The sequence below is a fragment of the Diadema antillarum genome, unplaced genomic scaffold (genome assembly GCF_040938485.1).
Source record: "Diadema antillarum isolate AM-2024a unplaced genomic scaffold, OU_Dant_1.0 seq00000693_RagTag, whole genome shotgun sequence".
Lineage (NCBI taxonomy): Eukaryota > Metazoa > Echinodermata > Echinoidea > Diadematoida > Diadematidae > Diadema > Diadema antillarum.
Genome location: NW_027271598.1, coordinates 3377197 through 3521375, shown reverse-complemented (window position 1 = coordinate 3521375; position 144179 = coordinate 3377197). Strand labels below are relative to the sequence as shown.

The 144179-nt window shown below is 38.9% G+C and overlaps 5 protein-coding genes across 5 annotated transcripts; 3 read left to right on the top strand and 2 right to left on the bottom strand.

Annotated features, from left to right (window-relative positions):
• Positions 1-17030: 17030 nt before the first annotated feature.
• LOC139737498 (uncharacterized) lies at positions 17031-39725 on the top strand. The gene is made up of 4 exons (XM_071648169.1): positions 17031-17289; positions 37320-37534; positions 38181-38589; positions 39469-39725. The coding sequence occupies exons 1-4, from the start codon at positions 17031-17033 to the stop codon at positions 39723-39725; spliced, it is 1140 nt and encodes a 379-aa protein (XP_071504270.1).
• A 19957-nt stretch (positions 39726-59682) lies between these two features.
• LOC139737421 (pericentriolar material 1 protein-like) lies at positions 59683-115790 on the bottom strand. The gene is made up of 41 exons (XM_071648095.1): positions 115673-115790; positions 110474-110630; positions 109112-109216; positions 106940-107083; positions 104440-104583; positions 102946-102987; positions 102080-102421; positions 101176-101505; positions 96730-96828; positions 96041-96140; positions 95275-95513; positions 93077-93215; positions 92426-92552; positions 91798-91971; positions 91458-91512; positions 90624-90778; positions 89686-90009; positions 85966-86098; positions 84631-84712; positions 83529-83656; positions 82849-82925; positions 80246-80402; positions 79375-79580; positions 78295-78491; positions 77405-77860; positions 76572-77010; positions 75858-75925; positions 74997-75297; positions 71402-71654; positions 70232-70315; positions 69246-69446; positions 68658-68816; positions 66989-67227; positions 65999-66267; positions 65222-65418; positions 64519-64568; positions 63839-63910; positions 62922-63030; positions 62040-62252; positions 61367-61541; positions 59683-60079 (listed from the first exon to the last, which is right to left on the bottom strand). The coding sequence occupies exons 2-41, from the start codon at positions 110627-110629 to the stop codon at positions 60069-60071; spliced, it is 6951 nt and encodes a 2316-aa protein (XP_071504196.1). The 5' UTR covers position 110630; positions 115673-115790; the 3' UTR covers positions 59683-60068.
• A 902-nt stretch (positions 115791-116692) lies between these two features.
• LOC139737497 (trafficking protein particle complex subunit 2-like) lies at positions 116693-126029 on the top strand. The gene is made up of 6 exons (XM_071648168.1): positions 116693-116702; positions 120290-120468; positions 121202-121287; positions 121840-121901; positions 122477-122562; positions 123241-126029. The coding sequence occupies exons 2-6, from the start codon at positions 120373-120375 to the stop codon at positions 123337-123339; spliced, it is 429 nt and encodes a 142-aa protein (XP_071504269.1). The 5' UTR covers positions 116693-116702; positions 120290-120372; the 3' UTR covers positions 123340-126029.
• Positions 126030-130568: 4539 nt separating this feature from the next.
• LOC139737496 (speriolin-like protein) lies at positions 130569-131819 on the top strand. The gene is made up of 3 exons (XM_071648167.1): positions 130569-130668; positions 131082-131294; positions 131683-131819. The coding sequence occupies exons 1-3, from the start codon at positions 130569-130571 to the stop codon at positions 131817-131819; spliced, it is 450 nt and encodes a 149-aa protein (XP_071504268.1).
• A 4117-nt stretch (positions 131820-135936) lies between these two features.
• Positions 135937-140332, bottom strand: LOC139737494 (polyprenal reductase-like). The gene is made up of 5 exons (XM_071648166.1): positions 140207-140332; positions 139494-139645; positions 138062-138253; positions 136723-136860; positions 135937-136187 (listed from the first exon to the last, which is right to left on the bottom strand). Exons 2-5 carry the CDS (start codon positions 139600-139602, stop codon positions 135937-135939), a joined length of 690 nt encoding a protein of 229 aa, XP_071504267.1. The 5' UTR covers positions 139603-139645; positions 140207-140332.
• Positions 140333-144179: the final 3847 nt, after the last annotated feature.

Sequence of the window (144179 nt, the reverse complement as noted above, 5' to 3'; positions counted from 1 at the left end):
TTACAAAGAGAAAAAAAAAGTGAATATTTTTGTGGAAAACAATGGGAGACTAATTATGCTATTACCTCATCACCCGATTTTATAAGCGCTAGTGACAGACCAATTACAGTACACAGTTCATGGTGCGCAGTTCCTCTCCGAAAATAATGAAATCTTAAACGGAATACGTGTATTTAGTATTTGCATGATGTAATACATTCACACTTCTTACAGAAACATCAAGGAAGGGAAAAGATTACCTGAACTGACATCCGATATAAACACATGATGCTGTGCCCTTTATCATCTTAACCGTTACCTTCATATAGGAAGAAAATAGAATATATGATTACGTTCGTGAAGATGTTATATTTACCTAAATGCTATTTTCCTACTCTGTAAACACAAGTTAATGTACACAAGCTAGTGCGAGTTGCAGGCATATGATACACACTAGTTTACATTATGTTGGGCTCACACACATCCGAGTCGTGATACACGAAATCTAAAAAAGGTTGAAATAATAACATGTATATTTTTGCACATTATTTCTATTGCATGTGATATAGAAATACATTCAAAACTGCATACATACATTCGTTCATTATGCATAATCTATACTGATTTGAAGGGACATTACAGTATTATTGTACTTTTTCGTCTTCTTGAGATATAGAAATAGACAAATTGCGTAAACTTTTAAAATGAAATTCTAGATTCCATGTTTACAGTATGTACGCTAAAGTAAATGCAATATCTCTATATTTACGAGTACAACCTATAGTAAAAAGTGGATGAAGTGCTATGTATATGAAGTGGATGAAGTGCTATGTGATATATATATATATATATGATATGTGTGTGTGTTTGTGCGTGCGTATTTGTGTGCGTGTGTTTGTATGTGGATATGATGGTGGTTTTTTTTTTTTGGGGGGGGGTGGGGGATGGGGTTAAAGCAGGATCTATTCGGCGCATTTCTGATAATTTAATTTCACCGCCGTTCTCCTTCCCCACCGTCACCACACGGAAGGGACTTGCAGACATCCCGGGCCATTACAAACGCGGAAACCCATAAATCATGCATAAAAAAAAGACGACATATTCCGCTGGTATGGAGAGGCACGTGGTCGCCAGGGGAGGGCTCGCCGACGGCGGGATTTCGCCCCGCAGTCTTCCCTCTTCTTCACTGATGGCATGAACGAGGACGAATTTTACCACGTAAACCACGCCCCAGCAATAACCGTTAGCTGTTTATAGAGCACCTCTACATCACATCAAAGTGCTTGTATTCTATGAACACACACGTCATTCTGATGTATACACACACACGTTCACTTTTTTTCTTGGTACATGTGCCACATCATACTACCAGCGAATTCGGTTTCTTTTTGTTTGTAGTGAAAAAGTAAAAAGTAAGGGGAGCTCCATTATTCATACGGCAAAAGAGAAAATGATCAACACATTACTGCTTGACAGGACTACATAGACACATGACTTCTTCGGATTCGCTTTGGTATTAAAAATTACCTGAATATATTGGTTTATATTTGCTCGCATTTGATGGTGGTAATCCAGTTACAAATTTGAGATGTTTGAAAAGAGTTGATATTAATCCACTACTTTCGTGACCTGGTTATATACTATGCTTTGTTTTAAAGGAGATATATAATCGTCGCTTTCTTGTTCTTTCCCTATACACATTCCCCCTAGTTGTTTAATCTATTCTAATTTTCAAACAATACGTCTAAGCTATTCTGATATTTCAGACAATACTGACTATATGCATATCATTAGGATGGCACGATATCAACACAGATCAGTAGGTGGCTAACGAGTCGTCATCACCCTTTGTAATGCATTTACTAGTAGTTCAATATCTGATAACCTACAAGATGATTAATTGTCTTATTTGGAAAGTGGACGTTGGATGTTCATAATCTCATCATAATTCTGTTCACAGTTTGAAACAGAAGCTACAATACATGTATTTTGCCAGCAGACGATTGAAACGTTAAACACGTAACATGACATTTCCAATTCACATGTTTACATCGCTTTCATGTTCGTCGTTTTTACTTCATTTGTGTGTCTGTTTAAGCAGATTACTAAACTCATATCATTTCTTGATTTCTTTTATCATCAGATTCTTATCCTTCATTTCCTTTCTCGACTTAGAAATCATATGTATATAATATATACATGAATATCTCTCTCGCTAATGTTATCAAATACAGTCTCTTTTTCCTTTATAAAGTCACAATACAATCAGATCATTCTTCTTCACTGAGATCTTTTATTTCATTTTCCTAAAAATGACACGTGCTACACTTAATGAATATGTGTATGTATAATGTATGTATATATAGGTGTATATATATATATATACACCTATATACACATTATATGAATATATTTATGAATATATATATGTATATATATATATATATAAACACCTATACATACATTATATGAATATATATATATATATATATATATATATATATATATATACACATATGTGTGTTTGTTTGGGCGATTTCCTATGTATCTGTTTCACAGTTAGATACGTGCCTACTCCTTCCCCCATGTGCGCTACAAATGGAATTGATATGGAAGTTGCAATAAGCTGGCCAATGATTGGTCGGCATGTTTATTGATTAGTCCAAAGTAATCACAACTATTGACATGATTGTTATAACGCAATTGTAATCAGGCAAATTGCCCAGGCCTGGAAAACCGCCGTGATTGCGGCGTAATATACTATAGTAGTGGGCTTCCAGAGTTACGAGAACCAATGAGAGTGAGCCAAAGAGAACGGACACGAGGAGAGAGAAGAAATGGAAAACGGAAGGGAGAGGGAAGGCGTAAAAAATAACCGAGAAGAAACGTCAGATTTCAAAGGAATGAAGAAAAAAGGAAATCTTTGAAAAATGAGTGAACGTTAGCAATTAAGTAATGAATATTTTAAGCGAGGTTTATTCCTTTGTCCGCGCGATTCCTATACTAGTGCTATTGGACATTTTGATCAAATTGGTTTTTGTGTTATGTTTGGTTCACGTTGTATCAGGAAGAATGTCGCGGTTTTTCCGGCAGCTATGGCTAAACAATACGGACTGTGCGACGCGCTTCGTATGTAAATGACATATACATCGTAGGCTGGCATTGAGGCTTATCTTAGGACATCAGCGTGTGATGATAAAGCGAAGGAAAAAAAAATGATAAGACAAACAAAACGCAAGAAATAAATAATAACATTCAAAGCAGTGCTGATGAGCTTACAGATAAGAACGTCATTGATGAGAATAATAATCTCGATAACATTGTTGACAAGAGTCACAAAAACAATGATCACTTTCATGATGATGAAAATGACAGTAATAGTGCAGAAGTACAAAGCTGAATGATACACAGAGAGATAGATAGTGAGATAATTAGATGCTTTTAGATGGATAGATGGAAAGATAGATAGATAGAAAGGATGATAGATCCTGAAGATGGGTCCTACAAAACGCGAAGTGCACTGACATGAGTTAAAGAAAGGCATTGTCCTTTCTCCGCGTCACACCAAAGGCTGTTGCAGATGTCAACCACGCCAAGCTTGGGGCTGCTATCCGCCGATGGGCCTCCAAAGCGACCATGATGAAGACATCTGAAAGCTGCCGAGACCGGGCAGCCTCATCCTGGATGTCCGCCGAGTCCGAAGACTTCGCTAGATAGTACAGAGTCACCGACTTCACAAGCGAGGAAATTCAATAACGAAATTCACGGGTCAAAGCTATATTTGGAAGCAACTTCAACTTTGTACTATATGTAATGTGTGTAAGTGTGTATGTGTGTACGTGTGTCTTTGTGGGTGCGAGTGTGTGTAAGTGTGTGAGTGTGTGTATGTGTGTATGTGTGTATGTGTGTGTGTGTGTGTGTGTGTGTGTGTGTGTGTGTTTTCGTGTGTGTAGTGCTCACACTCCTAGTTCCTCTACAGGTCTGAAGAGATCAGCATACATCCGTTTACATGCACAGACTAATACTTGTTCACAAGTTTTGACTTTCAAATTTGCAAAACTTTATTATATAAATATATATATATATATATATATATATATATATATATATATATAATTTCAATATGAGTTATAATAAAATTAAACAGCTTATCTATTCGGGGATTTTACATTGAATCATAACAATAACAAACATTCCTCATTACTATATCTTTGGTTATCACTGTTGTCTCAGTATCGATTTGATTTTCACAGATATCACATAAAATCATAGTTTGCCTATTCTTACATCACTAACACTTGCCATATTCATTTCTAAGCACCTCATATGATGGATAAGTATATGATATAATATAATATAATATAATATAATATAATATAATATAATATAATTTAATATAAAACAATATAATACAATATAATATAATATAATATAATATAATACAATATAATATAATACAATATAATATAATATAATATAATATAATATAATATAATATAATATAATATAATATGATAATAATTATAATAGAGAGACTCTTATAAAGCGCTCATTCTACCTAAAAAGATACTCATGGCGCTGTAGAACAGAGTACACATGTATCACGTTACAACAGAGTATCACAGAAGATAATAAGAACAATAAACAAACATTATACGTACACATATACATACAGGTAAACAAAATAATATATAATATAATATAATATAATATAATATAATGTAATATAATATGATATGATATAATATAATATAATATAATACAACAATATAATATATATCCAGTGTTTCATATTTCCATATGTTTATATTTCCCCATATCTGATTAATCCTGGGACCTACGACTGAACAAGCTTGCTTTTACGTATGCCCCTTCATTATTATTTCTCGTACTTTGTGCATAATATACTACTGTAAACAAACTTTCTGTCTATATTGAGACAGACTGTTGTACATTCCGATGAAGTTTCACCTATCTTATGCTTTGTCTTTTTGGTATTGTAAAATTGTACTTTATTCTGTGCTATTTTCGTGAGAATGATGAAAATAAATTGAAATTGAAATATATATATAAGTATACATAATATACCAATTTCATGGCGTTTATAGAAAGAAACTAATTTTTCAAAGCTATCATTGACATCTGCATACGAATTGGATTAAGAAAACTCGTGCTCGCTTATAATGCTCCGGAAATACACCAAGTGTAGTCAATACTATTTAACAACTGCAAGTCCGTGATCTTATAATTGTTCTTGTGACGTTGCATGTAATTATGGTCTTAAAATGACACGATTTCTTCAACATAATTTTTCTTCATGGATGTGAACAAATCTTAATCCCTTGCATTCAATTTGTGAGATCTCGCCATAAACTTAAAAACAAAACAAAACAAAAAAATACCTGTACTATCAAAACACAACACACACTATTAATGTAAAGCCATGTTGGAGTGATTAATAATTCAAATGCATCTTTGCTACTCTTTCTTTGCAGTCTTCACACAAAAAATGTCAGCAAGGCACAGTGAGAGTGTCCCGCTATGCGCACGCCAGCCCGTTCGTTTGTTTTGATAAAGAGAATTTAATTTTGACGAATGGCAGAGGCAAGTGATACATCATTGCACCACGCATGAGCGCCGTACGGGCAACCACCGGCGAGACAAACTCGCGGCGCACCGTCCCTCTCAAATATGCGTTATACCATTCAACGGGTATAGAGCTCGCTGCTTTCAATCTACAGGCCTCTACTATTTATTCTTGGTGGGTTTGTGCTTCGCTGGAATTGGCTCGCGCTCGCTGAAATGGCTGGCATACGGTGCGGACTCGGCGGGGGTACAGCACGGGGGGTTTTCGCTCTCCGAATTTAATTCATTAGCGGGCGCCGTGGAGTTTGGCTAAGGAGGTTGGACGTACAGTTTAGCGCTACGAGTTTTTCCCGGATAACAGGTCTAGGTAATCAGCGTAATTACCCCCCTACATTAAGCCTGTCGCTCCTTTTACACCAACGGCGGGGAAAAAAGGGGAAAAAGACAGGAGCATTGCCTCTTCATGAAAAGGGAGGAGGTTTGGGAGAGAGAGGGGGAAATATATATGATGAGAGTGAGAAGAGATTAATCTCATTATGCTAATAATCCTGGCGTATTGCTTAGCTTTGATTAATCAGGACTTATTCGGTATGTTAAATGAAGCATGGGTTTTGCTAAACTGCTGTTAATTACAGACTCGCGGAAAAGCTGATATTGATGATTTTCACTTTTTTTTTCCTGTGATCTACCGTGCACGAACGCTAACCCTTTGGCCGTGTACACTGATATTTCTCAGGAATATTAACTTCATAGCGTCGCAGATAAGCAACACCAATAATTCCATTACGTGTGCATACAGTACCGTAAACATATTTTAGTGATCAAACAAAATTATCAACGAGTAATATTTTTCATGATGGTATTTTAACCTGCGTAGAGATAATAACAGCTCATTTTCAACGATGATATCCCCCCCCAAAAAAAAAAAATCAAACAATCAGCCACACGAGAATGATCAAACTGACAAAAGACCATGAAAACAACAGCGAAACGTGAAATTGATAGATTACTGTACGTAATATAATCAGTAGATAATCGGTGGTTATAAGCATATAGTGTGTGATGATTATGTTTACTTATGCACCAGAATAGCACATTAAGTCTAAATGGGTCCGACAGTCCAGCATAGTGTGACAACTACTGAGACCGTGAATAACTCCACTGTCGGTAATACTGACGTGCCTGACTTTGCCTAATTTCATTTTACATTTTTATTACATTGTTGAGAAGCTAATAATTGTCAGATCTTCCTGTTTAAAAAAAAAACACACACACACCACAAAACAAAGCAAAAAAGAAAAAGAAAACAAAACATGGAGGCTGATAATTCATGGAAATGTCAAATATCTGTTACCTTCTTCAAGATTGGATGTGTGTGTTTCTTCTTTGAATTTCTTCTGCAAATCTTGTCATCAAGATTAAAAATCTCATTTTTACCTGATAATGTGTCCTAATCCCCTTGGATACAAGCCATCGGAAGCCAGGGCTCACTAGTCAAACGATATGGACAACACTTTCGCCAGTATAGTTCCTCGAACTTTGCAATTTATTACTGACAGTCATTGTACACTATTTTATTTTATACTTTTGTGGGAAATGAAATGAAGAAAGAAATGAAATATTTGTTAGCCTGTTTGCTTCCTGGGAAACAGATATATTCGTCTTATTTATACTATTGCTTTAAAAAAAAGCCAAAGAATATATAATCTATTAAGTCGGAAGTGCAAACCCAGAATAACGCCTATCCACTATTCAAATTCAAATTCAAATTCAAATTCAAATCTATTTCCGTTCTTCGACAATAACATAATCTACATCTCATTCTCTTTAGTGACAGAAATCATGTAAACAAAGCAATGTGAATTGAACAGAGTAAATAACAATAGTTGTAAACTTACAGCAACGATGTATTGTAAGGAGACTGAAGTAAAATGAAATAAAGTGAAATATCAAAATGCGCTGTGTGAAGAACGGAGGGACCTACTGAAAAGACAATGCTTGTCAAGTACTTGTAGAGTGTGGACCCCTCGTGGAAAAAAAATGTCATTTTTAGCCATTTTCATGACAATATAGGCCTACATGTTGTCATTTGGTTGTCATACTGTTAATTCAGTAATTTTGTGGAGATCAATATTAATTGATTTCTCGTGAATTGTCTCCTAAGCACTTATTCTGCAGTTTATTTCAATTAAGTAACACAATCTCTCAAAAAGTTCGTGGCAAAATCCAACTGCATTCCATTCCGGCTCAGGATGGCGTGACGTCACAATGGTCAGATAATGACTGTGGTCATTGGCGCCGGAGTGGCCTGGTCCAAGTAGAATATTATTATAATTATGTGAATGGTTATATAGATATATTAAATGGGTGCCATGTCGAGTATGTCTTGCTGGTAAGTAAATTTCCACCGTATTTTGTTTCTTTTTTACTCTCTTGCGTATATAAGCATCTAGTGTTGGACGAATATCTTTCATAACGAATGCATTCGTATATATGTATATGAATATATGTATGTATATAACACATTATATATGATTATATATCATATCCTGTATGAATCATGTATAAATTATTTGAAAAAGAATAAGATGAGTGAATAGATCAGGATATAGGTATTGCGCAAATAAAATGAATAAATATATGAAAGAATGGACAAATCAATATCACCAAAACACGCGTGGAGATACAATTGTATTAAAATTTTAAAGATTCCAGAACGAAATAACATCAAGGCTTGTGCTCATAGTTATGAATCTAACCTTATTGTAAATTGTGTGCATGTTGATACCATATTCGCAAATTACATATTTTTTTATAAAATAAAACCGGAAAGGAAGAGACACCACGCCTTCACTATGGGAACAGGTTGAATGTGTTGTGATATATACAGCGAAAACTATAACTAACATAAAAAATGATCAGGTATTGTGAGATTATTATCTGCTTGGGAGTTTGTCTGCTTGCATGCGTGTTTGGTCTACCCTATTTATTATCTCTGCTTTCTTGCCTATTCCAAAACAATAGAAATCCACCAAAAATACTTAATTTCCAGTCTGATTGATCCACAGTACACAAGTTCTACTTTACAGTGATCCCTTTATTTTACACAGAAAAGGAAGCATTAAGATTGACTTTGTTTGTTTGTTTTATTACCACGTAGTCAATTATTTATGTATACAAATATTCAATTCATTGTAATTCATTGATCGTCTTATCAGTTGGAAATATAGCAATATTGATTTGAACTGAATTGACAAAACTAAAGTTATCTCACCTCGACTTAAAAAGAAATCATGGTTGTTGAATGTGTGAAGTTGATCGATATTATCACTATGATTAGGCCCTATTGTCATTATAATCACTTTTGCAGTCATGGCTATTATTTTCATAATTATTACCATTGCTATCATCATTACCTTCGGCATCATCATTATTATCATTGGCGACCAAAAAATACGGCACACTACTGAAATGAATCGGCAGCCAAAAAATGATGAAAGTAAAAACAATAACTAAAATCAAACACACCTATATAACCTTGTAGAAATCTACGCACACAAATACGGACATGGCTTACAAAAGATGTTAAAAACGGCATCAAATTTCTAAACTCTATAATTGAGAACGTGTATTCATCTATCCAATAATTATAGACCAATATTCCGTCGATAGGATTTGTTTTGAAAAACATATATATAATCGTTTACGACCCTTTTCTTTTCTTGTCTTTTTTTTTCGTCAACGCAAATGAAACGAAACAAATGAATTTGCCCCTTCCGGGGAAAACTGATCAAAATAGTCATGCCAGTCTCACAAACGCGTTAATGTTCCTTGTTTGAACAACAAAGTGCTTTACCGCGCGATCCCCTCGCTCTCCAAATATTGCTTACTCTTCATAATTCTGGAGTAATTCTATAGCCTGCCCACAAGCGTCACCTTAGACATGTTTGTTCATAAAATTGTGCCTCCTTTCATCAGGTGATATTAGGCGTGATGATAAGTAAATAAGGATCTTATACACTGATCACTTTCCCCTCTTTCAGATGAATAGGGTGAACTCCCCTCTCGAGGAGAGTCTCGTATACACACAATGATGAAAACATCCATTTTCTCTTTTAACTCACGGAGGTAAACATTTCATGCGATCGTCACAGCATGCGAGAAAATGTCAGGCAATAGCTAGGTCCTTGACGCACGGGGAACTTCAGGCGGCGACCGCCAGCTAGGAGCCGCTGTGATATTCCCTATTGAATGCCGGGGTACTATATACTAGCATTATTTCGGAGGCCCAAAGTTGCTGCATCGGATAGGAAAGTTATAAGCCTGATTTTTACGCAGAATTACCCGCGACGTCGCATCTGTTAATCTGAAAAATAAGGGGGCGAAAAATAAGGACCTGACCTTAGAATGATTAGCTTTCCGAAAGAGGAAACCGCTCCCAAGTGAATGGGAAACCATTTTGCTGTACCCACGTACTGGTTTAATCCCTTGCGTAGAGTTGATGCCTCCGACTTTAATCGCTCTGTTATAGCGAGAGGTGATTAGTGGTCTGTTTATCTCATTTCTCACTCAGTAAGAAAATGCTTTTATGATGCCATGAAATGGATGGATTTCTCCTTTTTTTGCTAACTCCTTTTAAGACACATTGTGTGTGATAATGATGTAGATAACAGACTTCCTCAGACAATCTAACAAAGCACATAATAAGATATAAGTATATAGATTGATAGATAGATAGATGAAATAAATAAATAAATAGTAGATAACTATATATATATATGTAATGTCTTATATGTAAACATACATAACTATATAAATATATATCTGTATATATATGGATAAATAAATCAATGAATATATATATATATATATATATATATATAGAGAGAGAGAGAGAGAGAGAGAGAGAGAGAGAGAGATAGATACATATATACATATATGTAATAAATTTTGTGATGTGGAAAATGAATACGGGATATTACTTTGATCAACCTTTGCTTGGAAACTTTAAAAAGTAATAGAATCAAATTGTAAAGATCAGAAAATGATATCAGCAATATGTGAAGGAATATATCATTATGTTTGTACATGAATAGATGAATTCATATGATAATCATGTCATGTGCAAAATGAAAACGGGATATTACATTGAACAACCAACGATGGTACCTTTAGTTGGGAAACTTCAAGTAATAGAATCAGATTCCAAAGAACATGAAATAATATCGGCGATACATGAAGGACTGCAAAAATCATGACTGACGTCTTTGGTTGAACTTTTTAGTAAGCGTCTATTTAGAATAGCCTGCAGTGCTCTGTGAATTCATTCATATCGCAGCGTCTCGTAGGTGTCGACCAAACTACTGCTCTATTTAATACTTTTAATCTAGTTTTCCCGTATCCATCTCAATAATCACGCCTCTAATAGCATTGGAAGCGAAATCCAGAACATCATTTAACCAGTCTCAAGAAGACACAGAGGGATATAAGGGGGAAAAAATGAAATGGGGAATCTGCAATCTGCCAAACTTTATTGAATAAAGCAATTTTGTGCTCATCGAGCGATGATCACGAATGACCATTTAATTCGACGTAATGTTGATGGAATGAGTCACACGCCTCGTTCTCGTTCATTTAGACGTTGCCGTAGCCCGCACACACTGCTCACACACGTGTGTCCCTTTCCATTCATGTTTTTTTCGACGTTTCCTTGACATGGATGAGAAAATGCTATAGCTTTGGTATATGTTATTTGAGATGTTACTCTTGCACAAGAAAAATATGTGCTCATAAAATGTTTTCTGATATCTTTTATTGACACAGTCATGCGAAGCAGCGAGTTTTATGTTCGACTGTAGAAATATTACATCTCAGCGAGATATTGAAAGAACAAAAACCAGAACAAAACGAGGCTTAAAATTAGGAAACTCTATAGCCACTTATTCCCCTTTATCAGCAGTCTTTTTTTTTGGGAGGGGGGGGGGGGACAACGTTGTCACGCTTTACCGTTAGTATATACAACATTCTAATCTATACTTGATTGCTTTATTTTTTGTGTTAATGTTTCTAATGAATGTAAGAATTAACATACAGTAAGTAATCAACATGCTTATAGAATGTCAGAATGTAAAATACTTTTTGTATTGTACTTGTGAAATTGGTTTTTTTTTTGTCATTTTTTTTGTTGTTGTTATAGGTACATTACCTGCACGCGACTTTATCGATACACAAATATGCATGGTATGTTGTATTGGCGTGTGTATGTTGTTTTGTGGTTATCATATGTTTCTAGAAGCATATCATTACTTTGTATTAATGAAACTGTAACCTTTAATATGTACATGGTATCATAGAACAGCGAACTGAAAATCGCAATTTCATTGCACATTCTTGTTTATATAGATATTAGAAATGCAAAGCCTTTCTATGCTTTCCTAAAACTTTACCTACTAAAGCTAGCATTTAGGACGGTAAATGTTCTATAATGATTGGACGTAAGATAAAGCTATGGGCTTTTGAGTTTCACATTTTCTTTCATAAAGCTTATAAATAAGATGAAATATTTCCTGATGATATCACATGGCCTTCTAATTCTCCCTTTGACTTGTTTACGATTCTTCACTGCATTTTCTATTTTTCTATGAATGTCAAAACGTATATAATTTTCATTGATTATACTATCTTACGTTTTTATTACATTTTGGTGTTGATGACTTTCAAAGGAAAAGGGGAAATGTATAGTTGCTGAAACAACGTCAGTGGCGGATCCAGGGAGGACCGCAACCGGCGCACGCCCCCCTTATTTTTTGTTGAAACAAAAGAAATAAAAAGGAAAAAATGGGGGAGGGGTGCGTGCGCCCCCTTTAATTTTGTAAACGCGCCCTCTCTTTACGGAATTCCTGGATCCGCCCCTGAACGTCTATGACCATAATTTTAATTACATTTCAGTTTTTACCAATCAATAAAACAGTTAAGTGACAATGGCATCATAAAAATGCTCTGACTTACATCGGCATTGCACGAAAATCTAAGAGTCCATAACTGTCATTTAATGTCCGATCATGACAACACTTACACCATTCTTATTGTTATATGCCATGTAATTCAACCCAAACATGGAGAGGTGTCTTTCCCTCCCCCCCCCCCCCGATGCTTGTAATAAAATGATGACAAATTGAAATAACGTTATCAATTCCATCAAAGAATGTCTACTGTGAGTTCAACGCTGGTACACGCTTTGTCCTCCGTATGCTCTCAGATCCATTTTATCTATATCTGAACTACTGTGAAGGAATAATCTGTGCAAATGAAGGATTTGAGTGCATATTTTAACATCGAAAGAAAGCTTGCCCGAAGCCTGCCCGACATAGCAACTACTCATGTTTGCATATTGAATCTTCAAATGTTTTGAATGTGTAGCTAATAGAGTTGTTTTGAACTAAATCAATGAAAATTCACACCTTACGAAAGAGGATTCGTTACAACGAGAACAAGTAATGTCGAGATACCAATTCCTGGTCACTATCACATGGGAAAAATTAATCTAACTTTTTCTCGAAGTAAAGGATTCATGATAAATCATTTATTCTTGTAATCCATTGCCCATCCTAACAGAGAAAAAAAAATTGATCAAAAATACGAGAAAAAAAAATCAGTGAGGAGTTTGTTTGGTATTGTCATTTTCATATGTTTTTGATGCTGCAGATTACCATCATGCCGTTCAGGGAAACAGGCTGCCAGTTGATTTGATCACACTTACTCAACCCTTTCGATGTGCCAATGAGTTAAATGTGCACAGATTTCACGCACAAACCTATGGACTGGAAATTAATATGGCACACAGGGGGGATTAAAAGACAGAAATTAAAAATTGAAAACATTGAACCCAATATGTGCCTTGATTGAGAGGGACGGAGGAAAACTGATATCCTAGTGCTGCTGGTATTTGTATCAATGAACCTTGCCATTTTTTAAGCTTTGTATATTACCATGTTGTTATTCATGTATATGTACTTCTCGATCTCGGCTGGCTGGCCCTGGGATCTGCTTATTCTTGGGACTCTGCGCGGTGGTTGGATTAAAAAAAAAAATATATATATATATATGTATATATATATATATATATATATATATATATATATATATATATATATATAAATTACATATTTATGTGTTGTGGGTCTCTTTGCTGGTCAGCTGGAATCGAGAAGTCCATTAATAAAGGGCCCCACTCACAAGTTATATGCTTCTTGGGGACTCATATCCATTTGCTTCATGTTCATTCATTACTGTGACTATGTCTGGTTTTCAATAAATTGAAGATTAAAAAAATGAATGAGAAATCTTTTGTAACAATATTGTAATGATAGGAGTTTTATTTGGTATTTTTGTCGGCATACGTTTACAACAGACAGGACGGATTTATAACATATGGAATAACTTTGGGAGGGAACAGCTGGTTGCTTTTTATTGACTCTATGCAGAAGCACACACAAAGTTTACTCGGATATTGATGATGATACACGACGGTTGACGTTGTTCTTGGTTTATCGTGTTTATACCGAGTATCTTCAACAGAGAGAGAGAGAGAAAAAAAAAAAGTTGATATTACCAGGGGCATCAAATACTGGCAAAGCTTAAAACTGTAATAAAGCTGCAAAACTGAAAATGGATACTGATTTCTAAACGATCAGTACTGATTGAACCCTGATTAAGAACCCACTCCATCCCCTTTGCTGTCATGCACCATCTGCTTTTTGTTGGCGATTGTTGTATCATCGGAGTTCAGATAAAAGTACTTAAATCAGTTCTTTATATTTCTATCATACACATACACAGAAATTTGGCAAACGCCACAGAACAATAATTGATGCGCCCTAATTTCTGCTTTAGGGAAGGCATGGTATAAGTCAAACTTTCAGGGAACGTATTATGTCGAGAGACGGGTTATACTTTTCGTCTTGACAAGGTTGCAAGTTCACGTCATTTCTGTACTTTTTAAGGCATGGTTGTAATGTATATTATTAAAGATCGAAGTAAAATGAGTTCTCTTTGGTTGCCATGCATGTACACTGTTCGATCAGTTTGCCATTGTGGGTAAATTAAGCTGACCTTGGATTGAAAATCTAATAAGGAATACATCTTCTCCTAGTCTTCAAAAGCAAGCATTCTTCGGGGAGACCTACAAAAACGAGACATCATTTCAGCCCTTTTCCCCCGCGATTTTTATATTTCTACCAGAGTTGCCACTTTTGATTTCCCTCCTTTCTATCACAAAATGTCGCCGCGCAGCAATCGAAGTGTGGTGTTCAGTCATGTGTACTGTGTCGCAATGTCTTGTATTGGAAACAAGATTCCTATTCAGATGTTGTTGGGGGTTTTTTTCTGTTCTTTGTATCCTCTCTTTCCCTTCCTTTTTTCTTTCTCTTTCTTACTTTCTTTTTTTTTCCTCCTAGGGTTTTTCTTTGATTGACTTCTAACTTACCGTTGAGAATTGACAGTATCGATCTACACACTTGAAAGAAACGTACAGATGAGTAGATCGCAAAGTTTGAAAGGAGCGAGGTTTTTCTGATTAATATTTCTCACTTTGTAAAATTCGCACAATACGCGCGGCATTTTTCTGAAAACCCAGCAGCCCTCAAAGACAACATTTACGTTTTTGCCTTTGCTCCCAGCTGACTCGCTGAAAGTATGAGCGTACAATATCTACGCCACCAAACTCTGACATGAAAAGAAGGGAAGGGAATGCAGCGGAGACGGTGAAAATTTCAAACAAAGGAGTAGAAGAATAACTCAGGCGTTTGGAGACTCCGGGAATGAAAAGGGGCTGAACAATTATACCCGTGTTGTTGTTTGCTTCTTTTGATTTGTTAAGGAAGGAGTGCGAAGATTTGTCAAATTATCCTAATGAATTGGTCGGCGGGTGTACTGTGTTTAAACATACTGGTTGTTAATGCGAAAGCCCCCCTAACAACTGGCGTGGGTCGTTTCTTAATCATGGAAAGCCAGTCGTCTGAGTGGAGGCCACACCCCTTTCATCAACCATGAAGGTGCATTTATTATGTAAATAGTCCCCAAGACACTGTGCCCCTTGTTCCTTGCTTCCCGATACGAGCCTACCGCTATGTGTAAAGAATCAGATCTTTGACAAGGCGAGAAAAGTAAAGGTCCCGCTTGGCCCATCCACTAATTATGATTAGAAAATTTTGCATGGGTGGAGGAAGAAAGAGGAGATGAGGAAGAAAGCAAGGAAATGTGAAAATATGGTAAATTGAAAGCCTGTTTATTGTCTACTGATCGCCCAACCGAAAGAGAAAACTGCGACATTAAGTGCCGCTGCGCACGCGTGTACTGGGGCAGAGGGACCAATAAGTGGTGCAAACATGTCTAGGCTACGGGCATCCATACTGCTGTTCGGGAGGGTTGGGGCATCGAGAGAGAGGTGCCCTAGGGGAATCGCCTCAACAATCAGTTTACACATGTCGCGCGAATGGGATGAAAGGCATAGCGCAGCATCTCGCCGCATCGCACAATGGCGGAGCCTCTGCCAGGGCGCCACGGGGCATTACGTTTTACACGCAGTCATCGGCGGAGACTAGATACGCCCCATTCGTCACGTGACATGCAACTTCGCCGCATCATGGAGCGCCATGGTGTGCATTCACTGACGCCACGCAAAAAAAAAAAATCACCATCGGGGATATACGCACGCGCAGAGCGCGGCCTCCGCACCCCTAACATACCTCACTTTCTCCTCTTCGCTGTTTGAACTCGTAACGCGCGGAACCCCGTTCTCGCTGTCTTGCTTAAGTGTATTAAATTGTGATTACTCACCGAGGTTCGTCAGGGAAGTGGCTGGCCTGCTAGTCTCAATTCCGATCCTCTTCTGACTTCTCGGCGACTATCTCACAGGCGGCTATTACAACTGACAGAAGAAGTTTACACGGAGTCCTTACGCAATATCCATAACGTATGCACTGATTGCAAGATACTCCAACTCGTTTTATCAGGAGCGTTCCTTCAAGTTACATGAATTCCCTTTTCTGTAAGAATCATCATCAGTTGCGAAAAACGAATACATACAATAACGCCAGCTTGACATCTTACTGTGTGTGTGTTCATGAGATGCACTAACTGGCCAATCAAGAGCGGGCTACGTGATTACGTCACGGCCAGGCAGCGTTAAACACCGTCTTCATCTCTCAATTAGATCGACTCGTCTTATCTCGTCTTATCACATCACACTCATCCACTTCTATCTCCTCTGCCGAAATTAACTCCAGATAAACTCCATCAGTTGGGAGAACCCTCCAAGCACGTCCAAAAGAACAGATGCATTAATTGTTATCTCCGCAACATACATTACTTTTCCAAAAAGCATACCCCCTGTCGTGAATCCAAATTTTGTCGATATTTGGTCAATATTTTAAAGACAGTTGGTCTTTGGCCGTTCCATTGCTAGCATGATGGATTACTCTTCTTATTTGGGCCAAAATGCCTACGATTCTTGTCTCGGTGGTGTGGAAGGAGCGGGACTGGGAATCCCGACATCTTACGGAGAATTCCCGGGCTCGGTCAGTTCCCAACCCAGCCAGGGCTATCCGTACAGCAGCCTCCGACCGTCGGTGAGCTACGGGACTGGAGCGGGCGGCATGGCGGGAACATGTAACCTGGCTTCGATGATGGAGCATCAACAAATGTCGCAGTGTTCTCCGTATTCCAGCGGTAAGTCCTTTCCACAACAAAATTACACCTTAAACGGAAAAAAGAGCGTGCCTTTTTCCTGGAGGGTGAGGTCTAACTGAATCCCGACTCTCCAATCTCCCCAATTGCGGCTTAAATCGTATCAAGTCATTTTTATATCTCTAAACTCCTTCATTTATAGAATTAAGCGCGGCGCTTGGAGAACCAACTCCCCTATCCCCGGTCCCCTGTAACCTCTAACTAAGTTGATCAGGTCCAAATACAGTTTGCTGCCCGCCAAATTACATAACGACATTTACACCGAAGTTAATTCGATCAATTTTGCCCAGTTTTGTTTTTTGAGCGCTTTAGTGTCGCTGATGATCGTTCATCATGTGATTTGTCTTGTCTTGATTTGATTTGTTGGTAAATTATTGGTAATTTCGTTAACAGCTGGCGTGCGCGTCCAGCAATGACATTAGTTCCGTTTACCAAGTCGGTCTGCCAGCTAATTCGAACATTCTCCCTCTTTGCAGTCACCAAACCAATTTCGATTTTCTATTTGTTTATGTTACGCTTACCTTGCCCATCAAATGTTTTTTTCCCTCCCTTCTGAATCCTGTTCGTGGGGACTGTGTGCATTTCAGAGCTTGTAGTTCAATAAATTTACGCTGGCAGATATAGTCAGCGTGTGACCCTGCGTTTGATAGCTAGATGATGTCCTTGTGTAATGATGGTGGGACAGCCAAAATGGGGGAAAAAAGAAAGACTTATCCTAAACACTTCGCCAAATTTGATATTTAATTTTCGATTAGAATTTCTCTTCTCCTTTTTCTTAAACATACATATATCATGCACATACTTACATTATACATATAATTTATGTACATATATATATATACATATATATATATATATATATATATATATATATATGGTCTGCTTTCTTACATTTTGACAATGCTAGTTGCAAACTCCCTTGCCTAGTGTATTATACAAGATTAATATTGATTCTAAAGTTCGTTGTCATATCAATGTTTTTGACTATTGTTTTATAGAATATAGTTCTTTTCCCCCTTTTTTGCAGGTCAAATCCCCATCCCACTTCTTGTTTCAAATTCAGCGTTTGTCTCATTGAGAATCAATATTCATGCATTGTTTGTGAAAGTCAATGTGTCAAAAGAAAGTTAGCGAAATCTGTGTACGCATTTACGACATTTAGACATTAAATTTCAGGCTTACAGCTTGAATTTCATGTTCTCCAGAGTTAAATAAGACATGGGCTCTATATTATCCTCCTCTTACACTTTGGAGAGGTGCATATAACAATGGGAGCGTTTGGGGATATTTGAACAAGTGGTAGATTCAAACGTGAAGCAAACATAGCGCAAGTATAAGAATGTTACCACGCTGTTGACAGTTCGGAAACAAATTTGAAATCCCAAACCAATTCTCTGAAATCATGTGATGAGTAATCTCACAGAAAGCAGAGATTATGAGAGCTTCTAGGAGGAAAAGGCATAATATGTTGACTTAAAATGGCTTTTGACGAAAGAAGAAACAGAAATCAAAAAGCAGGGAAAATATACGAAAATATAAAGGTGATGCATCTCGATTTTCAAAAAATAGAACGCCAGCAACAAGACCATGTCTTACAATAGCATTATTACCCGTAATAAAATCACCTCAGCAAAGACGTAGCATTTGCATTCCTAATTGATTAGCTAAATTCCGTCCAAATCCAGGCTCGCACGTTCGCCCTCCCTCTAACGTCGACGACGTTTGCCTTTTGAATAAACAGGAACAAAACTTCGACAAGGAAACTCGCACGACTGACTAGCCTTTTTCCTCAACGCGAGGAACATTACATTAGCGAATTGGTAATTCACACAAATTGTATTACTGCATTGTTTACGCCAATGAGGAGGGCTAAACTGAATTTGGCGGGAACAAATTGTCACTATCAAGGCATCGCGAAGTAAAGGAGGGTGCAACAGTTATTAAATAAATCTCAATTGAAGAAATGTTTAGCTCTACAGTGATGATATAAAATGCACCAAATAGTCCGCTCAAGCGGCATTTTCTTATCAGTTTGTCATGTGTGTTTTTTTTTTACATCAAGCAAAAGATTTTATTTCGTTTTTGACACAAACCAGAAGACAAAAGAGTGACGTTGAACTGTTTCTTTTCAGAATGATTTTCAAAATACATTGTAATGAAATAATAGTCATGTATATATAATACTGTGAAGGAAGACAAACTTGAACCTAAAGACAAAACTATATGATTATGTTAGTGATGATTTTCTCCATTTTCTGTTTGTCTCTTTTGCGTTTTCGATATTTTGAGGTATTCAATTGCAATATCAGTTTTATTTTCGTATTTCTCGATCGAAAATACATTGAATATGATAAATTATGATGATAGAGAATTTCAATTCTTTAACTCAGAAAGCTTCTTTATGTCACAGTTTTTTTTTCTAATTTTGATAATCTACTTTACTGAGGTAGCAAACAGGTAGGTATCTGGTTTATTACCTAAACAGATCGTCAGAAATAATATTTGTTCTTGTGACTGTTCGACTTTCATTCATCGGACAAAGGACTATCCTTCATTGTTTAGTTTCCTTCCATTCTGTTTCGTCTCACGCACCTCCTTTAACTCAGATGTCAACTTCTTTTCCGCGACATTCCTATTCAATCGGCAATCTTACAATTTAGCAATTTCCCGGCAACTCGACAATTTGGATGTGATTTAAGTACTGTTATCGGTGCCGAACTGGCGTTTGCTCAAGTAATTGCGGAGCATCCCAAACGAATTAAATGCTATTTGAGGACCCATCGTGCCACTTGATAAACAAGAAGTGACTAGCGGTTGATTTGAATCGGATTTCAGCCTTCTCCTGCCTGCAAAATTTGTTTGGAAGTCAACGTCACGAAAGGCGGAGGGAGGAGAGAAAGGAATCAGGGTAAATGTACAAAGACTTGTTGGTAAAATCCTCGCTTAGCTCTCCAATTCCCTTTCTTTATTCAGTCGATTACTGGGAAGGTGCCGGATAGCATGCTCTAGCTGACTTCTCCAGGAGAATATTGCCCGTAGCCATGCATGCTACTTCATCTTTTTTTCCACGTGTGCAATGTCTGTGCCTTTTTTTTAATCCAGTCCCCACAAAAAAAAAAAATGAATAGTGATTAATTAATGTAAAGCGATATGAGTGGCCCGTGCACAGTCCGATCTCGTCTGGAGAATCCGCGGGCTTTTCCGACTCAAATTCCAGCGAAGGAACACGCACCCAATCAACCCCGCGCTTCTCCGCCGATGAGATTTTCTCCTTCCCGCGTTTTTTCCTCCTCCCGTTGATGCCCACCTAACATCTCCTTAGCTACGCATCCTCCTTTTCCCCGCCATCGTCACACAAGGAGGAAAAGTCATCTGCCAAACGTAGGCAAGAGGCTATCCCCTAGGTGTGTGAAGGACCCTATTTCTGATTAAATCAAGTTGCCCATCATCGTCCTGAACATGCACAAAGGTAGCTTGAGCGTTGAGAAGGATCGTAATGAAATTGTCCATCCCATTTTGGAGAGGGTCCGGGTGGTTTTTTTGTGGTCATATTTAGTATCATGTTTAGTGTGAAGATTAGCACCATCCTCAGTTCTCGATTTTTTCCCCTTTGCTCTTCGCGACTTAAGCACACACTAAGGGAAAAACCTTATATATGAATATGACTGACAGTCGAATTTTACATCATTTCCTGTGCTAAAATGTTTTAGAATCACAGGGCTATGTCAGGAGAACACTAACTGTGTCGTGTCATGTCATGTCATCTGGGGGGCGTTTCATCAACGAGTTCGTCGGAGTTTTCACCGACAAATTTGCTATCAGCCAATCAGACGCAAGGATTTATACTGACAACTGTCAAAAGCTAATGAAATCCTTGGTCTGATTGGCTGATAGCAAATTTGTCGGTGAAAACTCCGACGAACTCGTTGATGAAACGCCCCCCTGGACTATCCAACATACACGCAACTAGTGGAAACAAGATTTTAAAAAATACCGACTTGAAAAACGCCTGGAGAGCTTAATTACACGAAATACCACCAGAGCCTTGCTCATTTATGTCTTCTGAAGTAGATTTAATTCCGATACAGTGCAAGAGAAATCTTCAAAAGAAAAAAAAAAATGTTCTACTTCATTCTCACCAGCTAACTCTAATTTACTATTTAAACACACGAAACGCTAGAACTCAGTTTCGACACTAAATACGCGGAAACGTAAAAAAAAAAATAAAAAGAACACAAAAACATCGTCATAATATTACTATGATGCTTTCATGGCAATAAGAATGACATGACTTCCCCCATTAAAACACTGAAATATCGTCCATCAAATATCTTCTTCAAGCTCAAAGAGACAGTCGTCTTTTGATCTAACCTGCATGGATTCCGGAAAGCTGAATAAAGACATCTTTAAATGATTATCTGAAGCATAAATTTAGATGTGTTCATGCCCATAAAGTTCAATGGCAGTCCATGCTCAGCTTAGGTTTGATAAAAGAGTGATATCATAATATAAACAAAATGGTCGATTTCTTCATCAAAGGAGACACTAAAGTGGAGTTGTGATATTGAAGTATCACACCCTTTATCGAAACGACGCCATATATGTGCAAATTGATATGGTGCTGCATAACTTCACAAGTTGCCAAAAAAAATATCTCTCATACAGGATTTCATCAGATTTACCTTCTGTAATTGTAATCAGAAATTAAGTTTGGGATTGAATTCTTCATATCTAATTATTGTCATTCTTCAATAATCTATATAGGAAAGATTTTTTCCCCTTGGGGTGAAATAAAACTTCAATATCAAAAGACAATTAGGAGGATCACGCATAGTTCCTATATACTTAAAGTCAGCTTCCAGGATATATTATATACTTGCGCCTATTTGTGAACATTGATGAGAGCTCAATAGGTTGATCAAGCTAACAATCTCAATATGATGATTGATATCGCCGTCACCCCAACTACACTTCAGTCAATTTTGATCGTGAAAAACAGAACAAAACATACAGCAGAAGTGACTGCACCTAAACAAAGAAACGATTTCAAAGTTGTTGGTGCTGTTGTTTTAGTGTTACCGGGTATGGGTATATAAACTACGTTTTGTTGTTTTTTTTTTTCATGTCAACCTGTACATTTCGACAAGTTCTGTAAATACAATAGAAAAAAAAACAAGCTAGAAAGTAAATATCAATCATTATTCCACCAGAGGTTTTATTTCGCCAGAGCACAACAGCGTATAAAAGTTGTGAAAATAACGTGATCGTTAATATTTAAAATTGCAGAATAGAATATATAATCAATGTCACGTTCAAAATAAAGCATGCTGTTTCATAATGTATCATATTGATTAAAACATGCCGCAGTACTGGCTTTGATGTTCTTCATGACAAGGTAATAGCAAAAGTCAGATTCAGTAGGACAAAAACCTATGGCTGATTTCCTTCCGTTGTTGGATATATTTCTTTCATCACATATCATCACCCAATCTGTTGGGTGGGTATATTTTCTTTTTGTCACTGTTGTGTTTTGTCTGTAGTGTGCCTTTTTTTTTCATTGTTAAAGCCCCCCGATCAATGAATAGAATCCCACCAGTAATCCTCCAGTATGAGAAATTACCTCCTCCCGCTTAAAGTACAACCAATTGCTGGTACAATAATCATCGACTGCGCTTTCGAATCCGCCCGACTTGTACAGAAATCATTTCGAGGACACGGCAGGTCAATTATGGAAATGTACCCGTATTGTTTAAGAGATTGCTGATAAAGAGACACAAGAGGAGGTGGTGAAAATAGACCGGTCATAATCCGCTTTAAGGACGCTCCCAGCTACTATGAATTGATTTCTCCATTATTCGTCGCGTTCCGCCCGCCGTGGCGCACAGACAGCACCCGCTAAATCCCCCCAACAGAAAGGGCAGTGGCGGATGCCAACTCGGCGCGCCGTTCCGCATTCTCGCACGCGACAGAAGTGCAGAAATGCTCCATATGGGCAGATTTTGAAAGCCACAGCGCTCTCGCCGTTCTCTCGTGCCCGTGCCACCCGCCTAGATCCTTATCGGTCCCCCGCTTGTCAACCGATGCGTATTCGCAGAGTGCCATTTATACAGACAGCCTTTGACATGATACCGACTGTGAGAAGTGAAAGGAGTGAACGTTCCATTTGAGTGCGCCATAAAATGACGATATCATATTCATTAGGGTCAGGCCTGACAAATGATGATGGATCGCGTAAGAGAGCGATCCAGTAAAGCCGAAAAATCATTATTATGTGGCGTGTAAAAAAGCCGGCCCAGCTAGCATATTACCGTTGAATCACGAACGTTACCTTTCTTTCCTCTATCTTATGAAAAGCTTAAAACATCGATGCATTCGTCTGCAGGAAACGAGATATCAATAATTGGCGAAATCCACGTTCCCTGAAGCGGCACAGGGACTACGTAACACTTTGACGCTGTATCACCATAAGATATCTCCTAACATCGAATCGTTATCTAAAAATAATACAAATATTGATATGCCGTATCAATCTCAGGTAAATAGTTTCCACAAAAAGATAGAATAAAAACTGTTGTCATTTTTGTTGCACCTTGTCTATGATAGTTCATTGAATGACACGCAATATTTCCTTCAATTTCCTCAAGATTACAACAATCAAAATAAAATGGATCATTTCCTCTCCTATTCAGTTCACTTGGCACAAATATTCCTTAAACACAAGAAGTTAAGAGCATGTTGATACGCATACAGGAAAATCTCAAGTTGAAGTAGCCCTCAAGAGTTTATCATCCTTAAATGTTGCTAGATATGTGACCAGTTCACACATATACACGTCTCTCATGGTACGCAGAAAGGATTGTGATCAACCTCCAATTAATTAGTTGTTACGTACGCATTTTCTGTTTCCGATCAGTTCGAATGCTTGGTACGCTATCAGTTCCCGATTCATATAATTTCTTGAGTCTTGCGACACTTGACGGGTGTATCTTCAGCCGCATCATGCGTAGTTATTGTATCTAACTAGTAATTATATGCGTAGTTATTATATGCGTATTTCTATCCCTGAAGGGAATAACTGTACACGTTTTAAATCGATGTGCATTGGTGGTTCTATTGATACTGAACGCAACGATGGCAACGGAATGAAAACTAAAGTGCTCAATAGTGCTACCGTAAATTGCTTTAAGCGCATAAAACCAAACCAATCCAGTAAATAAATAACAACTAAAGCATTACAAAATCGTTTGAAGATAAGAAGCTGTAGTGAAAATTGCTAAATTACCCCTACAACTTCTATTATATTTATTTTGTTATATTTGTTATATTAGAAGTATAATTGTACTTTCAGTTTTGATTACTTTAATCTTTTTTTTTTTTTGGGGGGGGGGTTACGTCATCTGTTATACATAATTTTTGATAGGAATAGGTAAGTAGGAATCTCCCATGAACTGAGACATATTCTGGCTTCTCCGTTGCAGGATTGCTAGAATGAATTTAAAGATCGGAATGTGACACTCCGTATCTTTAATGTTCTCCACATCATTGCCATTTAAAAACAAAATATGATTGGTATGTGTGTGTGTGTGTGTGTGTGTGTGTGTGTGTGTGTGTGTGTGTGCGTGTGTGTGTGTGTGAGTGTACTTTGGCAAGTTGTTGTTTGTTTGTTTTTTTGATACCGTCATATATTATGTAGAATTGGAATAAAGTCCACCGATTGAACACACACAATACAAATTGTTTATGAAAGAGTAGAGTATATAAGACCTTCTAGAAAACTTTTCCTGGCCGGATGCTTTTCTTCGTAATCTATATGTCCTGTCTTTCCCTTAGTATCACTGGACTTGAGATTAAAGCTATGCCATGAAATACTCCCAAAACTTTAGCTAATAAAAATTGGATATTTATTCAGAAAATCAAACTGAGTGAATATCCTCATACTACGTGTGAACGGTGCTATCATATATATATATATATCATATACACATACAGCCAACAAATATGGCTACTATAAGTGCATAGAGTATTTTCAAATTGCTGAAATGTATTCCTTATCATTCAAATCTCCTTGTTCTTTTGTTGAAAGGTTTGTTTTGGTTCTCGAAAACCGTGGCGATATCATCTGACAATGAAAAAAGAATAACACACGACAAGTATTTAAATCATTCGTCGCTATGACATTTTTTGAAAAGCAACGCGATTTCAAGGAAGAAAATAATGATAATGATTTAAATCAAATTCAAACAGTGTATTGGTGGACGGTGTAAGAAAACCGAAGCCATTTATGAATAACCTACGAGATGTTTCATTACTCATCCATATATGGCAACATTTATGGGCAATAAATCACGTTATCGGAGTAATTGTATATTGCCAATATTTTTTTGACTTTTGATTCAACAAACATTTGACTTCATAGTTTTTGCGTTTGTGTGACGTAATCATTTTGTTTCTTGTAATTTTACTAATAGTGTATTTCACCAAATCGTTCCTAATTCTACTGTCATATACCACGATGACATTTTATATAGTTTACAGTACTGTTTCTTATGGCTACGCTGTGAGATAAGGTGTTTCTCTAGTTCACATTATAATCAAAGTCAATAAACGACCAAGCCATGTTTCCTGACTGGTGAGGTATCAAATTAGTATCCGTTGACTTATTTTCGTTCTTATATCTGCTGGTGGACAATTTGCAAAGAAGGAGAAGAAGAATCATATGATTACAATTTAATTTTGTGTCAAATCTTTACTTAAAGTCGTACCTACTCATAATAAATTGACCGAGCAAAGTGGCTGCAATACAAACTGACAAGACTTAAACTTTGTACTTATCTTTTTTGTATGATTTTTGTCAGTTAATCTCATGGAACTCTTGCACGGATAGATCCGTTACATATGTGATACAAACAATGAACATATAAGCCAAATTCACCAGAAGATTCCAATACATTAAGAAACAAGACAGAATGAAACACCGTTAAGTAAGTAAAGCAGCATTTGCACCGGTTGTCATTGTATCATACTTTCTCGTTGACGTAAAAAGAATCGATTTGGACGAGAATCACGATCGTTTTCTCGCTATACACAGGGGGAAGAAATGCTCGAAAGAAAGTATAATTTCTCAAATGACATCTTTCATTCTTGTAAATCCCACGTGAGCATTAAAAAGACCCCAAGTTCATCTTTTTATTGCTGCCCTCTCCTTTGCAAGACGTCGAAAGATCACGCGCTATCAGCGAGCTAGCATTACTCCAAATAATTAATCAAGTCTCTCCCCGCTCGTCGAAAGAAAAATAAATCACTGTGATTGTTTGAGCGATGCGGAGTTCACTCTGTTCAAATTAGGAGATGTTTAAATGTTGACATTTGGACGTCTATATTCCAGTGATCGTCCTTATGTGTAGCGGGGGCCCCAGTGTTTGCTTGTCTTCGCCCGAGAAAATGGCAATATCATTGGGCGATGAAGTAAGGAGGCAAGGAGGAAAGGATGGTTGTTCCACGACGAGATTGAGCGATGCGGGTCGATACCAACATATGGCCGGGGTTCCCCCGCCGCGACAGACGGCGAGAGGTTGGGCCTCCGCCTTTACCCGGGTATACGAGGGAAAGGGGAAGACGGAAAAGCGCGGGAAATGAAGGAAGGAGGCAACGAAGGAGATAGAAACATGAAGAGCACAGGAAAAGAGATATAGAAGAAGAGAAAATATATATTATATAAGGAGAAATGATAAAGGGTCGTACATAGAGTGAGAGAGAAAGGGAGAGGGGGAGAAACGGGCAGACAGGCAGAGCGTAAAGAAAATAAAAATCAATCAATCAATGAATTAATAAGGATCTCGGTCCGTGCATGGCGTGGATGGGACGATGTGTAGGGGAGTTAGAAAGTCGCCCTTTTCTTGTACACTATAGTCAGATTGGCTCATACATGTGGGTGTAATATAGGGCATGTGTTTATGAAGTGTGTGTGTGCGTGTGTGTATGTGAGTGAATGTATCTGCGTCTGTGTATGTAAGTATGTGAAAGGAAGATGGGTTTTCACTTTGACTTCTGTTTCAGGAAAATAGGTGGGAGGTTTCTATTACTGTGCAATTATGATGTGAAATTATTTGGCGTTACTTTACCATTTTACTTATTTATTTTACTAATTCTGCCTGGCAAGACAGGGAGAAGGATAGGAGCTTTTGGAAGGAAAAATAAATCATATTTTTTATAGATATAAAGACTATATTTCAAGAAGTAAAGTCGTTTTTTATTGATTATTTTAGAAAAGATTTTATACAGTGGATCATCTGTTTTCTATGTTTTAATACAGTCTACTTATTTTTTTTTCATTTGTGCTTTGTCTCTGTGTTATACTTTATCTTGTCTTTGTTATGCTGAATCAAATTTGTTTTGTGTTTATCCATGTACACATGTCTGAAAAGCCAAATGATAATAATAATGATGATGATGATGATGATGATGATAATAATGATAATAATAATAATAATAATAATAATAATGATAATAATAATAATAATAATAACAATAACAATAATGATAATAATAATAATCTTTTGGAAAGAGAGCAAAAGGAATATGTTAACTACTCAATATTATCAATGAAATTATTCAGCATTTCTTTTTTAGTATCTAAGTTAAAGAATAATCATAGACTTCATTTTCAGATAAAGTCAAATACGTTGAGAAAATACGTGCATCTTATCTTCACAGTACATGTAAATGATGAGCAAGCACAGTGCGCACCATTTATCCCTAGGTACTACTGAACTATTTACCGTTTAAATTGAGGGAAACGTATACACCTTATCAAGGATCTTCTTCATTATGATTTTTTTGATGGTTCCATGACATTTGCTCCTGTGACAATTGCTCCCATGAAATATCTATACAAGCTAAGCCAAACATAAATTCTACCCGCAAACATAGCCCTAGCCCTAATCCCAATCTTTACATCACACTAAACCTAAAGCCCTATCACAACCCTAACCATAACAAGTCCTAAATTGGATAAAATAAGACCGGAGCCATTGTACAGTTGCAGAAGCAAATGTCGTGTCACCTTCTTTTTTTATATTGATAGAGGAACATATTTGTAAGTGAATCATAATCCAACAAGGAATTCTTTCTTGTTCTTGTTGTTTCTCCCTAGCATCACTGAAAATATTTTGACGGATTTCTTGTTCCACTTTTATTTTTGTTATTCTAAGTCTAGTAAGTATTTGTTAGGGTTTCTTTTTTTCTGAGCAATTGTTAAATGTGTGTTACTTTCCATGAGCCCCGTGGATTTGGGAATCTACAAGGTTAATGAAAACAGTAACTGCCGCTGATGATCACCGAAGTCAGGCGTATCGAATTCATCATTTGATTGATTTACGTCTCTCCGACACACTTGTAGCCGTCCTTTTGTCATCGCTTTCTCCTTGCATGAAGAAGGGGAAAGAGCGGCGGTGAAAACTGACAGGCGGAGTTTATTTTGTTTCGCGCGGGGAGAATTCAAACCCATAGGCCAGTAATCTAACCACGTTCCCGTGGCTATAGTGGGTGAGTAAACGACACGGAAAGTGGAACAGGATAAGATAAATTAAACGCCTCATCAAGTGAAATAAAAAAGATTGCTGAAACATCTCGCTGAAATCGTATCCGTTCCGAGTTTCATGTTGTCTCTCTCTTAAGTCAGGCGCTATAGCTCATGAGCTTCTGGGTCCGTGGGAACGTTTCCGGGCGCACTCCCGTCAAACATTACAATGTGAGCACAGAGAATGTAACAACAGAGTAACGCAGACAGGCCTAGGAAGAACAAGCCAAGTCTTTACAAAAACTTCTCTTTTTTTCGGTCTTCCCTTTTACCCCATCGGAATACCTGGAAGTAAAATCACAACCACATCAATTGGCGTGTTTCCCCCTAATGTGCAAGAACTCTAATTTCAGGTCAGCGGGCGGGGAGGAAAGTAGGAGGGATGGAGGAAGGGAGGGAAGGTGGAAAGAAGGAACGGATAGGGAGATGGAGAAAAAAATAAAAGAATGAGAAAGGGGGGAAAGGAGCCAATTTGTTTTTAATGTCCCTGAAAGTATTGCCCCCCTGGTTATGTTGCCTTTGTTGGTGCGGTTGACGCGCATCATTTCGTCTCCAGTTTGTTTTCTCGCTGATTGGTAAAGGGATGAGGGGTTTGCTGAGACAATCTATAGAGAGTTTCGTGTATCGGTCTCCAGTCGGTTGCAAGTCAATAGTGGTTAGGGGTGATTTCTCGATCAAACCAGAGCTACACAATAAACAATTCCGGCGAAACGGAAACACTGACAAAAACTCTTAGGATTTGGGCTTTCAATCTCAATCCCATCTTTCTCCTTCCTCTTTTCTTCTTCTTCTTGTCCTCTTGAAATCGAATTTTGAAGATTGCTGGGACTCTAAACATCTTGAATTATAGGTGACAGCTTAGATATTATTATATTGACTGTTGGAGTATGTTGTCTCTAAATAAATGTTTTACAAGAGACAGCTTTTTCAAAGTTGCACGTCTATATGAATCTGCAGCCTTTTCATTTTCTACACTAAGTATCTTTCATTTTTACAAACACCAAAAGCCAACGTTGGAACTATAAATCTAGCTCAAGGTGGAAATCAAGAATGAGAAGCTTGAAAACATTGATCTTGATGGCAACTTCTAGACCAAGCGGTGTCGTCTGTTCAGAAATACTACCTAACGCAGACAGAGTGGTTATTTTGTTTACACTTCTTCCTAAGTAAAGATTGTGTTGCACAGTAAAACTTGGCAAACATAGTAGAAGGGAGGTCACTAAGAATAAGAAGTCTGAAATGATCCTACAATTGTCATTCCCATGTTATAAACATCGGAAGTTTTTAGGCGATGTGCAGTGGGAGTTTGGCGGCAGCACAGCCAGTATAGGCAACGTTGCGCACCGCGGAGATCCGGGCGATGGGTCACATGCAAGGACGATGGGGAACAGATGCAGCAGAGGTGACCTACTCCCATGGTTGAATTTCGAGGCCCGTAGGCGCTCCAGGATTATGATACCACTCTCTCGATGGAAAGAAAAACTGACTGAGAAAAGACTCAAAACTATGGAAATCGTATCAAACTATGGAAATGGCTGTGTTAGGACCCAGCACGAGGAACATCCGTACATTTGGGGTAGAGGGAGAGATAAAGAAAGAGAGAGGGAGAGATATAAGAGAGATATAGAGAGAAGGTTGGGGGGGGGGGTATTGATGATGTCGTGGACGAAGGAATTTATACCGGTTGTCTTCTATGCCAGCTGAGAGGGCTATTCGGCCTGGGGCTACATTGCTCATCGTATCGCCTTGTACCAACAAGGGATTCGACAATCGCTTGATTACTCGACTACTGCTTCAGCAAGCCAACAAGGAAAGGAACCATGAGATATAAGAATATTTCCTGTGAAAAAGATGAACTAGAGTTGATGATATATTTTTCAAAACACCGTTTAAATTAACGAGTAACTGAACACGGCATTGATTGGTACGAGTTCGAATTGCGTTGGTTTATTTCAGCAGTACTGATATAGTCTAGATTTGATAAGGAATATAAGGTTTCATAATAGTGTTTTTGACGAAGGCAAGAATTCAACCATTCTCAGTCTCTTACTCTGTCATATACCTCCATATCTACTAATCTATCTCTCTATTTACTTATGTTTAATTTATTCTACTTTGTTTCTTTCGCCAAAAATATTGCAAAGACTGTCGTTAAAACAAGTATAAGGTGCACAACGTATCAAGTGGCAATATGGAATTAAAACCTAGGTCTCGAGAGAAAAATCAAATATCCAACGATGGTGATGATTATGACTGGGAATCCTAAATTCATTTAACAATTTAATCTGACACCTGTATTCAAATCCCCATTGTCATCGCTGAGTGACGTAATACGAGAAACGAAATTCATAACATGCATCAAAGGTTGACTAAGCTGGGAAAGAAGATACTAGGAAACGAGAAGAGATATATGGGGGAATGGTAGAGAAGAAATTGAAAGAGATGAAGAAAAAATGTTAAGAAAATAAGAAAATAAAAACTAATGATGTGTTTACTTCGGCGATTGTTTCTATACGTCTCGCTTTGTATTGCAAGGCATATTCTTTTTCTTATGAGGTTTTGTTAAGTAATGAATTTGTACCATTTTGAGCAGCCTATAACTTTATTAGAAGAATAAAAGTCTCCTTGAACGATGAATCTTATTTTTGTATAGTTTCATCGCTAATTTGGGAGTACGTCCACCAAACTTAGGTTCTTGATATCATTTTTAAAAAAATGTATCTCCTCCTAGTTCTCGCGACACACTAACATGTTTGTAACACGAAAGGAAATTCAAAATACAAGCACACATAACCCATTTTGGTATAGACTTCTATTACTTCACTTCCGGTTCAATGCGTATCAGAAAGGAAGTGCATTTCGTCTGCATGCTGTATGACTTCGAGAAAAGGGTAAAACCGATGGCCTATTGTGTGTTTCGGGGTTTGCTTTTAGGCTTACCTTGTGCTCCTCTTGCATCGCTAGAAATGACAACACATTAGCCCAAGTTAAGGAATTAACGAGTTGTTATTACTAGTGGCCTGTCATGAAGAGCTTTTACGGGAAAATTTTGCCAGCAGAATATAGAAAAAAATCGGCGATGACTGCTCCATCGTTAGAACTCTTCATTTTTATATCTGTTGCAAAGTGCTTTGATCTACATATCTTGACAGTCCCAATTGTCAAAATGCATAAGATTGTGGTCATTAAGGACACATGGAACAAATTTGAAATTATAAAAATCAATTTCAAGATTCATAATATTTCCAGTGCAGAGAAAGTGATAATAATAGAAAAAAAAATGCTGTATAGCCTTTCCCTTGCATATTGTGTTGTTATCGTCTGCATAGTGTTTTAACAAGTTCGATACCCTGCTATTAATGTTCCATGAGCGCATTTAAAACGAGTCATAATTCCAGTCATTATCACCATCTGCTAACTGACGCGTCAATGTTCCTCCAGATTATGAAACAGTAATCGATTCAAACCAACATGCTATCGCTGAAGTCGCGCGTGTGTGGCCGCAGACGGCTGTCGCAGTTTGTGTGTTAAAGAAGGTAATCTTTTGATCCCCATACTCTGGCGCGAAGTCATTAAGCGCGAGACTGAACAAATTTGGCACTCAGCTTGGTATCGATTTATCGATGAAGCGGATCATTATTCGGCTGGGATTTTATTTGTCTCCTTTTGTTTTGTCACGCGCTTGGCTTTTGTTTTCCGTATCGACCAACTTCGTTGGAACTCTGGACACAAAGCAACCTGACAGCTTTGTTTTCAGCGCGCATATGAAATGATATTCATACTTTGAATAAACCCCAATGTTAGAATTGTTCCAGTTGTAGGTTCACAATCAATAACGACATTGTGTGGAATAGGTAGTCGCAGACGCGTAAAGACGTGTATTAATGACATGTTATCGCACAAAAAAACTAAACACCCAAAACAACAGCACTATTTACCACAACCCCGTTTAATGCAGGCCCGTGGCTGTTATTGGATTTGATTTCGTCAGAGTATTTTGTTTTCTAATTTCGTGTCATCTCTAAAGCACAGTGTCTATCTACCTATAGCTGTGATTCCGCTAGTTGCCCCTTTTTCTCTACAGTCAAAATCTCAGTAAGTTCATAAACATCTTCAATGCTGTAACAATAACACAATCATAAGTCCTTAACTGTCAACATAATTACTAAGAAGTGTCCTTGATAATATCATGAACCCCTTTTACCTATAATCGTGTGTTTGTTTGTTTGTTTTACTTTTTACTGAAATTAGCATGAATAAGAATTAAAAACAAAGCCAAATTAATGACAATGATTATGATGATTACTTGACAAATAAATATCAAAACTATAACCGTTCAGAGTTACATCTCCAATTATATGATATTAAAGATTATAATGATTGTGATGTCAATTATGATTAAAACAAACAGAATCGTGCTTACAGTCACCGTATTTACTTTTCTTGTAAAACTCTAATTTCATTCTTTTTATATGCGCTGCAAATTGTAAAACCTTTCTGAAGGTGTTATTTACAAGATAACAATTTATACCACAAAATTGTCACCTTAAATCTCATGACTTTGGAATCTTAAAGATGAAGAATTATCGCCTTATTTTAAGAGATGCAATCATTTGGCAACACAATTAGACCACGTTACCGCCTCCTAATTGCCATGACAAGATGCAGTTTGTTGGAGGAAGGGCAATTTGGAACGTTACACTAATCAGAATCAAAATTTTATGGATTGGAGCGAGTTTCTTCGAGCATTCTTGCACACATGCGATCGCCATGGTTACACGTGAAAGCCTTTCGGATTTCTGTCCGGCGGAAATAATTAAGTTAAAGTCTGAATAATATCTAATTTTATTTTCGGCCGAACAAGCCAAATTATGAAGGAAACACTAGCTCCGTTAAGGCTGGGGGAAATCACCTCTTTCGCACACGGGCAGAAACGTCTGGACAACCTGACATGCATTATGCATGCATTTGGCGCCTAAGAGTGTATTATTATGTACATGTATGTACGATTGTGTGTGTGCCTGTGTAAAAAAAAAAGGACTTCACAGCATTTAAATCACTACAGTAAAAGTTGCTATCAATAGTCTCATGAATGTTTATGAGTTCATAAAATATATAGTGCACTTCAGTTGTACCTGAAAAAAAAAAAATCATCTTGCCGGCATGTTGTGAAGCCAGTTTTCTAACACAATGATTGTCTTTATTGTCCTCCTTTTTTTTGTGCATAAACCACACATTACATCGGAAACTGACAGTTTCTGAAGTTACGATTTATTATCACATCATCTAGAGGAGCTCCTCTTTGTGAACGAATTTAAAAGAATGATATCTTTTTCCGCCATGTCTGTCGCTACTGAAAATAAAGTATCATTACATGTACCTTAATTCTTCTACGCACACAGGTTCAATCAATTGTCATTTACTAGACTTGTGCCATCTTATTTTGAATTGACTTACTTACTGGTTAAGTTTGCAGAAAAAAAAAAATCCGTTGATTGTGTGGATGTATGGAAATTCACCAATTCGTGTAACCAGGAATTGTGCCAAAAGTCACTGCAAAGTCTGTTTCGGGTTTGTAAAAATGTTATGTTATGTTATGCTAATGTTATAATGTTTCAAAATGTTATTACTTGCAAAACACACAAAACAACACACACACTCACAAACGTAGATACAAGCATAGTGTATTGCGTTATCATGTATAACGTAACAAATGTATGCATATTATGCCATGTTTACTTTTATTGAAATAAAAACCAACGGTCAAGAACACTTTTAGAACATAATATTCCCTATTTCAATTCATCCATAAACGTTCATTCTCGTTATTATAAATACAAAAATCTGTAATCGTAACAATAGCAGCAAGATTCAGGGAGTATTTCACACCATGTGCTCGAAAACCACTCCGGCTAAGTACGGCGCTGACTAGAAGTATATAACATCATGTCATTCAAAAATAATACTGCATAAGTTCTACGCATTACTTAAGCTGCCCTTACACACTGCACTCTACGTGCTCGCATAGATGCACGCATGAATTCACGGTATCAAAGAAATCGCCACCAAACCTTCCGAACGGATGGAGCGTGCGCCAAATGCTGACGAGAAACCTTGCGAATCACCCCCTCAGTCGAGAACCATTACATCGGAAAAAAACCCGCAACATTATAAGACAGCCAACTGGCTTCTCTGTGTAAAACTGCATGGCAATGGTACAACTTATGCCATTGAAAGGACTACTGTACAAGAATCATTAGGTGTATTATATAGAATCTCATAACTTTGTAATTATTAATCGTATTTAGTGCAGCTTGTTGATCGTCTCACCAGGACTTCACCTGTGAAGCGATAAAGTAGTGACTTAGGCATATGCACGTGGCATCACTTGTGTCACCTATGAAATATGAGAAGACATTTGCCAATTTGTGAGGTCTACAGACACGTGACTAAATGCAGTTATGAGACGGTGGGCAGAAGCAGACAATGTCAAAGGTTTCCCATCTCATCACGTCAGGCTGACAAGAAGGAAACTCTCAATTTTTACCACAACAAACACGATATCGCAGTTGCGATGTAGGCCTGATAGCTAGCTAGGTCGGCACGGTTGAGGGCGCTTTGCTTATAAGCGATTGCTTCTGTTACATATCTTGCTTCTTTTTTTTTAATGGCAACTTTTTGTTCGCTTAACGAAAAATTACCGTGTACGTAATATTTATATCTACTGCCACCTTTCTTCACTATGTCTTATATAACATCATACATGTGGGTATAATAGTTTTAGTGCCACAATAGTGATTTCTGTCATGAATGGCGTGAGTGATAATTTATTATCTATTTGTGTGATTTTTTTTAAAGAAGAGCCAATCATTTTTCAAGGATGTATCATAACTTTTGCGATATTGCTGAATCACGAAATATGATACGACTCACGTGCAAAAGTACATGTAAAGCAGTCAACAAGACAGTAAGAAGACATCATATCTGTTTGAAAGCATTTTAATACAACTGTGAAACATATCCCCATCTCTCTCTCTTTATCTTTATCTCTTTCGTTCTTTCTTTCTCTTCCATTTGTCGCTCACACCTTTAGCCATGCTGTAATCCCCCCCCCCCCCAAAAAAAAAAAAGAGAGAAAAATCTTCACGAGCAGTGTAATTTCAAGAACTAACAGCAGACTTCCCACAGTGAATTTGACAAGATTTACCACGGCTACACAAATCCTCGTGTTTAACATTCTCTTCCACATTTAACGGATGAAGAGAGTGGTATAAGGAGGAGGGGGAGGGGGGGGGGGGGGTGATACCAAACAGGTATAAGGAAAACCAACAGAGTGGTAACACGCTTGCATAATGTACATTAACTATGCACAGACTATGGTGTGCGCGTGTAAATGCATGCGAAGATCCCCTTCTGAGCAGCCCGGCTCGTGAGCTCGAGAAGTTGGGGCGGCCTTCGGAAGGCACGTTCGCCTGGCCCGTAATCGACGAATACGACTTAGGATCACGCGCTGCGTAGATAGTGCAATCAGGCGAGATGAAACACAATGTATGATTTCCTTCCTCTCTGCAATGATTGTGACATACGAGGAAAAACTTCATCCAAAATAGAAACACAGGCACATTGCTCTACATCACTGTGATACTCGCAGAGACAAGGAGAGAGAGCGAGAGTAATTCTGACATAGCCACACTGTATTATGCGTTGTTATTGTTGTCGTTTGTTTCAGGGTGCGTATATTTACTGGCTTGTATTGTAAAGCTAATACATGCGAAATAGCTTCGATTCTCGTTCAAAATGTCAGCATGTAAGCTAATAATTGTGTCACCTCATTTAACGATTCATTCGAGTTCAAAAGATGTATGAATTACTGTTACGTTTCGTTTTAAAAGTGCCTGCGAATCACGAAACTCAATGCAATCTCTTGAATGACGCATTCACGTGGTCGTGAACCGTATTTTTTTTTCTACATTCATTCTTACAGAGCAGAACTGAAAACATGATTCAGTGAATGATATATCATGGCAATTTCCATTTTATCTTTTCGGAATTCTTGTATTTTTGGTCTTAATCACATCAAAGAAGGTTTTGATACTCTAGAACTCAACAAAACGAAATGATGCAAGGAAGTTTCAAAAACATTCTTATTTCTTTTTCACTTAGTCTCTGCTGATATTGTGATCATCTAGAAATGAAAATTGCCCTTTGATATAAATTGACAAAATGACAGTCATGTCTAGTTTTCATTCAAGCTTGTAACACAAATTAGGAGAAACATTTTGTATTCTATAATGTTTTCCTAAAGTAACAGATGTATGATAAGAATCCAAAATTTACAGAGAAGTTTTAAAATACGGTGTGAGCAGACAAACATTTATGATTTGACCATCATTAACGATTGCCTCTTTTCTGTTTCTCTTTCCATCATCAGCCGCTGGAATGCCGTACATGCACCGCATTCTGCACGAAGGCTCGGCCGCGTCCAACGGCCTGCACGAGAAGCGCAAACAGCGTCGAATCCGCACGACTTTCACCAGCGCTCAATTGAAGGAGCTGGAAAAAGCCTTCCAGGAAACGCATTATCCTGACATTTACAAGAGGGAGGAACTAGCCCTCAAGACGGACCTTACTGAGGCTAGGGTCCAGGTACTTACCCCATCTTTATGCCGACATACTATTTTTTTTTTTTTTTTTTTAGTATTCTGTTGTATACATGTACTTAATGTCGTGTGAATATTGCCATGTGCAAGGTTGAATGAAAGGTAAAGCGAATTCGCGATGATTAGAAAAAGACATTATGAATGTTCGTCATGTGCGGAATTCAATCTTTTCGATTATTTCTTTTCAAAAATCACTTCTAAGGAGATGAACCTAATTAAAAAAAGTTAAACTGGATACTTTTTATGTAAACACATCGATTAGATAATATAATTAGGTAGAGCTTAGGTCATCTCATAAAGAAAATTCATTCAAAACAAGATATTAGGCTTTATTATCAAACTCTGGCCGATTGCAGGCTTGTTTAAGATGTAAAGAGACAGTGAAAAGACAGAGTTATCAAGACTGGTACAGAGGATTAATTATGTTCTCCAATGTTATCTCACTGCTGCTGTTTTTCAGCCATGATCACAAACACGACTATCGAATCCTTTGAATAATAATCATTATTGACATCAATCCGCTATCAACAGTATTATCAAAAATTGACGTGTTACAAAAAGAAGAAAAAAAAACACCCACACACATCATATTGCCTTAAACGTTTGAAATGTATTTGTACCATTATTTTTAGGTGTGGTTTCAAAATCGGAGGGCAAAGTTCAGGAAAACCGAACGCGCCAACGCCGCCGCAAGCTCGTCAACCAACAATAATAACAACAACAGCACGAACAACAACAATAACAACACTGGCAACAACAGCAACACCAGCAACAGTAGCAGCAACAGCAGCCCCGCCAACGCCAGCGGTGGCGCCAACACCGGAAGTGCTACCACCAACGGGACTTCCGGTTCGACCGGCCAGCACGGAGCAGTCGGTCAGCTGCAGAACTCTCAGGGCGGAGTAGCCCCGGGACAGCCCAAGGTGGCGAGCGGTGCCGCGTCGCCGGTGAAGAAGAAGACGCTGAAAGCGGAAGACCTGTCCCCCGTGGCGCCCACGACGGGAAGCTCGGGAACAAACGTCAGTTCTTCTGCCTCTTCAGGTGAGAACCGACAATCTAATCTCAAATCTTTCTCTCCTCCCCCCCCCCCCCTCCCCCTCACTTTCCTATAATCGGCAACCAACAAAGTAAAGGAGAGGGGTACAATTATTATCTTTAAAATGACATTGCTACCTACCACAATGCGGTATGTCAATAAGAAATGTATGATGTCCGTACCAATACTATCTGGACGTGAAGAAATCTTTAGTGTTCGTTAATTCGTACGTCGTGTTTTACTCTTTTATCGGTTATTTCATTTTCATCATTCATTCATTATTTCCCAACATTTTCGAAATGACAATGAATGTCTTAGAATTGTACAGATCTTGTTTCTAAAAATCTTTCTCCACGCTTTACTCGTAAAAATTCTTGCATTTTAAAGAATAATTGAATAATTTCAAATGATTGTCAATGCAGTACACACTCGACAGAAGACGATGGTTCTTGAATGAGGCTGCAGTATACAAAGAATTAATCGGGGAAAAAATTGGAAAAAGAAATGACATCGAATGACAAAAGTCTAAGGTTTATAAAATACGTTCTTTCAATCTGACGTGTACTTCATTCTCAATGAATGACGCTGTCTCTGACAAAATCGACACACATCGTTTGGCGATAACATGATTTCAATAAAGAAAAGCAGATAACTACACATGGGAACATTTTTTTTTTATTGAGGATCCCTTTTTATTAACGAGTGTACATAACAAATGAAGACGCTCTTTACTGATAACGCTGTGACATCGGACATCGAGTGTCAAGTGTTGCAATTCGTAATTATGCAGTATTCATAGAGTAAAATGAAACATGTTTAAAGCAGCAACAAAGAAAATAGTCTAATCTCCGTTTTCCTCCTGTCCTTTTCGATTCCTCCGACAGTATCGCACACCTCATCTACGGGCCCTACAGTAACCAGTCACCCGACCCACTCTCAGCTCACCAGTGGCGGCTCGTGGGCTGCCACAAACTGCGGCTCCGCCACCACGCACCCGGCGCTGCACAGTCCCTACTCCACGATATTCCCGTCTGCCTCCGCGCTGCAGCACGCCGCCACGGCGCCAATGGGACACGGTCAAATCAAGACATCCCACGCCAAAGCCGCGTCACATTCGAGTCTATTTTCGTTGAATTATTAAAGAAGCACACTGTATTTATTTATTCGTGCAGCAGGAGAGAGAATGTTATTACCAGTTAGCGCAGAGGCTGAATTTATAGTGCTGTTCTTCATCAGACGATCTGTGACATAAGTTTGATGTGCGTGTTGTCATTTTGGTTTTTTTTTTCGCTTGCATGGACAATCGACAATGGAGTAAAGCAGCATATTCGTGGACTATGAGCAAACTTCGATGTACAGCTGCGAAATGAAGGCGGAAGAGATACATTGTTGCTTAACAGTGTAGATTTTGTTTCGAGGGAGAATGGACGGTTCTCCTACAACTGCCATTGCATTTGGTCGAGACCGAAAGAATATTACCGACTTACTCGTCTTGTGACTCCCATTTGTGACCCCAAACTTAGAGTAGGAAGTGTTGACGTTCATCTCGTTTGTATTTGTATTATTCTCGTCATGGAGCATAGTCATGTTATTCACGTTGGCGGCGCTGTTCACCTGTCAGGAGCAGTGCCGTATATTAATATACGGCACTGGTCAGGAGCCAGGAGCTATCGATATTCGAGACGATTACAGGTATCTTCTGTGCATCTCCTGTACGTGTTGGTTCTCAATACCTTACTCTTCAATAGCTAGGGTCTAAATAATGACGTGTTGATCACGTAAAGAAGCAAGCAGATTTGCTAACGAGAGAAGGGGGACCAACTATAATCTCCTCTTATCGCCCAATACAGGTCTCTTCTCGATGTGACACGTACCAGTTTGATAGCTAACAGCTCAAAATGCAAATTAAGACAATACAATTTTTTAATGACAAATCTCATAAATGATCTGAAAACCCCGCTTTTTTTTTGAAAGATCATACGGAAATAGGCTCCATGTATCATTACTAAGTAGTTGAATTTTGACGAACAGAGTAAAACATTGTGTACAATCGAATTTCATATCTACTTAGCAATTGCGAACAACGACAAGAAGAAGGAGAAAAATGATGCAACATGAATCCACAAATAAATATATTTACAACTGGGATCCAGCCAGAGTTTTTCACTGCGATCGTAATTTTTTGGGAAAAAAGACCCATATAACTAAGAAGACAGAGACGTGTCTTGTCGTGCGATCAAAGTAAATAACTATCAGAAAAGAAAACAGCCAGTTTCTCCCGAAACAGGCTTGGTTGAAGTGGTTCTTGTTGCTGCTGTTGTTGTTGTTGCCAATACTCTGAAGGCAGTTTTGTGGCAGTCATATTAAAGTTTCATCTTTCGTTAAACGACAGTAGAATGAAGTTGAAAGCAAAATAACGTTGAAAGCAAACACAAATCTGTACAAGCGTCGTCACAATGTCTTGAAATCATACTTATCACAACACACAGTTTCAGACATTGTTCCATATGGTTTGCCCCGAACCGTTTCCAAAATCACATCAACCTTCCGGTTTTGAAAAGAAAAACCACGAACTATGGAGAACGGGGAAATGAGGAAGAGTTTGTGAATCCAAGCCCTCCATATTAGCCTAGTTGCTTCAGTTTTATTCATTTACACACATACAGAATGTCCCAGCCCTGTGATCTAGTTAACTTTATACAGAGTGTAACATAATGATACACATTGATTATTTTCGCTGAGTGTATCATGGCTCGCCAGTGGACTCGAAAAAAAAAATCAATGGCGTTCCCGATCCAAAAATGGTCATCGATGGCTCAAACTTGATCCTTCGGCCGGCAGTTATTCATTCCCACAATTCGACATGCTTTAAAGATTGGTCACGTGATCTTTCGCGTCTGAAACATGACAATATTTCAATTAACATTCGTATACCGCTGGTGTGTTTGATTTGTATTCTTTTGTTGATAGACAGAGGTCAAAAGTTGTTTATTCAGGGTTGAAAGATGATAACATGGACATGATGAATACTATAACAATGTGTTCAGAGTATGGGTGTCTTATCAACAGCACGTTGTGTAGTTATCAATTGTTTTGGTCAGATGGTAGTGACTTGCTTTACGTTTTGCGGTGAAATTATCATTTCATGAAAAGGACAGGTTAATCGGAGTGAATGAGGGCTATTTGATACAAATTTTCTCGGCTTATTATTCTTGAGAATATATTGATTCAATGCAAATCGTCAATATTCGGCAACTCAATGTTTACATGGAGATAATAATATGTTATGAATTACTTTACAGGATAAGATCATAAAATCATAATACCGTGGTAATTGGCAGATACGGTTCATCTTATAGTGTCACTTTATTATAATATGCATCTGCCGCAAGCGCTATTTTCGACTGTTTTCATGAAGGTCCATCTTTTGCGTGATTGGTTTCATAAACTATGAGTTTTTTACTCGCTTGAAGTGTGAAAACAATTTAGCCCAATACTGCATAAAAATGCGCATAAACTAACAGTGCTGTATGTGTCGTATCCCCACTGGAAAGAACACAGTGTTCTACAGTGTGAAACACATCGACGTAAATAATTTCATCATTTGAACACAGTGAACACAGTGTGAACACAGTGTGAAATCTCCCTCCATTGTTAAATTCGAGCGTTTTGACATTGTGAACACATTGTGAATAATCAATTCACAGTGTGAAACAGAACAATACTATATGAACACAATATGAACTACACCACAGTGTGAAATCATCTTTACACTGTTAAATTCGGGCGTTTTCACATTGCCAACTAAATAAACACACTGTGAACACACTGTGAGACACTGTGTTACTCTTTCCAGCAGGGATATATAGTCGCATGCCATTTTCCTCCAAAAAAAAAATAAAAAAAATAAGCAATGTTGGCAGAAAGATACACATTAATGGATATTGTTAACATTTCTGTGTATATGTCATCGCATGTTTAATGCATACTCGATTTGCGGGATATTAGACCATAATATTTCGTAACACAATAAGATGAAATGATATAGAATATGATGATAAAAATTAATGAGGCACACCAACAGTTGATATAAAAAAAAGAAACATGAACAGCAAGTTCAGAGCGTAATGTGTTACTCACATAACGTTATGCACAAAAGCCGTGTGCCAAGAATGAGCTAAACAACATTACTGTGTCTGTGGCGTATGGATACCTCCAGAAATCTCGAGCTGTTTCATAGAATCCTCGATCCATAACGTTGTTATTCAACGTACTCTACGTAGCACAGATATTCATAGCATTCTCGGGATAAGCCTTAAATTCTCCGGGTATTATTCGGCCATTATTTTTTTATGTTGCTGTTGTTGTCCATTTCTCGTTCAGTCGTCTTCTTTTCGACCAAGTTTGTGTGCGGTATAGTCACTACATAGCCTTAAAACGGCAGTTTTTACTGGCGCCGTGTTGCACTTGCGCATCGTCCAATATTGGATGTCTGGGTATCTAGTAACTCCTCCGCACTATGGCCGTAGGGTATCTTTATCTCATCGTATTGCCACGTAAGTGACTGTCAGCAATATCACTTTTTTGTAGAAATTTAAAACTTCCGCTGCTCTCGATGCCGTCTATTTCCCTGCTATATTATACATGCCATGACCGTGCAACTGCCATGGTTCAGCGTGGCTTTGAAGATACCACACTACAACCTTCACCGCACTTCATGTCATATTGTGTGCGTTCTTTTGTTTTCTTTAATGGTCTATCCACGCTAACAGGGTTTATACTGCTGATGCATTACAGGCACTTTGAGAAATCTATTGCATGCGAAATGCAAACATTTTGTGTAATGAGTATCATGACTCTTGTGTGTTTTCATACATTCATAATCTTTTAGCCAAATCGCATTTATATGAAATGTAGGCCTATATCGAAGAAAGTTCTTCGTTTGTACTCCACATTTCTTATAACGATTAAAAAAGATGATTTGATAACTTAGAAATTTTGTTTTTAATGTACAATAGTATGAGATTATGGATTTGTTTCATTGTACCATACGGGTTAGTTTGCGAACGACCTAATTATATAATGTGTAAATAATTCAGCGAGTTAATGCTGCCAAAGTGTGACATAAATCCTACTTCATAGAATCAGTGTGACATCGACGAAAGTATATGTTGATCACAACAAATTGATTTGAATGTGTGAAGGGGATACCGGTGAAGCGACATGGACAATTATTTATTACACATCACTTTCCTTACATTAATTTGGTTAAAAGAAATGGTATAGTTTTGGTTGATACGGGGATTAGGATTCTAGCTTCTTTTGTGAGATAATCAGAAACCACTTAGATATCAGATAATAAAGAGCATACAATATTCTAAAAGGAATTCAAAGTTTATTTGATGGAAATCGATTTTTAAATGGCAAAGATATAAAAAAAAACAGTAAAACAAAGTGTCCTAATAAAAGGTGGGTCCAACCTTTTTCTAGGACCTCTTTGTTTTTGGATATCTCAGCCATTTCAAAAACCAATTTTCATCAAATAAACTTTGAATTCCTCTTAGAATTGTATTCTCTTTCATGTTTCATAAGAGGTTCTAATTATCTCACAAAAAAGTTGGAAACCTGAAGCCCAATCTTAACCTGAACGATACCATACCTTTAACTGATATTTTTTCTCATTTAAATCGCTGTGTCATATCGTAATATTTTCTACAAATTATATGATATTTGTTATTGTAGTCTGTCTGCACTGCGTGGAATGTCGTCGGCAACGGCAACCAAAAATTCGTGGCTTTGAGGCGTTCTACGCTTTTCATAGGAACAACCCTAAAATGAAAATTCATGTGGGTACGATGATACTGTGTACCGACTAAACAAAACCAGACGGTCGAATCGTTCAGAGACAGGAAATAGAGCGGGAAATTTGAATCAGCTTTGTCATTCAATGGTATTAATATTTTTACGAAGTTGCATGCTATAAAATATTTTCAGGTTGTATTTTCACCATTATTTTCGGCATCTCACATCAGAGGAATAGGATCGTTTTATGCGGTGTCACACGGATACTCAAAGCAGTTGTTTAAGTGAGGTCATCATCGCACTTGGTGAAATTCGAAAGCAAACGATGCTGACTACCAGGTTTTGATAATAAGTGCAATACCTTATAATTGTTCTGTGGTACACCTCACATTGAGGTGACCAATGGATTCATTTTATGATTAGAAATTCCCATTCTGAAAGAATTACCACTGAGAAACGCACGCAAATATTTCACTTTAATTTTTTTTTATATAATAATTGTCGGACAATGATAGTAAGATATGACAGTGACAAGAAAAAAAATACTGACTGGTCTTGTTGCTACTATATCAACGTCATGACAAGCTCAGCAAATGTTTTAGATTTTCATTTTTTTTTTTTTATATAGGGGCTGAAAAATATATGCGTGCCGACGTTTTATATCATCATTTTACGCACCATGTTTGATTGTATGCATGTATATAATTATTACCGATGACTGATCTTGTAAAGTGTTTTGAATTGTGCCAAAAAGGATTAAAGGAAAAAAGGACACAACATTGGCCTTGTAATACTATTTTCATTCGTTAAGTGTGTCGTTGGAAGCCAGTGTGTCTATGCATCATTGCCAATATCAGGTAGTTAAGCCTTACATGTTTTTCTTTTACTGTCTCTTCATTTCACTTTGAAGCAGAAGCATGGCCTTGGATTTCATGTGCTGTTGAAGTTGTCATGATTTGTTATTTTGGTCGTTTCTAAGTTGTGATGTATCGATGCAGTTTACAAAGAAGATGAAAACGGTGATAATCAAGAAGCCATCCGCTCAACGTCATAGGAAATAGAAGAACGTGCGCTAGGAATGGAAACAGACATGAAAGTCTCGAAAATATAACATCCCTTTTCAACGATATGAAATGATATGCCGTAGTTGTAATCACGGTACAGGAAGCAGCATATTTAGGTAAAAATATTTTTGAAAATTTCATGAAATGTGCCTGAGAATTTATGCAAATACGACCGCTCTATTCAAGAGAAAGGCTTGCAGAAAATATTCTAGTGTTTTTTTTTTAAACTTTTTTTTTTTTTGGGGGGGGGGGTTGTCAGTTGATATCTTTCTGAGAATAATTATCATTTTACCTATTCCTACTTATTCCCTATATCTCAAAATAAAGTGAACGGCCAAGGAAGTAAGGTTTCGTTATGTTTGTTGACGATAAGGAGGAAAAACTTGATAACTTTATAAAATAATAAGATTTATTGAGTATGTTATTCGCTTTGATTCCAGAACTGTACTCGTCAGATTCAGATATTCTTTGTAAACTTCATCATCGATTCTCTTTTTGAAGAAATCTTCCTGGCTTGCGAGCCGGTGAATGTATATGCGTTTTTCATCTCTTAAACCATAAACTTGATAATAAATTGTCCTTAAATAACGTTATCACGCACTTAGTTAAAGATTACGTGAATTGGCATGTACCCTGCATGAATCAAATAGACGTACCAACAAAGATAGCAAGAAATCATTCTATATTCATTAGGATATAAATACTTTCGTCTTCGTATATCGCGAAGTTGGTTTCCTCTTTCCTAAACTTACATTATGGCATGCGAATGTAGAAGAAGTGGAGATGTTTGAAACTACTTCAATAACATGATTCTTTTTCCTCAAAGAAAAGAGAACCATGAAAAGCTCATTCTAACTTCTTCCAATGACATGCAACTCAACGAATTCGGAGTTCGATGTTCACTTCATATCATGTTCTATTACCGATGGCGGGCGTTCCTCTTACATTTCTCCCTTCTCAAACTCTTTGTGTAACGAAATATAAATGACACGTCGGGGGAATTCATGGCTTAATGGCGCGAAAAATATGCTTCTCCAAAGTTTATTCAACAACAAGCAAAAAAAAAATCATCATTTGATACGGAGAGGCGATAGAAAAGCATCTTCGACACATGTAAACATATTTTTGTAAAACAGGAGGGGAAAAAGGAGCCGGCGATGGCGGTTGGGAAGAAGGATGAAGAAAGGAACTAAATATTCCACGCACGACCTGCTTGTGAAAGAGAAGCTTTAATAGCTCGGTGAAGATGCGAAGCGCGGGAAACCGGCCTGTCACAAATTTGATTATCGTCTGCCGGAGCAGGCCTTGGCGCGCTTTCTTTTCTCTCGCTGACCTATTGTCAGGGCGATTTCGCTTTTTCGAGTTGGTCACACACGAATCGACGCCGACTGGGAAGCTCCGGAGTCTTCCTTAAACATCTCCCCCATTCTCACTGTCATTTCCTTCCTATCTTTTCTATCTCTCTTTCCTCTTCCTGTTCTAACTTTCCTTTCCGTCGGCTTTTTTCCCCCTTTCTTTCTTTCGTTCTTTCGTTTCGACAACTCTTCGGGCTGTATGCCATTGCCTCTCGCCCGCACGAAAGACCATCCCCCGTTCAAAAGGCCTTTTATTGTGTAAGTAAACAAGGAGTGAAGTGGCTCTTATAAAAGAAGGTGTGTGCTGCTCATGACAAATTTCCCACTCCCTGTCTGTTTGTGGAGGGGAAGTGCAGGCGTGGGGTGAGAGCAGTTATACTCTTAACAACCTCCGGGTCTGGCGACGTCATTGATCAATGCATTGAAAACAATTACTCGTATCTATACAAGTATGATGTATACTGTATATAAATACACTGTGCTTTAGCATGGTAGTTGATCATGTCCTATCACTTTGCAGATTGAATTGATTTTTCTCATCAGCATAAGGTGATGAAAGTATGTGCGACGCCTCTATCAATTTTGATGAGTGAGATGAGAGAATGAACTCCAAAAAAACCCACAAAATGTGGCGTTGTCAAATTCTCGTGAGTGATATTTGATACATCAAAACCTTTTTTTTAATATTTATAAATCCTAGCAGCAGCAGGCAATCAAGCATATCCGTTGAATCAAACCCGTTATTTCATTATCTGACGAGTTTAGAATGAGTCCCATGAATATGACAGATTGACTAACATATACCTTCATCATGTATAAACGTTTGTATCAGTACAATATTTGGTTATGGCATCAACAGTACACGGATAAATGACTTTGATGGAACATTTTTCTTTAAAAACACACAAAACCGATGGAAAGACGAATTCTTCAATAGCCTTTGATAAGATGCTGACAGTACTTATAAGCTTGGTAATGTAACTTTAGCCAATAAGAAATCGGAGTCGTGTCTGCTATGAACACAAACTTAAAATACGTGTATATATCACAAATATGACAGGTTAGCAAATTCTAAGATTATTTCTAATACTCGAGGAATAATATCGCCTGTGAAAGGGAGGGTTCATTATTACGTAAACAGCAATCAAGACACACTCAGCTAACCAAGAATACACGTGTACAAATAAGAACATAATCTTCTCACTTACAGGACCATTCCTCTATACATCAAAACGTCGACATCTAATCGAGATATAAATGACATCCACAGGGGCTTACAATCTAACCGTTAATGACAAAAGAGTTAACTTGCTGTGTTAACGTGCGTGTGTGTGCGTCTGTGTGTGTGCGTGTGTGTGTGTGTGTGTGTGTGTGTGTGTGTGTGTGAGTGTGTGTGTGAGTCTGTGTGTGTGTGTGCGTTTGTGTGTGCGGAAAACTAAGCTGGAAAAAATCGCTGAAATCAGCGCCCATGTTTGACAGTCATTCACGAGATAAACGTTTTGATTTGAAGAAAGAGTAAATATAAGTCAGTGAAAAAAAAATCAAACACCATTTCCATTATTTACAAACTTATTTCTCTTTAAAATCTGCAGATCTCAAAATTTTCTCATAAAAAGTTTACTCTCATTGCTTTCTCTTCATATAGGCCTACAATCTTTTCCCCTAAACGAATTGGAGGGAAAGACTATAGATATCATTCGGCATTCCTCAATATTAAAACTGTGGGGAGATGCTGTTCACATGAAGGTGATGAGACTTATTCAAATCACACGATATTTGGCATTCGAATTTTCGCACCTCATTACATTATTCCAAGAATACGTACGAGATAGATCTCTCGAAGGGGACAATGTCTTGTGTCATCTACATACCCCGTCTATGTTTGGTATGTTTTGTATTTACTGTAGAAACATTTTTCCCCCAAGAAAGTAACGCGAAATACGAAGAAAATCATCTGTAATATCGGATGATAAAAAGTCATTCAGTTTTTGTTGAATCTGCACCTATTAAAGGGGAAGGCTAGTAACTGATCAGTGGGAAGCAGTGGAAATGCTGGGAGATGATTGTTCCAATCCTTATGGGATTCATTCAAGAGTTCATTGTATATCTATTGTTGTGTGAAAATGATTTGCTTCAGAATGGTCTCATATTCAAGTAATGTGCAGTTTGATGCTTCCAGGTTAGCGTCCCTGGTCAGTGACGGAGCATTAATCTGCACATTAATTGAATATGAGACCATTCTGAAGCAAATCATTTTCACACAACAATAGATATACAATGAACTCTTGAATGAATCCCACAAGAATTGGAACAATCATCTCCCAGCATTTCCACTGATTCCCACTGATCAGTTACTAGCCTTCCCCTTTAAGGCCTATTTACGAGTTCAACATTACTGTCACGTTCATTAGATCACAAGATATCATAATCATTATACAAGTTCTTAATGGTAAGGAAAGGTCGAGAAGAAACATATTGTATATTCTATAATAGAATCAATATATAATCATATAATCATATAAATATGCATGAATTATTCTTTGAATGTAACCTAGGAGGTTATAATAATGAAAATGAGCTGCCGATGAAAGTAGTTATTTGATTGGTTGATTTTTCCACTGCGTCATTACGCTGTGCATGCCATCTAAGATAATGACTCACAATTGCAACAAACAAATCAAATCAAATCGATACTATCGATACTTAGTGATACTAGCTCTCATATTCTTTTAAACTATATATGAACAACAGTTTACTTTGATATATCATCTTCACTGCCTTCAACAATATTTTGCAACGCAATAATTCTACAATTCGTAATTCTCAGTCTGTTTTTTTTCTCTCCAAAAGCGCCATCCGTCTTATTTGTTTCCTGTTCCTTCCTCTGATTATGGCGATTAAGCAGTGTTTCACCATTTTCTTTAGAAAAAGAAGAAGAAATCTTCGCAATATCCGTGCCAGACGAAGTACGACAATTCAGGATGTCAAACGGGAGCGTAGATCGATCGATAAGTACTCATGTTCGAAGCTAATCAATTATTGCTCCCACGTGATTAAAGAAAAATACTACCCCTTCCAACGCAGCCGATCAGTACCTCCCAGTACATCGTGTGCTTTTATACCAAACGGGTGGTTACGCACAGGGGGGCTCTGTAGAAGAAATCCGAAGACACGAACGCTTGTGGAGCGACGCGGGATGCCTGGAAAACCTAAGCGTTTACCCTGCGAGCCAGAGAAACCGGTTCTCATCTTTTATTAAAATATTAACAGCACTAGGAGGTACATTATTCAAAATTCGCATGCCCATCGGGATGGAGCAGGGGAGAGGGGTGATGAATTTACATGTTGGTGGAGAAGGAAATAGGCCAATTATACGCAATCCTGAAATCACAGAGAAGGCATGTTTCATCGGTGCGTGTTGACAAGCCGCAGGCAACCAGTGGCAAGAGAAACAGCCAGAAGATAACCAGTCAATAGTACCATCTCTCCAATAGAATAGAAAAAAAAAAAGATTCTTTAACAACTTCGCAGAACGCGTTCCTTCCATGCAATTTCGAACGAGAAATACATTAGAAAGAGTAAAGGGGAAAACACCGCATAACCAAGCCCGCCCTTAAATGCCTCAGAGTTAGTTAATAGCACCCTAAAGATAACAACATCCTTGTTATTACTTGATCGAGGGAAAATGGATTTATTCGCGATAATTTCAAGAAGAAAATCTATTCGTACAAATTTGACGGGGGAAATTACAAGCATGACGTTGTAAGAAGAAAACAAGTTACTGTCCGCATTTATTGGCTTTTCTCACAATTACTGCAATGTTTCAAAATAATCGCCGTGAAATCGTGAGCCTATGCACAAATTGCAAACGTATTTAGAAAATTTAAAATCAAAGTACGCCCAAAATCTCTTCGAGCTTATTACAATATTTATACAAATTTGCTGGCGCTGCATTAGCCTGATTTTTTTTTTGTATTTGTTCCGTACATTCTTCGCGATACTTAATCATACAGAATTCACTTTGATATGATCAATAAGAATTGCTTCTGAAAAAAAAAAATTAGGATGAGATTAACGACATCGTGTTACTTGGCGAACCGCTGCAACAGAATGGAACCTAATTCAGTGTGCGGAAGACTTCGATATGAAACAACAGAGATCACGGAAGTGCCATAGATAGAAAGTCGATGACACTGTCGCCCATTTTTCTTCTTATCTGGAGATATGCCCCTCTTTCTCCCTGTCACTCTCCCTTCCCTATTCCCCTCTTTCTTTTCTATTATTCGCTTTCCTCTTTCACCTTACTTGGAGTTGCTTTAAAGCTATCATCAATATTTTTTTTACCATTTCACATGGGGGAGTCTAACATCATCGGTGAAAGTATCGGCGCTGCGGCAAACAGTGCTCGGAATAACGGAGATTTTCCTTAGCGCTTCTCCGTGTGATATCGTTGCTAATGTCGAAATAATACAATTGTGTCCCCCAGATTCAAATTTCTCGGGGGATATAGCATCGCTCACACTAATGCTAATGAAAGCCAAGTACTCCATGAAAGTCTTCGTAATAAAGCTCGGATGAGAAAATTGCGAAGTCAGAGAGCTCCGTTTTCTTTTCTTTCTTTCTTTTTTCATTCTTTCTTTTCTTATCCCCCCGACAGCAGATGAAATCGCCAGCATGGTCAAAGATGGTGCATTATTTCTTGCGCAGCCAATATTGCTGGAACCCAGCAAATAAATTTGCAAATATAGATATGTTTGTCATACCTAAGTTTTCCTCTTTGTAGCTTGCCGGCTGGGTATACTTTAGTTTCTCTACCCTTTCTTGTCTCCTTCGCCTTTTTTTTTATTCTTAGCTTTTCTTCTTCTTTTGTGTCGTATTATTATATACAGGCAACATCGCTTGCTCTTAACGTATGTTCCCGCTTTAAATTGGTATTGATTGGGCGAAGGGAATTCAATTAGGGAATTAATTAGACGACTCCGTGTATACACTGAGATGTATAAGCGAACGCATGGGGGACATGACAAGACAGAAGCGTTGTCTGTAAATGGTGAGAGTTCGTTTGTATAGAGAGCCGGTCATTCTGACTTACTTTGTATAATAATGCGCCATGACTGAAGTACTACACTAATGTCGATTTAAAGCAGATGTCACATCCTAAAACAAACGCATTTTTATACAAGAGAAGTAAGACTTGGAGAGATAAACGATACATGTTTTCTTTTCTCTATTTTTTTTTTCGAGGAACAGTTTGTAATTTTTGGTTGCTGGACGGCCGTGAACTAGGAATTACATGACAAATTAAAAAACAACAATGTATCATAATGAACAGTATACGTTGATACATTTCAGCCGATAATCTACATAATTACTATAATCAATATTTTTTCTATTACAGTTATTATTTTCTTCGTTGATATGTGTGCGAATATAGTCAATTCAATCATTTTTACTCATCTTCCATGCTTCGCAAATTGTATTCACCATGGAATGGTTATATTTTATTACCTTGATATTTTTGAGCATAAACGTTTGCATATGACTAATCGTAGATATGATTTCTTTTGTTTTGTTTTTGTTTAAATGATTATTATGAATTTCATTCAAATGAAAAACAAAAACAAACAAGAGCCATTTATTGAAGCTGATTGACAAATTACCCTTCATTGACCTAAATAAGTGCTAATTATATAGACAAATGATTAAATTATGAAATCCTTTAATATTTACACGTAATATCGTACTAGCAAATTGTGGGCACATGCAATGCTTATATACACGTTCATTATACTCTGTTTTGTCAAATTCATTCTACATTAATAAAATGTGAATTGTCAAGTCATGTTCAATTATAGATTGACGATGCGCAATGATGAGAAAAACAGAATGCGGAATGTGATGAAATGATTTCAACATGTACAACAATTGAACTGTAAAAGTTTCATAAAAAATCGAACACTGAATTGATAGCAAAGTTATTATATTTGCGTTTTCACATATTTTCACAAAACAGGGATACTGGTCACATCGAAATGCACAAATCATAAAAGCTGGTGTGCTCATCTCAAATGTCTAACACTGACTTGCATACAAATATCTACATTTTTTTTTTGTTGCTGTTCCTTTGGAAATGAAATCCCCCTCAATCAGCGCAGATCTAGAGAAGAGAGAAGTACAGTTCTCGGCTCTCGTTATTATAATATTGCATTTTTAAACCAATAAACATAATGAGCCTGATAGCAGTATAAATCTTAGTATAATACCCATTTGTAAAACAAATGTGATTTACGTCGATGTAGGGCAATTTGTCAATCAGTCGCAATGAAAACGACCCGACACCAGAATTTCATTAATTTGAACAAATACGCAGCACCCGCTGCACGCTAAGGATGCCTGTCGGGCGGAAGCTTGATGGTCTACTTGAGAAGATGCCTGTCCGGTGATCATAAGGTCGTTGGTTGGAATCCAGCTAAATGTCCATGATTTTGTTATCATGGCTGCTACTAAAACACTTATTAATTCACGTCGATATAGGGCGATTTGTTAGTCAGATGAAATAAAAACGTGATAACATTCATCATATCAACTGCTAACAATCATAAAAATGTTACGTCAGAAGCACACACTCCGAAAACTGTCTGATTAGGCTGTGAGTACAAGAAAGTATTGTCCACAGACGACCGAGTGTCGGTGGTGGCGCTGTTTTGGGTACGACGGCAAACATTGTCAAACAACAAAAACAATAGAAAAACGATGAAAAATAGATGGCCGGCCCTTTTCACTTCAAATTCGAGCAGAAGGGATACGGTCGACGACCTTTCGTTAAACTTCTCGGCAAGTTTGGAAAGAAGACCTTTCATAGTATATATAGCATTTGAGAAAGAGGTATATATGGGAAGGGACGCACCCAAAAATAGTGAATAATGATCCCGATAGCCGTTCCTTCCTGTTGCTCCTGAACACTAATAATATGATTATTACACATCATGGTTAAGTTGAGGGAACTTATCACTCTTAAGAATAATTCAGCACTAGTTTATACTGGGTGCAGTCATCAAAACTTTGTTGTCTTTACGTGGAGAAGACATTGAATAACGTACGTAATTTGATAAATTTTTTGTAGCTCATTGTCATACTTCATAAATGCATCAGCGGTGGAGTTTAGATCTACTATGATTACATGTATCTATATTATATAGTATAGAGTGTGTGTATTATATATATATACATATATACATGTATATACTGTACATGTGTGTGCTTGTGCGTGTGTGTGTGTGCGCGTATGTTTATATAGATAGATAAATTGATAGATAGATAGACAAGCTGATCGATTCACAGACGTATGGGTAGCGGATCTTTAACTACATGTAGATAATTCCAAATATGAAACTAATAAATTTGTGTTAAACTTGATTTTGATAATTAGAGTGAGATAGAACAATTTGAATTTTGAATTTGAATTTTTAATCTGAAAACTCCTAACCAAAACGTAAACAAACGAAAGTATTTCCTGGATATTCGTTGTAAGCCGATGAGGTCATCGTCCTCTAAAGGTTAGCATTCATGACTGTTACGATGTCGTAATGCTATCTCGTGAGACTCTATGACATTATTACTGTCTCTCTTCCTTTCCTTTCTTTCTAACTTTCTCATATTGAGAACATGGCATCCACTCATGATTTAGTAGGCTTACAGAACATGGCAAAATGGGAAAGGATAGAAAAAATACTTTAATAATCAAATAAAAACTGCCTCTTCCATCTGGATAGTTTGCAAATTAATTATTTTCTCCATCTCTTTTGGCTCGTTTAGTTTGTTTTTAATTAGACTCTGCCTAAATAACTGTTCTCATCCCTGCCCGTCAAGCAAAATCTTGTCAAATCAAATAGTAATACAGTAGATTACGACACGCCAAGTTCACAGGAACGCCTAGAAAATTGCGTGCCAGAATTCTCACTGCATCTCAACAAAAGAAATAAAACCTGCGCCCTCGCCGGCAAAGCGATCGCAACATTCTACCCGAGTGGTGTACCTGTGCACTCATCTCTAAAGGAAGTACATAGGGGTCAGTGACTCAGTGGTCGTGCGGCGGTTGAAAGTAAGTTGTACAAACCCATACCAGCCGAGTCAGTTGGAAAGTGGACAACAATTCTTACGACGGTGAGGACTTGATGCCAATTTGAAGTGGACACAACCATCATGACCATACCATGTTGTGCAGTGTGTGGTAGTTTAATTATATGCGTCATAGCGTCGATCTGCTTTGCTTCAGTGATATACAGTATATACACATTAATCAGTTATACTTCAGCACATGCATTTACGATTTTGTTCTAAAACTATGGAGGCAAGCAGCGTACATGATTATGTGGATCTGTTGCTTAAGCAGTTTTCGTCATGTCAAACTTTTTCAATGACTCCTATGATGCCAATCAATGTAAAATTAGATTACATGTATTTTGTTGTGCTGTTCATTATTAATCTTTTCTGTGCCAATGAGTATAAAATTTCACACACAAACCTACGGACAGGAAACAAACATTGTACACAGAGGGTTAATGATGATAATGTGAACTGTGAAAACAAAACAGAAGCAGCATGAGATTACTGTAATGACACAAGATCCTCAACAGCAGGATCACTACGAATAGAGGCATGGGTGTGCCCCCTGGAAGTTTGGAAATTAGCTATGATACATTACTGTACTACTACTACTACTACTGCCACTAATCATCATCATCACCATCACCATCGTCATTATCATCACCATCATCATCACCATCAACACCATCATCACCATCATCATCATCATCAACATCATCATCATCATCATCACAGTGTCATAAGTACTATTCATAACAAAATGTTAAGAATTAGTATGTAGTCTAATTGACAATATACACCGCCTGCACAGAATCCGCTCATATTGGTGTATTCATTGCCACATCCCGGGAATGCCTAGGGACCATTTGACCATACATCTTTTGGTATGCAAAAAAAAACCCATCTGCTTCATTTCAGAGTATGAGAGTGACAAAGAAGACCCTACAGGTCGGTAAGGCTATTATTTTGACACCTTGTCGTTATATAGAAACAGAACGAAAGCTGGTGATAACTTGCTTAGTGTATAAAGAGTGCAGCTTTCCTTTGAATAAGCACATCCCGGGGAAAGGGTGTATGCATTTACTGACCACCCCCCCCCCCCCCCCCACCACCACATATTCACACACTCTTTGGTCAGTATTTAAAATGTCGTTACTTTTGTACAGCTTGACCTGATTTTCTTCATTACGCCAGTGTTCTACTGTTTCTGGATAAATTATGATATATAAATGATCCACATACACACACACACACACACATATATATATGTATATAATAATATGATGATGATGATACTGATAGTAATGCTGCATTGTAGTCATGTACTACTGTGGTCTGTCCTCAACTACCAATATTTTGATTCAGAAATGCACAAAAGACCAGATTAAGAGTAATCTGCTGGAGTAATGGATTAACTTGGTGTAATGGGTTGCATCAGAATTGTGTTGGTCGTCAGCAAAATCAACAGAAAGACTTCAGACACTGCAGGTGAAAATTCAAAGAAAAATAACCCACAAATGACTTTGTGAACTTCAGTTGATATCTCCATGGAATCATTACAGGTTGCCAAAGAGTTGACACACGGAGGAATTTGTCGACAAAGACATTGACATTGAGAGAACAGCCTAGAGAAGTCGTGCCTGTATTCCCTGTGTCTGACAGGTCTTCAAGTAATCTTTCATTGGCTTACAAACTCTCACTTTATGGCAGTACTACAATCACTCCTAACAACACAATAGAAAGTATCATTGGCACCAGGCAACATGTACACACACTGACATACATATATCAACAAACAAGTCAAACTTCATGATCTTGCTTGCTCGCAAATCCGTTGTGAAAAGTCCCCTTTGATAGAAAAACCACACAGAGATAACCAGGCCGATAACAGTTTCCGCTTTGATATTTCTTTCGAGATTTTTAATTTTTTATTTTCCAAACTAGAAGTCTACAACATTTACTCCACACATCAATCATTTGGAATTAGTATCTGAAAGGCACTAGAAGAAACAGGATGAAAGAAACAACAGTTTTCTGAGTGTGTTCCACTGTGGGGGAAAACATTCCCCTACAAAACAAAATACAAAATTCCCTTTCACATCTCTTCATCCCCTCCTTTTAGTTAGTCCTCAGTGCACATAGCCCAAGTTTTCAGTTTAATTCACTGAATTACAAACGCTTTCTGACTCTCTGGATCATGGGTGGAAACTCTTTTTTTTTTTCCTTCTTCTTCTTTTGAGAAACTTGAACAGAGGACTTCTCTCTTGTGCAGGGGGCACACATCAAACACAAAGACAAACTACAACACATTTACAGCTAGAGGTCTTCTTAGTTGTCTGCCAAAATGCACAGCTTCGAGCAATTTACACCGTCCCCATATACATATATATATATATAAAACATCGCTAATGCATCCACTGTATTGGTCCTCTGGAGTACTGCTAAGATATACAGATCATCAACAGGTTGAATTTATGCCATCAGTATGCTTATGCAAAAATGCACAATGTGGAGGTTGGGGTTGGGTAGTGTACAAAAACGTGAGAGGGCAAAGAGTCAAATGAAACATTCACTTACACATCAAACTATTTTGAGCTGGATTTAAACACAGCCAGAAGCGAACAAAGTACAGTGGAAACACATTTTCTCATCTTGAACAGCCCATACTGTCAAAACAGTGAGACATCCAAAACCAAGGCTTGATAGTACGTCAACACACGGATACGGAAGGCAGAGTCTCGCTAACAGTGCATATGCAATCAAACTATCCTACACAACTCAAAGAAGATATCAAAGCTGAAAATACACTTTCTGTTATCAAGGTGCTTGAGAGAATATTGTACACGCCAATGTTGCTTTTAACATGCTATCATTTCAAACAAGTTATTGCCAGGAGTTAAAACAATCTCATCTGTTGATACAAACTAAATTAAGTCATGTTCGATTCAATATTCATAACGTAACATAAATATATTCCATCAGCAATATAAACACACAGCAAAGTTCTGAAAATGGAAAGAAAACCATGAACAGGGACGAATTTACACATTGCAGTCTTAAGACCTTTTAAAGGTCACTCTCTGTGAGGAATGTACATTTATGTTAAGTGGGCTTGATCGCAAATACACAAAAATATTCATACCCTTTGCAAATCTTGTGAATACATATACATCAAGTCATCTGCAACAGCTTACAGACAAGCTCCATATTTCATAAGATTTGTAAAGTTGAAACTGAGTAATTTACAAATGTACACATTTGATACCAACAAGCTAAACAGCAGTGCAGAAAGGCTGAATTTCTGGACGGAACATATAGCAGTTACGCAATGGCGGCGACGTGCGGCGAATCACCCCCGCCACGTTTGAAGTCAGTCGTAGGGAATGTCATTACTGCTGCGTGCCTTTCATTTTATCACTTGCCTCTAAAAAACTTTCTCTGGCTGAGATACTAAACTCTTGCAGATTTACATTATGATGTACACCTGTCATAAACAACTCTCAGGGACCAGTATTTAATGTTGCTGATACACTGCATTGGGCAAACTAAATTGAAGATGGTTCAAAATAAACTCTGTTACTCTATGACAGTGTGAAGATGCAGTTATTTCAGGGGCATCGCACATGTAATCTGCAGTCCTTTCTCAAAAGAGGAGCTAACATAGACTAGAATTCTCACAATCATGGTGCTTCAAGGTAGGCCAATAATATTTCCTAAGAAATTCTCAAAAGCACAGCAGCACTTAAAAATTAATGTTTACTAGTGCTCTTACAGGGCAGCGAACGTTGCTTCTGTGTAAACAGCAATGTCTATATCTCAATCATACAGGTAGCGTTTCTATGTTTACATGACCTCAAATTGAATTGCTGAATGCTTACAAGGGAACATTTTAAGTAACTAGCAGGTGGCCAAATTCTCTTAGGGAGGCGACTAAAGTGTGAGAATGCATATCACAAATAAGAAGATGCATTGTCACTGATGCTTTCAAAATATGCCTGAAAATCTTTCTGGTAATAGTCAGTCTTCTACAGATGCACTCGCACAAATATGCAGTTTGTGTGTCTTTTGTATAATTTCATAAACCACACATCAAATTTCAATAGGAATTCACCGCCCCCCAAAAAAACCTCCCGGAAATAATGACTTTGAATATCTAAGAGCCCTTTGCTACATCAATATCAGCACGAAGTTGAACTAGAGGTGTTCCTTTGAGAGTAATCCTTGCTTTTAGGTGGATCCTGGAATCATCATGAACAGCTCTAACACTAATGCCCAATAAAATGAACTCCATGTAGATTAACACCACAAAAAAAAAAAAGAGAAAAAAGGATATTTGTACGTCATCATTTATGCAAGTGAACAATGTTACTGCACTCAAACTTCACTATCACTCTGTGCGACGTATATTCAGTTTCTTCATTGTTATACTGTAAAACGAGGAATGGTTGTGTGCATTTTGATTTCGCGAATTTCATGTCGCGAATATATTGTGTTTTACAGCAGAGGATACAATATTTCAGAATTTTTCCCGTCTTAATATGACTGAATACTGTGTGCACCTCAATTTTTAATGGCACAATTTTCGTTTGTGTATCTAAGCATAACAACACTCCAATTAAGCCAAGAAATTTCTAACAGATTTAAGCACTAGCAGAGTTATAGATCTCTCTAATGATTAACATCAGAACATGAACAAGCTTTGGAAAAAAAACAACAAAAATTTTTGTGAACACTGACACATTCAATCTCTGCAGTATACTGTCCAAGGTAGAAATCTTAATCAATAAAGTACATAAGATATCTCTTTTTTTTTATGAGTAGACATTCATTTTTAAACTAGTTTGGCTAAATAAACTATCATTCTTCTTAAACTTGCATGAAAGAACATTTCACACATGTGTCACACACAATCAACAACCTCCTTCACATGGGAAGTGACATAGCTTTGCAGCAGATCTTGTACACTCATTTGTAAACAACAACACCATGACAAGTCATTTTTTTTCCCCAGCACTTCAAGAAATTCTTTTTTCATATAAGGCTTTACATAATAGTCTCTGTATGTACAAGCTTTGGAATGGACTGACTACTTAGTCTCTCACGGTGCCGACTTCTTCTTACTGTCACGTCAGTATCCCAGCACTGCCAGAACTTTGTTCACTCTGATCCTGCAAAGGAGCCAGGGGAAAGAGAAAAAATTGAACAAACTTTTTAATATTGTAGCTCAACAATCTACAATAGTCAAGTCATCTAAATGAAGTGCCTCTGAGCAAAAATGTTACAAGAGCAATAACCGACAACATACTGTAAAACAAGGAATGTTCGCATGCATTTTAATTTCGCGAATAAAATGCACGCGAAAGTTCTTGTCTACTCTAAATGCATTGAATGTTAGAGGCAACTCGCGAATATTTCATGCTGCGAAAAAGGCCGCTGGCTCCAATTCGCAAAACTTTCATGCCGCAAAAATGTTGTGTTTTACAGTATTCAGCATTCGTGCAATAAAAGAATTCTTGGCCATAATCAATATTTCTGATGAGTAGATTGCCTTCTTGAAAGTTTCCTCCTTTAACGTCTTAGTGTTACGCAAATATTAGTAGGTTGAAATTTTTCCACAGAAGAGAGACCTTTGACACAGGACAGAAATCCATCATTCTGGGTTTATTGCAATCAAGTAAAAATACATCAATCTCAGTATTGCTCAGTTGCCTTCCTTAACCCTCACTAAATCTGGCTACTTTTTCCCTACTCATGAATGGATGCAGTAAGTTTACTACAGTCGACCTCGATTATCCGGCCATGTCGGGACCGGCGCTCATCCGGATAAGCGAATTGGCCGGATATGGGAGACACAATGTTAATGTATATAGCTGCCGTCCAAGCTGCCGTCCCAGTGCACTGGCAGCTAGGCAGGTAACGTACCCCACAACGGTGGTGTAATCTATGCTAGCCTGCGCAAAATTGTAGTCCCTTCTTCACAAAAATAAAGTATATCTTTATGTTAGTTCTGTCGGGAATATCGTAGGTAAATCGTCTGAGTTTTGTAGAAATTTTAATTGAGTGTAACGTCACTGTTTTTTCTCAATTTTTGGATGAAAAAAAAAAAGTCCTTCACTGCGTGAACGCGTTCGAATAATAGAGATTTCCGGATAAAAGGAGGCCGGATAATCGAGGTCGAACTGTACTTTTACTTCATTTACTTACCTCACTTATCATTCATTTTGCACATAAACAAGGCCTGATTCAACTCTAAAAAACACCAAAAACAAACAAACAGTAAACAGAAAAAAATATTAAGCAAACATTTCATCACTTACATTTAGGTTACTGATATTTCTGTAAATATACTTTCTCACAAAATATGTGGCTAGACTGAAGCCAGAGATGCCATGTTCAAGTATTCTTAATGAAGTGGCTCTAACAAACGAAAAGTTATGATCGGGGTGAGAACATACCTATGTCCTCTGCGCTGGCCTCCATGATGCCGTTTTCCATCGGGGTTCCCTCGGGAGGCCGGATGGCGAGGGGATCTCCCGCCAGCTGGGCCTCTCCCGTTGCCATGGTTTCAATCACACCTTGGATGCCATCGGTGGCCACTTGCTCCTTGCTCATCTGGTTCTCAATGGCACTCTGCGGAACAAGTATAGAGAGAAGAAGTTAATAGAGCTGGTGACATGCAGTGATATTTCATTGGGCATGTTTCAAAATGAGAAGTGGTGTGAGAAATCAACAGTATACATTCCCTTTCCTGTTGACAAGTTCGTAGTGAATACTGCCTTAATTTTAGGACATGACTATCTAGTAATTGACTTGACCATGGAATGTTTGCATCAGCTCATATAGAGTCAGTCCAACATATACAATTTCCTGCTGCAGAACACTGGAAAAATGAGGAAATAATCTCCATAGCATTTTAAAAAAATCATCATTTATGAAATTTCACTTGGCTGCAATCAATTCTGGTCATCTTCCTTGGATATAGGGCTAATAACTCCCTCTCACTCCGTGAAATAAGTTAAACCGTCTAAGAGCTAGGAAAGGTGATGAGATACAGATAACACGATCACCTCGCTAAACTTAGTGATGACAAACAAACATCAAGCACTCAGTTTCAAACAGGAGTCATACCGTTGACAGAACATTCAGCTTGGCCGGCAAGTCATCCACTGTGATCTCCTCATTGTTGTTCTCCCCTACTCCAGCTCCGGGGACGGGAGGGGCATCGGATGTCTTTGTATCAGCAGCGGTGTCCCTCTCTGGACTCTCCTGTCCCAAGGCGTTCTCCCGCTGGCTGGAATTCACTGCATCCACCAGGATCTCGGTGCTAGCGGTCGTGTCGTCCTTTGTGAAGACAGAAAACCCTTGCATGAGTGGTGTGCATTCACGGAACTATTGTGAGCGGTTAAGGCTTAAGTTTGGAGTTTGATTTTCTCCCTTACAGACCATTCAACACAGCCAGACAAAACATCATCTATACTTCAGATAATAATTTCCTTCCTCTGCATAAAGGATTTAATGCAATCAATACACACAAAAAAATTGACACTGAAATTAGCCCCACAGACTTGCATGTACCCAAGACCCAAGTTAACACTGTAAAACGAGGAATGTTCGCGTGCATTTTAATTTCGCGAATTTTGCGAGCAGCAATATTTGCAAAATTAAAATGCACACAAAAGTTCTTGCCTACACAATATGCATTGGATGCCAGTGGTACGTCGCGAAAATTTCATGCTGCGAGAAAGGCCATCCGCTCCAATTCGCATGCCGCAAATATATAGTGTTTTATGGTAAATGGGAATTTTAGGAGAATGATGATATCTATGATAAATGTTATCCATCCTGGGGTCAATTAGAGTAGAAAATTAAAAACTTTGCTGACATGTGAAAAAACATATAAATCATGATATCATCTGTAAACATGATACACTAAAACTTGCTCTATGTACCATTCAATGCAGTTATAGGATGCATGTAGAAAACAGCTGGTGGTGGAGGCTGTTAACTTACCACGCTGTCTTCTTCTCCGTCCGCCTTAGCTGCTCCAATGCTGGTGATAGTCTCCTCCATGACCTCCCCTAGGTTATCTGGATCATCCTCCTCCTCTCCGCTGCCAATGCTGCAGAGACGAGAATCACCAACATTTCAGTGATGGGAACAAAGCTAACAAGCATGCATTTTCATTGTGCAAGGAGAACCTCTAGCAGTAAAAGATTATTAGACATATCATAGCTGGGGCGACAAGACCTCGTATCTACAAAATGTCAAATGTTCAGGAGAGCCAAAAAACATGGCGGCCAAAGCACTATAGTGAATGGGATAGCCTTTCCTTTGACATGCCATGGTGGCTTTATTTTTGGAGTAAGACAGTTGGAATTTGGACAGGACATCACTTAACCCCAGTGACGATATGGGGCTTTGAGCCTAGACAAAATGTACATCTTCTGTGCAAAGTACATGATGCATGAAATACCTACTATTGCCACATCACTGAAACAAAAGATATGTCTCATGCTACAACCAATTGCCAATACCAAGCTCCATTCAAACCAAATCGTAACTGAGTTGAAATTCAAGTGATGCTGAACATACATATCTTCAACATAAAGAGAAGAGGAGCAAGTAACAGCAGAAAATCTAGCAAATAGATTTATCAACTACTGTAACACCAGAAATGTTCGCATGCACTTTAATTCCATGAACTTCGTGAGAGCCAAGATTAGTGAAATTAAAATGCACATGAAAGTTTTTGTCTGCACTATGAAGTGCTGAATGCCAGTGGCAATTTGTGAAAATGTCATAACATGAAAAAGGCCATCGGCTCCAATTTGCGAAAACAATTTGAGAAAATTTCTTGCCATGAAAATATCTTGCTTTACAGTATCTGCTACGGATACGACGGAAATCCGAGAGAAAATGGCACTCACTATGTGACTCCTTTTGATTCACTCATAGAGAGTTCAATCTGGAGGTGATCCACTCCTTGGGGTTCACTATCCCTGCAGGAAATGAAGTACATATGAGTATCATGAATAAGCCTTTCACATACACACTGTTTCAGAGAACAAAATCAACCAAACTTTGAGTTGTTCCTAAGCTACAGATCAATGGGAATTTCAATAACCACAGGACGATATCATTGCAATCTATGTGCAAGGAAATCATTGACAACTATGCCATCCACGGGGCATCTTTGGATGATCAGCCAAGGTCATGTGTCCATGACGTCACACAAAAAGCCTCAAAGCTTCAGCTACCCATTACAAATTGACTTCATACTCATTTCCCTACTTACATAATCAACAAAACAGATAATAAGCATTCCTTAAAAAAAGAAAGAAAAGGATTTAAACAAAATCTGAGAATATCAGTAATCAATAAACTCCAATAACAGTATTCAGCAAAATAACAAAATGATATCAATATGGTGCAATATATCAAACATACAAATCCATCAATCAAACTGAGAATACAAATCCATCAATCAAACTGAGAACACAAAATCTCTATAATCCTGAAAACTTGGTATGGCATAGTAGTGTACGATGCACTATGATGTCAAACAATGATTTAAATAGAAAGCTGAAAATCATTTCAGCATACTCACTCATCTCTGTCACTTATTTCGAGTTGTGTTGCAAGCAAGTCGTCTCTTGCCTAAAAATTAACAGATCAGAGAATTAGAAGCAAATGTCAGTAAAATGCTGTCAAATGTTCTAACACTGGAGAATAACAGTGCATAAAACAGTGAAAGCTTGAAAGAAATCAAAATAACGACCACTCGATAGTTGTAAAGTCTTCATCCATGGTCCTTTACTCTTCTCTTGCTCTTTCCAAGTTCCATGTTCTTTTCGAGGTAAAAAACTCCCTTATGGTGCGTGTCTACCAATATTTATGCGCGTATCTTGCAGGAGCGAGGATTGACTTATGGGGCAAAGTTTTAACTCACGATTCACTGACTGCCACATTTGGCTACTTGATAACTTACATCTATGTAACAGCAGATCTACCTACTGCAGTTTCTGTACTGCTGATCTCCAATAAAATCGTTCAAGACATCTGTACCAATACAACATTGTGTTTCCAGTTTGTAGTGGCATTTGAGTGATCCTTTATCAGACTGGCAAAAATGATATATGGACTGACACTTTGTCAGTCTGCAATCAAAAGAACAATAAAACATTATGCACAGTAACACCTAGTACATCTTGACTCTTGGTAGCAGCTTAAAAAAAAGTCTGCTGTCCACACTGTCAGTCATACTTCACTGAATTTTCAATCACGGGCCAATGATTTCCTTCTGTACTCACATTGCCCAGTTCCTCTTCTTCAAATTTGGAAGCGACTGCCATGGCGCTGGCCAGGGCATCTTCCATCAGCTGGCTCCCCATGCCTCCGGCCTGCTGGCTGCCACTGCCCTTGGAGTCTGTCTGGTGGACCACTTCATCCTCCTCATCATCTTCCTCATCCTCCTCATCTGTGGAAGAGTCATCTGAGCTGCTCTCACCTGCAGACAAGCACAATGCAACAGAGACACTTGGAGGATAAAGAATGGACAACTTTTATCATTATATCTGAGAGATATTCACGAGGAAATAATATTTCTCTTGGTGTAATGTGCCATGCAGATCAAGTATTCACAGTTCGGGGGGGGGGGGGGGGGGGGGGGGGAGCCCCAGAACAAATCAAAAACATATATCGTGCAATAATACTGTGTTCTCTCCTTCTTCACACCAAGGTTAACATGTCCTTTGAATGGGCATTAGACCTGGCTTTTACTGTAATAATTAGGATTTACGATTGGCACAGTTACTGCAGTAGAATTACAAGTATGAAGATTTCACATCCTGCATAAGACAAAACAGTGCATTTGCTTTACACAAGGCGATATTTTGAAAAGTTACTGATTTAGAGAATATCTGTCGCCTTGTGAAATTTGCAAAGGTAACACAATCACAAAATACATTGCATGATGTACTGACAACGTGTGTGCGGCAGTGCCCACGTCAGCATGCTGGATAAATTTTTCTCTATCTAGTCATTCATGATTTCTGCCCGAGCACTCCTGCTATGAAATGACCCCCTACCTTCCTCTCCCGTTGCCTGGTCTTGAGCGGTGCCAGTCTCAGTCCCCGTCTCCGCATTCTCATCTCCCTCCTCCTCCTCCTCTTCCTCCTGATCGTCGTCCTCCTCCTCGTCGTCGTCGTCCTCATCGTTGTCTCTGTTGTCCCGTGCAGCCTCCTGCTTCAGCTTGTTGCCTGCTGTGTCGAGGTCCTGCATCAGTCTGAAGAAGGCCAGCTCATTGAAGAGGATCTCTGAAATGTCCACCAGGAGGTCCTCACCACACTCCCGCATCCTGACAGGCAGAGAATGACATGCTCATGTTTCACAAGGATTTCACTAGCCTTAAAAAAATATCATTTAATTTTTGTTTCTCTGTATCAGAAACAAATAAACGCACACAGCGAATACGAATCATCAAGCCATTACACAACTACCACCAAAAGTACTTGAACATGTATACTTAAATATCAAATACTGTGATTATGTGGAAAGTTTTTGCAGCGTGGAAACTTTTGCACAGTTTGCACAAACAAAAACTAGCGCGAAAATAAAGGCAGGTGAAAATTTCTTGTTTGTAATAGGTACCACTATGTAATGTCTTGATTCTGCAGTCTTAAAAAAACACAGAATTCATCTTACTTGGCAGTGCACAGAAAGATCCACTTTTACAGTATTGCAGACACTTTTTTATTTTACAGTGGAAGATTTTGAAAACATGTTTTTAGAGGGTGTACATTACTCTTCATGTATCTCTTTGCTGTTTTCAAGTTCTACGTGATCCCGCAGACACTTGCATTGATTTCTTTTCCTTTTTGTCATGGTATCATGGATTGTACCATTTATGTCCTTTTGACCTGATCTTCATCATACAATTGTTGTTTTTTGGGGGTTTTTTTAAATTAAATGTGCTTAAGTTATGATGGTTCTGGTTTGCAGTCACAATTTCCTATATCAAAGAAAACAAAGAAAGAAAAGAAAAGAAATTCAAAGACAAGTATGGTATTTGCACATACTTCCTTCCAGAGAACTTGGCTAATGAGTCCTCGAGAATGGAGCCGAGCTGGCGGTTGAAGAAGCGCACAAACTCGCGGCTCTCGTCCTTCTGGCGGGCCAGGCCCAGCACGAGGCGGCGGATGTAGGCCAGGAGTTGGGGCGAGCACACGTCATCCATGTGCTCCTTGAGGTAGGGGATAACCTCCTGCATGATGCCCTTGATCTGCAGGTCCAGCTGCCGGGTGTCGATGCGGGGGTACTGGAGGCAGGGGAGAGAGGACATCTAGCGAGAATTACACAAATGGAGAAGATGCCAATCAAGAAGGTGTCATTCTCTGTCAGTGTTTTTTCTTTCTTTGTGTATATGCTCGTATCACATGGCGAGCAAACTGCATCAGCTCTATGCTTTGACCCTTTGCAGTGACTTCCGGCAAAAATTGAGGTAAAGTCAAAGATTAATTTTGGCAAAAAGCAAGTTAATGCAAACACTCCAAACAAAAATGTTAATTAAAATCAGCTGCTTCACAATGCAGGTAAAGGCATAAAGCTGATGCAAGGCAACATCAAGCAGCAAAACAAATCACTTGTTAGACTGGTTCATGCCACACTCAAGATTTGAATGCTGAACATAGGTAATGAGAACAAAGAAGCAAGCATATTCATCTACTATTTCAAATTAATATCACAGATCTGTTGACCGTAAAACATTCACTTTTTTCCTATAAGTGTGCAAACTCTGCATTTTCTCCAGTGTGACTAACATTTCTCAATGAAAACTTCCATGCAATTTAAATTTTTAATCATATAGATGCTTGATCATGCACAACAGCTAGCAGAAACCTTGTAACATGCACAACAAATCAATGGCTGCTTTAATAATCTGCATACTCTCTTAAATGTCACATGTCGTAAAGTACACACACACAAAAAAAAAAGAACCAACTCCACACTTTGGTAAATAATTAAACTGAAGTAGAGTAAGAACAAAATAGTACGGTATTGTTAGCTTTGTAGTATTGAGTTGCTGAACAGAAATGCAGACATGAAAGGCATAATATAATCTTGGAGCAAACAGGGGTTTAGTAACAGCACACATAAAGATGGAAGCAACAGATTAGTCAAATTTGGAGTGAATTAAACAGAAAATCAAAATGATTCTGTGAATGTATTCATCCGACATGGTAGCCCTATTGGCATTCATAACTGATGGTCTTGTGATCATTATGTCACTTGTACCACAAAAAATGTTAAAAAACACTGTGCCTTTATTTAATGTGTTTCAGGCTTTTGATATCCTCTGTGCAGAAGGATACATGAGACTGTAAGGTCCATGAAATGTTGCAAGCAGTGGTTGTAAATCCACTATTTCTTTCATGAACATAATAATGCCTCCGGCACCACTTCGTGGAGGAGGCATAAAAACCGCACTTTTTGAGCAGAGCAGCTGATTCGTCTACAAGTGATATGAAAGTCGGATAACAAAGATGACTAATGTAGATCTAAGTGTTCAAAGAGTATTACATAAGATGACAATCCATTGGAATTGTAAATGATCATCCTTTGTCATATCTTATTAGATCAAGAATCAACATGGATCTGCTGCTTCCATTGGTAAAAACATTCACTTGCGGAGCAAATTTGCCACTGAACTCAAAAGTTTTTGAGAGAGAGAAAGTCTGAGAAACTCACTGGTAGATCTGAGAAGGAGCTCTCGCTTCCCATGTCCTGAGCTGAGCTGTTGCTGGTCATGTCCGAGGCCGACATGGCCGCCCTGTCCTTGTCCATAGAGCTGGTAGTCCCTGAGGCTCCTTCTGCCTCTGCCTTCATCCTCTCGTACTCACGCATACGCTGTACCATGAGGCACACAGAAAAATGGGAGTAAGAGCATAAAAGTCCAACACTTGTGAGCCTGCCACTACTCTCTAGTTCTCCATATGGAAACAAGAAAAACATTCGAGTTTGAAAATATCTAACTTACATCTATTTTTTAGCAATGTACATATCTTCGTGCGCATGGCAAAATGTTGTTAACTCTATGCGCACTCCCACAGCCTAGCGACAATCTGCCATGCGCAGGACGATATGTAACGCACTCTAAACGGCTCCACTCTATGCAGACTATCGAAAGACATATCAGTTCCTTGTCCCGCAAGTGCATGAGGTCCTAGACGAACATCAGCATTTCTTCATCTTATATTTTTATTTTTGTCACAACGCTCCCAAATCAATCCACCTCTGTACACTAACAATAGCCTCTCTCCATATCAGTACACATACCTTTAGTGCTTTGTCTAGGTGAATGACCGTGTCTCCCAGGTCGTCGTTGGCAAAGCCAAACTCGCCTGGACCAGTAGAGGGCGGTGTTGAGAGAGTGCTGGCAGAGTCCACGTTCTCTATGTAGTCGTATTGATCGTCCTCCAGCATCACTGCATAGGAGCTTTCATGAGACCGCTGCAGGTTAGCACCAAACAACCGCGCCTAGTCAAGTAGGAGAGAGAGTTCGTTCTTGATTCTCACCTTTTTAAAGTTTGTCTTTGCTTCAAGAGCAGACTTTTAACCTAATCCAGGTAAAATGGGCACCGCACATTTCACTGACCATGTCTGGAATAAAGTATGAGATAACTTTCGGGACAGACAATTTCACTGACCATGTCTGGAAAGTCCCTATCGTAACATCCAAACTTTGAGTCTGCTCGCAACAATGAAGATGCCCTTTACTGCATTTTATTCTCACTGCCCAGTCTTTCAGAAGGGAATTCCTTGTGAAAAGAGTTTGCGCTGTCACCATGTGGTAGTTCTGAGAAGGACTACTTGCATTCTTTCTGGTAAGCTCTAACAAGAGGAGATCAGCTCGACTAAAGTTCTAGGAACTCAGTTCTAGGAACCAAGAAAGTTTTGCAAACTGTAAACTATTCTCACATACACACCTCACAATGCAAACCCACACATTCAAACAACACAAAGGAGTTACAGCTGTTGAACGCACCACTGTTTGTTCCTTAAGGATTCATAAGCTTCGTAAAGGGCTACATGAAGTTAATGTAAATTCAAATAAGAGTGCACAACATGCCCTAACTTTCAAAGAAAACATGTTTCTTCAAATTTATATTCATTTCTCTTTGAACAACAGAATTCAAGCTCAGCTCTGACATGCCAGCTCAAAGATGATACGGACGTCTTGGCGCACATCCCAAGAAATCCAGGCCATTTTGGCACATACACTACGGAAGTTAGCACTCGGCTGCAAGGGAGAAAAAAGTTACCTTGATCTCCTCCTCATCTGATGTGATGAAACTCTCACTGGGAGTTTGTTCAGAACCAATGAAATTCATCCAGGCAGGAAGTGACTGTGAAGAAAACACAGAAAGACATTCACAGCATAACCACTATGTCGTCATCTATATACATCAAGCTTTTATCATCACTATGAGAAATATTCATGCTCTTGATCATGCACCAAGCTTATACAATCATGAAGAGAAAAGTCTAAGCTCTTGTGCATACCATCATTCTTTACAAGTTAAGACAAAGATTATCACACTTAACTCTGTTTTGTACCTGACCCTAGTTTTCATATGTGTTTTCAATATGATTTTCTCCAAATTTTCCAACAAAAATCACTGCATCTTTCAATTGCTCTGTCACAATAAGACATATGTGACCCTGCACCACAAAACGAACAAAAAGACGCCAGACATGAATATTTAGGTAAGACCATATTCTGAAAGAACAGACTATAAGCTTTAAAATGATATATAACACAAATCAAATGGACTCTCCTAACCTATCTAAATATTGGAAAGAAAGCACAAACTCAGGAAAAGTGTGAACTGAGAAAAGAGGCTCTGAAGTACAGTGTCTATTCACGCGCTTAATCTTTACCAAGCCGTGCTGGCTGTGCGATGAATGGGACAAAAAAAAAAAGGAAGTAAACCACCGAAGTAACAACAATGAAGGGATTATCAGATTAAACTGAAATTAAGCATGCCTCATTAACACATTCTGTCCATAATTAATGCCAACTTTCAAAGCAGTAGCACTATCCTTTCAAAAGTTATTAGAGTTGAAAGTGAAGAGCGTGTACAAGGTTTTTCGGAAATGAAAAAGGGACTCTGAAGACACACCCAATCACACTATTCCACCAAAAATGTTCGAGATAAACTGCTCAAAAAACACACTTTCCCGTCCGTTTTATGACCCCAAATTTTAGTATAATGTAAAAGAAGACCTGCTCTTTCAGAAAATATGAAAATGTCAAGATCGGCTAGGTTTACCCATTTCACTTATTTTCAGCCCTCACGCAAAATCAGTGTGTGCGACTTTTTGTTCGTTTTGTGATGCACGGTCACATATTATTAGCTTCCAGGGAAGGCAGCTATTAATATGTCTGATGAGTTGTTTCTCTAACTGAAACAGGGGCGGTTAACACTCACTCTTTCTGAGGGCAGGGTGGCTGCCTCGGACGGGTTGGTGTTGTCGTCCGTCAGATACTTGGAGACCAGGTCCTGGAGGGCATACAGTGCCCTCTGCCTCAGGTAGTCTGAGTTCAGCATCTGGAGCTCACGGAAGAGCTCGATGAGGAAGTGGGGGCGGCTCTCGTTCTGGGAGATGAGGGAGGCCACCTCGGAGTAGATGGACTCTCGGAGGGCCTCGAACAGGGAGAACTCACTGCCCGCATCCGACTCACTGCGGCACAAACATCAGATGTGAACAATTTAACTAGAATGTAGTAAACCTTTCACATACATAAAGAAAAAACAAACAATGTAAAAACTAGCGCATGCAAACACATAGAAAGATTGTGCAATAAACCAATCAACAAGAACAAAAAACTGATAATTCACATCAATACATTGTGGACAGATGTCATACACTTGGAATTGCTGCCTCTGCAATACTTTTACTTTGGATACCCTCAAGAGACATCATGATAATTTCTTCACTAAATGCAGAGCTGCCAACCTTTGGAAGCACAAATCCGGACTCAGCAGCTCCAAAATCCGTATTTTTCCACCAGAATCCGTAATTTCTCCATCTCCCTCTTTTTGCTATTTTGAATTAAACTCGTCGACATATGAGGCCTACAGGCTCTAAACAAAACATTACGACACATGCCGAAGTATCGAGCTGGACACCAGCACGATAAAGAATCTAAACTACGCAATGTTCAGCGTTGATTGATTGCTTTCTCGCGCAATGCATGTGTACAAGTGCATGTATGTACCTCCAGAAACTTGCTGGGCTGGTTATGGAAGCTTCCACTATCTAGCAGGGGAGGGGGATGCTTTCATCTTCTCAAGAAAGCTTCTGTGTGAGCGAATGCAAAACTCTCTTCGGTGTTTCCAACTATTGTTTACTATAAAACATAATCATGCGTTGTTTTCAGGCTTTTTCATTTTACTGGATTTTAAACATCAGTATTTTCCGAAGTATTCCAATTTCTTTTACCCTGACTGGAATCGGAAACTCTGCTATAGATGATCGCAAAAATGCCGCGCTGTGTGTGGTTGCACCAATGTGCAAACACGTGGTTTCACTTTCAAGTTTAAAGGAAAAACCCATGTGCTCCTGCCTAAGAGGTTACTGCAAGTTCGATGGATCGAATGCGCCATAGCTGAGCTGAATGGCTTGTTTACAGTAAACATGGAGTTTAAATTCGATACGGAAAGAGTCATTACGTCTTTCACGAGGAAAAACATACAAAACAAACAAACAAAAAACACCTACGAAGGAATGTTGATAGCCAAAACTTTGAAAAGTAATAAGCAGTTATGATGAGCGTGAACTGAAATTAATTGTCATGATTTTGCTGTCTAACCAGGTGATGACTGCATCTCATTGGACCTAATCGTAGTGAATTTGTCTGGGCATACGAGACCTTCTAAGTATTTCCGTGATTGCATTTTTAATTGACTGATTAATCGATCCTTTTTTATTGTTCAGGGAACATAAGATATTCGATTAAGTACAATATATTCGACTGTTTGATGTTTCCTACTATGCGCCAAAAGAAAGGATATAGAATCACGATATCTTTGCAATGATTCCTTTAATTCAACTAATGAGCTGGTTCTTCGATCGATATTTCCAGGATACTAACACGCTGTTTATTCCAGTGCGCGCATTCTTTCGTCTGGCACGCACCTGGGTGTGGCACCTGTTTTTGTGGAAATTTCCACAAGGGGAGAGGCCGGGTGGGTGTCAAGTTTCTTCGAGCCGAAGAGACTGCGTGTATTCAGTATTTCACAATCTCTTCGCTCTAATTTATTGTCATTCGTGCTTTCCCCTTATTCTTTGCTGATATTGAACATTTAGATTTAACTTTACGAAGGTTGGTAGATCGTGGATCTTTTTGTTGTGAGGTGTATGTACAGTGTAATTTCTTTTTTTATCATTCTTTGGAGGGGAAAGAAGAGTAAGGGGGAAAGAAGAATAAGAGGGAAAGTGAAATAAAACGAACGGCACGTACGCTCAGCATTCACAGTAAGACGTCTTTTTGTACCAGCATACGGTTTTCATCATCACCATCAGACATCACTCATATCATTTTAGCCTTTTCCTATTAACATTAAGAAACACGCATAGTCCCTCGAGATAAACACCGAGGAAAATAAATAAGTATAACAAATACAAAGTATCAACACCTCCCAACAACACAAATATTTAGAAAAGACAACACACGTCGCTTCGATTCGAAAAAGTATTGCACGAAAGCGGAGAAATCGCCGTTACGAAAATAACAGTGCAAGACACTTGAAAGAATTACGTTTAAATATTTCAAAGCATAAAGAGAACGGAGAAAGTGATATAAAATGGAAGAAATCGTACCAAACGAGGTGTGAGAAACAACAGAAATAGAACAATAAGTTTTGTAGTAAGATTAGGCCCTAGCAAAAGTTTGCAGCACCGAAAGCTACGCGAAAATCAAATAGATCTACACATTGGAAATTCGGTATTACGACGAGATCCTTGAGATCGTCAATAAACGATACAAAACAAGGGAAATTAATTCACTTTGACCTGAAAATAGTTTGTTATAGGTATTCTGTTACATGAGATCTCCTTTTACAGGCCTAGAAATACATCGAGTTTCCACGATACTCGGGAAAGAAAGTTCGAACGCTTTTCACCTGCACATACTGCAGTGCACATCATCAGTACACGAACAGAAACTCACCTCTTCCTTGCAGAAAAATGATGCAATAATGTTACAAAAAACACACACAACACTCTAAAAATCATTTCGTACTTGGGAGGCAAGGGAAAAACGGAAGAAGTAGAGAAAAAGAAGCAGACATTGCACAACGGAGCGCTTCTACCCCGACTCAAAACGAAATAGGGTACTGTCTATAGTGGCAGCTGGCTACAGTGTGTAGCTAAGCTACTACATGTACTCACGCTCCGGTCCCCAGCCGGCCGGCCACACATGGGGATCCCATGGCGATCGATGGAAACATCCAGGGTCCGTAGGCGACAGGGATTCACGCGCGCGAATTTCCGTTCGGTGTACACAGTACGCAAGCAGCGAATTGCGTGTGCGCACACTTTTCTATAATGGAAGCTACGAACACACACACGTCGAGTACACAGACACCGACACACACAAATGCGGGCAACCAGGCAACGCGGGCCGGCTGGAGAATGAAACATGTACAGTGTGTAGTCTGCTAGTATATTGCAATTGCTGCATAGGCGATAGGGCATTATCGGAATTTCCAAAAACCGTAATTTTGAGGCGACATTCCGTACTCCCGTAATCGTGATTATTTCCCGTAACAATTACGGGAAATCCGTAATAGTTGGCAGCTCTGTAAATGGCTACTTCAGTTGACTGATCACAGTCTAGACATTTCGAAAAGAAAGTGGAGCCCGTCATCAATGAAATACTATATTGGAAAGAATGGCAGTATGGACCATCAAACTAGGATGCTCTGAAATCACCAATACGCTCTGTCAAGTCATGGATGCGTTTCATATGCACTACACGAGGAAATACAGCTACAAAACCTAGGAAATGATTCTACTCACAGTTCGCTGGTTTGCGACCTGACAGATCTGTCGGTGTCTTGCTGCATGGCCTGCTGTTGACCCTGCCGCCCTGCATCCTTTGACCGTCCATTGGCACGGTCGCTGAACTCTCCGGGCAGACTGGACATGGACAAGGTGCTGGCGATGCTGGCTGTGTCCAGGAAGGCAGTGCCACTGATGGAGGAACTGAGCCCCTGGCCCATCTTGGGGCCCAGCATCTTGGCCAGGCGGGCACTGGGCTTGGACTGGCTGGACAGCTGGGCCCTTGCCTGGGCTGCACTGCTTGGCATGGGATGCTTGCCTGTGTGACAAGGGATGAAAGCAATTTTTTTTAAAATCAACTTTTACATGATTTCAAAAATATAAAGACACCACACATTGACAAATGAAGAAATAACCCATTAATTCCCATAAGCCTTGAATCAACCGCTGTCGATAGAGACAGTGAACAAAAAAGGCAATAACATCTTAATAATCTATGGCAGACAACTCAGTTAACTGAAATCTCACTCGTACTAGGTCAGAGAGCATACTCAAGACTAAAGGAGTCAAATTGTGAAATCTCACAGAATGTTGGTGTGAAATGTGAGTGGGCATGTCAGTAAGAGAACATTTTCCTATGGAAGATTCTGAACGCAGGCTGAGTCTCTATATTCAGATTTTTAATGGCTGCTGTCGATTTAAAAGAGGTCGAAGTGTTTCAATAAGAACTCCTCTAAGGCATATGGACAGCAAAATTAATCGCATTACAATCATTACATCACACTTAAAACTGAAGACACTCTGGCACGATCTGAGCCCAAAATCAATGAAGGATAGCTAGACATCTCCTAATAGAATAATAATCATGCAAAATCTCACCTCCTTTGCTTGAAGAAGCATTTGATCGCTGGCTACCCATATCCTCTCGCTGTTTTCGCTGCTCTTCCCTGTGAAAACAGTAGGCACAAAATAGGTAAATATGAAAGTGAATGTTGATTGCAAGCTTTAAATACTGAAGTCAATATTGATTGCAAGCTATAACCGTTGCTGCCACCCCCTTGACAGCATCCTATCTGAATTATTTTTCATGTCCTATAAGCTTGACTGATCTCATTGAAATGTCAGTATCACTTGCCAAGTAAGCAATATGCTTCATAGGTAGCACATCTTTTTAAAACTGCTTTATTTTACTTTCTTTTGAGGGGAGGGCAATAACGAATAATTTCTACCTTATCAAAATATTTCCTGCTGATTATCACATGAATTATCAGAAATTCATACTCCTGAACTACAACTGATCCTAATGAGGGGCTACCTGTGGAATAACATAGCAGGAAGGTATGTGGATTTAGTCCACTCATTTCTTCAATGCAGATCAAAAAGACCTTACTGCATATATCCTGATATTCACCAGTGCTTACAGTAACACAGAAATACAATTTCAAGTACTAACAGGAACAAAATGTATGACTTCCTTAACACACAAAATGTTTTCCGTTAACACAGAGACATCGATGGCAAAACTGGAAATAACTGTGGTATGCATGTGCAGAATAGGAACAAAATCACAGAAGTCAGTTTTGCACAACTTACGTTCTCCTCAAGAGACTGGAGATGTCTAGTGGTGGCACACTAGCGTCCTTCCTCGGATCTAGCAAAGTAGACTCCCTTCCAAGGAGTTCATTGACATCACCTATTCCACTGTCCAAGGTGTAACCAGAGGTCAATCTGCTGGCCTTGTGGCTAGAGGCGCCATTCAGGTAAGCCGCCTCGAACTCGTCGTCGTCATTGCTCACCTGCGCCGTGTTCGGCGGTACGTGGTAGCTGCCGAGGGCGCCTCCGTACTGCTGCCTCGCGGCCCCCGCTGGCTGGCGAGCATACAGCGTGTAGCTGTCCTTGCGGCTGCCAGGACCCACGTCGTTGAGGTTGTTGGTGGTGTATGGATTGGTGTAAGGGGACACAGAGGGGTAGTTCCCTTGGCCTGGCTGTCCAAACCCTGGTGGGAATGTGGGTGCCATGCTGAAAGGCATGCCTAGCAGATGAGCAGAAAAAAGGACAACACTTGAGGAATTGGTAAAATTACTGTCCATTATTGGAAAAAAAAAAATTTATTGAAATAATCAGGTACGCTTGTGCAGCTGCTACATATACATATAAACATTCTACTGTACTGTTACGGGCGACTCTTATCTGTTTGATTTCTTAATAAATACATCCAAATTTTTTTTTGTGTGTGGAAATTTATACAATATTACAATAATGTAGACAGTACCATAGAATTAAAGGAAACAGGAACCCCCTCCCATAAACTTATCTATTATTGCATGCTCTAGTCTTGTAAGTATCTTTGTAAATACTTGAAAATGAGCAGAATGCACGCTTGCCTATGCATCAATACGTGCAATCAGAAGGTTAATTATGCCTACCTGGATTATAGGGACTTCCTCCATAGGGCGATACTTCCTCCGCGCCAAAACCTGGCAATCTTCTGAACGGCGGTGTCTGGCCAGAGTACCTGGGCCCCCACATCCCCGCAGCACTCCCGAGGGGCGGGGCATTGTTGTTGGCATTGGCGTTGATGCCTGCTGAAGCCCGGCCAGCCCCGCTGACATCAAAGGAAACCTCGGACGCCTGGTCGAGCTGCTGGTTGAGGCGCTGGATCTCCTCCTGCTGCCGGTAGAGCTGGTTGTAGGCGCTGCTCAGGTTCAGCATCAGCTGCTGGTGCTGCAGCCGGACGTTGTAGTTCACCATCAAGTCGTCGAGGCGGGGATCTCCGCTGGGCCCTTGGGGCATGCTGGGATTGACTTGAGGCGATGTGGAGAAGGGGTTGGGAGGAAGGCCTGCAGACGGGGTGGTAGGCCGCAGCCCTGCAAATGTACCAGCTGTTGCAGGGCACATATAAAAATGAAACCATTAGGGTGGAGCCGAGACGAACACATTCAAGGGAAAAGAAACAAGGATGAGTTGAGAGACCCAAGTCAATCTCTTTGTCAACCAGACTGGCTTATTTTGATAATCATGAACATCGGCTTCACACTGATGCAGATTAAGGCATGCCAGCTTAGAGAAGACATCACACTTTGTGATTATAAACATTCCATTATTGCATACTTCGGTCTTGTACGATCACTTTTGGCAGAATCACTGCTGGTCAATTTTGATGTTCATGGCAATCCACACAAAATCATTTTTGCTAATCACTTTTGTACCGAAGTTGTATGCACTACCACACGGAGATAGAAAATGTTGTTTCATTGTGGACAAAATCCTTCCAATCAAGAAGGCAATCGGGGAGAGAATGTCAGAGAAGACGTACCATTGAGAGACCCCGAGAGGAGATTGCTCATGGACTGCTGGTCTGAGATGAGGGTCTGGCAGAGGCCCATGCTGTTCGACAGCTGCTGCTGAAGCTGCTGAATGTGGCCCTGAAGGGCCCTGATGCTGTCTCCCTGTCCAAGCGGATCATCCTGGCTGTCGGACACAAGTTCCTCCGCTGACCGGATGTTTTCTTGTCTGCTGGTTGAGCATAAAGAGAGCATGTTTGGATGAGTCACTGGAAGGGGAAAACCTTGGTCACTGATTCTTTTCAGAAAGAGAGTAACAACATACAAATATCATACTTATACCTTTATTCATTCATTTTTATTGGGGGGGGGGGGGATGGTTAATAATCTTCACATCAGAAACTTTCTGCTGTGTTCTGCCTGAAATTCCTGGAGCAAACAGCCAGGGATATGATACAGTCCCTTTCATCACTTTCATACAAATTCATAATTTACTGCATAAAACTGTGAAATAAACTCTGAATTACCATAGACTCATAGTTAAAGGGATGGTACAGTATTGCTGGAGATGAGAATTGGGCTTTAAACTTTTTGCGTGATATCAAGAAAACACTTATGATGTAGTACAGAGCATACCATTTTAAGAGGAATTCAAAGTTTATTGATGAAAATCGGGTTTGGAATGACTGAAACATCCAAAAACAAAGTAAAACAAAGCGATCGCAATAAAGTGTAGGTCCCACACTTTATTAGAATCGCTCTTTTTGGGATATCTCAGCAATTTCAAAACCAATTTTCATCAAACAAACGTTGAATTCCTCATAGATATGCTCTTTCATATTTCATAAGAGGTTTCTCATTATCTCACCAAAAAATGTTAGAAACCTGAAATTAGGTCTCAACCAAAACTGTACGATCCCTTTAAAGCAGAGAGACGTTTTGACTTCCTACAATGATACAAGTGTGGCAAGTTTTTGCCAGGAGAGGAATACAACTTATCTCCACTGAGGCTCTGATGTCCAATGACGTTCTTCATATATTGTACTAGATAATGCAGCATTAATAACCCCCTACACAAACAAACGTTCACACACACAAACACACACCCCTACCTCAATCTGCTCTGCCTGTCGAGGGCAGTGTTGATGTTCTTTGGATATCTGATGCCATGCCGAGCCGCATCCATCGATGACGTTTCTCCATCGTCCTCTAAAGCCACTCTCCTGATTCCGGGATAAGACCTGGACACTTGAGGCCTTTTGCGGGGTTTCATTCCGGATTCTATTGTGTAAGTGTCAGATGTCACTATGCTCTGCTCCTGGCGTGAAAGAAAGGAAACACATGATGGTTCATGCTGAATTTCTGCAAAGCTTTTCACAGGGCTGCAAACTTACTCAATTTTTCTACTGGTCCGACCAAGAGGTCGGACCAGTAAGTAACCAGTTTTTCCACTGGTTCATTCCTGAAAAAGTTACTGGTCCGACAGTAATTCTTACTGGTCAGGGACCGTCGGACCAGTGCCAGTGTGCAGCGCTGCTTTTTACATAATTCAGTCTTGCAGCTCAAAGAGTTTACCACCATCATCATGAAAAAATTTCCAGAGAATTATCAACATTTTATTGAATAATTTTGCTCCCAAAGCACAATGCTTTCTTTGCAACAGACGGACACTTAGTGTAAATTACCCTGAACTTACGCTAAAATGAAACAGGATTTACATAGACCCCTGGGAATTACAAAGAGCATGATTTTTGATAGGCATGTGTTTGGCTTGAACCTAATGGGCTGGCAAATGACTGCACAATTCCATGCAGCAAAAAAGCAAGTCCACTTTCGTCAACTCGTGCTTGAGAATTGCATTGCGTGCATGGGGGGGGGGGGGATAGTTGTTTTTCAGTCATTTTGAATTCTATAAACCATCATGTCACTAATGGTCAACGCACTGTATTCATCATTCGTGACCTGCGAAGGAATTCCACCAACCTGTTCTTCCTCCTCCTCCACCTGGACGATGCCATCGCTAGGGTAACCATCCTCCAGTCCCTCATCATCGCTGACCTGGGTGGAGCCGCCCCATGTGGCCGCTGCTGTGATGTCGGCGCTGCGCATACTCAGCCTGCCAGCATCAAGCAATAATTCCCTGGTCAGCGATGCATGCCATGAGAATAGGATGGGGAGGACAAAATAGCGAATGGCGAAGAAAGAAGAGAGAAAATGGGGCAAGAGAAGGAGGGGGGGGGGGGAAGAGAACCGCAAGTAATGATTAGACTACATTTTTCCCCATGCAAAGCCCGATGCATCTATCATGAATGAAGGCACAATAGCCATGTATAAGTTGCTATGTAGTTAGGGAAAGGCAGACGCAACAGTTTTGATAGAAGAGTTCATTGGTTCATGGCAGAATGACTCTACCCAATAATGGAAGCTTAAACCTCTGAAATGCACGTATCTAGCATTTGACAATGAGTAGCTAAACAATTCTTTAAGCACTCAAGTAGATGAGAACTGTGATGAAACACCCACCACAAGATGACAATCTTCTCTTCTTGTACTTTAAATGTTGTACTATCGATTTGCTTGATGTAAATTTGATCAATGGCATTTGATATATTCAAACGTTCCTATTTCTGAGTGGATCACCCAAAGTGGTCACAAAATGCAATATAGATGGCAAACTACTACAAGATGCATCACTAACTGCACTTTACACGAGCCAGCTTCCAACACACATGTTTTTGCTTTCAAAATGCAGGAAAATAATTTGCACAAGCTTACAGCAAGACTATTGTAGCTGATTGAACTAAAGATCACTACAACAAAATACTCTGCATGACTTCAGATCACTGACATTTGAAACAAATAGCTTTTGCTGTGAAAAGAAAAAAGGAAAAAAAAACAAGATGGCAACGAGTTAAAACTGCAGTGTATCGAGCCACAAGGTGTTGGCTTTAAAAGCAAGATGGTAGCAAGTACTAATGTAGATGTACTGTAACAAGGTAACATATTAGGTCTATTGTTTTTGGTGAATTAACAGCTCGGTGCCATCTGATGCAAGATGCTAGACAAATTTTTTTCTGCCTCACACTGACAATCACGTAGCTGTCAAATCTTTTCCTACAAAAGCAGTCTACTGTAAATTTGGGATTTCTCAAATATCACAAAGTAATCAAAGAAGAAATATTAGATTTAGAAGACACACTGGTAATACAATAAAGAAGAACAGAGACAACTTTTGTTACTTATTGTTACAAGATATTCCAAGTGTTGGCCAATTCACTGGTAAGCAAACCTCATTTTAGGCATTCGATATATTCAAATGTGGCCTTTTGTGTATTGTTTGAACTGTACATGCATTCAAGATTTTAACTGCGTCGAGAATCCAACAAAGCAAGTATTGGTGCAAGACAGGACTTAGCAACAGACAGAATTAGAGGACTCTAAAACACATTGAAAGGCATCAAAGGAAAGTATAATGGAAGCAATCAGCACAAAATCAGTTATAAATGGGACTATGAACATTCATTTTTTAGAATCTTGTGCAAGAAAAGAAGCAGCATGCAAGTTCACAGAATCAGACTTTGGACACTTGCAGTTACCTCAGTAAATTAGCCATTTCACCCTTAAGTCTGGAAAGATGATACAAACACCAATGCAGAGATTCAGTGAAATATGTCACAGACTTGTAATTTGATGTTTTAATATCACAGATAAGAGAAGTCAGGTTATGCATATTGACTTTCATGTTATGTGTGTCTCACATAGATTACTGTGGCATGAATTACTGTAAAACCAGAAACTTAAACATGCATGAAACTGGTGCAAATTTTGTGAGTCAAGATTCAACGAAAGTAAAATGCATGTGAAGCATGTGAATGCATCTTGACTACACATTGTATTTGAAAGCGGTTGGCCACTCACAAAAGTTTCACACCACACAAAAGGGCCATCAGCTTCAATCCCTGAACGTTTCATGTCGTGAATGCTTCTGGTTTTACAGTATAGAAGCTCTGTATAAGATGTAAGAAGCATGTTAGTTCTGCTTGACGAAAACTGTGACACCAGGTTCTCATGCACATTTTTACTGACATATCACATATTACAACTTACAACTATAGAATAAGAGAGATTGACATTTATTTTTTAAGGACTAAGTTATGACAAAATGCAATGGATAAGACTTTTTCTGCTCCTCCTACCACAAGAAACATGACAAAAGTAGCAGAGATAGCTTCAGCTCAATCATCAAAGATAGTCACCACACATCAAAGGTGATACGTAGGAGACCGCTTTATGGGCATGCAACATGAAAGAAGATTCGGTGCAAGGCTGACCAAAACACAGTTCTTCCAAATCATTGTTTCCTTTGTTCTTGTGTGAACTTGATTGAAGTGATTACTGGTGTATGCTTCATCATAAGTTGGGAATTCCCCCGTTCAGCACATCACAACCACCAACACACTGAGGGTAAGTAATGAATTGACTGTGCGTGGGAAAGCCATGGGTGCAGGTCAAAAAGATATGGCAGTGAAATGGGAGGCAAAGCCGGAAGTCTGATGAAAATGCAACATCTCCAGCATTTAACTTACCTAAATAAGTCATTGTCATATTCGGCTAGATCGCTTGCAGCCGAAGTCATGCCCAACTCTGACCCCTCACGTAATCGCTGCATAATCACATGAAGTTAAGAGATACAAAATAATCATGAGTTCTCGATCCATATTGTACCAATGCAGACATTACTGAAATACGTAGTGGAGTTATTTACATTTGCCTTCTGTCCCTACCCCCCCCCCAAAAAAAAAGGTTGACTGAGTAAATAACAAAGACATGTTTAATTTGAAATCTGATCAAAAAGGTTACAGTTTGTTCTTTTTTTATTATTTGATAATTTTTTTTTTCTTATCAATATGTAACACTGGCTGAAACAGTACAAAAACACATTATTGAGCTCAGGAATAATCATGCAGCAAATGTTCAACACGTAAATTTTGATGATCATGTGACTGATTTGCAATCCTACACATGAACAGTATGTCTGATGCAAAAATGTGCGGAAAACTCGAGAGTATAAAATTCCAAGAGAGCGCATCTGAAAGTCATAGCCTTTGTGAGGCATAGCAATAAATTCCAGAAAGGAATTCAGGGTCACAGAGAGACACGAGAACGTCCGCTTCAAGAAAACTGTTGCCTCGGTGTACTCTCCAAATGACATATTCATATAGCTTTATATAATAAGAAATGAATCAGAAGTATTACGTTCTCTCACCTCTCTGTTACGTTTGACAATGCTAAGCAAGTCGGAGAGCTCATTTTTCTTCTGTCGGAGCTCCTCCTGCAGCATCCGGTTTCTCCTCATCTCGGCATACACTTCATCACGGCTGGGAGTGGCCACCACTGCAGATTCAGACAGAATACAAATTCAACATATTTACATGGAAAGAACTGCAAGTATGTTGGTTACACGTAACAAAACGCTGGAATTAACAAGTTGACTGCAGTACTTACTGCTCTGCTCACATTTTTTCTCTTTTTCATTCTTTCTTTTTAACAGCATGTAATCCACTTATGAAGCTTACTCATAACTAGTACAGTATTACTAACATTATTTTTTTTTTTTTGGGTGTGAGTTTCTTCACTTTGTCTCCCTCTACAAATTAAATCAAATTGTTTTGGTTTTTTTCATGGATCAGGGAAAACAATTATCAGTGGTACCGAGTACTCATCTACAACCCACAATCACAATGACTGTACTCATTACGGCAATGACTGCACAGAACATGGCAGAAATCAACAACACTTACAGGTCCCGTTATAACAAACACGGTTACAACGAAATAAAAATTCGGGTCGCAACATCATCCACTCTATGTGTTTTTAAAGTTTATTAGTTCAGTTATAACGAAATTTTGATACAACGAAAGAAAACTGCCGGTCCCGAGGACTTCGTTATAACGGGAGTCCACTGTACTCTACTCTGCCACTTCCTGCTAAACTTTTATGCATTACACCTCACTTGGAGACTGATGTAACTGGAGTAAACACAAGATGTGAATGGCACTATCATACCAATGTCAAAGGAAGCAAATGCATGTGCACTGAATAGATGCGTAACAAACAAGCTCTCTTTCTTGGGCTGCTGTTCACTCTAATGGGGTGTTGCAAGAAAGTAGCAATCAATTGCAAACAATTGCTAATTTTGAAACAACCATTCTGATTGGCTCAGGGTCTGCCCTATTAAGAAGACATGCATGCAACAACGATTTTGATTGGCCAGTGACAATCAGTTGCAAGTTGCAATTGATTGCAACTTTCTTGCAACACCCAGACAGAGTTTGGGTACTTTTTGACAATAAGTCACATGGTCTTACCGTTCATGTTTGTCTGGGCACTCCTTGCAGCTACGGGAGGTTGCTGAATGTTCACCGATTTCACTGCTTGCTTCGCTGGTTGCTGAGATACAGATAGACATTGGGCAAGAAACAGTCATAATGACTTTGTGTCATTCATCTCTCAAACTGGACCATGGTTACTATAATGTTATTCCTGCATTTTATTTTTTTTTCTCAAACACAGTGGATTGTCTAAATTGCAGTATACAGAGCCATGCTTCACAGCTAGATTCCAAACTTAGACTGTTTTGAAGTCAAATTTCAAACGGTGACAGATAAATCTCCTTCAAGAAAAAGGCACCAACTTTCTGCTGGTTCCTCTAAACTGAAACTGATTTCACATATGTTCTGTCACGCTACAAAGAAATACACAGATATTTTCTGTCTCATATTGACAGTCACACAACTGTCAAATTTTTTCCTACAACTAGTTCTTATCAATTATGTTATATCTTATTGCCAGTATATGTTCACGTTAATGCTCATTTTATGAATTTATGCCTTTACTGTTTTATGTGAATTAGATAGTGGTATTTTGTTGAGATATAATGTGTTTCGCAGTTATGGGATTGGATTGTACATGGAGTTGTATTGCGGAGGAGATAGTAGGGATTATGAAATACAACTTTGTAGGTGTTTATATGGGGGAAATAGGTGAAATATAGTTATTGTGAGATGAGGTTTTGTGATATGATATGTAGATTTACAGATTGGGTATGCTGTAAACATTACATCATAACAAAAACACAGGTGATCAGAGTTTGGTATTCACACTCTCTCTTTCAATACCTCACTTGCACTCCTTCCCCCTCTTTCCCTTTTTGGCATTTTCACTTGCTTTTTCTGTCATGTTTTTTTCATACACACCATAACGCCCACACCAGACTGGTGCATTATTAGTCCTGCTGATTTCCCACTTTTGCTACCCACCAGTGATCACCCTTTATAATGTAAGATAGAGATTGCATTTTGTCATTAAATGTACAGGTACCTCATGTGTAGTATACTCACCCTCATGAATTTATATCATAAGGTGCTTGTGCAATAAGAAATAATTTATTAGTTTGTGTATTTGTATTGTAATATATTCTTTGTTTTGTGTTTTTTGTAATAATTGATATGAGTAATTGGATTTGGGGAATTGACGTTAAGTTCACTATTAAGTTCACTACTTTGCATGTTTGTTCCAATAAACCATTATCAATCAAAAATCCTTATTGCTTTGTATTTTGGGATTTCTCAGCATATGCAGCAACAAGAAATCTCTGATAAAGATGAGAGAAGTCTGTGATAAGGATGAGAGTTTTGACCAACCTTCCTGACTGGGGTCAGGTTGTCGTTGAGCTCCTTGAGCTGCTGCTGGACAGAGAGCAGTCGATGTCTCTCGGCCATCAGGCTCTGCAGCTCACGCCGCTGCTGGTTCATCTTAGCCTCGTAGTATGCCTCCCTAAAGCACACACACACAACAGAGTCATCTTGACAATAAAATTAATCAAAACATGTGTACATGTACACAATCACTCAAATAGCATGAGAGGCTATAGTAGGTATCAACCCAATTTGTGTCAAGGGCTTATTCAAACAGCTGTAATACTGCCATAAGAACATTTAGGTTGATATAATTGGACTCATTTTGATAAACAGGTTACTTTCGAGACAAGGCGGCTACCTTTTTGTAAAATCACACCTGATTGGCTGATAGACCAAGGAAACAATATCTTGTAAAGAAATAAGCTTCAGTACCTTTCAACCAATCAGAATAGTCCTCTCAAAAACAGAGAAAGGGAATGAGAAGAAAGGGGAGGTGTATATTCCTAATCAGGTGCATGTGTTAAGTGTAAACAGACTGCATATTGTGTACTGTAAAACAAGTAATGTTCGCGTGCATTTTAATTTCGCGAATTTCGCGAGAGCCAAGATTCGCGAAATTAAATTGCATGTGAAAGTTCTTGTCTACACTATACACATTGAATGTTAGCGGCAACTTCCGAAAATTTCATGCCGCAAAAAAGGCCGTCAGCTCCAATTTGCGGAAATTTCATGCCGCGAAAGTATCGTGTTTTACAGTATATTATTGCCAATAGTTTTACATGTGGAGAACCGGTGTGAAATGAGTATATCCATGTACGACTGTTGTAGACCTCTTTGCATAGAATTTAAAATCAGCATTCTATATGTTCACAGATTTGTGACAGAATGATCAGTGTGCAAATGCAGCAAACATTACATCATCTTTGGATACACGATAACATCGAAAACAGCAGACATTCCATTCATTCCAGCAAGCCTAACACAACATGCTTGAAAGGTGGCCTCAGGGTCAGCTTTTGTGTATTTTAGCAGGGCTCACACCAACTCAACAACATGTACTGCACATACACTTAGGCTACTTTTTTTTTCTATGTTACAACAATCAACTGTCTACAGGACAACCTACTCACAAGATAAATATAGAGCCACTTACCAAATGGTGAAGTACGGGAATGTGGGAGCTAAGACACGCTTATTACAATTCTGCCCATCTTTCATAAACACCTCATGATCACTTGCGCCTCCGAGTCTGATAGTTTTTAAATGTCCCCAAACCACAGCACTTCTTAGCTCACAAGACATACACACGATAGAGATTGCATCAGTGTACACGTACAATACAAAGTTCAGCACTCAAAGCACTTACTCTACACATAAGAGGCCAAATTATACAGAAATGAACTAATACTTGCTTGATTAGACAGCAAGACATTATAGTCAAATGTTTGTTTTTACCAACGACATATGCTCAAATACATCTGCACATGTCACCACTTGAATCGAACAGGTTGGTACAAAGCTCAAAGTTTACTGAAAAATCTGCACAGTGACTTTGTTTTTTCCTTCAGTGCCATATGCAACCGAGTAACCCAGTTTTACCACACCACAATAATTGCTTCATGACTCTTGGGTATTCCTAGGAAACTGTTTAAAAAGTTCTACACTGAAACTTACCAGTCTACATGATTGACCATGTCCTTGGGCAAAAGTGAGTATATCTCAGTGAATTCTGAAAAGGGTCTACACCATTTCTCCCCACATATTGTACATGCCACCCGACAGCATGTGGTCACAGCAGCCATACTGGATCGATAACACAGTTCCACTGGTGTGTTGACATTCCAACTTGTTTGCACAGTGACTAACACGAACTCAGCACGGGAGAAAAGTTGGCTCCATGCATGAGTACACATGTGATACAGATGCATGTGTGTTTGGACTGGAGGTGTGGAGATTTCATGAAAGTGAGGCTGCAGCCATTGTTCAGGTCTCAAAGACCTTGAGACACTTTTTTCCCCTCTCTTTACAAGATCCAACTGGCCAATTCTCATCTATACTTTATAGTACAGTAAGATATGGTGAAATTATACCAAGGTGGTACAGTCTAGACATGCTTGTACAAATTTTACTTATCTGCACTTTACCCAAAGTCTTTTGTCAGTTGTTGTTGTTGTTTGTTTGTTTGTTTGTTTGTTGTTGTTGTTTGGGTTTTTTTTTTGGGGGGGGGAGGGGCTGGTGTGATAAAGTTTTGTTTTGATGGTACTTACACTGGTTTTTCTTTTTACTTTTTGACACAGACCTTTATCCTTAATTTATTTCATTAACCTTTTTAGTAATATGCAACATCCGGAAACAAGCTTTGTATTTCTGTCACTCTTCATACTTCTGCCCAGTTATGTTATACCACTAAAAAATAAAAAATATCAGTCTCATGAAAGTGACTATCATTTCAGTGATTAAAATGAATTAATAATATGTAGTGTATAAGCTGTTATTTTTGTGAGGGTTTAATTTTCAGGAATTTCACAAATGACTGTCGGATTTCCATTTAACAACATGCGAAAACATGTCAACTAACAGGCATCAGTGCTGTTGTGGTAGCCGATGTAAAAATCGTGAAAACAACATCTCACAAAAAGGTCCATGATCTCTTCAACCCATTCGCGAAAATATCTGTACGCATAAAACAACAGCTTATACAATCATTCATCCCTTACCATTTTGTTTACAATAATGATAAAAACAATAAGATATTGAAATCATATAGGACTTAATACAGGCATTCTTAAGTGCATTCATACAGAACAGAAAACTTAAATCAACTACAGAATATAATTACAAACAATAAGATATTTAGCAAAATTATTTCTAAAAAAAAACTGAAACACACCAGAAAGACTTTTACACAATTTTAATTATAACAGGTGCATACACTCATACAAATCTAAACACGTACAAAAATATGGATAAAGATAATGCACTCAGACCCACACCACACAGCAACACTACAACCACAATGCAGCAGTGAGTTACCCATTCACACATCAAATACACATCTTTTATTGACTCTCCGCTGTACCCCTATTTCACTCATATTCGGCCTCTTCTTTCTTTCACAGTTTTGAAATGGGAAATGACAACATTTGTTTCACAACGACATTTTTAGACAACTATCAAGTTCAAGCTTTGCTTAAAATCTTTGCCTTCCTACGGTACAAATAATTTCAAATTACTGTGAAAGTGGATATTTTCGCAGAGTTGAAATTTTTGCACATTTCGCGCAACCAGAAACTAGCGCGAAAATAAAAGCACACAAATATTTTTGCTTGCCATATGTTCCAGTTGTTGATGTCTTGTTTTTCGCGAAATTGAAAACATGCGAAACTCTTCTCACCCGGCCGAGCGCAAAAAATTAGTCACACGAAAATATCCACTTATACAGTAAACAATATCACTTGAAGATACACCACTGAAGGAATCGTTCAACATTGTAGCTCTACAATGTGTTTTATGATTACATGTTATCAAATTAATGATCAATGAGTGCTGTGAATTTCTCAATAAACTTTGTAAGTTCACTTGACTGTGATATTGTTTCAAATGCAGAAAGAGAATCTAAATCAAATCAGGGAAGTTATACATAATGAAGTAAAGAACGCCACAGCATATTTTCATTAGAAATTGATATTTGATGATGAACCCTGACAGGGGGGAAAGACTTACTTGGTCTCCCTGGCGAAGTCAGGAGGGATCTCTCCTTCACTGAGGGAGGATGGCACCTGATCACGCCCTGCTGCTCCTCCCCCGCCCATCAGGAGACCACTTTCGCTCTCCTCTACAGTATCCTCCTCCTCCTCCTCCTCTTCTTCATCATCGTCCTCCTCTTCATCCTCATTCCCAGGGTCCTGATCAGAGAAGCCCGCAGTGAGGTCGGCCGCCAGCTCGGCCAGGTCGTCCGGCAGGGCCGTGGCCACCTCGGGGGTCTGCTGCACCATGGCAACCAGGGACTGCAGCTGCCGCAGCTTTTGTTTGGCCTCTTTCAGCTTTCTGTGGAGATCAGGAAACAAACAAAATGGTGGGGGTGTAAGTAATTGAGATGACTGTCTACTGGTATTTTACTGAATATCATCACAGAGTCTATCAATATTCCTACACAATGTTGTCTGTATGTGTTCAGGGCCCCGTTTCATGAAGAGTTATAGCTGATTTCTATCATAAGTCTATGGCAGCCTGTGTGGTAAGGAAATGTACAATCGATCATATCTTTTGATAAAACGGGCCTGGATATAGCATCACTGCCATAAATCTCATGATTACTTTCAACACAATTCTATTGCATTCTAATTTGATATTGACCACTTTCTACTTTTCACTGCAGTAAGGCTGCAAGTTTCAACACATCACTCTGAACATTTTGCAGTGTCATAAGCCTTTGCCAAGGTCCTCCTGCTGCACTGATTGCAAGAGAAGCAAGCAGATGGTCATTAGACAAGACTATCTAAGCCACTAGCAAGAGGGCATTCGGAGATCTATCCAAATTTCGTAACTCATGCCTTTGAATCACTGAATTTGCTAATGGCGTTTGGTAGCAAAAGAGGACACCCAAAGTGCTGCTTATGACCTGTTGGAGAAAAGTGGTATTTGTGTCCAGTATTTCTTACCTCACTTTCTCCTTGATCTCGGGGTCTTCGCCCCACGCTGCCAGTATTGAACTGTGGTTGCTCTCCGTCTCTGTCTCCGTTTCGGTCTCGGTCACAGTGCTGGTGGTTTGGCCAGACCCCACCTGCACGTGTGCACCATCTCCGCTAAACGATATCTGACAGGCAAGAAAGGAAAATAGAAGACATTCCATCGGTGGTCTCAAATATATTGCACATCTGCAAATCACGCTGTTTGTCAGTTCTGATGGAAGGGAATGCCATAACAGAATTTATAAGTAGTGAGTTCTGTACAAGCTGGTAAGAAACAGTTCAAACTCTGCCTGAAGCAATTACGTAACCATTGACTATGCCCAATAAAAAGTCACATCAAAATAATCAATATGAGAAGTGGCAAATGCAGGGGTGCTAACCTTGAAAGCAGTATTGCGGTATTCTGAAGGCTGAAAAGGCATATTTTTGGTGGAAAAACAGTATTTTTACCTTTCCTGCAACAAACACGTGTAATAATTTGGGCCCATTAAACCTGCAGTATTTTTGGTTTTAAAAAACCAAAAAATTACTGCTAAATGCTGAAAAAAAAAAATTATATTTGGAATTTCTGCAAATAGAAGTCTTCCATCCCTCTACATTCACTGGTTCATCACTCCATTACATTTATTTTTCTTGAATACTTTTACATTATCTTGCATAATTTGTACCTATCCTTCCGGTTAACCTTGACATTCAATGAATAGGAATAAATGTGAAAAAAAAAATGCACAAAAATAGAAATGCAATGTTGACTGATGCTCTTTCTTTCCTGAAAATTATGAATAATCTGTTGTGAGCACTTACCTGATTTGAGCCAACTTGTGAAAGCCTTCCAACCTGTTCTCCCCTTTGCAGTTTCCTGTTAAAATATAACATAATATTCATATATTTATAATCAATATAAACAAAGTCATTGTTTGCTTTATCATATCTTATGACACAACTTGTGCTGAATTCACTCCAATACGTGAGCTGAAATCTACCTGAATGGAGAGGGGTGCCGTTGATGTTGTATAGATTAGGAATTTTTAGCACACATACTGTTACATTTAGGGAATTTTAAATGCCAGCAGGAGCAGAGCCAGCAGATTATGTATCATGTTTGATGAATCAAATAGCTATGGGATATTTTCCAAGAATTTACCTCAGATTACTCATGAGATCCGGGTCTTCATAGTTCACTGCTAGTCCCACACGCTCCTGCTGCTGTTGGTTATTAGCACCTTCAATGCCAGCATCCAGCAACTGGCTGGTATCCTGGTATTGCTGGACCAAATCTCGCAGCTCTGTCAGCCTTTCCCGCACTTCATGTAGTTTTCTGAAATACAAAGTCAAACATTACCTTGAAAACTTTACCTCATCAACCTTATCAGCACAGAGATACTTTTCTCTTTATCTTTCACCGAATCCTCTTGAACCTTAACCCACTGAAGACTATTCCCGAGTATACTCAGGAAGGTGTCTATAGGAAATGTGTGTTATAGCAGAATCAGCTTGTCCTCAATGGGTTAAATCAAAGTCTGTCACTACTGTGGCAATTATCCTACACTTCTGTAACAGCTACTGCATGTGAACAAAATACTTCATCTGACTTGTTTGAAGAAAAATTTGTAGTTATTACTTTATCCATCTACGTACAAACTAAATGAGGGAGAAAAAAAAAAAAACACCCTACAAACCAAGAAATGACCATCACGGGCAATGCCACTACCTTTGTTCATTTGCAACACCATTCTACTCCCGACGACCACAACATCAGATTGAAGTCTCACCTTAAGCTGTCCGGTCCATTTGTTAGAGTAGCTTCCAGATCTGATGCTTCGTCATCTTTGGTGGACACCATGACCCCCACGTTCTCATTCAGGTTGGATGATGTTGATGCAACACTCAGTGAATCAGCTGTTCATCAGATATAACATGAAAAGAGGGAAAGACTCGATCAGCTCCCCTAGCAATGTAAGTTTCTACACCAGACTGCTTAGTCTTCCTCAGAAAGGATCAAAAGCGTACCACTAACACACTCAAAGATCCATTCACTTGACAAGATTTACATTGTATTCACACTATCTGCATGAAATCGCATGTGCAGAATACTGAGATAATTGAAACGTCGAACTTCACATTTATGGTGCATCAGTCCATTTGCCGGAGAGCTTTATGTGGAGAGTTTCCTTGCATCAGTGAGCATTCCTCTAAAATGATGAGTTCAGGGCACCGTTTCATTAAAGTTGTCAGCTCTGACAAGGTGTCAATCTCTGACAATTTCAGTAAATCCTTGATTTTGATTGGCTGAGAAGCTTGGTCACTGACCATTACTATGGTGATTGTCAGAGACTGACTTCTTGTCAGGGCTGACAACTTTCATGAAACGGTGCCCAGAACTTGCTTTAAGTGTGACCAGCAATTCAAATACTAGTACTTGCCATTGCTGGTGTTGGACATGAACGGATGCAAGGCGTGCAGCTGTGACAGTAACTCGTCCATTTGCCTCTTCTTCTCCTGAAGGGCATCCAGCTTCTCTCTCAGCTCCTGATGCTCCGCAGAGATGAGGGGAGGAGAGACCTGTGGACAAAACAGAGGTTGAGCTGTAATGGAGCTATCAGAACAAGTCTGGGCCCTGTTGTATAAAGTTGAGATCAAACATAAGTCAGAGAATTAAACATAAGTCTCTGAATATTCAATTCTGATTTATGTTTCCGACTTATGTTTCATTTTAAGTTTTCATGAAACAGGGGCCTGATTCATTTCACACTCATTGCGTTGGAGATATGCAGGACACTGGACACAAAGAATTCTTGCAAATCATTCAGAAAGGAGCACTTGCAATATAAGAGGTCATATTATCTGTCGTATTAACCTCTACACAGAATTAAGATATCCATTCACTGCAGCATAGAATGTTTTGAGAGAAGCATATCATCCACAGTGAGAGAGAACATAAACATCTTGATCCAACAATTTCCTCAAGTTGACAAGGCATGCCTTCAGTACTCAAACAAGAGACCCGCGGGTCTAGCGCTCACCTGAGTATCGCAAGTTCACCTTTCACGCAGTCACTAATCTAAATTATTCACAGCTCTACCAAAATTTGACGAGGCATTCTCAAGTGGAAGATGAAAATGTACAATAAGGGCCCAATTTTTTCAAGATTCCTTAATTTGGGGGAATTGGGGCCCCCTGGGGCCCTCTGGGTGGGGCATGGTGCCCAGTTTGATAAATTGAGATCCTGACCACCTAGGGATGCTACCTGCCAAGTTTGACAAAAATCCATCATGAGGTTTTTAGGAAGAAGATGAAAATGTACAATTCAGGCCCCCATTTGGACCCTTCCAACCACCCCCCTCCCCCCTACCCCCAAGAGGGGCACCCCTGGATCTCCTTTGAACAAACTTGAAACTACAGTCATTAATGTACTCACTCATAGTATTATCTCAGCTCTATAACTTCTGATTCTAGAGAAGATTTTTAAAGATTCCTTCATTTGGGGGGTTTGGGCCCCCTGGGGGCCCCCTGGGCGGGGCATGGTGCCCATTTTAACAAATTGAGATCCTAACCCCCTAGGAATGCTACCTGCCAAGTTTGGTGAAAATGGGTCATGGGGTTCTCAAGAAGAAGATAAAAATGTACAATTTAGGCCCCATTAGGACCCCTCCTCACCCCCCCCCCCCCCCCCCCCCCCCCCCCCGGGTCCCAAGGGGGGCACCCCTGATTCTGCCATGAACAAACTTGAAACTACAGTCATCAATGTGCTAACTCATAGTATTAACCTAGCTCTATCACTTCTGGTTCTAGAGAAGAAGGTTTTTGCGGATTCCTTAATTTTGGGGGGTTTGGGCCCCCTGGGGGCCCCCTGGGTGGGTCATGGTGCCCATTTTAAAAAATGGAGTTCCTAACCCCCTAGGGATGCTACCTGCCAAGTTTGGTGAAAATGGGTCATGGAGTTCTCAAGAAGAAGATGAAAATGTACAATTTAGGCCCCATTAGAACCCTTCCCCACCCCCCTCCCCTGGGTCCCAAGGGGGGCACCCCTGATTCTGCCATGAACAAACTTGAAACTACAGTCATCAATGTACTAACTCATAGTATTAACTTCGCTCTGTCACTTCTGGTTCTAGAGAAGAAGATTTTTACAGATTCCTTAATTTTGGGGGGTTTGGGCCCCCCTGGGGGCCCCCTGGGTGGGGCATGGTGCCCATTTTAACAAATTGAGTTCCTAACCCCCTAGGGATGCTACCTGCCAAGTTTGATGAAAATCGGTCATGGGGTTTTCAAGAAGAAGATGAAAATGTAAAAAGTTTACGCACGACGCACGACGGACGACGGACGACGGACGACGGACGACGGACGACGGACGACGGACGACGCACGACGGACGCCGGACGAAGGGCGATCGCAATAGCTCACTTGAGCCTTTGGCTCAGGTGAGCTAATAAAAACTGCAAAAGGATTTATTTCCTACCATAAAGGCAGGCAGCAGTGCAATTCTACAGATAACGTTGGTAACTCGAGCAAAGTCTTGTGGAGCAAGGATACCTTGCATCTGACGGCTGCGACTTTTTGAAAGGTGTACGGATAACAGAAAATGCAAACACGGTCAACAGAAAGCTCTCTTTCCTCATACCTCTGAATGGTCCATCCAGTCAAGCGTCCTGGCCTGCTGCAGCTCTCCTGCTCTGGAATCTCTCTGCTCAGCCAGCATGCGCATCAGGGTCCTGCGTCTCTCTTGCAGGTCGCTGGCTGTCAGGGGGACACCTGCCGCGCTGCTGCCCACTCCAGCTGTCGTTGTTACAGGTGCGATGTCCTCCGTGGCCGAGGTAGCGGTGGTTGCTGTTGTTGTTGTGGCTTGTGTGCTGACGGATACTGGAGAGATCGTGGGAATTAGAATTGTTTACTCACAGTGGATAATATCAATTTATCATTTGTTTGATTTCTATGAAGGAAAAACAAAACGGTCCTTTGTGAGATATATTACACAGCTGCATATAATCACTAGAAGCAACATCACACAAAATGAGACATATGGTCACTCATGAATCTTCCATGATCAGCATTCACATGAAAATTGTTGGTTCCTTTATAGGACAATTCATAGGCTCAATACTAGCTTAACAGCTGTACTGCCGTAATGACAATGGACTAAGTACTTCTCCCTACAGGCAAATGAGAAGTTATTTCATAATCTCAATGACAATAACAAAGTAAATGTTTATTTCTGTTTAAAATTACAAATAATCATTTAACTAAATGGTGGAATGAGGATATCATAGACCTTGAACAGATGTCAAATAAACCATCAATTTCACTTTTCCATTTTTCCTCACCTCACCCAATACTATACCCTCCCTTTAAATGTTTGGAAGACAAGCTAGTGCAGTGAGTGGACTTACATGTTTCATCAGGGCGTTCCTGTTCTGAGTGATTGAGCCTGCTCTCGATCTGAGTTTGCAGTGTCATCAAGGCTGCCTGTCTGCTCTGGAGTGTTCTCAGCTGTAGAATGACACAAAACGAAAAGAGACAATACAAGATAGTGCTGATTTATACTCGGTAGTTATGCGTCCTACCCATTTCCAACAAATAGATTTACACAAGAATCAAATTACATTGTCTTTCTTTCAATGAAAATTGAAGCACAATATTTTCTTTTTCTACCAAAAATTTACTTCAGTTTAAAATAGTTAATACACTGATTTTTTTTCGAAGAACTTTGACTTTAATTCGCACTACAGCACCTCCCCTTTGATACATCATCAAGGAAGCAGGCAGATTTATGTCCTTTGTTTACCAGCTGTTGTCACTCACAAAAGTGTTCAAAAGTGTGTTCACACAGAGCATGGGCAAATATCCCCAATAACATCATTGTGATTGCGGGAGCAACTCTATTCTTCTCTTGCTGTTTGTTGTCGTCATTTAATGTTGATGCCTCTTCTGACGACTTTAAATATTACATTTTAGCCAAACACCAAAACAGCAAAACAGCATAACACCAAACAGCATCAACGCTCTGTTGGGGCACTGCCACATGCATCGATCAAATCAATACAATATTGCGCAAGAGTTCAGTCTACTTATAACTCACCTCCTCTTGCTGTTTGAGCATCTTCTTTAGCAGGTCATGCTGTTTTCTTAATCCTTCAAGAGCTGCTATCTGATCAGAGACATCCTGCTGTTTCTGACCCTGCATACATGAAAAACAACAAGGGAATACAGTGTAAGGGATGGTGAAGTTTTTTTTTTTTTTTTCCGGTTGCAGAGAGGGGATACCGGTGGATAAATGAATATCCCAAGCATTAGGTTCCACAAAATAATTCACGTAAGTATCATGTTCTTAAAATTCCTCTGAAACTGATATGCTGAAAACTGGTTACAAGAATTACAATTGGGAAGCAAAATTGGTTCAATCTGCATGTGCCATCCAATCTTGTTGCATGGGTGTTCTAAAAAAAAAAAAATGCTTACATATGATGGTTTATGAGACAGTAACAACTGAGGATATTGTTACAAAGAAAAAAAAAAGCTGTAAGGTAAAAGACACATAGAAGGGAGATTACAATCTGATTTCTAGTTGTCTTGCATTCGACTTGCAATCAGAAGAAAGAAGTCAAATGAACAGGCGTAGAAATTCTTAATAAATCTGATCAAAATATCTGCATGTGAAGTCTGCACTTCGACACTTAATATTTTTTTTTCAAATCAGTGATATTAATCATATACAGATACAATGTAGCCAAAGCATTGTCACTGCATTAAAACTCCCCCATGGGTGGGAACATGAAAATACAGTATAAATCATTCATTTCATCAACAATTCAGACACTACAACCCCCTTCCTACTGTATACAGAGTCATTTGTGCTAAATTGCTAAAAGTCTAAAATGATTTGAAGTCCTATAAAGAATCAATGACAATTTTTTTTTCTTCTTCTTCTTGAACTCTTTACAAAAAAGAGGGAATTTAAGATTTAGTAAAGGTGAATAAGACTTATGATGGCACTATGTGATCACATCACTCTAATCACTATCACTGTTCTGGAAACATTGAGGAACTTTGATATTCCTTAACTTCATTTCACATCTGATACAAGTGAAATTTTCAATCTTTTTTTTTAATTTGTCCGATTTTATGCTATGAAAGTCGACCAGAACACAGTAAAAGCAAGTATGACATTATTGCTGTCCTGATACTCTTTGCAAAAGTTACTGCCAATGAGGAATCCATACATATACCAGTGAAATCATGCAGTCAAACTGTATGCACTGAGATGTTTGCAGTGCTTCCAAGCAAGTTGGTATATTTGAATTTAAAAATGAAGGCAACAACAAACATAACACAACAAATGCAAATCATGAAAACAGAAGAGGAAACCTAAAGCTGTGCAAGTGCTACCACTGGAGAATCAGTAATCATTGCATGCGTCGGAAATTATTAACACCTTGTAACTACAGCAAATACAGTCAAACTGGCAAACAGCTCATCCTGTGGAAGGGTTAAAAAAAAAAATCAAAATATGTGGTACATTACACAAACAAACAAATCAACTCCAGCACCCGTCAAGGCTAGTTTCATATTTTGAAACTATCAATCTTGACAGCAATATTACAAAGCTGTATGTGTATACTGTGCTTAAAGAGACTTACTGCCAATGACAAAGGCATGAATGCCTAGACCCCTTCCCTTTGCCTGCACCATTTTTTTTTTCTGCCCAGCTCTTCTACACAACTCTTGCTTTATACCTAGAGTTCAATCCACTATTCAACACAGTCGTCAGACACTGAAATACAATAGTCCATAATAAATTCCTTTACCAGCAACTCGAGCAGCCATATAATCAGCAACACACTGTGATACAAGACTTTGGTGATCAATTCAATTCACTCATACTGCATGTGAGAGGTACAACACAGCTCTCAAATATACACAAACACACATAGACACACACACATTCACATAAAATGCATGACTCATCCGCTTACAGGGTTTGGTAGGCCTAGACTGCATCTATATTACTGAGGACTTGTATTTCCTGAATAAAATGTGGCATTCTTTTCGACCACCGAATTGAGAGAAAAAAAAATCTCACACATCAGCAGCCCAATGATAAATTTCTGTACAGCAACCTTGAACAGTGCACACCCAAGCATACACACAATACCCCCCCCCCCCACACAGACAGACACATACAAACACACACAAACACACTCCTTTCAGAATCGCCCATGCATGACCAATGGAACAGCCTGCTAAAGGTGTGGGAACATCACTGATGCATGAGTGATGCGAGGCTGCCGCTGGAGCTATCTGGACTGTGAGTGTTCATTTAACTTTGAGAATGTAACATATGCTATCCTGGCTATCAAACCATTGCCAAATGGCATCTTTTTAGTACCATTTCTTTGGATGTTCGGTATATTCCATTAAACGGATCTACTGGGATAAGCTTTCTCAGTTGTACACTTAATAAGATGCACTTACACATAAGTAAGTGAATAGATTCAATCCAAACTTGTACAGAATTGCCCCCCCCCCAAAAAAAAAAAAAAAAAAAAAAATCAAAAACAAAAGAATACTCCTCTCAGAAATCCACTGTGATGAAGAAGTATCCTTACATATTGGTTGCATAGGATATACTTAATCATCAATAATATCTATCCCTCAAATTACAAATATATTTGAAAAGTACAAACAAGAAGTACAGGGTAATAAATAAAATTAAAAGGCCCTAACACGGCCTGATCAGCTCTCATTGCATTGTAAGAGATTTGTGCTTACTAGCAATAAGCAGACTGAGGATTACTAAATCCAACCAGAATGGGTTTATTGGCTTATAAAAATTCATGTTAACTTTTAAATGTTTTTTTGTGTGTGCAATTTTCCCCAAACTTCACTGATGTGTTCTACTAATATTGCTGCAGTCTCTAAATCTAGTGTACTTGTATATAAAGGTGAACTTGTCCTTTAATGTGGTGTTCAAGTATCTGTTTCACCTTTGTTTATCAATGGTTATGAATGTCTCCGTGTCACTGAAAGTGGTTTGCGTGTGTGTATGTGTGTATTGCATGTATGTGAAAGTTGTTCTGTAAAGAGATCAGGGACATAGCAAAGAATGCAAATAGTCTTCATTTCATAACAGAGGCGGAAATAATTTTAGAGGGTCATGAGTAATGCTCCCTAGTGACAAATATAAGGTTTCAGAAATATTAGTGATACAACATTCTAACAGATTATTACGGACATTGGTTAATATTTTTCATGGACTAAATTGTGAAAGTTTATAAATTTTGACAGAAACAGAATGGTTAAGAGTCAGATACATTATAATGTGCAGAACATCGTTCACGTGTTATGAGATGATTTTTGTTGCATGTGTTAATTCTTTGCTGACAAGTAAATGATTCATCAGTCATTGATTGTGTATCTTAATGTACATAGTCTCTAAATTAAACAGCTATCATGAAGAATTACCAGTCAACTGACCTACGATAGCATATAATGACATTATGAGGTTTTACTTTCATTACTACACATACTGAACATTTCGCAAAAATATCATGACTGGATGAAAATGAAAAAAAAAAAAGAGAGAGAAAAAAAAGGGGCAGGCTAGCATTTCTGCTAAAACAACAGCATCTAACTGTTTTACCATTATGTAGATTCAAACTTGTGCATATGTACAATACCAGTACATTATTACAGAAACAATGGCACATTGTTACACTGCAAGCTGCATTAACTTGGAAAGTGGTGTGATACGACCATTTGTGAACAATGCAGATTGAAATGTTCTTGGTCAGACACTTCACACTGTACAGTCTTTCCTGCATCATGCATGCACTCTAACAGAAAGGAGTGATAAAAGACACAAGGGTCATAAAACCTAGAATGTGATGCTCTCCACAAAGTCATGGAAATCTTTGCTGCATTTGCTGAGGGGATGCACTTGGCTGCAGTTTCTCGGCTTTCTATCCTCATAATGCAGTTGTAATGCCTTTATGCCATTGTTTGGTGAAGCACAAATACACATAACGTACAAACTGTCTCAAGCAACATAGCGCATGCATTCATCAAACAATAGTAGCATTATATAAAATGGCAAAAGCTGAAGCACAAATCTTTAAGCGTGGTGAGTTTCGCTGTTGTTTCTTAGGAGTACACCTATACAGAGTTTACATTTGATTTGTCTCTGTATCTCAATAAAGTAATTTTTTTCTCCCCTTATATCAAATAACGTCAGCTTCGTCACAGATATATCACAAGTCCCAAAAGTTGCAATGTTATTTTGTTTCATGTAATGATTGGCAAACATTGCAGTACCTCAGTAAAATGGCAAGACATGCACATACTTTGTATGAATACTCTCGTACAGAAGAGTACACCAAAGTGACTAATACAATGATTCATGGACGTAAACATAAAAGTTCCATGCAACCACATGAGCCCCGCTTAGAAAGCCTTATTTTGGGCCCCAGATTTGCAAGGAAAGCACCACATCCCCGGCCTCAGACCCTGTGTTGAGAATCGGGCGTACCTCCTCTGGGCTGGCCGTGGATACGGAAGACGTCTGGGAAGACACGCTGTTGGTGGGCATCTGCTTCCAGCTCTCTACTCTCATCCTGCCCAAGGCCATCCCCTTACTGTCCTCATCCCCCTCCTGGTACTTCTGCAGCATGGAGCTGTACTGCTCATGTAACTCCTGGGTGTCCAGGCCAAAGGACCCTGTGGCTTGGCTACTGGCCACGGAATGTGCGTCATCTTGCACTGAGGCCTCGGAATCGCTGATATCATTGTCGCTTGCGCAAGAATGATTACCGAGGTGGCTCTCGATTCTCGGCCTGGTGCGGGCATTGAGGGTACCCTCCTACAAGTACAATTTGTTTCATGACGGTATCAACAAAACTTTGTAGAGGATATTGTTCCCAGAAAGAAAGGAAACAAAACCACCAACTCCCAAAACTGAGAAGAGCAACGAACAGCCAGCAAATTACCAGAAACACACATGCAAACTTCATGAGAGCAACTACCTACTTTGAGAGAAATGAATCTTGCCTTCTGAATGTCTGACCATAATCGCTAAAGAGGAATTCATTTTATTATACATCTAGCCACATATTTGAATTCAAATGGTGCCTGATTTTTTTATTTTTTTATTTTTTTTTGGGGGGGGTCAAAACAAAAATAAATACCTCTCCTCTAATCTTGCTGTCATGTTTCATACAAAAGGAGAATTGTGGCACATGGTCAAACATTGTAAGTTCAAGATTCATCTTCTCATGTACTGAACATAAACACACAGAATGTTAGGATAACGTAGGGTGAGCTAAATTAAGCTGTTAACAAGGTACAAGTGTTGAAAATAAGAATAGAAATAGAGCGCCAAGAATATCACTTTCTGATGCTGCAATGAGAGAACAATAGCTGAGCATTCCACTCACAGTTGTAGCCTCCGAAATGTCCGACTGCGCGTCGATGTTGATGGATGCAGACTCGGCCACAGACGTGGAAAACGATTCCCCCGAGTTTTGGCTACTCCTTCCGTTGACAGCAGCTTCGGCAACATTGAGGTCGTTGCTGGTAATGGACTCCACACCAGAGACAGAGCTAGCGAGGCCAATCTCCTCTGCCAGCATGCGCTCCAGGAGAGCGAGGTACCCACGCTCCTGCTCCTGCAGGTGCTCCTGGAGCCGGATGAGCTTGTCAACCTGGTCGTCTCGCTCCGGAGACTCAGTGGAGTTCTGGAGCGTGGACATCATGGCACTGGCCTGCCTTAGGTAGTCCTGAAGAAGAACCACAAATCAGAATTCAAAGATTATTTCATAATACATACATACACACAGACACATTCACAGACAGACAGACAGACAGACAGACAGACAGACACCATATACTCACGCACAGACAGGATATCCCATCTAATATATGCTTCATGGTTGCATACTGTTTGACCTACATCACTGTAATAACATCCACTTTTTGGCACTGTTGTCATGACTGCTACCAAAAATCTTCACCAGTTATAATGAGATGACGAAAACTTTCAAATCCTGAAAATATATCTCCCTTTTTCAGTTGAATTGAGGGTTACAAAAACTTCTGACACTCTTGACATATACTCAACAATTTCTTGTACTGATCTAATGTTCTTTGCAAGTTCACAACTTTATCCAGTTTTAGCTCTTGATGAGAACACATCCCCCTCTTTACCTGTCAATTCACCACACATTCATTTTCTCATTAATTTCCATTATAGGTTCCAATTTTGAATAAACATTTTAAACTAAAGCATTAGGAAAATACTCACTCTGATCTGCATAAGTCTGGCAACAATCTTATTCCGGTCAGGCTGAGAGAGAAACAAAAAAGAAAACACATTTATCATTACTTTTATTCGTAACAGTCACAAATTATCTCTACATACAATCTGAGACTCATATCTGTTCTGAAATAAATATAATCTAGCCATGCATCCCTTTTGAACCATTAACATTTGATGACTTAAAAACATAAATATTCTATGAGTCATATATTTTTGATGTATGCCATTTACCCAGGCTTCTTCATGAAAAAAGTAGGACAGTTAATAGTTTCAAGTAACATTTATTATTTTGAGTATACAGTGCCATACATGAATCTGTCATTACTTCCATATACTAACTCTACTGTTTCAGATTAATGTTCTCTCTCCTACATACTCGATAATAATGACCGAGATAACAAGGACTGACGACACTTTGTGGCACGCTATTCAATTCCACTCATGCAATGCTAACAACTCAAAAATATCATCCCTTTTAGTTTTTATTGGCTATTTTTAGTTTTTATTGGCTATTTTGTGTTAATGTGCAATGTTCAATTTCAGGCTTTGCTTTTTCTTTCCTTTTTCTTGTGACTTAAGTGAAATTCAAGTTCACATACGGATGTCTTGCACTAGTATTTGTCAGTGAAACGCAGTTCAATCATACTGTTGGTGAGCAGTGGTGGATATTACATACTGCTCATGTCTACATTATTTTTTTCTAAAACTCAATTCTGATGATTTGTTAACTCAACATTGTCACAAAACCTTCAGTGAAGGTTACAGATTGATAGTTGTACACGCATATATGTTCAAAGGTATCTTGGCCAGCCTTACATTCATTGAATTGCCCAATATGTAGACAGAATATATTTTTGGCATGATATACTAGTAAGGCACAACTGCAATTTTGTGAATTTCCCTGCTTGGCAGCTGGCGAATTTTGTGAATTTCATCTTAACATTTTGATGAAAAGGACAACAGATCGGCTGATTTTTCACTTTGTTATAAGTTATCTCATTACTTTGCTTGTAACAGTCTAAATGTCCAGAAGTAATGAGAGAAAACCTAATCTAGTACAGCAACCATCCTGATATATACTTTTGTAATTTGTGCACATTGATTAGATCGGGCAATCCTTCTGTCCCAGTGTTCGTTTGTTTGTTCACTTTTCCATCTGAGAAGATGGCTGGACAGCCCATATTCAGCTATGCTAAGCTGGTTTTCCATGAGGTCCAGTAGGATGTGAGGCAGGACCAATTCACCTGGTTAAACACCCTGCTCTTTGCGATGAATGAATGAAGCGGGATCTTTTACATGCATGAGTTGTGACTCTCTCACACACGGGACCTCCATTTAATGTCCTATCTGAGGGACAGAGAGTTTTGCCTCTTGCTAGAGGGGATGGTATGATTACACACAACATTGCTCAGTCCTGACTCGGGTTCGAACCCGGGTCACTTGGGTTGGATTGGGTCTTTAGTTCTACGGCTTGCTTACCATCTCATTCACAAATATTGTGTCCAGCACCGAGGATGGCCTCTTGCTTGCCCCCTCAATAGATGCCACCTCTTCACTAGGCCTGACATTGTTGGCCCTGTTCGCACTGCTCACCGTTCCCACTATCTGGCTGTCTGTGCTTTGCTGCAATAAGAACATAATACAGGGAGATTTGCAATGTGTCAGAAACCTGTCCACATTTCTTTGAACACATGTATGTGGAAGAAATGAGTTTCCTTTGGTTCTGGTATCATCACACATTCCTCCCACAATTCACAAACCAATTGAAATAATAAAACAGAGGAAAGCCCAAGACAGTTTGCGGATCACCTGACCTTTACGACAAATAAAACCTCGATGCAACTTCCCTGTGGTAACCCCAAATAAGATGTCATGAACCGAATTACAAAAACCTCTTGAACAGAGACCTCATAGAAAATTGACAATATTTTGCTTTGGCAGACTCAGAGAATCCTCACACAGAAACAATGTACCATACTATGTTTATGTGTTCACCATTGGGTGGGGGTGGGGAGATAAAAACATGTGACGTAATGTTGCTATTTCCTCAAAGTCTGAAGCATTCCAATACAGAGTGCATACTGTTTAAGCCATATTTGCACACATCTACAGCAAAGAGCAAGCACAACTCAATAAGTCTTTGATTACATTCTTGCCAGCTGTTACGACACATGCCAAATAAAAGCTGTGTGTGCAAATGATCTGTTATGCACACATGCTCACATACTTCCTGGTAAAGCTGCTCCATCTTTCAAGGAAATAGTCACATACACACAAAATACACCTCATTCATCATATCCATCTCATTATAGAACGTTTGCCTGCAATGTTACTTGTATTTGTACGATTAAAGCCATTTCAAATGTTTAACAAGGAAAAGTAGAAATTACGCGGTGCGTGATATATGTCCCCGCCGGAAGTAGCATTTTGTAGCAAAATGTGCAATATAGGTAAAAAATCAAGGTCAAAGGTCAAAGAAGTCAAAGGTCAAAATTCTGTGTAAAAGTTTTGAAGCCCTCACCTAGTGCCATCACATAAAGCAAACGGAATCGAAATCGGGTTAGAAATGGCGAAGGAGTAGCATTTTATAGCCAATGTACAATACAGGTCAAAAATCAAGGTCAAAGGTCAAAGAAGGCAAAGGTCAAAATTCTGTGTAAAGTTTTGAAGCCCTCACCTAGTGCCATCACATAAAGCAAACGGAATCGAAATCGGGTTAGAAATGGCGAAGGAGTAGCATTTTGTAGCCAATGTACAATACAGGTCAAAAATCAAGGTCAAAGGTCAAAGAAGGCAAAGGTCAAAATTCTGTGTAGAAGTTTTGAAGCCCTCACCTAGTGCCATCACATAAAGCAAACGGAATCGAAATCGGGTTAGAAATGGCGAAGGAGTAGCATTTTGTAGCAAAATGTACAATATAGGTCAAAAATCAAGGTCAAAGGTCAAAGAAGGCAAAGGTCAAAATTCTGTGTAGAAGTTTTGAAGCCCTCACCTAATGCCATCACATAAAGCAAACGGAATCGAAATCGGGTTAGAAATGGCGAAGGAGTAGCATTTTGTAGCAAAATGTACAATATAGGTCAAAAATCAAGGTCAAAGGTCAAAGAAGGCAAAGGTCAAAATTCTGTGTAGAAGTTTTGAAGCCCTCACCTAGTGCCATCACATAAAGCAAACGGAATCGAAATCGGGTTAGAAATGGCGAAGGAGTAGCATTTTGTAGCAAAATGTACAATATAGGTCAAAGGTCAAGGTCAAAGGTCACGACTGAAATTCTGTGTAGAAGTTTCAAAGCTCCCATGTAGTGCTATCATATAAAGCAAACAGAATCAAAATTGGCTCATAAATGACAGAGAAGTAGCAAATTGAAGATTTTGATCACACACGGACGCACACACGGACACACGGACGGACGGACGGACGGACGGACACACACACGTACGGAGCCCGTTTCATAGTCCCCTGCTCGAACTCGTTCGGCGGGGACAACAATGTTAACGACAAATCAAGTTAAATGACTAGTGGGATATTACAATTTGAATAGTGAGTTAGCTAATGTAATGTACGATGGGTGATAAGTTTGAATATCATTTGCCCAATTTGCAAGAGGTTTCAAAAATTTGCCAGTATGTCCTTGCTTTGTTTTGAAAGATATTTCTCTCCATGAATCGATGTCCATGCAGAGAAAATACACATATAAAAGATGGTGGTAGAGGTGAAATGGGGAAGGGGGATTGACAAGATGGTTTACTGTATAAGCTGTTACTTTCACGAGGGTTTTAATTTTTGCAGGCTTTACAAATCACTATTGGATCGCGAATTTAGCAACACACAAAAATGCTGCCATGTGCTAGGCTAATCCTGTATTTACGATAGGGCAGGGTCAATTCGTGAAAATGTCTGTGGCTTCCTTATTAGTGAAAATATCTGTATGCGAAAATAACAGCTTATACAGTAAATGATTAAATATTACGGGTCTTACGTCATCTACGTCACTAAATGTCAGCTGGTGGCGAAGATTCTCCAGCTCTTCCCGCTCCAGGAAAGAGGCAACCTGCTGGGTTCTGGGGTAGGTGGCCGGGGTGCGACGCCTGCTGGGTCCATTGCTCATTGCCCTCTGTGGCAGCTGTAACAAAATAAGAAGGAGTAGAGTCCAGAGGTCAGAAAGCTGACTACCATGTATCTCTGAGATCAATTACTATACATGGTCAGCATGTATAGCAATTTAAATTTCAGTTAGTCACTGAAATCATCCACCATTTCACTTCACTATAGAGACAAAGAGAAAATAGCATTAGCCTTTTTCTTTGCTGCAATTTTTGTTTTAACACAAATTATACTGTTTATCTCTCCTTGCATGCATGGAATGTAACATACACTACTGTTTTCTAGATATATTCAACCACGCCTGCATCAGGAAACATTTGATATTGGTTTTTTACTTCCGGAAGTGCAAAAATAGCTTGTGTCCTACCTAATCTGTCTGAAGAATCATTCCTATCAAACCTGAAATATTCATTGATGAATACAAATAATCTAGAGTATATACAACGGTTGCCAATATGGCTAAAAGGGTACTCAAGTGAATAAGTCAACATGAACTCTTACATACAAATGCCTTAAAAAGTACTAAACAAAAATTAACAAGGAAAAGTAGAAATTACGCGGTGCGTAATATATGTCCCCGCCGGAAGTAGCATTTAGTAGCCAATGTACAATATAGGTAAAAAATCAAGGTCAAAGGTCAAAGAAGTCAAAGGTCAAAATTCTGTGTAGAAGTTTTGAAGCCCTCACCTAGTGCCATCACATAAAGGAAACAGAATCGAAATCGGGTTAGAAATGGCGAAGGAGTAGCATTTTGTAGCCAATGTACAATATAGGTCAAAAATCAAGGTCAGAGGTCAAAGAAGTCAAAGGTCAAAATTCTGTGTAGAAGTTTTGAAGCCCTCACCTAGTGCCATCACATAAAGCAAACGGAAGTGAAATCGGGTTAGAAATGGCGAAAGAGTAGCATTTTGTAGCAAAATAAACAATACAGGTCAAAAATCAAGGTCAAAGGTCAAAGAAGTCAAAGGTCAAAATTCTGTGTAGAAGTTTTGAAGCCCTCACCTAGTGCCATCACATAAAGCAAACGGAATCGAAATCGGGTTAGAAATGGTGAAGGAGTAGCATTTTGTAGCAAAATGTACAATATAGGTCAAAAAATCAAGGTCAAAGGTCAAAGAAGTCAAAGGTCAAAATTCTGTGTAGAAGTTTTGAAGCCCTCACCTAGTGCCATCACATAAAGCAAACAGAATCGATATCGGGTTAGAAATGGCGAAGGAGTAGCATTTTGTAGCAAAATGTACAATATAGGTCAAAAATCAAGGTCAAAGGTCAAAGAAGTCAAAGGTCAAAATTCTGTGTAGAAGTTTTGAAGCCCTCACCTAGTGCCATCACATAAAGCAAACGGAAGTGAAATCGGGTTAGAAATGGCGAAGGAGTAGCATTTTGTAGCCAATGTACAATATAGGTCAAAAATCAAGGTCAAAGGTCAAAGAAGTCAAAGGTCAAAATTCTGTGTAGAAGTTTTGAAGCCCTCACCTAGTGCCATCACATAAAGCAAACGGAATCGAAATCGGGTTAGAAATGGCGAAGGAGTAGCATTTTGTAGCAAAATGTACAATATAGGTCAAAGGTCAAGGTCAAAGGTCACGACTGAAATTCTGTGTAAAAGTTTCAAAGCTCCCATGTAGTGCTATCATATAAAGCAAACAGAATCAAAATTGGCTCATAAATGACAGAGAAGTAGCAAATTGAAGATTTTGATCACACACGGACACACGGACGGACGGACGGACGGACGCACGACCTCACGGTGATATACTTGTGTGTCTACCCCTTTGTTCTCCCTTTTGTTAAAATAGACACACAAGCAAAAATTTTAGCCACACAAGCCTGACGGAATAAAGGCCATCTATTGTGCACTATTGTTCTCCTAGCCACACAAGCATACTCTCGTTAGCACGCACGGACACACGGACACACACACGTACGGAGCCCGTTTCATAGTCCCCTGCTCGAACTCGTTCGGCGGGGACAATAATGAACAGGAAATAAGAAAATATTGCATCTACTATTGTTATCTGTCTTTAGTCAATTTAAAGAGACAAACCTGTTGCCCTGATGAATTTTGTTCCCTTTCTCTATTCTTGGATTTCTTGCTGCGTACAACGGACGAAGGCTGCTCTGCAAAGGTTGAACTGGGCTTCCAGTTATACTGCACAATGGAGGTAGACAAACAAATCATTATGCAATGCCCAAAATATACAAAATAAACTTGATAGCTCCCAAATTGCGTACATTTCTGATAGTACTACTGTAAACGTGGAAATTTTCGCGGTACATTAATTTTCGCGGATTTCGCGCTACGTTCGGCTAGCGCGAATTCAAAAACGCGCGAATATATCTTCGCAATTTTCTATGCACATTTTGAACGGCCTGAATTGTGCGCGCTTCGTCGATGATACAGCTACGTAGCACAGACATGTTTACGCATATAGCAGTATCATCGCACGCACCGCACGCACCGAGCCCATGGCCGATTGCTACATCCCCGCGACTACAGTACTAGTACTACAGTACATCGAGTAAAATACACATGTACTACGTAGTTGAGCGCTTGTACTCGCACTCGCGCCGCTCGCTACGTCGCTTATCGTACGCTGGCATCGCTGGATGAAAACAGAGACTGTGTATTAACCCGCTGTGGAGCGCGAATTTAAGAACCCGCGAATATGTTTACGAGCCGCTCAGCGCGAAAAATTAATCGCGCGAAAATATTGACGTTTACAGTATGGTTCTTTCATACCGAGCGTTGATCCAACAGACTTTACAATGATGAAGTATGTGCGCATTCAATAAGTGAACATCCTGAGTCTGCTGATATGTGGCACTTGTTGCTTTAGGCAAAAAGCACTTGTACCCTCATTAGGTCATAATTTCATGACTACATTCAAAGACTTTAACTACTACTTCTACATGTATGCCATTTGCATGGGGCTGCAAGCCTTCCCTATAAAAGGATATTTACTGTAGTAGTATGAAAACTGGAACTTAAAAAGGTCCTGTTTACCTTTGGGAGCAGCGATTCAAAAAATGTACAAGATATCACATTTGATGCATACGTGTAGGTCAGTTGTATCACAAAACATCCTACCATAAAGGATTTTTGCAATAAAACCTGAAATATAAGGAGATATCACAATTTTCCTCATTAAACCGTAACTGTAGACGGTTTAGTCTGGAAACATTTTTAAATTATTGTTCACATTTTGTATATTTAACAATACTTAACATTGATTATACTGCTCAAATTTTTACATTGGTTGTTTCTATCCCTAACTCACATTTTAGAACTATTTTGAAGCACTGTAAAGCTGGGTTTTTGTTTCATCTGCAAATGGTAAATTATGCCTTTAAGAACATACCAAATGTTAAAGCAACAACATGACCTGTATCAAAGTGATGCACTTACATAGTTGTTAGGCTTGCTCTCTTCCTTGTCACCACCAATGGAGTTGAAGAGGAATCGATCATCGCTGGACTGGAGGGCATTGTATCTGGGCATGGAGTGGATGCGGGGCTCAGACATGACACCCCTTGGGAGCTGGGTAGCCTGGCCGGCTGCCATACTGTCACATAAAATACAATGTATAGGCAGGGCAGAGTTTAAAAGTGTGTAAAGAATAAACTTTTTGGACTGCATTGTGTACACTTATGTACGAGTTCTCCCTTGGTACATGTATATACAGTGTATGTACGTAATCAGTTTTGTAATTCAAACCGACTTGAAAATACAATGTGACATGTATGTTTGGGCCAAGAGGCAATTACTCTTATGATTTTTATGATAGCGCAAGTAGCAGACAGGATTCTATTTCAGAAACAATACAATATTTACACAGAGACAATTACTGTGAGTACGATAAAATTGCATCTTGCAACTATTGCGGGTACTATTACACTTTTGTTGGGGGTTTCTTCTATCAGTATGCAATTACCTTCTATTGTGTTTAGAGTAAACACAATTATATTGATGGCATTCCAAAACTAAAACAGGAAAAAAAATTCTGGATCTTTATACAGTTTATGCCTTTAAAGGGATCGTACAGTTTTGGTTGAGACCTCATTTCAGGTTTCTAACATTTTTTGGTGAGATAATGAGAAACCTCTTATGAAATATGAAAGAGCATGTAATTCTATGAGGAATTCAACGTTTATTTGATGAAAATTGGTTTTGAAATGGCTGAGATACACGTGTATCCAAAAAAGAGCGATTCAAATAAAGTGTGGGATCCACACTTTATTACGATTGCTTTGTTTTACTTTGTTTTTGGATGTTTCAGTCATTCCAAACCCGATTTTCATCAAATAAACTTTTAATTCCTCTTAAAATGGTATGCTCTGTACTATATCATAAGTGTTTTCTTGGTATCTCGCAAAAAGTTGAAAGCCCAATTCTCATCTCCACCAATACTGTACCATCCCTTTAATAAAATTTTCAGACAGTGTGAATATTAACACATTCTGTGACATTTGCTCTCCTACATGTATCTGAATTCAGAAACAATTCTCGAGAAATGGACAAACTTGTTTCACAATAGTCTCTTGATTATCTCAATCTTTAATTTGACCTGTATTCTACACCCATAGCAATTATAGGTCTTCCCATCCACACAGCAGGTAGACATGAGCAATCACAGCAGCATGATCATTTTCAGCAAAAGGGCTGTTGCGAAGTGACAGGCGTGACGAGTCGGGTTGGGACAGGGTTTCTGTTCGCAAAATTTATGCATGATTTTTCAAGAAACATGACACAACAAAGCACAACCACAGAACAGCTTTGGTTCCTTGTTACTCATCATGACAAGTACAAGTGATTATCAAGATTTCTAAACCTTCCTTTACTATTACCCACAATGTTCATGTGCAACCAGCCAAGAAAGTATGAAGGCTAAGGGGCCCATACCAAGAATGTTATTTTCAATGACAGGTCACAAGGAAAATAGACTGGAATGAAAGAATACTCCATTGTACACTTGTGAGACAGCTCTCCTAGTAAAAAACAAAACAAAAAAAAAACAAAAAACAAACAAACACACACAAAAAAAACACTAAGGCTAACTTTACTGTAAAACCTGAAAATTTCTTGAATTTTCTAAACCAGAAAATGTGAGTTTTGCGAGAGCACAGATCTGCGAAATTAAAATGCACGCAAAAATTCATGTTTACACTACAATGCATTGGATGCCAGAGGCAATTTGCAAAAATTTCATGTTGCAAAGAAAGCTGTTGGTTCCAACCCCTGAAAATTTCATGCCACGAAAATTCCTTGCTTTGTATAAGATATTTCAAATATGAAAGATGCTACCTGTTTCTCATATATAGACCACGTAATTTTTTAGTTTTTGTTTTGTTTTTGTTTTGTTTTTGTTTTACCTTGTGAACAAAATGGATTCTGGCATAAGCTAAACACTTTGGAAGTTAAATAATAACGATAATGAAAATAATAATAATAATAACAACAACAACAACAATAATAATAACAATAATAATAATAATTATGATTATAATAATAATAATTATCAAGGGTCGAAATTGGCGATGGTCCGCTGGCCATTGGCCACCCAAAATCACATCGGACTAGCTAAAAATCATAAAATTCTGAAGTTACTAGTCCGTCTGGCTAGCCAAAAAATCGCTTCAGTATCAAAATTGATTCTAAGTAGTCCGCCTGGCTAGTTAAAAAAAAAGTTAAGTGCGACCCCGATAAATCTATAATAATAATGATTATAATAATAATTATGATTATAATAATAATAACAATAATAACGATAATAATAATAATAATAATAATAATAATAATAATAACAATAATACAAGTCAAATTTCTGTTAAGGGCATATCTCACTCAGTGTAGACTTAGTGACTGCCATGACTGAGTCACCACTACTTGTGCAACTCGTAACTTGACAAAAAATTGGCTTGCGCTCTCATCTAGAAAGTGACTTCGAGGCGACTTCAGAGACCTCTCCAAACAAGGGTATAATTTATTTGCCCCAAAGTCACAGAGATGTTGCAGCAACATCTCTGAGATGTCTTCTCAGTCACGGAGACATTTCTGCAACATCTCTGGCAGGTCGCCAATGGGTCTCCACAAAATTACAGAGATGTCTTGGAGACCTCGCCAATAAAATTAGTCTCCACAACCAGCTGGAGACTGGAAAAAGTCTCTGAGAAAATCAAACATGTGCTGTCTGTGCTGGATGCCGCGGGATGCTTGCACAAATGGTGCCCAAAGGCTGGTGGACAGCCAAACTCATGTAGAAAGTGAACCCAAAATACTTACAAAGTGAATAGTTTGCTTACAAATTCGAGTACCCAGCTACTCTATTATCAGTGCAGAAGAGTAATTTGGAATAGATCCTACTTGCACAAGATCAGGTTAGTTCTGATTTTTTTATATTTCTCTTTTAAGGGCAATTCCGTGGTTTTAGTAATGTTACATTTCATCTACAAATTAAAAATTACTAATTTTCATATTCATTTTTACTACTTAATCACCATTTAATCATTTCAAGTCAAAATCATGTTAAAAGCATGTTCATCCTTCCCAGGTTTATGATGTATAAAAGAATGAATACAATTCACCAAATATTTGAGTTGCCATCGCAACTTAAAGGATTGGTTAGTAACATTACCTAAAAAGGAAATGTACTAAAACATCAATGTCTTGTGACAAAAAGTGTGCAAAAATGTAAGTTATTTATGTACAAACAAAGTGTTGCATTAATTTCAATTATTGCATCATAACATATGTTCCCTTAAATATTTTCAGCAGTTTGACTGACAATATTTTTTAACTAGACCCCCAAAAGCATGGTTACACCATGTAGTAACATTACAGTTAATGTTACATTTGTTGGTAGTAATTCTGCAGATCATTTCACCCTTTGTAATTGATGAAATATCACATGAACTCAGAAAATATTTAGATTTATTCATCTTTTTCCCTTTAGCAAAACATGGAGGAAAAAAAATATCCAAGGAACTCACTGTAATTTGCATTTATGTGATTTTTAATGGTCCCCAGTCCCACATGTACATTTCTAACGATGGTTTTAGATCTAACAAAGTCAATGAATATTTTAAGAAAAATAAAATCTACTGAATTTGAAAGACCTTCATGATTTCTGAATATCCATGGTATTAGAAATACCCAAATCAAAGATTAAGACAAAGAGGCACATTTTTTCAATTTTGTGCATTGATGTCATGTCCTCCTAACTGCGGAATTGCCCTCAAGAATATTTGTAAATAATGTCAGAAATGCAGACTTTAGTTTCACGGCACTGATTTTTGAGTGGAGAGGCGACAGCCGCAGAAAAACTTTTTGAGTCAGATCAGGCCAATAAGGTGGCTGTCCCGCATTGAGTGAACCCACTAAAACTTGATCTTTGTCACAATGAACAGACAGAATGTTTTTCTTCTTTTCATCATGGAGAGTGGACATGTGTAGACTCTAGTTTCTAACAAAAAATCACCACGCAAATTTGTGGCAATTTCTTGAGTCTCTATGTTTTTGTTTTTTTTAAGCTGTTATAGGTAGTTAATGGTGTGACCTGGTGCATACTTACAAACGTAAACTGTGACTATTTTTTACTTATCTTTAAAGACAAAAGGGAAATATACCTTCGACTGCAATTATCACTTTAATCTTTTGAGCTATGGTCCCGATGCGCGAGAAAAATGGGTTCCATGCGTGAGATCTTGAGACGGACCTTTTTTTAAATGCGTGAGACTTGGTAGCTCTGTACATGTATGTGGCTGCTGTCTATGTCAGATGTGCGATGGATGACAAGTGAAGAGGAGGCCTCCTGAGCATTCCGGGCTGTCCAGGGCAGGGGTGCTCATACAATGACAATGTAACTTGTTATATTCCATACGAAGGGGAGAGTGTCTTATGAGCAGGAGCCCCCCCCCCCCCCCCACCCCATGAGGAGATGCAGATTTTTAGGCGAATCGAGTCACTCCAGTTTTCCTCATCTACACTTGTAGCTACTACTTTTTGTCCTTTTTTTTTTAAAATCAGTCACGTCCTTATGCCTGAGCCTCACCGCAATTGCAGTATTACTTGTACACTACCACGTAACCAGGCGGTATGCACAATTTGCAATTAAACTTTTAATACCACAAGATTCTAACACTAACAGTTAATCTCCGCCTACACACACACACACACACACACACACACACACTTTACTCAAGAGGGGATAGCAGAAGAGCCTGAATGGAATCTATACTGCTCGCATCATTACATCAGAACAACATCAGTCTCAACAGCCGCCAGCAGATGTCAGGCGAATAATATTCGAGATGTCCAACCTCAAATAACATAAAGAATACAACAAAATACAACTAAATAATTTGACATTAGGCGATGATTTGAAAGCATAACCAGGGGGCTATATAAATTCCTGAATTAAATGTCCTACGAGGCCAAAATTAAGACCACCACGAGTGACATGACCTTTTGAGACGGCCATACTTGAACAAGATGGCGCTATGCCACCGCTTGCAAACACCATGACAACCATTTGACTAAATTCGTTGTTTTGAACAGTTCAGACCTCAATCAAGAAAATGAAATTCATGGGAGCCTTGAATAATATACCTTCTTGCTCTTCACAGCGATTTCCGAGTACACACTGTTCTGAACACCTGGAAAGAAGCTGCAACAGAATGGTAATTATTGCTCTCGTAGACACCCGTACATTTCCAGATTGGCTGCCATTTTCCACTGAGATGAGCGAGAAAATCGAAAATCTAAACATTGCGCATGTACAGTATCAATATCAGTTCGCCTGCCAATTTTGTATGCAAATTCTTCATTGATGTTACTTTGTGCTGTAGTCAACTCATGATAAGAAATGCACCGTAGGTAAATGAATTCGAAATCATAGTGTTGCAATAAGCTACTACCTATTCCTCGTTATCATTTTCGTCCATTATCGAAATGATTTTCAAGAAAATCAAGGACTAATTGATTGGCGGACGTGTTTTTGAGGATCTGGTTGGTGGCAAGGCACAATGGCGCGCGCCTCGTATCAAGGGTGCTGATTGGATGGTGGTACTATACATGGCCGGTACCGATGGTACACTGCATGCAATGATGAAGGTACAGGATATTCTCCGATGCGCTGGCTAGTGCTAGAGGAACCCCCATAGTTATGTGTGTAAATGCAGGAACCCACTGGTACGTAGCGTGAGAGGGATTCGGTGCGTTTGTGTACGTTTGTTACGGCGAGCCAGCTGTATACTGTTCATCAGCTGTAGCTGTTCATCCATTTGGCCTCCCCGCTCGCGTTTTTTTTTAAGACGGCACAGATTGGGGTATGGCGCGTGTTAAACCTATGGGAAAAACGTTGGGTTAGGGTTTTTGGTTATGGTTATGGTTAGGGTTAGGGTTAGGGTTGGGGTTAGGGTTAGGGTTAGGGTTAGGGTTAGGGTTTGATGGTTAGGGTTAGGATTAGGGTTAGGTTTAGGGATAGGGCCCCCAATAGATTTTTAGTTTCCCCAATCTGTGCCGTCTAAAAAAAACACGCTCCCCGCTCCGCCCGCCCACACCTCGTCGCGTCCTGTGCAACGTAGCGGCGGCCGCCCTACGATTTCCAGAGTGTCCAGTACAATAACACAGGAATACAGTAAATAGCGAATCCTTCTGTAACTTAGTTTAAGAATATATTTGTTGCATCGCATACCTAGAAGCCATCTAAATATCTTGATTGATCTACAAACGAGTCTAAAATGAAGGATGTTTATTATCGTAAAGTTGTTAGTCAGTGTGGCCGTAGCGTGGTGATGGTGGGTGATTGTGCAATGAGATCGGGGGCCTGTTTCACAAAGGTCGCACTTAGTAAGTCAGACTTAGCGCTAGTCAATCTTAGTCTAAGTGCGACTTTTTAAGTCTGTTTCACAAAGTCAATCTTAGGCTAAGACTGACTTATTCGATTTGAATAATAATGTACGAGCCAAAAATATGCAAATTAGCCATTTGTTGTCTGCTGATGATTTTTGAGTAATTTCTGGAAGGGAAATTGCTTTGATTTTCTGCAACTACGATTCATGACATTACTGTATCATTCGTTATTCACAGTGCTCATTTACTGACTCATATTATTTCTCTTTTGTACATGAATAGCCGCTCGTTTGATGATTATTTTGATATAACAGATGTTTTGTGCATGAGGCCTCTTTAATCCAGTCCCACATGTATTGGACTGTGTGAAAGTTAGGATGAATGGGGTTGCTCGCGCAGCTCGCAGCATCTAGCTGGCACTGATGATATGATCTCTGCATTCTGTACAACCATTCACATTGCACAATTGGTAACTGTGGACCTTGGTAGAAGAGGATTCTGGCTAGCCTCTTGTTGCACACGAAGAGAAGTTTTCTTTTCCAACTAGCTAGGGTTGGTCGTAACTACAGAAGTGAGTGTAGCTTAATCTGTTACTACTGTTAAGTGTTAGTCATTAGGTAGGTCCTTGAAATTATGTAATTTGAGCAAGAGATGATTCATCGAAGGTTAGCATGGTTAGGAAGGGACTGAATATTATGAACTCTGTGTGTGTTGTACCAGTACTTGTATTGTAATTTGTAGAGTCTGCTCATTAGTAATATCATGTCATTAGACAATGTCTACATTAGCCCGACCAGACGCTGTTAATACAATGTGCGAATAACTGGGCTGTGTATAGTTATGTCTACATATAAACTCTTATCAGTTCTAGTATTAGTATGACTATCAATTAAACATGCCTATGCCTAACAGTTAGTGTAGAGTCTGTGCACTGTGTTATTAATCAGGATAGGGGCACAGTGCCACATCTTCATGATTTTGAAGAAAACAAAGTGCATGATTGCCCTAGACTGCATGTATAAGGTTAGTTAGAACCATAATAAATCATAGCTATGGCTATCAATTGGTCGAATTTTAAAGTCCAATTGCTGGGCCCTGAGTTGAATTGGAAAGTAATTGATGAATTTATGCATTTTCGGATTTTGGAATGTGTTTGAGAACTGCATCAATCAAGATTAGGCATAGAAACTACTAGACCTCTAACGTTTTCCGTGTATACGTTTAATACTGTAGCCTTTGATGCGAGGCAGAGGTGACTGTCTATTGGCTAACCGTTTCCTCTAACTGACACAAAATGCTTGGGGGGGGGGGGGGGTTGTTATGTCTTATTTTGTTTTGTTTTTTGCTTCCAGGAAAAAAAAAAGCATTCATTAAGATGTAACTGGTACCGTAGAAATGGAACTTGGCTAATTTCATTGGCAGTCATGTGTAGGGGTGTAGACCAATAAATCTGCCTCTTGTTGGGTAGCCTCTTGTTAATTGTATATCGGTCGCTAATGCAGTCGACCGTATTACAGACTGTACAGATACAATTAGGCTACCAAACAAGAGACAAATTTATCGGTCTAACCAGTTAGTGTAGATAGACACAGCCCTGTCCTGTACACAAGAGGTATGATATTTCTAACAAGTACCAGGTATAGGTCTAACTAATTTGTTGGGTTTTTCTAATTTGTTGTGAATGCATGACATCTATAGTATAATGGATAGGCATGCATTAATATTCATGGGTAAGCAGCTAAGAAGATAACACAGGTAAGAAAGGATTGGTAGAAATATAATTAATTTCCAAAGTCCAGATACATGTAGATTATATAGCTCTTTATGAGCTAAAATTTTGGTTTAACTTAACAGTTCAAACTACCAGTACATTTGTAGGTAGGGATCTATTTTTATGACTATTTTTAATTTGGACCATTGTTCAGTGAATAGTGTAGGAGTAGACCCTCTACGAAACTAGTGATTCTCTAGTTTGTTAAAAATACTGCCATCTCACTCAGGATAAGATAAAGTGGAAGAAATTAATGAATATTAGGAGTTGATTATGCTTTTGAACTTCCCATTTTGGAATTTAAGTCTGACTCTACGCATGGCTTCAGGCCATGCGTAGAGTTACGCAGGACTTGGTGGGACTTACGCATGACTTAAGCTTTGTGAAACAGGATTCAAAGTCCTGCGTAAATTTACGCAGGACTTAGGGATTTACGCAGGGTTTGGGGATTTACGCATGAGTTAAGTCAAACTTAAATCTTTGTGAAACACCCCCCGGGGCATCGGGGCTCTGCTCTGGGGGTGTGTACTGGCAAGGAGCTTGAAGCTCCAACAGAAGTCCAATTGGTACCGCGGCCCGGGGGTTGAATTTCAGTTCACGAGATTGGATGAATCCGACTTCAAAGCACTGCACTGTAACTTTATATGGCGACCATAACTGGGAGGTGCTTTCTAAGAAGAATAAAAGCACTTTCAATGGGTTAACTTATGCAATGAGCCAGGTGTGCATGCTGCTTTGTCAATGCATAAATTAAACTGCAATAAACAGAAAAATCCATCTGTCCGGAGGAGTTTTTTAAAATCATTTTTGAACTTATATGGGAGGGGATTCCGCGTTGACCAAAGTCTGGTCGGACTACACTAAAATGTAAAGACTTAAGTTCAAACAAGGCATTTCGATACATAATTTTGGTCAACATTACGAATCACTTTTAATTGGTTGAGGCGTTAATCATTACGCACCTTGGAAGTTTGATAAAACATTTTAGCAGTACTACTGCAGCAATTGAACTGAATATTCCATAATAATTCCACAACTTTGAACCTGTACTGTAGGCTGTAAAGAGAGATGAACAAGCGACTGATGTGCGCTTGTCAGAGAGGTGGTTGTTACTGTAGTGTTAGAGTGAGACAAGTTTTAAGTCATTCTTATTCTAATACAAGTGTAAAGAAGCATTCATCAGAGCACTATTGTCAGAGACATGCAGGGGCGGATCCAGGAGTTCCGAAAAGAGGGGGCGCCTCTACAAAATTAAAGGGGGCATGCACCCCCATTTTTTCCTTTTGATTTCTTTTGTTTTAGCAAAAAATAAAGGGGGGCGTGTGCCCAATGCGCTCCCCCCTGGATCCGCCACTAGACACGTGAGAATAATGATGTTGGATGTTGAGACAATGCAATTAAAAATACACTGTACTAATCGGCAATGGCTTAATTGACATCTGTTGCAAAGTGTATTTTTGTCAGTGAGTATACATGCTACAGTACAGAAGAGTTTGTAGTCTTATCTAAAAATCTTGCCTGTTGCATGATGGGGCATGAATGATTTGTGCAGGGGGCATTGAGTGAATGATGTCTTTTCTCTGATGTTCATTGTTCCACAGGACAACTGTTCTGGATGTACTAGTGTGAGAGCCAAGATCGTTGCGCTATTTTGTGAACTAAGACAAACCTGACCGGAGAAGCGATGTCTGGGAACTACTACTTTGTTATTGTTGGTCACCACGACAACCCCATCTTTGAAATGGAGCACAACAGCCAATCAAAAGCAGCAGATGCAAAGGTGAGTATTAGAATGCATGCTTGGCATTCTGACAACCTAGAAATCACCGGGCGGTATTTTTATTTTTATTTAGGGCTATTCTCTTCTTTGTTAGTTTTGCCATAAAATGCAATTTCTCTGCAAAAGAAAATTTCTTTAACATTTTGTACAGATAGGCCCGAATTCACGAAGGTGGTACAAATGAAACCATGGTTTAAACCATTTTTTAAACCATGGACAAAAACCATGGAGCGCCAAGTGTCGCATGGAATGTATATGTCGTTACGAAATCAGTCATCTCGTCAATGAAATGATTATTTTGTAACAAAATGACAACATTTTGTAACTAAATGAACATTTCATCCACGAAATGATAATTTCGTTAATGAAACAGTAATTTTGTCGACGAAATGACCAATTTCATAACGAAATATTCCGTGCGACACTTGGCGCTCCATGGTTTTTGTCCATGGTTTAAACCATGGTTTCATTTGTACCACCTTCGTGAATTCGGGCCAATAAGTTGTAACACAGATTTGATAACTATGAACCGTTATCCATCTGTTTAGCAATGGACAGTTGCAATGCACAAGTATATTTTGAAAAAAACAGCAAAAAACACTGCATCTTCATTTCTGTGGAGAAATATGGGCATAGCAATATCAAGTTGTATTTTGGTAATGCACGTGTACAAATTATGATTTAATGGAAGTATGGCTCATGTTTATTATGTGAATTTCTTTGGCAATTGCAGAAAGATGATCACAGGCATTTGAATCAGTTCATAGCCCACGCTGCCCTGGATATGGTAGACGAACAGATGTGGACAACGTCCAACATGTGAGTCCATCAAAGTCTGCAGATTTGGGGCAGAAAGGCCCGGCTACGTACTGTTGTGTGACGTGTAGTGGTTCACTTTTGGACCATGCTCAAACTCTATTCTCTGCTGTTATTTATTTTTGTTAAATGTCAAATTTCTTTTCAGTGGTAGTGTAGTTCCATTTCATATAGGTACAGTGTGTAAGCTGACTGTTGAATTCCAGGAGTCGAAATTGATCTTCAGAATTGAATGCTTTTAACAATGTCACATTGTCAGCATACAAACAAATGGATGCTTCACAAGCATTTTTTTTTTTTTGTGGTACCGTATTTGATTCTTTCCATTCCTTTCTTGTTCAGATTTTTACCATACAACAGCAGAATGACTGAGTGTGAATGCCATGTAACCTTGTAAATGCAGTATTAAACCTTGTAAATGCAGTATTACAATTGTAAATGATATATACAAATTTCCGTCATATTGTTCAGTAAGAATGGGTTTTGCAGCAGTCATTTGAAAACACTCTAATACTTTATGACTCTTTCATTCATTTTTTGTGTTTGTTTTCATAGGTACCTCAAGACAGTGGACAAGTTTAACGAGTGGTTTGTGTCGGCATTTGTCACTGCAGGAAATATCCTTTTCATGTTATTCCAGCAAACAATTTGATTATCAAATAACCTTACTTTAGAACTCTGTTTGAATGAAGTGGGGGTGGGGTGGTTAATGGGCAGATGCATTGACCCTTGACCCATACAAGCATGAGTTTCATCCCTATCCAGAGCCCCCTCCACCCCCCCCCCCCCCCCCGACACACACACACACACAACTGTCTGTACAGCCACCGTGTAAAATCATGCTTAATTGTTACACTGGTCATAACTATGGTACATCACCATACTAATTGCTCATATTTAGTCCCACATCTATCATGTTTGTGTTGGCCCTCATGTTTTGATCTCAGACTTCTGCTAGTAATATCTTGCATGTATTCAGGTAATTAAAAAAAAATGCCTTTAGAGCGCTACAAGCATATAAAAGGTAAAGATTCATAATTGATTTTTTTGAAGCATTTCTTGAAGCATACTTAATAATGTGCACCATCTTTATCGCATATCGGTTACAATATTCCATATCTGACTAGGATTTAAAGAGCGAAGGATTGTGTGAATGCATTTGATGGTGTATTCCTTGACTGACCTTTGACACGGATGAGATTTTTGGTGTTGCATGACATCAAGAACGAAGACGGCATCAAGAACTTCTTCTCAGAAGCGTATGAGATCTTCATTAAGGTAAGTTGTGATACTGCTCAAGTTTAGATGCACATACTGGTACCTGTATTGACAAGATTTTTTTTTATAGTAAAATTATGTCATATGAAAATATGTATGTACTGTGCCTTTGTGTGTGTGTGTGTGTGTGTGTGTGTGTTTTCATACTTAGCACAAATGAATACGTCAATTAAAAAGGCAATGAGAAAACGTGAAAAAAGTTGCTCTTCAACTCATCATTGTCGTCTCAGCATACTCTGTCAGAGCTAGCTTCCCTTACGGCAGTGTAGTAGAAGCAGCTGTTTTGAGCCATTCTAGTAGCTTTCTCCATGGAACTAAACACCTCTTTCATTGTCCTGTCCCATCTACATCTTGGTCTCCCTCTACTATGTTTCCCAGGAAATTGGGCCGCAAGGACTCTTTTTTTTTTTTTTCCATCCCGTCATGTCTCATAACATGTACTGGAGTACCGATGTTTTGACAAACTGTTGTATGCTTTCCTCCCAGTCCTTGTAAGAAGTGCACCTATTATTTTTTTTTTTTATATGTCATCCATGTAATAACAGATATTGTTCATATGTGTATGTGTGTGTATTTCTTTGATTTTTCTTCTTTGTATGCATGGCATTGTTCATTCAATTGTTCAACTGAATTCTAATAAAACAGTTTTTGTTCTGCATTCCATTCTGTTCCCGACAGCTTGCCATGAATCCCTTCTACGAGCCCAACACACCCGTCCGATCCCCCGCCTTTGAGAAGAGGATACAACAGCTGGCCAAGAAATTCCTCTCCAGCTGATACGGCACCCGATCCGATGGATTCTAGATAACTCTTTACTATGTGTACAGAGATTTGACTCTTCTGCTTTGAGGTCATATTCACAAAATCTCCAGCTTTCCCATCTGACTTTGAGTATCTCTTGCTCTAGCTGCGTGTTTCCTCCTTAAGATGTATTATCTTCCACTTAAAATTTAGCTTTCTCCCACTCAACTTCAGTTTTGTCATACATGTTCCAAAATAAGGCTAAGGTAGCACTAGAGAGCATCTATAACTGTAGAATCCCCAGGGCCCTGAAGTGGATTCCAGAGCCCAGGTGCAAGGGACGTCTCGCTTTGTGCTTGTGATGTACACATATTCGCACATTGAGAGTCTCCAGTTTGCTAGGGGGTCCAAGAAGGAGAATCTCCAGTTATCAGTTAAGACTTGTATGGGGTTGGAGTTGCTACATTCATATCGATAAACGTACATGTATATGAATATTTGAATTGCATGTGATATGGGAATAGCAACGTAAATCATGATGATCCTATGTGATTTCAGAGAACCCATTGTTTGTATTTACAACTCAGCTGTTGGGAAAGGCTGGAAAAAAAGGGCTTTTCACTTCATAGACCATCAGTGTGTTCTCATTTAAAATTATGATCATTAGTGGTAATTGCTTATTTTATAATGTGCATGTTCAGTGTTGCCTATTTATTTCATTTGTGTGTGGGGAGGGGGGGCACAAAGATATCAACCCAAATGCTCTGTAGTCATGGTGACATGACATTTGCTCCTCTGACAGTTGCTTTGGTCTTATTTTCTCCAAGAACTTAGGGTTAGGGTTAAGGTTGTGACACAGTTGTAGGTTTAGTTTGATGTGAGGATAGGGCTAAGGTTTATGTTTGTGGGTAAAATTTATGTTTGGCTCAGTGTGCAGATATTTCATGGGAGTAATTGTCACTCTGTAGTCTCATGTGTCTTTGGTTTTTAGAGGTTCTGAAAGTGAGATGACAGTCAAAGAGATAACAGTATGAAACTCAATATTGCTTCATCCACCTCTCAAGGGGAAGAGGAGCAAATATGTTTGATGTTTTATCTTGAATGGGACTTGTTAAAATATTTCCACGAGATGGCATTGACATGTAGGAGCTCTGTGCAGCAGAGGCACTGTAGTTGAAATGTGAGTTTATTGATGTGAATCATGTGTTTGCAGTAGAAAGCCTGCTGGTCTACACTGTGAACTGTCTTTGCTCAAAATGTTAATTGCAGAACTGCCTTACTGGGACAAGATATGATCTCACTGTATAAGATCTTGGGAGTGTTTTTGTTTGTTTGTTTGTTTGTTTGTTTGTTTGTTTTTGAAAGAGAAAACTGGTATCACGAACCAACCAAATACAAAATAGTTTGTTACGAGTACGTGCAATATAACACAAGAAGTTCTCAATGTTGAGACATTTATGTATTTCATGATACACAGTGTGCGAGCCGTAGTAACATGTCTTACAGATGAATTACTCTTATGATCATCTGTGTTTGGATTTTATTTCGTTAACACTATCAGAAATTTATGTTGGAAGTACAAAGTGAAGATACACAGTCAAGCATGTATTTACCTGTGACATGTTGGATGTTAGGATCAAAAGGTAACAAAACAGTGTTTGACTGCATGCTCTATTCATTCCAGGTCCCTGCTGCATAAATGTTGAGATCAAACATAAGTCAGAGTCAGAAAATCAAACTTTCTAATGTAAGTCAGCAAATACTAAATTCTGATTGGCTGAAAACTGACATATTTGATTTTATCTGTTTATGCTACATGGTCCTGCTGCCAGATGTAGTTCCACCTCCATCTTGTGCCAGCTTAGAAAAATGTCTTACAGGGACATACCGTTGTGTTTAGCGATAAGATGAACAGTCCATGATAAGGGACTAAACCACAGCTGTCAATGTCTTTAACCTTTGTGGCCCAAAATTATGGGAAATATACCATAAACCTGTATGTCACTGTCATACAGCCAGGTTAGCATAGATACTGCTATCCCATAAGCACTATGCTTATGTGGTCTTCTTCGCTTGCTGCTGATATTGTTGCAAGGTGAGCATGTCTACAGAAGTTGGACTCTGAGCCAAATTGTGCAGATTCATAAAATTTAGGCGAGCATATTGCAGAATACTGTGACAATGACGAGTGGATTTCACTTTGAGCTGCGACAATATGCAGTCAAACCTGGCTTAGTGGCCACCTGTCTACAGCAGCCGCCTACTGTGTATGGCCACTGAAGAAATTCTGTCCGAGAGAATAGCCATACTATGTAAAAGATCCCGTCTACAGTGGCCATCTGTCAATAGCGGCTGCCCTTTTCATCTCCTTTGCGTGGCTGCTATAGGCAAGTTTGACTGTACCTGTAGCTGTATGTACAAGTAGGTTGTTTCATACATTCCTTCATAGATCTGCTGCTACACTGTACTGTACAGGGTAGAGTAGTTTACTTACAGTCACAAATCATACATGTACTTGAGAATTGCAGAGAGCCGTGACCCAGACAAAACCTGTAGGCCTACTATGATTGAGTACAGTCAGTGTGTTTCATGTTGGCTCCCTGTGTTAATGTATGAGAATTCAGTTCCCAATGTGTTCCTGCTACAGCAATGATTTTGTTTTAGTACTGTATCAGATTGATGAAATACTTATTTCATTTACATGTCTCCATGTACTCTTATATGTAATAAAGCCTGAAGTATGTAAAAAGCTAAAAGCTTTTGTGGTTGTATATGTGTTCAATGTAAATCATAACTTCAATTTACCTTATAAAATATCATTGAGCATGAACAAGCAGAATACATTCACATCGTAATGTAATAGGTGTGCATGGTGGGAAGAGAAATGGTACCCAATATATGTAGATTGAGTGAATGCAGCAATATTAGTATGGAGAACAATTCGTTTGAGGAAAATCGGACCATATGTTTGAAAGTTATGAATTTCTAATGTTTCGGTGCTGCCATTGATGGTAAGAACATAGCAGTATTTGCCACTACAGGACTATGTGCTAAACATATAAAGAGAATTCCACAAAATGTAATCTTTTATGCAAAGTTCACATTCCCTTAGCTTGTTCTGACATATTATGCTAAGGGGAATTGGAAGAAGTAAATCAAGTGCTCTTTTATTATGCTAGAAAAATCAGAATACATTGTACAATTGTATATTGAATTCTCTTTATATCTTTTATTTTCTTGCAGTGATGTCACAAACTGTTCTCGTCTTCTCACCCAGCGATGACAGCACCAAAAATGGAAAAAAGTCATAACTTTTGAATGGATTGTTTAATCTTCCTCAAACTTCACTGACGCGTTCTAATACTGGATGTGGCCTTCACTCAGTCCACATATGGCTGTAGATGTGTGTACATGTATTTTGGCATCATTCCTTGGGGAAAGGCAGTCCCATGAACATAATTTGTCGAACCTTTTTAGTGTGTCTGTGTTTGTGTGGGTGCGAGTGTGTGTGTGTGTGTGTGTGTGTCTGTCTGTCTGTGTTTGTGTGGGTGTGTGTGTGTGTGTGTGTGTGTGTAGACTGGGCATGGTGTGATTTACATTCACACTTGTCATAAAGGAAACAATAAAGAAACAATCGAGAATGACGAAGAACATACTTATAGAAAACTAACATTCATAACAGAACAAGTTGCGCCAGTCAGCAACAGAGGATAAATGTCGCCCTCTTTTGATAGTATAATGTGCAAAAAGTGCCATCGCATTCAGTTCTCGAGAAAATAATACTTATGAAAAGAGTGTATGTTTCTCCCTGACATAAAATGACGGTTTCGTATTTAGCGATCAAAACAACTTCAACCTAAACAAAAGTTACAAAATAAAATTGATAAATACGTCTGAATGGAAATCCATTTTCCATCAACGCTAACACCTATACATTTGCTTTTGTTTTGATCGTAATACACATACTTGTTTGGTTTGTGGCATGATCGATTCGTATATGGGCTTAATTTCCCCGTGTTTTCACAGCACACCTGAAAGTCCCAATACATTATATCTACTATCATAGCATGCTTCTCATATATTATTCGTACCGGAAAATGCAAGTCTCTCTTTCTCCCTCTCTCTCTCTCTCTCTCTTCTCTCTCCTTCATCACTACGCGTTGCGTCTGTCTTGCGCTGGTGGCGCGCGCCATTGTGTCAAATTGCGCAACATCTACAGTACTTTTCAAACTGTGTAGAAGAAAGACTGATATGTTTTGCCTTGTCCATGCTGTCGGCTCTCAAACCAATAAGAATTGGCTGTTTTGATTCCGTTTGTTCGCTCGAAGTACACGACGATACCGATCACGAAGCAATCGGAGGACAACAGCAAAAACATGCCGACTGAAGAACTCGTGAATGAGCTGTCTGCCTTGACGACTGAAAACGAGATGCTGCATCGGAAGATGGATCTAATGAAGGAAAACGCCGCGCTGAAACAGAGCGCGATTATTTCCAGCTTCCTCTCCTGGATGGATCGACGTGACGGGAAGCCCAGAGAAGCAGACGATCCTCACGAGAAGGAGTTGGAATCGCCGAGGAAACAACCGTCGACTACTAAATCGTTTGATAAGAACGGATCATTTGATGGTGTCAGCATTGCGGCGGGGAATTGTGAGACGAAGCTTGCCGGAAGTCCAGACGTGACGATTAACAAGGAGCGTCGTCTGCCTAACAGCTTGCGAGAAGAAGAGAGTAGACCAGTCACGTCTACTCCGCTAAAGGCAGATCGATACAACTCAAAGTTGCTCGAAGAAAGAAGACGTGCCAATAAGTCCGACACCAAAAATATCTCTCGAAATTCTTCCTTGACACGAACAGAAACAACTGACAATAACAGGTCGTCTGACCATTTCCGTACGAGTGTTGTAGATGAGACAAGACTTGCCGGAAGTCCGGACATTACAAAGTTTTCATCAGAGAGCAGAGGGGGAGTATCGTCAACTAGCGGAAGAGAAAGCGGCAGACCGGTTACTTCAACACCGTTCAAATCAAAGAACATGAACGACCGCTCCACATCAAAGAGGGTCGTGTTTGAGGACGAAGTGGCAGACAGAAGAGACAGTCAGGCCTCAAGACAAAGAGCATTCTTCGCATATTCTAGTAACCGCCGCAGTGACCAGCCAAGGATTAAGAATCAAAGTGATTTTGTCTCCTCCCGTGGCTCAACATGTCTTAAGAACACTACGATGGAATCGCTTATGTTGGCATCGGAGCCAGGAGCAGATACAAGTATTCCAACCGTTGTCCCTAGCAACAAAGATGACAAGGATGACGACGCTGACTTTTCTCATTTGCGAATGACGGGTAAAAATGCGACTGCTGAAGTGTCGGGCTTCAGTGGAAGCGGGCCTTTGACATTGCTCGGCTCCCGTGATACCAGTCGCAGTAGTCGAGGAGTTAGAACTACGAGTCCAAGTAGTGGATTTTTCTCGAGGGAACAATCGGAAAACAGCAACCCGGTGAGACGCAATCTGCAGTTTGATGTTTCGAGTGGCGGAAGTAATCGTTCCCCCTTGGATCCCAATAAATTCTTTAACAGTAGATCACCGACACGACATCCCGGCATGGAGTTAAATCACAAGACAAATACGTTGTCGTCACCCAGTAGGACTGATCCTCCTCGAAACTTGGGTGGAGTGAATGTAGGTACAAGTAGCGAAGAGATGACGAACTCCTTCACCGTCCTCGAAGTCGCGCTGCAGGATATTTACCGGCGTAACTTGGAAGACGAACTGAAGATCACGGAGATCCGACGCGACGCTCTCCGGCGTTTTGCGGCGTGGCGTGATGCCGTGGACAGAGAGATGGCGAAGCTGGAAAATAGGAAGAGGACGGATGCAGTATGCAGTGAGGTCGGTGAAATGCGCGCTGAGCTGAACAAGAGTGCCGACTATGACCATACCATCAAGGGTTTTCCCATCAATTTAGCGATCAATAACATCAGTGAAGGTCGACTGAGTCAGCTGGAGGAGACGGCTGCCCCAACACGTTCCAGTTTGAAGCTTGAGGATCTCGAGAACACAAAGTCAAGACTCTCCTCGACAACTAATTCTATCTCGCATGCCAGTACGGAAGGTATGATTTCATTTTTTTTTCTTTATGAATGGTAAATTGCCAATGCAGGATATCTTCCCTTTAATTCTTTTATGGTTTAGAGATCTATTGAATAAACTCAGAAACAAAAGAATCGTAACGTATACAAGCATTATACCAAAAAAAAAAAACCCACAATGGATTATAATGTAAAAGACAAATCAAAATGTTTCTCCACTTTTTGGGAGCTACATGTACTTTGTCTTTTTTTTTCTTAGATATAAATAATACTCTAAATTTTTAATACTTTTAAACTGTAATTGGAAGTCGATAAGAATAGATTTGGTTTGGAATTTGCAAACACGAATAGATGTAATATTTCAGCAGCTAATGCTTGATTCTCGTGACAAAAGTTTCATGTGTATTTAAATCAGTCTTCATCTTGCTCAGAATTCTTCAATCCAGATTAACAAAGCACACTACATAAACTACTATTTACTATGAACAAAGAGTATCATGTTGGTTTATGATCATGCCATTCAAACAGCAAGCAGGATAAAGGAATCTTTGATGAATATGTAGGCCCCTACCTTAATTAGTTTCGCGTTTTTTTCTGGCCGACGCAGCCCACTAGAAGAAACATTGTATCACTCTATCCACATTTTCTCCAAATTTTGTTCTGTATTTACAACCATAATTTGTGTCGAAATAAAAGCCTGATGAACTCCCTGTAGAATAAAAACGTTTTGCAAACTTTGCCTGGTTACTTACTGCCCTTATTGGCCACGTCATGTTTTAGAACGTCACGATCTTTGCGGTTAGAATGATAGCCTGAATAATCCATGTGGTATATTACCGGCATATTAACCCAAAGAGATCAAGTCTTAATTGTCGCAATAAGCGTCAAGCATTCACCCAAAGCTTTATCTATAAAAGGATTAAAGACAAAGAGAATGCTAATTCACAGGCCCTGCTTATAGTACATGTTGTATCGCGCAGAAAAGAGTTATAATTTGAAATGCGAAACATTGAAAGGTCGTGATTGGAAATGTATACATCTGTTAAAAGCAAAGTTACTAATATGTGAGTTACTTTGCCTAGACGACATTATTGGGACGAATTCGCCGCGGAACTTGTCCGACAAGAGACGATCGGGAAAGTCTGAGACGATGTCGTCCTCCTGCTCATTCATGTCAAGCCCTGAAACCGTCATCATCGGCGAGGTCGCCTTCCAGTTGGAGCGCACAATTCTTGCTATGGTGTTTCGAGGTGGTTCTAAACAGCTAACAGGTATACCTTGGCTCACGCAGCATTTGGTTAGTGAATTAAGTAGTCTGTTGCGCTGATTCTCGGCAGACACAAAATTACACTTCTATACATTATTATAATTTCTCAACTGTATTATGGGGGGGGGGGGGGTCCGAGCGTAACAGCTGTAAGATAATTTAGTATGCTATCTCTGATTGCGCCTTATGATGATCTCTGCTAGATTTTATACCCACCACAATTTGAACAAACATCCATGATATTAGAATGGTCTATTATTAATCAGTACGACTACAATGCGTTCGTGATAAGTACGAAAGAGAAACACTCATTCTTGGGGGAAGAAGTTGTGTAATTATGGGCACTTATTGATGGATGAATATTTACTTCGTTTGAAAAGAGAAAATAAAGCATTTGTGCAATTTTCTGTATCCTAGGCTACACCCTGTCTAACATGAAGAAAATGCTGTTCAGCCATTATGACATCGGTCAGCGCCCTGCTCTCGAGATGCAGCTCCGCGAAGTAGAAGGAAATATGAACATCTGCGGCTGGAACCCAGACTATCACCCAAAACTGATAGCTGACTTGATTCGCACATACGGCACGTTTCCTAGCAACGCAGTGACTTTGAAGCTCGTGAAGAAACACGGTAATGTATTTTCACCGATTAAATTAGACCTAGGAGGTATTGTACCTCATCGATCATGCAGACATTGGTCTCAATCTAATCTCGGGTTGTCGCATACAATCGATGGAAAATCCTTTTAAACTTTTGCACGAAATGAATGCCTTTAATTATATATATTCATCTAATCTATCTTTAATAAACTGTTGAACATAAAGCATCGATATACTTATAACAAAAGTGAGCTCAGAGAAAGAGAAAGAGATAGAGATCTAGAGAAGAAGAAAAAGAAAGACGATAGACATGACCAACTACGATGCAATAATCACAAGTTGTACATTATCACACGACTTCAGGAGTACGAATGTAAACCATCTTTTCTTTTTTTCTTTCTTTTTCTGTGTCGATTAAGGTTGGACGGATCCAAGAACTCTGAAGGAGACGATTTTATGGGGAATCCCCAAAGAACGAATCCATGACATGATCATCATTCTGGACTGTCTCATCTACCTCAGCAGGAAAGCCAACATCCCTCTCTTCACGTGGTGATGGGACAACATCTCCTTTTGTCGTGTTCTCCATTGTTTTTACAGACTCTTGGCAAGCCGTCCGAGTTTCTGCGAAGGTCGTCTGCAGGTTGCATTTTAACGCCGTGTGGTACAATCAACTCAGCTAAGGGGCTGTGAACATTTTAAGTGTGTGTGTGTGGGGGGGGGGTGGGGTAGGGGAGGGGGAATGTCAAGGGTAGTGTCAGGGGTAGTGTCAAGGGCTAGTGCTCATGTTTTGATTAAGAGGTATCGCTCCCCTTCCCTCCGCCCCACTTTAAGGAGCCAGCAGGGCCCTGCTGAATAAAAAGATGCAATCAAACCAAAGTCAGAAGAAAGTTAAACACAGAAGTCAGGTATCGGCCAATCAGAACCGAGTTCTAGTATTCAGAGACTTCTGTTTGATTTTCTGACTTATATTTGATCTCAACTTTTACTAGCATGCAACAGGGCCCAGAAGTGTGGGGGCTGCAGTGAAACTTTCTCATTTGTGCTCTCATTCAAATGAAACTGCTGCTGTTATTGTTTGATGTATACAGCTGTACTTTATTCGTTAGATAGGTTTATAGTGAAGAGTCACAATACATTTGTTTCTGGTGGCTGTGGCTAGGCTACCTGTTGATTGATACAATCTTCAACTTTTATCATGAAAAGACGTAAGTGAAACCAGCTTCACTTTAAAGCAGATTGGTTACATAAATAAGGGGGAAGGGAGCATTCCCCCTAAATTTGATTCGAGCATAGTGGCGTTTCACTTTATAGATCTCTTTATGTTAAAAGTTGGATGTTGCATCAACCATCACGTAGCCTGCCTACTTTCATTTAGACATTCTCACGTTTGCAGCTAAGGGTCACTTTGTTTCTGTTGGCTGTGACCTTAAAGTTGGGAGTCCCTGGTATAAAATTTTAATGCTCTAATGAGTCGGGGATGTCAGACGAGCGGCAGTATCTTCCATATGTAGATTAATGAACTTCCATCTACACAACATCGGTTAACCATTTGCATACTTTCAGTGTCACTTGGTACAGAAACACCCATAGTGTTGGAAACACTTTCTAAAATCCCTGGCATAGAAAGTGTTAAACTCTTCCCCTCTCCCTCTCTCTTTTTCTGTCAAAACCACTTGTCTATACATACGCAAACTGGACTAGGTCGATATGGACTGATCTTAAATAAAAAAATTGATATAATACTACTACATGATGTCATGGGTTTATGAAAAGTTGAATAATTATATCAAATGATCATTTTATTCTCATCATTCACAATGAAGCAAAGCATGATGTATATTTGACAAAAGTTGATGTACATCACTTACATTTGTCTTGTATTAACTAATAAAGCTATATGATTTCAGATCACAGAAAATTGGCACTAATTAATCTATTCTGACACCATCAGAACAAAGAACATGAAATTCTCAAGTAATGTGTATGTGACTTAAAATATAATCATCCAAAATGTGTTATTGCAAAATGTCAAAACTTTTCAGACCACATAAAGTGAGCTTAGAAAATCAAGCATTAAAAGGTCTACTCATCTCATAAGGGGCAAATTTTAAGCAATATATTATCCATGTAATTATGTAGTACTATGATGGAAGTTTTTGCTGTATCATTTGGTATAAAAAATGCAGTAATTTGTTACCAATAAAATCACAGATTTCATTGAGAATTAAAACACAGAGTTAACTTACACTACGTTTCTGTAATAAAAAGGTGAAAGACATTGATTTGTTGACTGCTATTTCTTTTTCTGAAAATAACAGAAGTACCGGTATGCATTTTCTGGCTACAAAGAATATATGCCATCTGTGCAATGCATATCAAGTTCACTGGAGTTTTTATGAAGAACATATTATGTGATCTATTCTAAAATTGATTTGTTTATCTAGAAAAGTTTGCAAATCAGAAAGCAAGGAATGTAGATAAACCCTTCTGGCACTCATTTACGGAAAACAAACAGCATATAAAATATACATCTTCCAATCATCTAACAAGATGGAAGATCACAGACATAATGCATAAGGTCCTTAAACATGTTTCTGAGAAATCACAGTTTCCAAGTATTATATACATCAAACTGCAACAGTTATTTTTGTACAAGTGTTACACATATCTTGTATGTTGCAGAAAATCGCACATTGTACAAATACCCTGTTTGCCTTCATGATAATGGCAAGGTCCAAATATATAAAACTGTATAACTATGTAAAGTACATATCATCACCATCAGTAGTACTTCTTATGGTCACTGAAAGGTGACATGCGTAATATAGAACAAGCATAATTTCATTCTCCAAACCATTGATATCTTCAAAATGGTGGCTTGCAGTCATCACAAAACATACAATTCTTCTGTCAGCTAAGAAGATGCTAGAAAAAATTGGAAGAGAATATTTGCACAAGTGCACTGCAGTTGTAGTTACTGTTGTTGCATGCATGAAATTAATGAGCATAGTATGCTCCCAGACAAGATTTGTTAGGATACCATGAGTTTCTGCACAAACGATTGGACTTTCAAGACAAATTCCTTTTCAGACGATGCTCAAGATCCATTCACATTTTATATGTCTCACATAGAATTTAAACAGAAATTGCATGTCTCATGACTCAACCTTACTTTATGTGACTCATGGATATACATGTACATGTACCGTGACATGGACCAGCTGCTAAAAAAAAAAAAAAAACTCATGCTAAACTGAAATTCTACAGGTTTGGTGAAATGCATATATTGAAAACCAGATTCATGCGATCAAATTCATGAACATGTCAACTTGCCCAATTCCGTAATTGACTTGCTGTCTGGTTCCGGTAGGATGTCACCATCTGTGGAATTCCTTAATGATGAGAGTATGGTGTGGTAAATAATTTCATAAATGATACACTACTAAAAACACAATTATGGTTGATTATTGAAGGCAATGATGCCCATGACTGCCATCTAGGTTTCTGCATGTAGTCTGTCTTGCACTAAAGCCAAGATTTGCAGAATTTTCAATCCACCTTCAACAGGGAAGCTTGGTGGTGAATGGACAAATTTTGACAGGGCTGAACGACAACATTTGAATTTTTACTTTGATTTCTATCGCTGGCACAAAGTTCACTGTTTATTTGGCATATCCATTGCTTAATCATGGTTTTAAAAAGTCAGCCAATATACCTTTTAGTCACAAATTCTCTCTGACACACCAAAGAATAGAATAAAATGCATTTCTAATTGCTTGACTAATGAGTATTAGTAACAGGCAATACAATGGATGACTTGCACACCTTTTACCGAATGACTGCTGAAAATGGCGGGTGAAAAACTTATTTTCCAAATAGGATGCTTACATTAGTTTTAAAAAAAAGTTTCTGGCCCTGTTGCATAAAAGTTGAGATCGAACATAAGTTAAAACAAAAATTAAACGTAAGTCTCTGAATGCACAATTGTGTATGGCTCATGCCTGACTTCTGTTTGATTTTCTGACTTCAGTTAGATTTCATCTTTTTTCTGCATCAGGGCCCTGGAGTACATAATGCTAAAATAGAGGTTCTGTAGTTTGAATCAGGCTATCACTATCATACAAATGAGATAAAGAACCCTACATATGTGAGATACTTCATAAAGTCAACCACCAGAAAGCGAAGCCATAACCGACAATCACATATATGAACATATACGGAAAGGAACTGTTCAGAGAGAAGTTGAATAACCCAGTAAAAAATTGATTTGATTTAGTACCACCTAAAAGGTTTCTTTTCTCAGCATGCCTTTAACTTCGTGCACTGTACACATGTACATGCACAACAAGGACATTCTCAACAGGCTAAATCTGTAAGTAGCTTGTAAACGTGCAACCTACAAATGACAAGAGACTGGTACAGCAACAGTAACCAATGGGTAGTTATCTTCTTTGCACTTATAAACTACACACAAGTTAGATCTAAATTGCTTTACTTCACTGAATCAATCAAATTGCACTGTTGGCATTTTCATACACTGGCTGTAATTAGGCTTACAGTGGCCACAGCCACAAACTCATGTAGCACCATTCTCATTGATTACTTGCACTCTAGTAGAAGGCATACTGATCCACCACAAACTTTAACTGGTAGAGTGGAGTGACGAGGTCTTAAAGAATGAATGGTATAAAGGCCTTCCTGTCCTTGGGGTAATCCTCAAACTTGGCACGGTACCAGCGGTGCACCTCAAGGGAGGCGGCTGTCTGGTTGGACACCACAAAAGCTAGAACCAGCCACCAGGTCTGTTGGGCGGGGCCCAGGATGAGACCCAGGGAGATGTAGATGAGGATCTCGGCCAGGTAGTGGGGGCAGGAGACGTACTCAAACCAGTCACCTCTTGGTATCATGTGCCTGTTGACATCTGAGGAAGATTACATGGAGTGGACTCAGTTAACTATCTCAAAGTGTAAATGTTAAAAATCTTCAAAATCTTTATATGGTTGATACAACCTCAATTCACTTAGAAAGTGACAACACATGTGGCCTTGCACGACAGTTTCAGGCAGAAGTCACAAAATTTGAAAACACAGTTTTTGCATGCATCAGAAAAGTTGGCTTACAGACTGTAAATTGATATATGATAGAGAAATAAGTTTTTAAGTGGTATGTAAAACAAAGTATGATTTCGAAGATGAAATTACCTCACAAAGCAGTTCAAAATATAAAAATATCCTTACAGAAGTGTTGGACAACATAAAAAAATGTGATCAAAGTTGGTGAATGAACAGAAATACTCCCATTTGCGAACAACTTGTAAACAAGGAAGGTTCAGTGACAAAGGTCCTGCATGAAAATCATTAGTGTGACAGAATGCATTGACACCACAGCACAATAACTGAAACTGGAATGTTACAACGCTCAGTTCATCTACCCATGGACCTAGGTCCATGATCTACCTTTGGCTGTGGATCTGAGGCTGGCAAAGATTTCATGAGCCCTGTGGTGATGCCAGCTGGCCCAGAGGAACACTAACACCCCAACGATGTGATTCACTCTGAGGTTCTTCATCATTTCAGACATAGTATGAGGAACACCTGTTGTGACAATGAACAAAAGAATAACACCTATTACTTCCCAATTTTGTGCAGCTCTTCCAAGAATAGTATGCATGGAGAATTTAATACAATGTATTGCTTACTGCATACCTGTTGGTCTTGGATATCTGCTACAGCCAAGTGCTTTAAAGGTAGCTACAATCGCTGTATTTTAGTTTTGCAATGATACATGTTTAACTCTTTATGTGCCACGTTCGCACTTCCACCTCAGTCGATGGCGTGCCAACTTCGCATATTCTGCTCAACAAACAAAGCCGCCAAAACCGATCGGTAAATCGGCTAATCACTGCTAATCCCGCGGCGCAATGAAAGCGTTTCTCGTGCTTTTGTTCCTCTCATATACGGCTTGCATTCTATGTGGTGATTGACTATCAAGCGGTGTTCCCAACTAGATTTGCTCGTACATTCTAAGTTACTGTCACGGTTTCATGTGCAAAAGTCATGCCTTTACAGTAGTATAGCAAGTGGTAATTCAAAAGAAAAATTGAAAATAGATTCGTCATACCATTTATATCGAGACAAAGCTTGGCAGTCCTCTTTAAGTTTGCCTGCTATTATGCCTATCTTAACAGAAATTTGTTGAAATTATACAAATTGGAAAAACAGAATTCTTTCTCAAAGCATGACTACCTTCGTGTCTCAGAATAACGTGGCACACAGGGGGTTTCCACCATGGCACACAAAGAGTTAAAACACCCTAGCTTCAACATTTGATGGTAATGCAAGTTAACAGTGACAAACCAGTGATAAAATAGTGATGGTGTTGCTAGATGCACTAGTGTGAACAACCTTCAACTCCAATTGCCATTCATTCAAGTATCAACTGCATTTGTCATAAAAGCCTCGCTTTCTTTCGCTCAACGTATGATGTATCAAACAGCATAGAAGCACATGTTGTATTGTATCATGGTGATCTGTTCACTATCTTCCATCAAGGAGGGCACATATACAAACAGTGATCAAGAAACCTGTAGTAAAAATAGCAAGGAATTCAGATCTGAAATCTGATATGCCCATACTGGGAAAAACACTTACTTTATTGGAAACATGAATTTAAGTGTGGACACTTGCCACAGGCATTCAATTCTGTAAACTGCCAAATTGTAATGGTCAAGCAAATTGTAAGCTCCTCTTTTCAAAGCCAGGAAAACACACCAAGTTAACCAATGTCCACACTCGCCTTCACTGTGTACTTGTGGCCCCTCGCCAATGATGCTGAATCCCTGAAGCGAGTAGAAGAATATTCCCGCCAGATAGTGGGCCACATGCATGTTGGATTTGGAGTACACGCTGACAAACAAGCACTCCAATATCCTCCTGAATGCATGAACCACTATCACCATTATGGCAATGGTGATGCTCAGTAGATCCACTGTGGGGGTGTGAGGGACAGAAATATGGTTATCAGGAGTAAGGGAGCTTGAGAAACATGTCAAACAAATACTTGATACTTGTAAGCCTCAGCTTCTATTGCATAGATTGGAAGCAAAGTGCAGGTGATAGTGTTTATACCCCATCCATGTGACATAATTATGTACTTCACATGATTCATGAAACGAACACACAAACTTTAATGCAACAATTGAAGAAAAATCAAATTATTGCTGATATCAGTACTTTCAATGGAATAAAACCAAATTATACCTATTGTATTATATATGTAATTCCACATGCACTTCTGTGTTTTTCTGTTTTTTGTGTGCATTTGTTGTTATAAACATGATGTCATTTCAGAGCGTAAACCCAATGACACATTACAATATATCTCTAATGCTTCCATCTAATTACATGTGACATATTAATTGTCAAGCTTGTAACATGCCATCTCTTTAAACTGAACTTGGAATCTTATTGACAATGTTTATTTACTATTGCTCGTAGGACTGAAGGAGTCAACAAATAGTTTCATATGATGTTGCTCCATTTGATTTCAGTGTTATATGTCAGGAAATGAGAAATAAATTGCAAATTTTTATGAAAGAAAGATATCATTCAGAGGGGTGAAGGTTCAGGTGTGAGTTTCTTCAATTTGTCTCCCTCTGCAAATTTATTTGTTAAGATCGCAATCTGATCTGTAAATTAACAAACATGTTGGAAAAAAGGAACCAGTGGGATTCGAACCTGTCATCTACTGCTTTCCGGGCAGCAACACTACCACCAGGCTGTTCCTGGTTGCCGGCAGTGGCACGATAAACATGGAACAAATACCCAAGCTCCGAAATTCCGACATTATTATGTTAAGTAATCCAAGGCGGACAAGGCATATTAAATGAAAGAAAAATCTGTTATTCAGAGGGGTGAAGTTTCAGGGGAGAGTTTCTTCAATTTGTCTCCCTCTGCAAATTAGATTTGTTAAGATCGCAACTGCTGATCTGTAAATTGCAAATTTGTTGGTCACAATGACTGCTCTTTTGTGATCTTCACCTGGTTTTCATAAATGGCAATTTTAACTAGCCAAACTCATGAAAAATTGAGAATCTGCAAAATCAATATTTAAAATGCAATGCTTTCTTTCGTTGCTTTGTGGTGCAATGCTCTTTTCGTAAATAGGTTTTACTTCAATGGAATATCTACAGGGTGGAGTTGAATGAATTGTTGATAAGAAACCTTACCTCTTGGGGTAGAAATGGGATAATTTGTAAGTGTCTCCAGCACCCTCACATACCATGCTGGGAAAGGATTTCCCTGCAGCACAAAGCGAAGAGTGATAGCCAGGGTCATTCCATTCCAGATGAATGACAAAAGGTAGAAGTGAAGGAACCACCTGTGACAGATATTATCATTGATGGTGTGGATGCAAAACAAAGGAAATTAAATGCCTGTTCCAATCATTGATCACGATCCAGATTAATAATAATGATGATGATGACAATAATATAAATGATATCTTTTTACAATAATAATAATAATGATGATGATGACGATAATATTAATGATATCTTTTTACAATATAATAATGATAATACCAATATTCAATCCATAATAATAATGATAATCATTATTATTACAATGTATTATATTTCATATTTTATCATTATTTGAGTGAACTCGGTGGTATTACTGTTCATGTTGCGCCCACGCATTAAATTATGTAAATTTAGTCTCAGATCTGTGGACATGTCAGTTAAGATCATGTGAACAATTACGTTTGTAAAATTCATGTTTTGTGTAGTACCTAGTCAAATTCCAAAAACTCCAAATCCAATGTCCTATCCCACGATCCCGGTAAATTTATATCATGTAAACCAACGGTGCAACACATAAACTAAGACACTATATGTCCGCGGTACGCATAAACTAATACATGGGACTGTGTTATGCTCACCTTTTAGGCACAAGCAAAAGTTGCAACGAACTCGAGCGCTGGGTCTTGTCCTGTAGTTTACCATATACGATTGCATCTCTCGCAATGGTTGGAAGAAATCTATAAATTCTGTGGCCTAACCCTACAAGTATGAAAAGGCCTGTAGTGATTGCCCAAAACCAGGAAATTACAGACATATCCATGACGACGACACAGCAGTATAAGTCACGTATGTATGACCTTTGTTTGGACCATTCGAGACAGTGCATCCCACCCACGCATGCATTACTAATAAGTGGTACATTTATGTACACAACCAACATGCTGCGAAGGCCCTGGGAATTTCTTTGGCAGGACACGCCCCCTTTCTTCCAGAATAGCTCATTCATGCGTCTATCCAAGGAGGGTACCTCCAAGGTCTATCCATGAACCTCCACTATCACAGTGCTCTTACGAAGGTGAGAAGAGGACATATTTTATCATCTATATTTTTTTAAAGGGTAAAAATACTTGGGTAATTTGATGCAAGGGTATGATTTTTGTTGTTGTTGAAGATTTGTGTCCAACCAGTTGGAGACTTGCTAGGCAGTGCCACTGTAATTTGTACTCCTATATTATGTGATGGGTATCACTGTCTAGTGTTTGGATATAACAGGCAAAGCAGTCAAATTCTAAAACTAAAATTTGATTCTCAGTTATCAGGGGCTGTGAAACCCCCCCCACCCCCCCACACACACTTTTGTCTCGTCAAAAATAAAAAGGAAAAAGGGGGGGGGGGGGGGGGAATCGAATTTCAAGATTCCGCCCTGACATAGTTCTCTCCTTACGTGTAGTGTATATCAAAACTTGCCAAACACATAAGAACATAAGAACACAATAATACTGTTATGTATACATTATAATATATTGATCATAATTTTTGTCTACGCAAGGTTATCTGTCATCGCCATTAACTCCTCTTTCATCATCCATAGCTCATTGCCAGAGACTCCAACTCTCCCGTTTTCGACGGGAGATCTCCCGCCGAAAGCCCATTTTTGCACAATCTCCCGTTCTCCCGTTTGAGATTTGATTTCTCCCGCCCTGGCTCTGTGTCTCCCGGTGGAAAGGATTTCTTACTTATTTCTATCGTATGTTGAAAAAATAAGCCTTGAGATAGCACCAGAGAACATCTAGAATCCTAGGAACTTCGCGCTTCGCACACATCAATTTGGAGTCTCCCGTTTGCTAGGGGTTTCGGGCGGGAGAATCTCCAGATCAGAAGGTGCTTGGGGTTGGAGTCTCTGCATTGCTCTCACAATCCTCACTGATCTAGTAAAATCATCATCAGTATCACTACCTGAGCATCCACATTCTACATTCCCTGGACATCAACAGGGTCACGTATTGTCAGCTGAGAACTAGAAGGGCGCTATCGCATTCCAAGATTTGAGCATAAATGAAAATGAAACAATCTTCATGAAATAAAAAGTTGATGTAATCAAAAGTGGGTAGATTTATCAGCATTGTTCCAACTATCGAGTAAAATAATGCCCTTGTGGTTTTGATTCTTTTAATATTTAACTGAAAATGAAAATAATTAATTTAAGATTGACACCATAATGAAGAGGAGATCGAACTCTACAACATGATACCAATAACTCAATACATACCCCCAAAAAAATTGCACTAAAGGCCTTCTGGTTCTCAGCCAGCAATATACATGTACAGTGCTACATCAACATCTCAACTTCATTGACATAATCATACCAGACACGCTGCTCAGCATCATTCTTGTACACACGCTACTGAAGAAGACGGCATGACAGTTCTAAAAAGAATTGTGAATAAATAACATTTAATCCATCAGACTTGCAGAATATTTACCAAACACAATGGTGTACAAAATAGATATCAAAATTAGTTCTGGAAATACATCAAATATTTTGGAACTTTATGATTGCATCTATAAATTCTTCACACTTCGCCAGTAATAGCCCCTCTCCCCTCCCATATCAATGCTACATTCTACTTGACTAAGACTGATATAAGCACACTCAAAGTTGCCAAAGAAACATTATTCTTTTTTTTTTTACTCTCATAACAGCCACTGTTGAGTACTTTGATATACCCATGCTCAGAAGACATTTGTACTGATTAATTCAGTTATCATTTTGCAGGGAAGCCACTCCGGTTTGTTACATCATGGATTTGCATTGAAATGTATTACTAGATTTTGAAGCAGGTTATCAAATTTAGGCTGAATTTACTTCATAAAATTATCAATTTTCAGTGACTGATCATTCTACTACTCTAGAATTACCATTCCTGTTCTTGAGATAAGAAAACATCATCTTGCCTAGATTTGCATGAAGCGGGATTTTTTTTTGTGCATACAAGGTGTGGGAAAAGACCTACTGGCTCTTGCAAGGAACTCATTCCTTGCTTTATCAATGTGCACATACCAACTGTGTAATGATTTTAATATCCAGTTAGAGAACTTATAGTCACTCACTTGGCACTAATTCCACGACAGCAAACAAAGTGTGCATGATTCCGTTGGTGAGAAAACATCTCATACAAGAGCTATATATGTTCAGAAACGTGTTCACACACTGACGAGAGACTTTACTCATCCAAGATATAATACATTGTATGCGACTTTTCAGTAATGAGAGAATGTGGCATGGGAAACAAGCTTTCATGACACTGATAGATACATAGCAATAGGCATGGAGCAAAAGGAACTTCAGGGCTGCCAACATTGGAAACTAGTTGAGAGTGAGACTCCCATAGGCTAATGCTATAATTTAGGAGTCAAAATGAGTGAGATCACTAGAAATGCACGCAAATGAAATAAAGTTTTAAAGTGAGAAAGGACCAAAATGAGTGAGTCTCACTCTCAATGAGTGAGTGTTGGCAGCCCTGGAACTTCCAATTTTTTACTCTCACTATACACTGCTCTCCTCCACTTTATGCCATGGGAACCTAAAAAACAATATGTATCTCAGGATGACTGGCTCATGATTTTATGGCAAAGTACTGATTGGTTTCGGAATGTCACACACGCTGAAAGACCATCCACTTCTTAGAAAATTGATGAAGATCTTATCAACATATCTGCTAGTCAGACTGAAAATATATTTAATTTGAGCATAATTATTCACTTCTTTTTCTTTCTATATCAAGTGTCACATTTCCCTAGCAAGCACGCAAGCAAGAAAAAAAAAAAAACATACAAAAAGGAGAGAGAGAGAAAAAAATGCATGATACACCATCTGGACTGGTGTCTAATTCTAAAGCATACAAATTTGATAGTAACAGATTACCCAATGTTTTCTATTTTACATTATGCAATTAAATATTGAATGAATAGTTTCCTGACACATTCCAGTCAATTGTGCTTTTCTTTTCACAGCAGTTGTTCAAGACAGCTGGAAAGACCACATGGGAGTCCACATATTGAAATGTGTTTAGTAGAAGCAGGTTAAAGAGAATATCTTGTTTCTCAGTTTTTTGAAGAAACTGTATTCTTATATTTGAATATATCAGTAAATCATGGCTAAACAAATCCCCTAAAAAATCACAGCTACAATGATATACACATTTCTTCAATAACCAGAATTCATCCCAAAGTAACACAATCAGCACAACAAATGAAATATTTTCCTTCAGTTAAGATATAGAAATCTACACTTATGTGGCCCGTAACTTCATTGCTGTAAACGTCAATATTTTCACGTGATTAATTTTTCGCGCTGAGCAGCTTAAAAATGTATTCGCAGGTTCTTGACCTTGACCTGCACAATTGTTAACCCATTCAAAATGTGCAGAGAAAATTGTGAAGATATTTTCGCAGGTTTTAGAATTCCAGCGAGCCGGAAGTAGTGCAAAATATGCAAAAATTAATGTACCGTGAAAATATCTACATTTACAATACTCTTTGTTTTTGTTTTTTATCACGCCTTTGATTCTTTAACATAAAGAGAGATGATGTGTTATCAGCACTAGATGG

Coding starts and splice junctions, on each gene's coding strand:
- LOC139737497 (XM_071648168.1), top strand. CDS start 120,373: ATGTCTGGGAACTACTACTTTGTTATTGTTGGTCACCACGACAACCCC. Junction 120,469..121,201: donor CAAAAGCAGCAGATGCAAAG/GTGAGTATTAGA, acceptor TGGCAATTGCAG/AAAGATGATCACAGGCATTT. Junction 121,288..121,839: donor ATGTGGACAACGTCCAACAT/GTGAGTCCATCA, acceptor TTGTTTTCATAG/GTACCTCAAGACAGTGGACA.
- LOC139737498 (XM_071648169.1), top strand. CDS start 17,031: ATGATGGATTACTCTTCTTATTTGGGCCAAAATGCCTACGATTCTTGT. Junction 37,535..38,180: donor TTACTGAGGCTAGGGTCCAG/GTACTTACCCCA, acceptor CATTATTTTTAG/GTGTGGTTTCAAAATCGGAG. Junction 38,590..39,468: donor CAGTTCTTCTGCCTCTTCAG/GTGAGAACCGAC, acceptor TTCCTCCGACAG/TATCGCACACCTCATCTACG.
- LOC139737421 (XM_071648095.1), bottom strand. CDS start 110,629: ATGGCAGCCGGCCAGGCTACCCAGCTCCCAAGGGGTGTCATGTCTGAG. Junction 91,972..92,425: donor AATGGACCGGACAGCTTAAG/GTGAGACTTCAA, acceptor TTTGTATTTCAG/AAAACTACATGAAGTGCGGG. Junction 75,926..76,571: donor TCCAGTCTCTTGAGGAGAAC/GTAAGTTGTGCA, acceptor CTGTTTTCACAG/GGAAGAGCAGCGAAAACAGC.
- LOC139737494 (XM_071648166.1), bottom strand. CDS start 139,602: ATGACCCTGGCTATCACTCTTCGCTTTGTGCTGCAGGGAAATCCTTTC. Junction 136,861..138,061: donor GCCACAAGTACACAGTGAAG/GCGAGTGTGGAC, acceptor TTGTCACAACAG/GTGTTCCTCATACTATGTCT. Junction 136,188..136,722: donor CCTCAGATCCACAGCCAAAG/GTAGATCATGGA, acceptor AATCTTCCTCAG/ATGTCAACAGGCACATGATA.
- LOC139737496 (XM_071648167.1), top strand. CDS start 130,569: ATGTCAAGCCCTGAAACCGTCATCATCGGCGAGGTCGCCTTCCAGTTG. Junction 130,669..131,081: donor TGGTTCTAAACAGCTAACAG/GTATACCTTGGC, acceptor TCTGTATCCTAG/GCTACACCCTGTCTAACATG. Junction 131,295..131,682: donor GAAGCTCGTGAAGAAACACG/GTAATGTATTTT, acceptor GTGTCGATTAAG/GTTGGACGGATCCAAGAACT.